Source organism: Gymnoscopelus braueri (genome assembly GCF_963280865.1).
Source record: "Gymnoscopelus braueri genome assembly, chromosome: 7".
Taxonomy (NCBI): domain Eukaryota; kingdom Metazoa; phylum Chordata; class Actinopteri; order Myctophiformes; family Myctophidae; genus Gymnoscopelus; species Gymnoscopelus braueri.
In genome coordinates, this window is record NC_137608.1 from 40,510,431 (window position 1) to 40,654,609 (window position 144,179).

The 144,179-nt window shown below is 41.4% G+C and overlaps 7 protein-coding genes across 17 annotated transcripts in view; 3 read left to right on the top strand and 4 right to left on the bottom strand.

Annotated features, from left to right (window-relative positions):
• Positions 1–1,809: 1,809 nt before the first annotated feature.
• Positions 1,810–22,100, bottom strand: LOC308088111 (uncharacterized protein). 3 transcript variants are annotated; one of them, XM_080432470.1, is made up of 10 exons: positions 21,938–22,100; positions 20,247–20,546; positions 19,491–19,769; positions 18,954–19,247; positions 18,149–18,427; positions 17,594–17,887; positions 16,717–16,998; positions 16,368–16,454; positions 16,069–16,148; positions 13,321–15,337 (listed from the first exon to the last, which is right to left on the bottom strand). In XM_080432470.1, the coding sequence occupies exons 1-9, from the start codon at positions 21,993–21,995 to the stop codon at positions 16,090–16,092; spliced, it is 1,932 nt and encodes a 643-aa protein (XP_080288596.1). In that variant the 5' UTR covers positions 21,996–22,100; the 3' UTR covers positions 13,321–15,337; positions 16,069–16,089. The 3 variants fall into 3 exon arrangements, with proteins under 3 accessions (XP_080288595.1, XP_080288594.1, XP_080288596.1); XM_080432469.1 differs by lacking the exons at positions 13,321–15,337; positions 16,069–16,148; positions 16,368–16,454; positions 16,717–16,998 and adding exons at positions 1,810–2,191; positions 2,928–3,221; positions 5,231–5,509 and having other exon boundaries at positions 17,594–17,878; XM_080432468.1 differs by lacking the exons at positions 13,321–15,337; positions 16,069–16,148; positions 16,368–16,454; positions 16,717–16,998 and adding exons at positions 1,810–2,191; positions 2,928–3,221; positions 5,231–5,509.
• Positions 22,101–27,775: 5,675 nt separating this feature from the next.
• On the bottom strand, positions 27,776–36,022 carry stx2b (syntaxin 2b). The gene is made up of 11 exons (XM_080433997.1): positions 35,638–36,022; positions 35,322–35,507; positions 34,610–34,709; positions 32,996–33,070; positions 32,844–32,917; positions 32,109–32,217; positions 30,128–30,201; positions 29,475–29,612; positions 29,006–29,116; positions 28,563–28,688; positions 27,776–28,356 (listed from the first exon to the last, which is right to left on the bottom strand). Exons 1-10 carry the CDS (start codon positions 35,665–35,667, stop codon positions 28,593–28,595), a joined length of 993 nt encoding a protein of 330 aa, XP_080290123.1. The 5' UTR covers positions 35,668–36,022; the 3' UTR covers positions 27,776–28,356; positions 28,563–28,592.
• A 4,828-nt stretch (positions 36,023–40,850) lies between these two features.
• adgrd1 (adhesion G protein-coupled receptor D1) lies at positions 40,851–84,798 on the top strand. The gene is made up of 25 exons (XM_080432551.1): positions 40,851–41,356; positions 41,472–41,511; positions 41,943–42,059; positions 43,536–43,658; positions 43,860–44,036; positions 45,703–45,960; positions 47,850–47,917; positions 48,687–48,839; positions 49,012–49,062; positions 50,678–50,801; positions 51,154–51,261; positions 53,297–53,372; positions 55,547–55,688; positions 69,063–69,136; positions 69,735–69,858; positions 73,528–73,631; positions 75,010–75,121; positions 75,943–76,096; positions 78,170–78,236; positions 79,612–79,678; positions 81,242–81,333; positions 81,435–81,561; positions 81,680–81,721; positions 81,837–81,929; positions 82,710–84,798. Exons 1-25 carry the CDS (start codon positions 41,303–41,305, stop codon positions 82,800–82,802), a joined length of 2,640 nt encoding a protein of 879 aa, XP_080288677.1. The 5' UTR covers positions 40,851–41,302; the 3' UTR covers positions 82,803–84,798.
• A 3,464-nt stretch (positions 84,799–88,262) lies between these two features.
• On the top strand, positions 88,263–105,197 carry ulk1a (unc-51 like autophagy activating kinase 1a). Of its 2 annotated transcripts, none has more exons than XM_080434174.1 (27): positions 88,263–88,726; positions 89,385–89,477; positions 89,584–89,625; positions 90,908–90,940; positions 91,055–91,091; positions 92,526–92,699; positions 93,416–93,489; positions 93,584–93,685; positions 95,299–95,357; positions 96,881–96,963; positions 97,073–97,123; positions 97,227–97,315; positions 97,723–97,858; positions 97,983–98,043; positions 98,141–98,224; positions 98,409–98,534; positions 98,792–98,931; positions 99,510–99,667; positions 99,950–100,104; positions 100,246–100,361; positions 101,635–101,757; positions 102,150–102,304; positions 102,599–102,774; positions 102,978–103,096; positions 103,373–103,530; positions 103,818–103,953; positions 104,123–105,197. In XM_080434174.1, exons 1-27 carry the CDS (start codon positions 88,637–88,639, stop codon positions 104,164–104,166), a joined length of 2,814 nt encoding a protein of 937 aa, XP_080290300.1. In that variant the 5' UTR covers positions 88,263–88,636; the 3' UTR covers positions 104,167–105,197. The 2 variants fall into 2 exon arrangements, with proteins under 2 accessions (XP_080290300.1, XP_080290301.1); XM_080434175.1 differs by having other exon boundaries at positions 99,983–100,104.
• On the bottom strand, positions 104,217–109,632 carry LOC308089018 (eukaryotic translation initiation factor 4 gamma 1-like; the record flags this gene model as incomplete). The annotated part of the gene is made up of 2 exons (XM_080433597.1): positions 104,217–104,243; positions 107,467–109,632. 2 exons carry the CDS (start codon positions 109,630–109,632, stop codon positions 104,217–104,219), a joined length of 2,193 nt encoding a protein of 730 aa, XP_080289723.1.
• A 2,100-nt stretch (positions 109,633–111,732) lies between these two features.
• LOC308088308 (COP9 signalosome complex subunit 4-like) lies at positions 111,733–114,007 on the bottom strand. The gene is made up of 2 exons (XM_080432709.1): positions 113,160–114,007; positions 111,733–112,776 (listed from the first exon to the last, which is right to left on the bottom strand). The coding sequence occupies exons 1-2, from the start codon at positions 113,872–113,874 to the stop codon at positions 112,262–112,264; spliced, it is 1,230 nt and encodes a 409-aa protein (XP_080288835.1). The 5' UTR covers positions 113,875–114,007; the 3' UTR covers positions 111,733–112,261.
• A 3,120-nt stretch (positions 114,008–117,127) lies between these two features.
• The window catches only part of ep400 (E1A binding protein p400), a 41,132-nt gene continuing 14,080 nt past the window's right edge, over positions 117,128–144,179 (top strand). For 2 of the 8 annotated variants that reach the window (XM_080433869.1, XM_080433872.1), the window contains exons 1-31: positions 117,128–117,289; positions 119,102–120,474; positions 120,579–120,686; positions 120,811–120,880; positions 123,328–123,713; positions 124,496–124,795; positions 125,112–125,297; positions 126,199–126,339; positions 126,429–126,507; positions 126,900–126,937; positions 127,027–127,081; positions 127,206–127,295; positions 128,294–128,407; positions 128,543–128,733; positions 128,867–129,044; positions 129,246–129,382; positions 129,523–129,692; positions 130,202–130,376; positions 130,588–130,724; positions 131,512–131,698; positions 131,979–132,148; positions 132,718–132,935; positions 134,530–134,781; positions 136,213–136,389; positions 136,862–137,014; positions 138,323–138,393; positions 139,170–139,459; positions 140,130–140,332; positions 141,771–141,940; positions 143,002–143,198; positions 143,669–143,780. In XM_080433869.1, coding sequence (XP_080289995.1) covers positions 119,134–120,474; positions 120,579–120,686; positions 120,811–120,880; positions 123,328–123,713; positions 124,496–124,795; positions 125,112–125,297; positions 126,199–126,339; positions 126,429–126,507; positions 126,900–126,937; positions 127,027–127,081; positions 127,206–127,295; positions 128,294–128,407; positions 128,543–128,733; positions 128,867–129,044; positions 129,246–129,382; positions 129,523–129,692; positions 130,202–130,376; positions 130,588–130,724; positions 131,512–131,698; positions 131,979–132,148; positions 132,718–132,935; positions 134,530–134,781; positions 136,213–136,389; positions 136,862–137,014; positions 138,323–138,393; positions 139,170–139,459; positions 140,130–140,332; positions 141,771–141,940; positions 143,002–143,198; positions 143,669–143,780 — 6,096 coding nt within the window. In that variant the 5' untranslated portion in view covers positions 117,128–117,289; positions 119,102–119,133. The remainder of the gene's footprint in view (positions 117,290–119,101; positions 120,475–120,578; positions 120,687–120,810; positions 120,881–123,327; positions 123,714–124,495; positions 124,796–125,111; positions 125,298–126,198; positions 126,340–126,428; positions 126,508–126,899; positions 126,938–127,026; positions 127,082–127,205; positions 127,296–128,293; positions 128,408–128,542; positions 128,734–128,866; positions 129,045–129,245; positions 129,383–129,522; positions 129,693–130,201; positions 130,377–130,587; positions 130,725–131,511; positions 131,699–131,978; positions 132,149–132,717; positions 132,936–134,529; positions 134,782–136,212; positions 136,390–136,861; positions 137,015–138,322; positions 138,394–139,169; positions 139,460–140,129; positions 140,333–141,770; positions 141,941–143,001; positions 143,199–143,668; positions 143,781–144,179) is intronic. The other 6 variants (XM_080433874.1, XM_080433876.1, XM_080433871.1 and 3 more) reach the window with 5 other exon arrangements.

Consider the following 144,179-nt stretch of genomic DNA (forward strand, 5'->3'; position numbering starts at 1 on the left):
AAGTTTAATAGCTGAGACCTGGGAGTCCAATTTGCTTATGGGACTCTCAGACTATTTATACTTTACTCCGCTGTAAATTACAACATTACATGTTTTCATTGTTACATGTAAAAATAGCAGTTTTTTACATTCCCCAATTTGGTTCCTTAATTGATGTTTGTCAAACTTTTTGGGCATCATCACTCTAAAGGGTAAAATCTAAAGAGTTTCAACCAAACTGAAATGGAGATGTCCTTTGTTAACATAAAACAATCAGTCATGATACATTCCACATTTCTATTATAATAAACAGTAACACTTAATTCCATCACTCATATAAGCACCAGATCACAGCTCATTTCTCCTCCATTTCATTATCAGATATTGTACACATATTCAAATTTCTACACCTCTGCCAGTTCCCCTTGTGGTTTCCTATTTGCCCTTGCTCCACTGTCACTGCTGTACAAACAGCCCCATACTTTACATCTCTCAAGCTGAGTACAATTCAAACACATGATTAGACATAATACAGTATGGTCATAAAACAATACAATAAACCAAAATAATATATCACATTGCTTATTTCTTCAGGATCAAAAAAGTAATATTAGGGAAGGACTGACTCATAGTCTCAAAGTATAAAAAGTATTAAAACAAATATTAAATCAACAATACAATTCACAATAATAACCCCTTTGTCAAAATCATAGTACATCATAGTAAAATATTTTTTGTATCTAAACTCAACACCTAATCTTATCTGACAAAATGTGTTTCACTTTACTGTAAGTCAACCACACTACATACGTTGAACTGACTTGAGCTGCAATTGACCACAGTCTTCCTGTAAGTGTGTGTGTGTGTGTGTGTGTGTGTGTGTGTGTGTGTGTGTGTGTGTGTGTGTGTGTGTGTGTGTGTGTGTGTGTGTGTGTGTGTGTGTGTGTGTGTGTGTGTGTGTGTGTGTGTGTGTGTGTGTGTGTGTGTGTGTGTGTGTCTGTGAGTGTGGGTGTGGGTGGGTGTGTGTGAGAGTGTGGGTGTGTGTGTGTGTGTGTGTGTGTGTGTGTGTGTGTGTGTGTGTGTGTGTGTGTGTGTGTGTGTGTGTGTGTGTGTGTGTGTGTGTGTGTGTGGGTGTGTGTGTGTGTGTGTGTGTGTGTGTGTGTGTGTGTGTGTGTGTGTGTGTGTGTGTGTGAACTATGAGATACACACTACTTAAGTAAAAAAAAAGATCTATACAAGCATTTTCATTTTGGACAAAAAATGTATGAAGCTTTATTAATACAAACATAGCTTCTCAAAATGAGTTTATATAACAAGAGCTCTTAAAATATTTCTCTCAGTCATGATAGACGTAATAGAAATACATTTAACTAAATATTTTCACCTATAATGACATTCCCAAGTAGGGAAGCCAGTTTTAAAGTGGTTTTAAAAAATGTGGGTCTCAAAAAATACCTTCCAGTGACCAGGTATTTATAATGTCTTTTTTAACATCTTAAACTGCCGTGTCGAGAGACAGGAAAGGGGTAGAGAGTTGGAAACAGACATGAGTCAAACTCAAAATCAGGTCCTTGCGACTCACAAGGAGCATGCTGTCATTTCTTACACATGCAACCACGCTGCCTCAACGGAAGTGCTTACAGTATGAATGAATCTTCAAGGCTTACTATCACACTGTGTCCTAACAGCAGAGCTAAATAACAAAATGTGCGAAACATTCTTTGGCCAGACAGACTTGGGATTTGTCCATGCAACAATGTAATGAAGTTAGTTCAGGAGACAACGCAACCATTTTAGTAAAGAGTCTCCTTCATAGTGCTTTACAAAAAAACAGATTATATAAGGGAACCACCCTTGCAGAAAGCAATGTAATTAGATTGTAATTAGATTTCTACACATGGTGGAGTAAACTACATACCTGGATTGGGATGTGGTTTGGGATAAAATGGGTTGTCAAATGAATCACTCTGCTCCACACTGAATTGGTTCTTCATTTCACAAAATAACTTTTCAACCTTCTTCCCTTCCTCATCGTTGTTGATACTCCAGTGTTCAGGGTTTGGTCCAGACACCATCCATGTCCCATTATCATTCTTCCAGCGATAGGTGACCGGACCTGAATCTTTGATGTCCCCTTCACAGATGAATGAGCAGTTGGTAGATTGAGATGAGCAAGGTGGCTTGATAGCAACTGATGGCTTTGGGACATTCTCTGTTGGGAAAAAATAATGAACACAGCTCAAAATTGTTGGTGATGTTGACTCCATCAATGCAGTTAGAACATCTTGAAGCCGAATTGTAATGAGTTAGGCTGCTCGCTTGTTATTTAATGACTTTATTCACAGATACGAAGACAAATATCTAACTTAATTTATAAGCATTGTTGCTTAACTAATGAGCCCTAAACAATCTGACTCTCTGTCTTTCATTTTTTTCAATCCATCTCTGTCTGTCTGTCTGTCTGTCTGTCTGTCTGTCTGTCTGTCTGTCTGTCTGTCTGTCTGTCTGTCTGTCTGTCTGTCTGTCTGTCTGTCTGTCTGTCTGTCTGTCTGTCTGTCTGTCCGTCCGTCCGTCCGTCCGTCCGTCCGTCCGTCCGTCCGTCCGTCCGTCCGTCCGTCCGTCCGTCCGTCCGTCCGTCCGTCCGTCCGTCCGTCCGTCCGTCCGTCCGTCCGTCCGTCCGTCCGTCCGTCCGTCCGTCCGTCCGTCCGTCCGTCTGTCTGTCTGTCTGTCTGTCCGTCTGTCTGTCTGTCTTGCTGCCTTGCATAATGAAACACCATCACTAATTGTTAGGTGGTCTAATCCTTAATATTTGCATTATCAATAAAGAATGTTCATAAGAAAACATCCTTCCATTAGACCTATATTTATTTTACTTTTTTTCTTCTGAGGACTGGTAAAACATATAACCATAAGCTTTATCCTTCACACAGGACACAAGGCATACTTACTGATCACTTCAACCGTGTAAGTCTTGCACTGCATTCGACTGTTTATCTCCACAGAATATTCTCCACTGTCTTCTTTCATCATATTTTTGATGACCAACATTCCAGTTTCATTATTCAGTTCCATGCGTTCTTTATATGTCCCATAGAAATCAGTCCTGTTGTCCTCGTCCCATTTTGCAAACTCATTTTCAACATTTTTCCACACAATGCCAGTGATGGGTTCAGGAACAGACCTATCATCTGGAATCAACTGAAGGGTTCCTTCCAGTGGTATGTATGTCACATCTTGTTGGGCTGTGTGGAGAAAATTAAGTTCAAGTTGAACAATTAAAGCAGCCAGTAATATGATATAACAGAACAAAGGGGTTTAGCAGAAAAAACAAGTAGCTATACCAGACTAAGACTAAAATAAAAATATAGCTGCAAGCAGCAATAAGCGGTTTCGAGGGATAAGGCAGAGGCAGGAAGAGGCAGGCAGAGAAAGAGAGAGCGAGAGAGCGAGAGAAAGAGAGAAAGAGAGGCAGAGAGAGAGAGCGAGAGAGAGAGAGAGAGAGAGAGAGAGAGAGAGAGAGAGAGAGAGAGAGAGAGAGAGAGATTGTAGATCGGCTATTTTCACAAGAAAGTATGTCATACATAAAAAACAACTACTCTCAAAAAATCATTTCATGTTATTTTTTAAAAAATGCACATGTCTGAATTAACAGGGTCATGTTTTGTACAATGCAATTTAAATGCAAACTGTAATGAGTGGGATTTGAACCGGGGACCTTTGGAACATGAGGCTATTTTTTATTGATTGAGCTATTCAATCCACAGCCTCAGACAGTGAGAAAGGAGAATCCAACAAAACAAAACAAAAGGGCGAATGAAGTACGTCATACATTGAAAATAACTACTTTCAAATAAGCATTTCACGTTATCTTTAACAATTGCACATGTATTCATTGATACAGTCATGTTGTGTGCAATGCAATTATAATGAAGTCTACATGAGGTGGGATTCGAACACATTTGACACAGTTTCACGCAAATTGCTCAGAAATCCTTGGTTTAAATGTTTTTCAAACTGCTCAATATGGCGTAAAATCTGAGGGCGGAGCTCACTGGTCAAAGTAATAGATGTGTTCCTCATGAGTCAAGGCACATGTGTAAGCAAGTTTCACGGCTGTCGGCCAAACGAGGCATGACTTTTGCCTGTTTAAAGTTTGCATGTTCAAAAAATTGCTATAGCGCCCCCCTTTGACCAATTGGAGTAAGATTGGTTTCAGTGATACTTGGAATGACCCTCTACATTATTGCAAAGTTTCAAACAAATGTGAGTCTGCATGTATGTGTTAGGGGCAGACGAATAATTTTCATAAAACTGCAATATTAATTGGCTCTTAAAGGATCTACACCATGAATTTAAAAAAAATATTTGATATTTAATATCATATGGTGTATGTCCCTCAAACCTTTTTCAAAAGGTTTGAGCCTAAATCATCACTCAGATATACTCATCCCAAGTCAATTGTCTCTGGCTTATACAGCACTTTCAGCTGCAATACCAAAACGTCCTCTTGGGCAGGGGGGGGCTACTGAGCAATTCTGTCTGGCCAGCATCAATGCAATGGCAATGCAAGTGATGTCACTTGCATTGCCATTCTGAAATGGCCTGTTCAGACACGCCCATTCTGAAAATCTCTGAAATGAGAATGAATCACTGAATGTTAAAAAAAAATATGTTTTGGGGTACAAGAGACACTGGGGAGCCCAAAAAATACTAAAAACCAAAAAAAAAATGAAATTCATGTTGTAGACCCTTTAAAAGCTACATTTTTTAACTTACAAACCTTTCATGAATTGAGATTTTAGGTATTGGTCCAAAGTTCATGTGTAAAAAGTTTCGTGCAGATTGCTCAAAGATCCAGGAGGAGATAGATTTGCAGGGCATGAGTTGTACCTGTTCAAAGTTGGCATTTGCAATTGAGCGCTACAGCGCCACCCTTTGGCCAATGGTTTTGAGTTTCGGGTCTTGGCCGTTTGGCATAGCCCTCTACCATATTGCCGAGTTTCGTAGTAAGTGACCACACGGTTAGGCCAGAACTGAAAAAACGGCGGAAGAATTCCTAGAGTTTCAAAGAGGCTTCGAGCCTGATAGGCCTCGAAACCTCAATAAACCAAAATAAAAAAATCTGTACAGTAGATGAAATAGTCTACATGCCAAGCTGGAAATTCTGGCTTAAGGATGGCGCAAGAGGAAATGCCATGGGGCCATGAAAATTACATGATTAGAGTTATACACATTGTGCAATATCACATACCTTTGGGATGAAACAGGTTGTTACAGGGATCACTCTGCTCCACACTGACTGGGTTCTTCATTTCACAAAATACCCTTCCGACCTTCTTCCCTTCCTCATCGCTGGTGATACTCCAGTGTGCAGGGTTCGGTCCAGACACCATCCATTCCATTTCATCTTTCCTCCAGCGATAGGTGACCGGACCTGAATCTTTGACGTCCCCTTCACAGATGACCGAGCAGTTGGTAGATTGAGGTGAGCAAGGTGGCCTGATAGCCACCGATGGCTTTGAGACATTCTCTGTTGGGAAATAAATTATGAACACAGCTCAGAATTATTTGGGAGGTTGACTCCAGACTGCAGTTAGAATAATTTGATGAGCTAAAACACAAGTTGGATGTGAGGTAACGGTTAGGATTAAGCCCATAGTAAAATTGCAATGAATCTAACTTCAATTAAGTATTGTAGCTTCCAAAGTAAAACAAATAATCATAATTAAATACATAAATATATTGTTTAGATCAAATAGTTGAACTGACTTATTCTCAGTATCACAGTGAGTACCAGACTGACTTTGTATCTTTCCTCCTTTACTTTACTTCCACCCCTTTTCTTGCTCTCACATTCTCTAATCCTTAATCTTTGCATTATCAATAATTGCAATTATCAATAATAATTCTCTTCTGAGGACTGGACAAACTATAATTGAAGTATAACATATAACCATAAGATTTATCCTTAAAAGGACAATGAGTACTTACTGATCACCTCAATCTTGTACGTCTTGCTCTGGACTCGGCCGTTTACCTCCACAGAATATTGTCCATTGTCCTCTTTGATCATATTTCTGATGACCAACATTCCTGTTTCTTTAATCAATTCTGTGCGTTCTTCATATGGCCCGAAGTAATCCACATCAGGACCGAAGCCCTGATCCCATTCTAACACTTTATTGGGGCCAATTTTCCATAGGATGCCAGTGAGGGATTCAGTAACAGAGCTATTATCTGGAAGCAATTCAAGGATTCCTCCCAATGGTATGTAGTTCACATCTTGTTGGGCTGTGTGGGGAAAATTATGTCAGTCAATGTGTACTGTATGTCAGGGGTTAACTGACTAGCCAGGGCCACAGGGTAGGGGGGCCCTCAAAAGACCTGGACAAAAATGTTTCATGCTTTGGTCAACAATTTTTAATTTACAAGTAATTTGTGTCATAAATGAATGCAGCCAATAAATAGGTTCAGAGACATCTGCATCCATAAAACAAACATTGGAGGCCCTCCGTCCCTCAAGTCCTGTGCCCCCTTCTTAAGATGAAAATGGTTTAGTCTGCACCTGCACTAGAATTTGATCATAGTACATCCATGGGCTAATCGCACTGACTGCATTGCTGCTGACACGGCTCTCACAAAAACATGCCCTTCCCCAAGTTTAAACTACTTGGGGTGCCAAAAAACTAAAGAAAGGAATGAGTAAGCATTAGGGGAACCAGCTAATGACACATTTCTTCCAGAGGACGAGCTTCCTAATAGTTTAAGACTGTTTTCATCTAACTAGTGTTAGTGTAGTACCTATTGTAATATTGGTTTCCCATTGGTGGCAGGGAAAAACTTCGGCTGAGACAGCTTGTGACTGACTGAGACGGGGGAAAGGAGTGCATGTTTTGCTTCACATGATAAACGATTATGTCCACCACAGCTCTTCCCAATTAGCAGAGCTCTGTATTAAAAAAAATTGTAATGATGTCAAATGTTGTCAAATGTAGACTGATTTTTGGTTCTATGGTTCTATGATCCTATATTACTATTTCTATGCATTTGATGTATAACCTCGTGTTTACCTTGCTTACTGTAAGTCCCTCTAGTCTGGATTAAGAGCGTCTGCTAAAATGCCTACATTTTAAATTGTAAATGTTAACCCTGAAACACTGATTTATAACAAATTAAGTATAATATTAGTATTAGATGTCCTAAATACGTATTATCGTAAAATGTTTTGTTTCAACTGTGCAATGCAGTCCAGTGATGTGCCTCAAGTCTGAAAGTTTTTTACAGAGAGCTCAAATTTAACAAGCTTAAGATCAAATGTGGAAACCAATGTGGAAATGGGCTAAATATTATTATAATATTATTATTATGACCAGTAATACGTTACATGATAAGGCTATACGTGTATTTCTGTAATGCTTATTGGCCTTCAGTTGATGCTGATGTCCGCCCTGATTTCTACACAGTTCCCCAGTAAAATCGCCATCACCTACCTGATGCCACGCAGATGCCAGACAGTGCCAACAGCCAGAGGCCCAATGGAGCGCTGAGACCCACCTTTTTGTCCATTTATCTAAAATAAAGTATACTTTAAAATAACAGGGGACAATAACACAGCGTGATAACATCTGTTATAAGGGACTGTTGTAAGGAGAACTAAGAGAGGATAACAGAAAGAGTGGTGCTGATTACGCTTATTTCACCATTCAGAGGAAATACTTTTAGGGAAACGAAACCACAGAAACATGTCTAGAGAGAAGGAAGTGGTAGCCATATTAATATGCTGGGCTGCAGAGATGACATTAGGATCCAATTAATGATGATACATGACAAGTAACTAGAGAGTGTGCATGCAGTAGATGGACATTGAGCTACAGTACACCCAGGCATGAGCGCCCAGGCAAGCTTCACATTCAGATGCAGACTGCAATGATACAATAGCTATTCATGCATATATTGTGGTAATACAAATGCGGATGTGACCTTTGTCCAACATATGGCAAAAGTTCCGAATAGCAAATCCTTTTGCTAAAGTGTGCATGAACAGAAACAAATCCACAGTGAATACAGCAGACAATCACTGGTGCACACATGGTCGTGGATAGGACCAAGACAGTGGCCCACATATGAGAGAGATGGTCACTGAGGCTCAGTGTCAGAGCCTACCGAGTGGATTACTAACATCGTCCGACAGCCATAGAAACCAAGGATCTGCACTGAGCCGAAGTCACTCAATCAAGCTTTGAGGAGGTCTCATTTCATAAAAACCAATGCCTACTGTGTTGTATAAATTGCCCAATGGCTTACATTTCCACCATTTGATTTCCACCATGTGATACCTTCCTGCATTGTAAACTAGATAAAGACTTTACATGACCACATTCTGGACACTTCAGGACACAATTAGGGCAATCCAGGAAATGCCCCACCCCACAGATGCCAAAGCAATGCAACAACCTAAATAATTGAAGCAGTGGTTGAGGAGACTAGTCTCGGCAGCCCCGACGCTGAAATATTATGACTTGACCAAGACAGTCACCAGACAAATTATTTAGCAAATTGTACATCCTTAATAAGACTATAGAGGTCCCTCTGTGTCTAATTATTGTCTCCGCCAGGCCGAAAGGCATATGGCGAGAGAGTATGTTTTACCCCCTGTCTGTCCGTCCGTCCGTCCGTCCGTCCGTCCGTCCGTCCGTCCGTCCGTCCGTCCATCTGTCTGCGAGCGGCTAATCTCCGGCACCATTGGCCCGGTCGCTGCGAAACTGTGCACACACACTCCCTGGGTGCCAATTCAGAACCTCTGCCCCAAATTTTTCACATGGGCCTGTTATAGCGCCACCAGGAGGCCGATTTGTGCAAAACCCATTTTTGGATATTACTCTTACAGATTTTATCCAAACATCACGCAAATCGGTACACAGTATCTCTATAGTCATGTGATCAAGACGGATCTGTCTGATATGTCATATTCCATCCTGATTGGCTAAAGTTGGCTTCCAAAGTTTGCAGGATTGGTCCGTTTTGAACAACATGTCTCATGAACGCAGCGTGCGCTTTCTGTGAAAATTTGCACGCACATTCCCACTAGGCCGAGGAAGAAATGCCACCCTTTTCACCTTACCCTGTTATAGCGCCACCAGCAGATTTAATTTAGCAAAACACATTTTTGCAACAAAATGCCTCAAATCATGAATGCACGCACATTCCCACTAGGCCGAGGAAGAAATGCCACCCTTTTCACATTGGCCTATTATAGCGCCACCAGGAGGCCACAATAACCTACCTGACCTGGCGGAGACCTGTGCTCTCTCTAGTTGATAATGAGTTTATGTGGGTTGGGTTTTTAGCCTTGAGTACAACCAGCTGGAGTATCAAAATAATAAATTACAAACAACAAAAATGCTGCTATTTTAACCAAGCACCTTATCCTATATTACAATTGAGAAAAGTCAGCACTTCCTGTCCCACGCTGAAGCCACCCCCCTGAAGCCAATTCATTGTTTCAGTATCAACACAGCAACAACATATCACATGTCACTACAACACTAGCCACAACGTGCCCACTACATTTACGCATTGTTTCGTCCACTTTCCATTGCTCTCTATACATTTGCCTCTTTGTAGCATAATTATTATCGTGCAACAATATTTTGCCACAGTAGTGACCACACCGGAAGGGGAAACCCTTTAGCACAAGTTAAGTTTTGGTTTCGTTTTTGCCTCCGGGTATGTTATGTTTCGCTTTCGGTTTCGGTTTCAGCTCCGGGTGTTGCCACATCCACTGGAAGTATATTTTGATACCAATACCTTTGCACTTTTACCAACTAAAATAGACAGAGAGGATAGAGTTAAGATTAGATTTAGAGTTACTTTTATTGGCTAACACTTGGCACACCAGCTTGGTTGATGTGACAGACAGCCTGGTGGTGCGAGATTCAAGCGATTCAAAGTCTATTAGGTGTATATAGGAATTGAGAGTCGAGAATATGGTATCTAGTTCAAATGTGTGACCGGGCAATGTCTCTGATTGTAGCTGTCAGTGACTATAAAAATAGAGATAACTAGAAAAAGTGCTCCTCGAAGCACAGGTCTCCGCCAGGTTAGGTAGGTTATTGTGGCCTCCTGGTGGCACTATAGGCCAACGTGAAAAGGGTGCCATTTCTTCTTAGGCCTTTCACGGCAATCAGACACTGCTTTCATGATTTGAGGCATTTTGTTCAAAAAATGTGTTTTGCTAAAATGTATCTGCTGATGGCGCCATAACAGGGCAATGTGAAAAGGGTGGCATTTCTTCCTCGGCCAAGTGGTAACGTGCTTGCAAAATTTTATGGAAATCGCATGCTGCTGATTTGAGGCATTTTGTTCAAAACGGAGCAATCCAGCAAACTTTGGAAGGCATAGTAGTATAGCTGTTTAACTCCCGTTTTTTTGCAAATCGTGCACTTTTTGATAGAAGCGTCAAACTTTCAGCCTAGTTAGTATATGCCATAATGTCATCATAATGTCAATCATTTTCAGACAGGGAGGGAAGTCAGATTTGACCTCTGAGGACCGTGAGAGGTCAAATCCAAAATGGCCGCTAGTCCAACTTAAGTTTGGAACCAAACACAGTAGAAAAACGTTTAAAGTATCATTTCCAACTAAATAGGGGATTCCTTTTCATGTGGTAATACTATCGAGATCAACAGATTTCAAGGAAATGCAATTAGGTCGAGGTCAAGGTAAAAATGTGCCCAAAAAATGCAGTGATTTCCTCAGAATCACAAATGGCAGTGTAACAATCAATGGTCTCATATATAGGCAACACCAACAATGACACACCTGATGTGGTTCAGACAATTAATTTATTAACATTCCTCTAGTAGAGGGCAAGGAACTTCATGCAACCAATGGGAGTGGAGTCCTCAGTTCTCCTGCTGATTCAAACTTGGCCTGCCTTGCCCCATATTCGCAAGAGATGCAGATGCTGTGCAAAAGGGGTGTAAGAAAGTGACCATACCATACCACATTGATACTGATGTGGTAGTATACTTCCAGTGGATGTGGCAACACCCGGAGCTGAAACCGAAACCGAAAGCGAAACATAACATACCCGGAGGCAAAAACGAAACCAAAACTTAACTTGTGCTAAAGGGTTTCCCCTTCCGGTGTGGTCACTACTGTGGCAAAATATTGTTGCACGATAATAATTATGCTACAAAGAGGCAAATGTATAGAGAGCAATGGAAAGTGGACGAAACAATGCGTAAATGTAGTGGGCACGTTGTGGCTAGTGTTGTAGTGACATGTGATATGTTGTTGCTGTGTTGATACTGAAACAATGAATTGGCTTCATTCATCAAGATAGGTCCTGATGAGCTGTGGGTTGCCTTTGGTGTTGAATCAAGCTTTCGGTACATAGCTGTTCATGAAATGGTTGCCACAATGACTCCAACACAGTGTCTGACTCTCCCAGTCTTTCACGCTTTCACCGGGTGTGACACTGTATCTGCGTTTGCTGGCAGAGGAAAGAAGACTGCCTGGGAAACATTCCCAGAGGTGAATGAGGCTTTCAGTGAACTCCTACAGTTGCCAAGTGAGGTCAGTGAAGGTGGGTGTAGTGGAGGGGGGACGCGGGGGGACGGCGCTCCCTCACTTCTCTAACTGCAAAAAAAAAACTCATGTATCATGTATGCTCATGTATGACCGAACCAGTGAGTGCATGGAAGTGAACGATGCCAGGAAACAGCTCTTCACGAAGAAGTCAAGAACACTAGAGAGCATTCCTCCAACCCAGGCAGCACTCAAGCAACACATCAAGCGCACTTGCTACCAGACAAACTGTTGGAACCAGGCATTGGTACTGGAACCAGAGATGCCAGAGCCATCTGAATGGGGCTGGACAAAGGAAACAACTGGGTGGCAACCATTTTGGACCACTCTCTCTGAAGCATCCAAATCGTGCCATGAATTAATCCGCTGTCGCTGCACGAAAGGGTGTACTGGACCATGCAAGTGTGCCAAAGCTGCTCTCAAATGTACTGCACTGTGCCTCTGTTGTGGAGACTGTTAAATTTTGATTATTATCATTATTTATCAACTTATTTGTGGTCTTGTTTTTCTCTTTCCTGTACGCAATATGTGACAATAAAGAAGCCTTGAACATTGATTATTGTGATTTACTATGAATTTAGTATTAAAATAGATTACCACCATAGGTTTAATCTGTTCATTTGTTTTGTATTATTCCCATTGTCGCAAAACAGTTTCACTATATTGCAGTACCCAGTGTCAAAGCTTATATACTTATTACTATGTAATTTGACCTTGACCTTGATTTAATGTATGTTCTTGGGTTCTGGCAATCTCCAACATATCATCAAATGAATGGGTAACCCCAACTTAGTTGGAAAGAACGCCTAAATGTATTTTTTTAAGTATTTAGACATTTATACCCAGTAGACTGGCGGCCATCTTGGATTTGACCTCTCAGAGGTCAAAAAAAAAATTAGGATGGAATATCCGTTTTGATCACATGACTATAGAGATACTGTGTACCGTTTTTTCGTGATTTTTGGACAGAGTAACATCAACAGAGTAACATCAACAAATGAGTTTTTCATGGTGGCGCTATAAAAGGCAGATGTGAAAAATGCAGAGCAAAGCTTTTTCCTTGGCCTCTAGGGTTTGCGCATACAAAGTTTTACACAGATCTGTGCAGTTATAGGTAAGAACACGAATCGGCCTGTTATAGCGCCACCATGAGGCTGATTTGAAAAATTTGGGAATGTGCGTGCAAAACACGGAAATTGCACGCTGTGTTCATGATTTAAGGCATTTGTTTAAAACGGAGCACTCCTGCCAAGTTTGAAGGCCAATCTTAGCCAATCAGGATGGAACATGAAAAATCTTAAAGACCTGTCTTGTTTAATGACTATAGAGATGTCCACAGACTGACACACGGACGGACGGACGGACGGACGGACGGACGGACGGACGGACGGACGGACGGACGGACGGACGGGGTGCAAAACGTAGTCTCGGCCATGCCTTTCGGTCTGGTGGATACAATAACCTCATTTAACGTCTGCTGTCTTATTTACCTCGTGCAAGGTGGTGTTTTTACTGGTTTTATTATTTTGAATCTATTAAATTGTCTACATCAAGGTGTTGTTTTTTGAATATTAACTAAACCCTTTTAATCAATACCCAAACAAGGTTAGGCGATCCCCTTAGATCTATAGATGCATGATGTCAACGTTTTTACAAATCGCAGTATAAATACCCGATAGTGGACCTCAGTCCATCTTGGTGATATAGTTAAATAATTACAACTTTCTTTAACTGCAGGTTAATTTATTAAAGGAATATGCGATACAGAAAACAGCAGTAATAAGCATCATTAATAATCAGTACAAATTCAATATAAAATATAAATCAGATCAAATTAATAAAATTCTTCAGAGCACCTATGTCCCACTTTAAACTCCATTCACTAGATGGACCCACTGCTTTGCCGGCTGAGAGTATACACACCCATGCCGTCCCTGTGCAGTCCTGACATAGCCAGATGCATGTTTAATAGCTGAGACCTGGGAGTCCAAATTGCTTATGGGACTCTCAGACTATTTATACTTTTACTCCGCTTTAAATTACAAAATTACATGTCTTCATTGTTACATATCAAAATTGCAGTTTTTGACATTCCCCAATTTGGTTCCTTAATTGTTGTTTGTCAAACTTTTTGGGCTGACCCCATTTCCATCTGACCTTTAGTCTAGTTCTCCTATCATCACTCTAAAGGGTAAACTCTAAAGAGTTTCAACCAAACTGAAATGGAGATGTCCTTTGTTAACATAAAACAAACAAAGTCATGATTAATTCCACATTTCTATTATAATAAACAGTAACACTTAATTCATCACTCATATAAGCACCAGATCACAGCTCACTTTTCCTCCATTTCATTATCATATGTTGTACACATACTAATTTCTACACCTCTGCCAGTTTTCTTGTGGTTTCCTATTTGCCCTTGCTCCACTGTGACTGCTGCACAAACACTCTCAAGCTGAGTACAATTCAAACACATGATTAGACATAATACAGTATGGTCATAAAACAATACAATAAACCAAAATAATATAATCACATATGCTTAGCTTATTTCTTCAGGATCAAAAAAGTTATATTAGGGAAGGACTGACTTATCCTAAGTATAAAAAGGATACAAAATTAATTAAATCAACAATATAATTCACAATATTAACCCTTTTGTCAAAATCATAGTACATCATAGTAAAATAGTAAAGCAATTTTTGTATCTAAACTCAGCACGTAATCTTGTCTGACAAAATTTGTTTCACTTTAAGTCAACCACACTACATACGTTGAACTGACTTGAGCTGCAATTGACCACAGTCTTCCTGTAAGCGTGTGTGTGTGCGTGTGCGTGTGTGCGTGTGTGTGTGTGTGTGTTGATTGACAGATATGATAATGTGTCACCAAAACACCAAAACTATGAGACACTCAGTACTTAAGTAAAATAAATGATCTATACAAGCATTTTCATTTTGGACACTAAAACAAAATTGGATATCATGTCAAAATTAATGAAGATTTATTAATACAAACATAGCTTCTCAAAATGAGTTTATATAGCAAGAGCTCTTAAAATATTTCTCTCAGTCATGATAGAATGTGGTTTTCACAGTTTTTGTGCCCAAAGCACAGCAAATAATTTTTACAAAATATGTTCACGTATAATGACATTCCCAAGTAGGGAAGACAGTTTTAAAGTGGTTTAGGTGGGCTTAGGTGGTTAATGTACTTTAAAGAACAGATTGATATTTGTATTTTTGACATTTCAATTATTGTCCCTGGAGAAAAAGTTGATTTACAAACAAAATTCAAAGGTCCTTGACTTCTTACTTGGTCAATGATGTTTAGCCAGCATTGACCCAATTAATGAGGTAAGTTTAGTAATGTTTTATGGAGAAAGTGTGTAAACAAACTTAAAACATTAAAAAAATGAAGTCATTACTTGGGAAATGGTGTTCAGTATATGACATGGCAGAAGCATAGCCTCGCGTGGCCAGACAATATCACACGACACACTGAGGGCTAAAGTGCGATGCAATTTTGCAAAGGCAGATTCGTCTGGAACCAGGCTAGCAGAAGCATGCATTGGCACCGGTATGGTCCTTTAAATTTATGTGCTTTTACTGATAATACATGGGAGAATAATTTTGTATTGCCTAATTTGTATATTGGCAAACGGTGTCACCATGTCTGTGTGTGGTCAAGCAGCGATGGACACATTGCAGAAAGTTAAGATTAACTTTTCTTTGTAATTCAATTTCTTGTAAGGGGAAGCCATCTGTAAGAGCGAGATAGAGGAGAGTGAGAGAGAGAGAGAGATAGATAGAGGAGAGTGAGAGAGAGAGAGAGGAAGAGAGAGAGAGAGAGAGCGAGAGCGAGCGAGAGAGAGAGAGAGAGAGAGAGAAGGGGTTTGTTAGGTCAAAACATTAAAAAATTCTGCAGGATAATGCAACACCACACAATACAAACAAAAATTAATGTCAAAAAGAGGGAGAGAGGGAGAAGTCAGTGAAATATGAGAAATGGGCTGGACAGGGGGTCATCTGTCGGGTGGGTTTCATTGCCAAGATGAGAGTATCCCACAGTATCACTCATACAGCTCATAGTAGAGCTGCAAGCCTGCAACTATCAATTATGTTCTCATAGATTATTGTATTGATTACATTTTCAATTAATCAAAAAATCGATAATAACAATAATTGTGATTATCATTTTTATTAAATAATCGATTAAATTGATAAGTGCAATTAACTGTTGCATTCCTACTGTATACCAACTCTGCCAGTTATCACAGCCAGCAACAAGAATTGGTGACTGGAGGTTTATTATGCACACACAGGTATGTGTACACAGTGGTTGTGTGTATATAGATATTATAATTAATTACATATCTATATAATTACAAAATAACAATAACATTATTTGATAATTATTATAAACTAGTTGGATGAACTCCAGACCAAGTCACTTCACACAACCTGCTCAAGTAAACTTCTTAAACCCACTCACCTTCAGCATGAACACCCAACATCACACAGGCTCGGACACACGCGACTGCAACATATCCCCTATACGATCCCTTATACGATCTGTGATGAAATTCAAACAGTGATATGGGGTTTCAGCTGTTGGCTTCTTAGGACAAGGCCCCCCCACACCCACATACACACACACACAGCATTTTGCATTAAAGGCGACTATATGTGTAGGCTAACCAACAAAAAACAATGATGTGACATTTGCTTGTGAAATTGCATGCAAGCATGGTGTATGCTATGTGTAACTTTAAACTCAGTAGAGAAACCTACCACGATATATATAACCCAGCACCAAGACTGCAAGGAGGAAGACACCAACAATAATTCCTCCAATAATACCTCCTGTGGATGTATTTTCTTAAGAGGAAAAAAGAATAGTCAGTACTGGATTAAATTTTTTTTTCTCGCTTTAGTTAATCTGTCTCTGTCTGTCTGCAACAATGTAATGACGTTAGTTCAGGAGACAACAAAAATCACCAGCACATTTTAGAAAAGAGTCTTCTTCATAGTGCTTTACTGTACAAAAAGAACACAGATTATATAAGGGAACCACCCATGCAGAAAGTGTTTGTAATGCAATGTAATTAGATTTCTACACATGGTGGAGTAAACCACATACCTGGATTGGGATAAAATGGGTTTTTAAATGGATCACTCTGCTCCACACTGAATTGGTTCTTCATTTCACAAAATAACATTTCAACCTTCTTCCCTTCCTCATCGCTGGTGATACTCCAGTGTGCAGGGTTCGGTCCAGACACCATCCATTCCCCACCATCTTTCTTCCAGCGATAGGTGACCGGACCTGAATCTTTGATGTCCCCTCCACAGATGAATAAGCACTTGGTAGATTGAGATGAGCAAGGTGTCTTGATAGCCACTGATGGCTTTGGGACATTCTCTGTTGGGGAAAAATAATGAACACAGCTCAGAATTGTTGGCGATGTTGACTCCACCAATGCAGTTAGAACATCTTGATGAACTCAAAGACGAATAGTAATGAGTTGTTCTTCTCCTACTGTATGCACCTGTTGTCAACAAATAGTTACTGTTTATAGACTTAACAGCAGTTTAACGTCAGAAAGTTTTTGATCAAACATTTAATGACTTTATTCACAGATAAAAAGAAAAATATCTAACTTAATTTATAAGTATTGTTGTTTAACAAATGAGCCCTAAACAAAATGACTTTCTCTCTCTCTCTCTCTCTCTCTCTCTCTCTCTCTCTCTCTCTCTCTCTCTCTCTCTCTCTCTCTTGCATAATACTTACTAATTGTGAGGTGGTCATCATACTGATTTAGAAACATTCCCTAATCCTTCATCTTTGCATTATCAATAAAGAATGTTCATAAGAAAACATCCTTCCATTAGACCTATATATTTTTTCTTCTTCTGAGGACTGGACAAATGTCCACTGAATAATGTGAATATTATGATATAAGTACAACATATAACCATAAGCTTTATCCTTCACACAGGACACAAGGCATACTTACTGATCACTTCAACCTTGTAAGTCTTGCACTGCATTCGACTGTTTATCTCCACAGAATATTCTCCACTGCCTTCTTTCGTCATATTTTTGATGACCAACATTCCAGTTTCATTATTCAGTTCCATGCGTTCTTTATATGTCCCATAGAAATCAGTCCCGTTGTCCTCGTCCCATTTTGCAAACTCATTTTCAGCATTTTTCCACGTGATGCCAGTGATGGATTCAGGAACAGACCTAGCATCTGGAATCAACTGAAGGGTTCCTTCCAGTGGTATGTATGTCACATCTTGTTGGGCTGTGTGGAGAAAATTAAGTTCAAGTTGAACAATTAAAGCAGCCAGTAATATGATATAACAGAACAAAGGGGTTTAGCAGAAAAAAACAAGTAGCTAGACCAGACTAGGAATAAAATAAAATAAACCAAAATAAAAAAAATCTGTACAGTATACGAAAGAGTCTACATGCCAAGCTGGAAATTCTGGCCTAAGGATGGCGCAAGAGGAAATGCCATGGGGCCATGAAAATTACATGATTAGATTTCTACTATATCACATACCTTTGGGATGAAACAGGTTGTTACAGGCACCACTCTGCTCCACACTGAATGGGTTCTTCATTTCACAAAATAACTTTTCAACCTTCTTCCCTTCCTCATCGCTGGTGATACTCCAATGTGCAGCGTTCGGTCCAGACACCATCCATTCCCCATCATCTTTCTTCCAGCGATAGGTGACCGGACCTGAATCTTTGATGTCCCCTCCACAGATGACTGAGCAGTTGGTAGATTGAGATGAACAAGGTGGCTTGATAGCCACTGATGGCTTTGGGACATTCTCTGTTGGGGAAAAATAATGAACACAGCTCAGAATGGTTGGTGATGTTGACTCCACCAATGCAGTTAGGACATTTTGATGAACTCAAAGCCGAATTGTAATGAGTTAGGCTGCTCGCTTGTTCTTCTCCTATGCACCTGTTGCCAACAAATAGTTACTGTTTATAGATTTAACAGCAGTTTAACTTCAGAAAGTTTTTGATCAAACATTTAATGACTTTATTCACTCACAGATACGAAGATAAATATCTAAATATCTAACTCTCTCTCTCATAATAAAACACTATCACCTACTGATTTATACACCTTCCCTAATCCTTAATCTTCGCATTATCAATAAAGAATGTTCATAAGAAAACATCCTTCCATGATTAGACCTATATATATATATATATATATATATATATTTTTTTTTTTATCTTCTTCTGAGGACTGGACAAATGTGTACTGAAAAACGTGGATATTATGATATAAGTACAACATATAACCATAAGCTTTATCCTTCACATATGACACAAGGCATACTTACTGATCACTTCAACCTTGTAAGTCTTGCACTGCATTCGACTGTTTATCTCCACAGAATATTCTCCACTGCCTTCTTTCGTCATATTTTTGATGACCAACATTCCAGTTTCATTATTCAGTTCCGTGCGTTCTTTATATGTCCCATAGAAATCAGTCCCATTGTCCTCGTCCCATTTTGCAAACTCATTTTCAACATTTTTCCACACAATGCCAGTGATGGGTTCAGGAACAGACCTAGCATCTGGAATCAACTGAAGGGTTCCTTCCAGTGGTATGTATGTCACATCTTGTTGGGCTGTGTGGAGAAAATTAAGTTCAAGTTGAACAATTAAAGCAGCCAGTAATATGATATAACAGTTACAGAACAAAGGGGTTTAGCAGAAAAAACAAGTAGCTATACCAGACTAAGACTAAAATAAAAAAGCTAAATAAAAAAATCTGTACAGTAGAGGTAAGAGTCTACATGCCAAGCTGGAAATTCTCGCTTTTTTTAAAAATTGCATGATTAGATTTCTACACATTGTGCTATATCACATACCTTTGGGATGAAACAGGTTGTTACAGGGATCACTCTGCTCCACACTGACTGGGTTCTTCATTTCACAAAATACCCTTTCAACCTTCTTCCCTTCCTCATCGCTGGTGATACTCCAGTGTGCAGGGTTCGGTCCAGACACCATCCATTCCATTTCATCTTTCCTCCAGCGATAGGTGACCGGACCTGAATCTTTGATGTCCCCTTCACAGATGACCGAGCAGTTGGTAGATTGAGGTGAGCAAGGTGGCCTGATAGCCACCGATGGCTTTGAGACATTCTCTGTTGGGAAATAAATTATGAACACAGCTCAGAATTATTTGGGAGGTTGACTCCAGACTGCAGTTAGAATAAATTGATGAGCTAAAACACATGTTGGATGTGAGGTAACGGTTAGGATTAAGCCCATAGTAAAATTGCAATGAATCTAACTTCAATTAGGTATTGTAGCTTCCAAAGTAAAACAAATAATCACCATTAAATACATAAATATATTGTTTAGATCAAATAGTTGAACTGACTTATTCTCAGTATCACAGTAAGTACCAGACTGACTTTGTATCTTTCCTCCTCTACTTTCTTTTCACCCCTTTTCTTGCTCTCACATTCTCTAATCCTTAATCTTTGCATTATCAATAATTAATGTTCATAAGAAAACAAATATAACCCTTAAAATGTTCTCTTCTGAGGACTAACTTTAATTGAAGTACAACATATAGTACCATAAGATTTATCCTTAAAAGGACAGTGCGTACTTACTGATCACTTCAATCTTGTACGTCTTGCTCTGCAGTCGGCGGTTTATCTCCACAGAATATTGTCCATTGTCCTCTTTGGTCATATTTGTGATGACCAACATTCCTGTTTCTTTAATCAATTCTGTGCGTTCTTTATATGTCCCGTAGTAATCCACATCAGGACCGAAGCCCTGATCCCATTCTGTCACTTTATTGGGGCCAATTTTCCATAGGATGCCAGTGAGGGATTCAGTAACAGAGCTATTATCTGGAAGCAATTCAAGGATTCTTCCCAATGGTATGTAGTTCACATCTTGTTGGGCTGTGTGGGAAAAAATTATGTCAGTCAATGTGTACTGTATGTCAGGGGTTAACTAGCCTGCCCCAGTGCGTCTGATATCTGTTATAGAGGGGCGGATTCAAAATCTCCGGAGAAAACAGCCGGGGGCTCCTATTGGTTCACCGATCTGTGTGCCCGCCCCCGCCCCGCGCCCCTCCTCCTCCCCAATGTGCAGCATTGAGAGCCCTGACGTCACAACATTTGGAGCGACGCCCACTGCACTCTGGTTGGTTGGGGAAATGAAAGGTTGACTCCCACTTCCTATGCCAGGAATGTCAACAGCTTGGTCCAAGCTTTCTTTTTGAGCAAAACGCAAAGGAAAATAAAAGCCTGGAGATTGAGGCTAGGGGTTAACTGACTAGCCAGGGCCACAGGGTAGGGGGTCCCTCAAAAGACCTGGTCTAAAATGTTTCATGCTTTGGTCAACAATTTAGAAGTAATTTGTGTCATAAATGAAAACAGCCAGAATAAATAGGTTGAGAGACAGAAATTTGCATCCATAAAACAAACATTGGAGGCCCTCCGTCCCTCAAGTCCTGTGCCCCCCTTCTTAAGATGAAAATGGTTCAATCTGCACCTGCACTAGAATTTGATCATAGTACTACATCCATGGGCTAATCGCACTGACTCCATTGCTGCTGACACGGCTCTCACAAAAACATGCCCTTCCCCAAGTTTAAACTACGTTGGGTGCCAAAAAACTAAAGAAAGGAATGAGTAAGCATTAGGGAAAACTGCTAATGACACATTTCTTCCAGAGGAAGAGCTTCCTAATAGTTTAAGACTGTTTTAATCTAGTGTAGTACCTCTTCCCAATTAGCAGTGCTCTGTATTAAAAATAAACTTAAAAAATTGTAATGATGTCAAATGTTGTCAAATGTAGACTGATGAGGTTCTTGGTTTACCTATAATCCTATATTACTATTTCTATGCATTTGATGTATAACCTCGTGTTTACCTTGCTTACTGTAAATCGCTCTGGATTAAGAGCGTCTGCTAAAATGCCAACATTTTAAATTGTAAATGTTAACCCTGAAACACTGATTTATAACAAATTGAGTATAATATTAGTATTAAATGTCCTAAATATGTATTATTGTAAAATGTTTTGTTTCAACTGTGCAATGCAGTCCAGTGATGTGCCTCAAGTCTCAAAGTTTTTTACAGAGCTCAAATTTAACAAGCTTAAGATCAGATGTGGAAACCAATGTGGAAATAGCTAAATATTATTATAATATTATTATTATTATGAACAGTAATATGTTACATGATAAGGCTATATGTGTATTTCTGTAATGCTTATTGGCCTTCAGTTGATGCTGATATCCGCCCTGATTTCTACACAGTTCCCCAGTAAAATCGCCATCACCTACCTGATGCCACGCAGATGCCAGACAGTGCCAACAGCCAGAGGCCCAACTTTTTGTCCATTTATCTAAAATAAAGTATACTTTAAAATAACAGAGGACAATAAAACAGCGTTATAAGGGACTGTAGTATGGAGAACTAAGAGAGGATAACAGAAAGAGTGATACGCTTACAGTATTTCATCATTTACTGGAAACAAACTTTGAGGGAAACAGAAACCACTTCCGCTGTTTGTGGGAAGTGGGCGTCGTTAGTGATGTGAGTGTGCTGAGTGACATGTTTAGAGAGAGCTACGGTTCACACAGGCATGAGCGCCAAGGCAAGCTTCACATTCAAATGCAGAGTGCAAGTGATACAGTAGCTATTCGTGCATATATTGTGGTAATACAAATGCGGACGTGACCTTTGTGCAACATATGGCAAAAGTTCCCGCCATTGTGGAATAGCAAATCCTTTTGCTAAAGTGTGCATGAACAGAAACAAATCCACAGTGAATACAGCAGATAATCACTGGTGCACGCATGGTCGTGGATAGGACCAAGACAGTGGCCCACATATGAGAGAGATGGTCACTGAGCCTTAGTGTCAGAGCCTACCGAGTGGATTAGTAACATGGTCAGACAGCCATAGAAACTGAGGCTCTGCACTGAGCCCAAGTCACTCAATCAAGCTTTGAGGAGGTCTCATTCCACAATACCAATGCCTACTGTGTTATATAAATTGCCCAATGGCTTATTTTTCCACCCTTTTGATGCATGCGATACCTTCCTGCAATGTAAACTAGATAAGGACAGCAGTTACATGACCACGTTCTGGACACCTCAGGACACAATTAGGGCAATCCAGGAAATGCCCCACCCCGCAGATGCCAAGGCAATGCAGCAGTCCATAGGATTTGTGATCAAAGTGAGCAAAGTTCATGCCACACCTCTGACGTATGTGAGCCGCTACAGAGACTAGACAGACAAGGGGTGTGACATGTCACTGACTACCTAAATAATTGAAGCAGCGGTTGAGGAGGCTAGTCTCGGCAGCCCAAACACTGAAATATTATGACATGACCAAGACAGTCACCATCCAGATGCGAGTGAAAAAGGACATGGCTGCTGTCTACTACAAGAAGTTTGCATCTTGAGCATTAACACAAACTAGATAACAAAATTATGTGCAAATCGAAAAGATATGCCTGACTATAGCCAGTCTGTATGGGAGAGGTGAGATCACAGCAGAAACAGACCACAAGCCACTAAACTGTATCCTTAACATCTCTTCAATGCACCCAAATGGCTCCAGAGCATGCTGCTCACATTACAGAATTACAGCCGGTAGGATACAGGCCAAAGACATGCACATTAGTGACACAGCTCCACCAAAGGGAACAACATACACACGTCACAGTTTGCAACCTCCACCAGAGGGCACAAGAGGACACGGAACAGATCAGTCAAGACCATCTGAAGCACACAGGGGAAGATGAAAACCTGGTGCTGAAGACGGTAGTGCTACAGGATTTGCCAGACCGCGCTTCCCTAGCAATCAGAGAATACTGGTCAATTTGGGACAAAATAAGCGCAAAAGATGGAGTGCTTTTCAAAAGTCAGAGAGTTATAGTAAATCATTGTGTATAGAAATGCATCCTATACCATTCATGTACAGTACCACAGGTGGTGAAGCAAGCTACAGACAGGCCAAAGACACACTGTACTGGCCCAGCTCGTGAGGTGATATTATGGACTGTATTATATGTGAGCCAGTGTACAGCATTCCATGAATACTCACATGCACAACAGCAGGAAACAATTACGTCACACGCATTCCCCACACAACCATGGCAGACCCTTAGCATGGATCTGTTCAGACAAGCAGGCAAAGACCTTCTGCTCATATCTCAACAGACTGTGGATCCCAGTTTGACTGTGAAACATTTAGGATCGAAGTTTACAAAGGAATGGGACTTTCTAAAGTCATCACCCAGACAACCAAAATCAAATGGGAAAGCAGCCACTGCAGGTAAAGACCCATATACCTGTAAACATTTCCATTCTGCAGTGGAGAAACACACCCGCAGACAGAGGGCACGCATTCATAGCAGTAGCCTACAGCACAAAGACTGATGGCTTGGACACTGAAGTCGGAGTTCCTGAAAGGTTGCGGGTTAAACACCAAATAGATGTTTGTCATACATGTCGACCAGAGATTTGCCCGAGCTGTCTATCAGCTATGGATATCAGAATGAAGCATCCACCTGGAGACAGGACTGGCAGGTGTATGCCTTCTACAGGTGGGCCCCAGATCAACCTGGATGTAGAGGGAACATTCTACCAGTGTAATTGGGTGGACCTGAGACCAGTAGAGGAGGAGGCTCTCAGACACTTTAACTGGAAGCACCAAACAGACTGAACCTATAAAACAAGACTTGATTTTGAGTTATATGTTTATTTGCAAAATGCTTGTTACAGGTCTGTTGTGCTTTTGTGTAGGCCTACATATACAGTACACAAATATGGACTATTGAGCGAGACTTCTGACATTAGAGATTCTTCCTCCAAATGAGTTATTAAATCATTACTGCTTATAATTACATTGGGGTACTCAGGTAATCAATCATAACTCTTAGTTAAATATTACCAGTTAAATATTTTACATACATTTTATAATGGAAATGAATGTCAGATTGGACTGAAACCATGCCCAAATATAGTCATACATCATAGATACATCAGATCATGACAGACAACACAGACTGGACACCCGGCGGGTGGAGAAACAGTATGTGCTTCATTGAATGTATGTACCTCTCTAGTTGAGTTATATTGTTGCGGAGTCAAGGCTGAAGACAAAGGGTGACCATGCCTGTGCTGTCAGGGCTCCTCAACCCTGGAACAACCTGCCTGAGGAGACTCAGACTTCTTTTAACTCCCTTCTTAAAACGTACAAGTTCTTCCCTTATTTATTTATTTTTTAAATGGTATTGTTTGATTCCCTTAATGTCTTTATTTCTCACTGCATTTCATTTTATCTATGTTTTTATTGCATATTTCATTCAACACGTCACTTGCGGGCAGTAACCTGTAATCAGAGTACTGATCAGTCATCTCATCATTTGGGCATGTGATACAGAAAGGCAGAGAAAAGGAATTTATAGATTTGTATAGTGTGAATTTGGGGGGCAAACTGTCTACAAAAGTGTTTGTGTGCATCTGTCTGTGGCCAATTTTGCTAACCACTGGGCTGATCAGCTCCAAATGTCTTTTGTATGCTGCCAGTAGACTAAAGAAGAAAATCCCTTAAAGGACGAATTCACCCATTTTCAATTGGTCCTCAGCATTAGCTCATGATAATAGGTACCATTTTATTCTTCTCGTCTGTGTCTCAGAGGAGGGCTGTGGACAGTTCAGTAACCTGCCTACCAGTGACATCATTAGGCAGGTTCTTTTTTTTTTTTACACAAGATTAGTTTTTTTTGTTCTTTTGTTATTAACGCAAGAACAATATAGCATTATAGCATGCTAACTGTCCAGGAATAGAAAGCCTGCAGTTTCTATTAGCTTGGGTTCCCCATTGATGATGTCACTGGTACGCGGGTTTCTTAACTGTTCACAGCCCTCCACTGAGACACAGAGTGAGTAGACAATGTATACCATATGAGGAGCATGAGGACCAATTTAGTAGCAGATTTACAAGCTCAAAAGGCATCTCGTTGTGAGCTTGTAGATCAGCTATTTTTGGCTAGAATATGGATGGACCCCAGAATATGGATGCTGGGGTTCAAGTGGTTAAGCCCTATTTTACACTTCGTCGTGTGACGGTGTTGCATGAAAATAGCTTGTAGATTACAAGCTATTCAACGCATTGAGCTTGTAGATCTATAAAACAGAAACATGCTGAATCCACTGCACACAAACAAGAACATTTTAAATCAACATTGTCTCTCGTTTAAATGTACAGTATATGTTTATATACTGTATACAGTAAATGACACAGCCACCTGCGCAGAAACATGTGTCCCTATATAGTATAAGTACTGTATATATGGATCAGACCTTTCCTCACCCAGGAGTCAGCCCAGCTCCTTATCCAGATCTCAGTTATATCAAAACTTGACTACCGTGACTCGCTCCTTACTGGCCTCCCAGCATGTGCACTTAAGCCCTTAAGCCCTTCCAAATGGCCCAGAATGCTGAATCACGCTTGGTCTTCAACCAGACAAAATGTTCACGTGTCTCCCCCCTTCTCCGCTCTCTCCATTGGCCCCTGGTCGCTGCCCGCACAGAGTACAAAACTCTGATGTTGGCCTACAAAGCAACCAAAAGGTATGGCACTTCCATATCTCCAAAGCCTGATCCAACCCTACAACCGCCTCCGCTCGCTCAGATCAGCTAACACAGGGAAGCTGTGTGAACCTTCCACCTCAAACATGAAAATAAATTCTATGACTGCCTTTTTTATAACACGATCATTTTACTTCGTTATAAAATACAATAAGACATATCTTACAAATAAATGAAAAGATGGTGAATTATATCAAAATAACAAAATGTATGCACATGAAATAACAGCCAATTCTACTGTAACATTTTACACAGCCAATATTTCAGTCAACAAACACCACAAATAAATACAGTGACATAGGTTGAGGTTACATATGAAATATTCAAAAGGCACTTTTTGGGTCATGAGCAAACAGGTCAAAATGTATTAGAGCAGTAACTGTACCAGTATTAAATCAAGCGATGATTGCCATTTGATTGATCTGTAATTCTTTCAAGAGATGTGAGCACAATGTAATGTTATTGTGGATGGTGGATACACATTCATGAAATTAGAAAACCTTTCGAGAAAAGGCTCGAGCTGGTATGCCTTTATATTTACCTGACATACATTTAATATGAGGAACAAAGATACAAATATATACATACCATAGGTCAATACAAAATTAAGAGTGGTTTGAAGTTCATCACTTATTTGTTTTACATTAAATCTATTAGGCCACTAAGGCCACAAAAACAAACATTATAAAACATATACAGGTTCTTGCTTAACATGATAACATGGCAACAATAAGCAATGCACATTTGGTGATTGATGTGCGTTAACACTTTAGAATAATTATCCGCTATAACTAGTTAATAGATTATTCACAAACGATTAGTTAATGAGTTACTAATGATTTGTTAAATGTTTGTTAATAGTTGGTTAAGGGTGTATACGGTATAACTATACCTTATAATAAGATCCCTCACAAACTGGTAGTTTTCAATGCCTTTTAAATGTGTGTTAATGGTTTATAACTATGCCAATGTCAATGTCAATAGTTGACTATGTCAATAGTTTATATACGTTTTTGGATGTTATTCTAAAGTTGTAACTATTACTAATTTATTAATGTTAGTAAATGAGGAATAGACTGTGCATAACAGTTCCCTTTTCCAGAAGGTGGCATACCCATTTATTGTTCAGAGTCAGTTCCCCATAGCTTCATTTGAACACATAATGGTGTCAATCAGCCAATCAAATGAAGCCGTATGGATGTTAAAAAAGTAGGGTCAGTTGGCAGCATGGCTTGTAATGAAAGTTATGAATCAAATATTTACAAATGCTTAACAAGGTATTAGTAAGTAGCTTACAAATAGCTTGTTCGTAATCTGTTAAATATGTACAGTATAAGCTGTAATAATGAATCATTAACATACATTTACCAAGTAATTTATAACTCTTTAACTAACAGTTTGTGAATGATCTATCAACTAGTTATAACAGATAGTTATGCTAAAGTGTTCTGTTCTGTGATCTGTTTCTGATTTGGGTACATATTCTATGGGGGTACTTTAAATTGGGCTTTCATGGAATGTTTGCAGAGTGAGTACCAATAGTTACAAAGGAAATAATTAAACATTTTCACTTCCTTCTCCTTTATAAAACAAAGCCAATATAAATGTCTGTGACATGGCAAATGTTGACATTATGCTATATACTGTATATATATATATTTTTTTTTTTAAAGATTGGGAATGAGTAGACGATAACATCACAATCTTTCCTATGTTGTTATGCATTGTCCAACAATATTGGTGCATCCCACTTAACTGTTGGCAAATACACTCTCCAGACATTCTCCAACTGGCCTCTCTGTTTTAGGAGCAGGTAGGTTAAAGTAGTGTATAAAAACAGTGCATTCTCATATCGCTGGTATAAAGACAGGTAGATCAGGTTATTCACATCATACTTACTCTCTGTAGTGGTAGAGAGAGATCGTCTTTGTAATGCTGTTGAAGATTGTTGCCGGATGTGTGCTTAAAAAATTAGGTACAGCAGAATGTTCTCAGGTCCTGAACTGTGGAATCCATCACGCAAAGATTCCTACTAATATGATGAGTTAAAGGAGGAGACTTGCTGCCCCACACATGGCAAGGTATATCATTTTCTGTTGGAGTAAATATGGGGAGATAAGTCAACAACGTGTCTGTTCCAATCTTCATGTACAGTAGGCCTTGCTGGGTACACTGGCATATTAACCATAGGAAAATCTTTGAAAATATACTGTGGATTAGTGTGGCGATGAATGAATGAATCGATAAATGAATGTTGTACTCAGGAAATGAGGCAATGTGAATGTCAGCTTGTCATTACCGTGACTCAGGCAGTAGGTCAGAGTGGTTCTCATACAGGGGGTTTTCTTAGTCCAACAGACAGGCCAACAATTAGTGCAATGACAGCAAGCAGGATCAACAGAGCAAAGGCAATGATAATGTACATCTGCCAAGTAAATAAAAGGCAGCCATTAATTATACACCTTAGCCTAAAAATAGGACTGTCCTACAGATCCAACAATGTGAATATAGAAACAGAAACCAGCTATAAGTTGCAATATTCATCAGACATTCTATATGAAAAAGGACTGCTGACACTTTAACAACGGTCTATGACACAAATCTATACAATCTTTGTTAAATAATTAGCTTTTGTAAGAAGACTATTTCATTTGGCAAAAGGGACATTAATTGTCATACAATGCAGGGTATAGGGACCAGGAAAAGCCAGTGTGTGACCGTTGGTTAGGAAAGAGCACATACCCTGCGGGATTTTTTCTGGTATCTCACTGCTTTTTTAGTCTCTTCTTTTGCACGCCCAATAAATTCAGCTGCATTGGAGACGTTATTTTCAATGTTATTGACCATATCCCCCTGTAGGGTGGGTAAAGGTTAGTAAATACATTTGTTAAGACCATGACAATAGTTTATATATATTTTATATTTATATACTTGGAGAAGAGATAAATGAGCAACAAAGTAACATACATATTGACAGACATGGTACAGGGATAACAGGACACAAAATGCAGTGCTAGAGTACAATGCGAGACTAAAACGCTAGTTTCTACATGCTTCACTATTACATAAGACCAAGCAAGGAATGACATACTAAATAGTGTATGATGAACTAATTATGCTTATGTTAAACCACAATGTTTAAAGGTAATATAGTGAAGGAAATTTAAGCTCTTTTACCCATATCAACATCGCTCTGAGAGGTAACCATTACCTGAGTCTCTACCAGCATTGCCATATCCATAAACATAGTATGGAGTTCTCTAATGCTGCACTCCAAGCGAATTATATCCTGGTGTCGGGACTCAATCTCATTTAATGCCTGCCGTGTGATCTGAGAATCAGAAATGATCTGAAGGGAGAGAACAAAGACAGAATGTGGATTATTTATTGAATTTTAGAATCATAATCAGAAGAATCTGAAGGGTTTATTTCATACAAGTACAAGAAGCCAAATGGTATTTTGTGCGGTCCACATTTTGAAACCAACGTTTTGTCCACATCATGGAATCAGACACTGTCTCACAGTGAAGCCAAGACTCAAGAAAAACAAATCCAGGCAGGTGATTCTGTTGTTCTAAATTATCTAATCATTTGCTGTGTGGCCAAAAAAAAAGGTCTTCTTGTGTTTGTTCCAACCATACTCACTGTGAGGTTATTTCACACATCCCCACCTGATGGAGATAGTTGTACACCTTTGAATATTGACATGGGAAGCACACATAGGGGCTGAAAATGTTCTCTAAAACTAATTCTGAATTGGATTCTAATAAGCACCTTTTTCAGCAAGCAATTTAAAAATGATTTACTGTCATTCAAGGTGAGGATGCACTCTCGTATTCTCTTAACTTGCATTAAGAACCTTACATCCGATACGAAGATTGATGGGTTGCCACTTTCCAGCATATCCTCCAGCTCTTCGTTGGTGGTCAGTCTTCCAGCTGAAATGAAAATCAATAGCCATGAATACTAAAGCTAAATTAGTTTGTCATTCAAAGAGACATACACAATTCCTTGTCATATTGTATTTGTGAGACAACATATTGAGGTAGTGTCATGGTGGTAATACCTCTGTGTTATATACTATGCATATAGCATAGTGGGTAAAACCCACTGCTATATGCATCACTGACTCAGCTGACATAAAGATTCTGTACGTGTTACTTTCCAAAAGGTTACAGCCAGGAGTTAGACTTGATAAATCACTGATCATCTTGTGATGATCAGTGATTTATCTCTCTAGTTCTCTTTAGGTTAATGTGTTTAATGGGTAATGGGTTTTGTGTGTGACTAATATTAGATTACTTAGTGTCTAGAATAAAATGGCAACTAGAGAAACAGCTGGTGAAACTATAAACAGAAAATCGTTCTCCCCCTCATCCCTTAAGTCGTACAACAAACTCCCCAGGGAGACAGGTTTCTGTGCAAGTGACTGTGTCACAGACGATGGCATGTCCTCCAGAGAGAAACATGCCCAAACAAAACCCTGTTATTACATGCCATCAATAACAGCCTGCGATCGAGCAGAAAGTGTAGCGTTAGTTAAGTGATGTTAATGAATGAGTTCACCCATAGACCAAACACACCGCGCAATACAGACACAGGTATATCAGATCATGTGCCAGCATCAAAGGTGTAGGTGAACTAGTGTTACACAGGCCTCTGAGCCTTCTGCCCGTTGCCAAGGCAACACAAACACAGCTAGGCGTCTCTTGTGTCAGATCCTCCGTCTGCAGTGGAGAGCAAAGTGGCAGAGACTCTCGTTAATGCCGACCGTGGGGATTTGTTCTATTTGCGCCATCCGCTACTGTCATTACCCATACATACATAACATACATGATGCACGTGTGTCGTAGAATTTCTTCTACAGTCAGAATGATTACCAGCACTCACGGAAATGTCCCTGGAAATTATTAAATTGTCACGGGTAGCAAACAAAAACAAAAGAAACGTTTCAGCACAAAGCCTTCTTCAAAGCATTGTGCTGAAACATGTAGTTTATTTGTTTGCTACCCATGCCAATTTAATAAAAGTACCTGAAGGATATTTCCGTGAGTGCTGGTAATCCCTATGCCTGTAAAATAACTTGACCACGCACCTGGTAAGAAATTACTGGAAGACGTTTGAGTAGTGCTCGCATCCTCGTAGGTTGTATAATTTATTCGCCTTAGCTCACCTGTATAATTGCTACCTCAAGCATTTCAAGGATTTGGCAGCTAAAACTACTGCCAAAGGCAAACACAATTTAAGGAGGCTATTAGTTTTAAAAGCATATTGGAGAATATTTTACATAACCAGTATCACATTTGATGTGGCAGTAAAAATGGCCAGTGGAGACTAGCGTAGGGATGTGATCAACACTACTTTTGAGTAAACGAGACTCTCCCATTAGAAGTGAATGGCTTTTCCTGCGCCAAAACGGCCGAAATCCTGAAAGAAATAACAGCTAAAAATCATTCCTTGGCCAGTGACTATTTATCAACAGATTTGGTGTCGAGAGGAGCTGAGTGGAGAACTCTAGGTGGGGTATCCTTCCTGGTTCCTGTCCAAATTGGGGGTTCATGATATGATGTGGTCACTATACATTTATCTCCAGCAATAAAAGTGTAAAAAACTAAAAGCACAACATTTTGTTTTGGGGGTTTAACCTAAATTGAGCAAGAGCTGTTATATAAATATGACCCTGATTTCGAAATCAGTTCTTAGTTTGCAGTGATCAATTTGGTGTGACAAAAAGAATGCTGGCACTACAGAAGAAAAGAGATGGATCAAAGAGAACATTTTTTAAATAAGGATGCTGCCTGTCTGGCTGTTGTTCTGAAGCAACATCATTTCATTTGTCACTCACTTATCTCCAGCTGCCTCTGGATCCTTCCTTTGCTTCTTTCCCGAAAGGACACTTGAGTCTCATTGTATTGCGTCATGACCTCCACAAACTTCCTGGAGAGCACTGTGTGCTAGAGAAGAGAGTGAACACAATGTTAGGACAGAGGGGTTTCTGCTTCAAAGGCTCTCTCACAATGTACAATCTTATGATTTAATAACCCATAATGCAACACAATGTTGCAATAAATAACGACAGAACAGCTTCAGTTATACAGACCCCTGTGGCCTACAACAAGGCTGGGAATTTCTAAACAGTGGCGAGGCGCTAAATCTTTGGCTGTGGCTGGTGGGTTTAGCATATTGCCAAACATCATTATCCATCTGGCTGAAATATGGGGATGTGGCAGCATTTACCAGCTACTGGGCATTGTGTAAAAAAGTATTTTTTTGCATGTTTTTTCGTTCCTGCAACCTAAGCAAAACCAAAAAGAATCCATGATCAATTATCTTGTCGGCTGTATGAAACCTGGAGAGAGATTGTACTGTAGGACCTCTGTCAAGTACAAACATGAAGAATGAGCAGTTACATGACTGTAATGTCTTGACTTGTACATGTTTTTTGACAATTTATCTAAGCTATCAAATAACCTATTTTCTGCCAAGCAAAAACTGAAAGAACACAATATCCCCTGTTTCACTCTTGGTGTCTGCTACCTAAAATCTGGACAAAATGCAGAATCATGGATAGTGTCCTGACCTGCGTTTTCTGGATTCGGAAGTCAACTGAGGTTCTGTTAACAATGTCATCCGTGGGCAAGCTTTGTTCCATAGCTTTAAGGAGAACACAGACATCATTTTATATACAGTGTTTAAAAAAACACAGCGACATTACATTATGGTTAAACTTACATTTTAACTTAGCTCGCACAATGTTGGCAGTGCCTTTGATGTTGTTAGTTAATGTGCTGAGTTCATCCTTTGTTCCTAGATTTAAGAGGGGAAAAAACAAGTCAAAATAAATAGGTGTTTGAAATATATTTTCCCTTTGAAGAGACATTGTATGCAACTATGCATCTATTCAATGCAGCTCATGGAAAGGGCATTCATCTTTTATGTTACTTGGCAACTGCCCTGTGGCAATATTTCCCAATGCAGAAAACAAAACGCAGGCCTGTTGTATTCCATGGTGACCAGTGCAGCGCAACATCACGGATGCTTTGGTTCACACTTCCTGTAACATGTTGTTGTAGGCCAGTTAAACACAACATGTGTGTCATAGTATTGTGGTCACATTAATGATGCTGTGGCACATTCAACTGAAGGGTCTTTGTCTTTGGCAAGATCCTGATGGGGGTCCTCTCCTCAGGCCTCCATACTGGATGAATTGTGACTCCCAACAAGGCCAGTGTTTGATTCTCACAGCTGAAACAACAAACCTTCACAAGCTTGATTCTAGGCAAGAAGGATAACCCAGAATATAAAACATACTGCCCCCCTTCCCCCCCACCCACATCTCTGAATTTGCCTACTTTTGTTAGGATTTCAATGCTGCTTTTAGATAGGTACTAGATATTGGGTTCTTGTGAACCTGTTGTCATAACTGGTATCAAATTAGGGATAAAGTTACTGTAGAGACCTGGGCTGACAGGGGCCTCAAAGATGCTACGAGAGATTTTTACTATTTGATAAATACAGCTGATATTGCGAGATATTGTCATCAGACACAGAATTCCAATCGGCTCCCCTGTTAATAAATCTGTGAGTGACAGTCACCTGGATGCTTAACCGTTCCTTGAAGGACTGGTAAAGAGTCTGCCCCTTGAATAACCTGTGAGGAAGTGGGGCTGTTTCCTATTTCCTACTTAGCAACCAACTAGCCAGCCATTCATTAATTTACAATGAAAAAGAGTAAAGACAATGACAATGCATATAAAGGAAGTGAGACACTTTCTTTGCTCTTGCTGAGTGAGCAGCTCCAACGTAGGACCCCTTCAAATCCCAAGAAAAAGTAGACATGTTTTTTTTATATATACATTTTTTTTCTTAAAATGTAGAGTCGCCAAAAATGTTTTACCCCTTTTTCTCCCCAATTTAGTCATTATGCCAATTGATTCCTCCCCACAAATTTCTGTGCTGTCACCTGCCAGTGAGGAGCCCCCACCGGGAGGACCTACTCCACCTGCCCAACACTCCCCGCTGACAGGTGCCGCCCAGCCCGTTGAAGTAAGTGCAATGACCAATATCACCCTATACCCGCCCAGCTTCCCTCCCCCAAACACGGGCCAATTGTCTTCGTGTAGACGCTCGACAAAACCAGATGCACCACGGTGGATTCGAACCCACAATCTCCGTGGTGGTGGGCAGTGACTTCACCCACTGCGCCGCCCGAGTCCCTAGCATTTGACATGTTTGACGAATGTCAGAAAATAGTTCAAAAGCAGACCCAAAAAAAAGCTTTTAAGGTTGCTCATTATTTATGTTGCTGGGTGCGAACAACAAGCTTCTTGGTGGTAGAAAACGTACTGTCATCCGGATTGGGTGCAGACAGGATCCTGCTATGGACCTTCCTCACCTCTTCCACCTGGTAAGAGATCTTATCAATGAGCCCCCTGACCTCTTCCACCTAAAACCGTTCAAAACGAGAAACAAACGATCACATCAAGTACATTCACTCAAGTACTGTACTCAAGTACAATTTTGAGGTATTTTCACTTAACTGGAGTAATTCTTATTTTCTGCACTTTTACTTCTACTCCACTACATCTCAAAGGCTAATATTGTACTATTACTCCACTACGATTATTTGAAAACTTTAGTTACTAGTTACTCTGTACATCTTGATTATTATTAACATACATTAACCACTTCAGCCCTATTTACATTTTGGCCATTTGAAAATACCCGATCTACAAGCTCACGATGCGATGCATTGTGAGCTTGTAGATCTGTTATTTTCAAAAGATGTTTATACATTATATACATATTCTGCATAATGAGTACTTTCTACTCTTCTTTCTACTTTTGGTACTTTAAGTACATTTTGATGCCAATACTTTTGTAATTTTACTCAAGAGTACAACAGTACTACAAGAGTACTCAACAGAGTATTTCTACATTACAGTATTGATACTTTTACTTAAGTAAAAAAAAATAGTACTTTTACCACTACTGCTTGGATGAGTGCATAATACATGTATATCATTAAAAAAAAAAAAAAAAAAAAAAAAGTACTCACCTTCCTGAAAAAACACTCCATGAAGCGTTCTCTGTCACCCAATACATCATCCTCTCCTTGAAAGAATGGGTTTGTAGTTGTACTGTTCAAGAACGGGTTTGTAGTTGTACTGCTGAACGGGTTTGTAGTTGTTCTGTTCGGGTTTGTTATTGTAGTACTGTTCAAGAACGGGTTTGTACTGTTGTTCTGTTAAAGTGAAATATATGGGGAATCATGAGGTGTTTTGAAGTAAAAAAAAAAAAAAAAAAAAAAAACATTATATGCCTAACCCCGTCCAATATAAACCAACAGTGGTCATGAGTTGTAGCCTACTTACAGCAGTTAATTCTCCAAATCGATCCTTCATCACAGCGTCTTGACCTTATTATTCTACTGTAGCCGTTAGGTCATTCTGAACTCCACCGTACACAGCATGATGATGGACGATTTAACTATAGCTGGATTATAGTAGGATATAAGCACGTTACCTTTACAAACATCTTAGGAGCTGGACAGGAAGAACACGCGCTTGTTGCTTTTCTTTCTAGAACGTTACTTATGAAGGTTTGAAAGCTGTTTAAGTTATGAGGAGCACCAGAAAATGCGAATGGATGCCGATAGCTTGAGGTGTCGCCTAACGGCGTGTCGATGGGATTATCTCTACGGAATATGCAGTTCTATTTTCTAGGGTATTTCCTACAGACAGCACCTAGGTTCCATTATAATAGATCCACCACAACACAAACCGCTTGACTTTCTTGGGAAACGCCTCTCCAGCATGCGCGCACAGGTAGCCATGGATCACATGACGATTGTCTGTCATGACCGCCATGGATGAACTTCAACATAGTGTTTGCACTTTTTTCCCTTTTGGTCCGTACATCTACATAAACGTTCAAATTTCAAATATAAAGTGCTTAACCTATGACCACAAATGTTACAATGATGTACGGGCCGTCAAAAGTACCTGTATTTATCGTATTATTCAATAAAAAGCATTTTAATCTGATTGGTGGCCAATTTCTCATAGAGTTATAATCTATCAGAGTGCAATACACCTCCCAACTGATAGGGTCACGTAGTTGCAACTGGAGAAAATAGGGGGGAAGTGACCACCAATCGGATTAAAATGCTTTTTATTGAAAAAACGGGAAGATACGGGTACTTTTGAGGACCCGTACATAATTGTAACATCCGTAGCCATGCGGTAAGCACTTTATATTTTAAATCAAAATGTTTATGTAGATGAACAGAACAAAAAGAGAGAAAGTGCAAACACCAGGTTGAAGTTCATCCATGACTTTCGTGTCATCATGATATGACAGTCATGTTTAAGAGCTAGCGCGATCTGAGCCCATCTCTTTGTGCGCGCGTACACAAACAAGTCAAAATCTCAATCTATTGCGAATTGAATTGATCTGGTTCATTCTCTTTTATTTTCGAGCGTCATATCACACGACATAAAACTAACTTGCAGCAGTTAGCCAGTTACACGAGAAGGGATGCTGATCAATAAATGATAAGCAGCTCTAACATACAAGCTATACAAAGAATTGTCCACGTGGTGGCGCTGTTTACTGTAATGTGTAAGTTGACACCACTGGGTCGTGGTGGAGAAGCGTGGAGCAAAGTTGCTACGGGACGATTCACGGGCACGCGCAGGGATGCCCTTCTATAAACTTAGCTCACTCTCTAATTCCCTCTGTCTCCCACCTGGGCTCGTTATTTCTCGGTTAGGAGGCTATATATTCAGTGGTGGGAAAAGTACTCACATGTTTTACTTAAGTAAAAGTATCAAATTTCAAATAATTGTCGTGGAGTAAAAGTAGGCTATAATATTTGCCTCTGAGACATAGTGGAGTAGAAATAAAAGTACTGAAAATTGGAAATACTCCAGTAAAGTAAAAATACCTCAAAATTGTACTTAAGTAGGCCTACAGTACTTGAGTAAATGTACTTAGTTACTTTACACCACTGTAAACTTAGCTCACTCTCTCTTCACTCTCTGACTCTCACCTGGGCTTGTTATTTCTCGATTAGGGCGAGGCTATAATTACAAAACATGTTACAAAACTTGACACATGAGATGTGAAATGGGCTAGATCAGGGGTTTTCAACTGATTGTGAACCAGGGACCACCACCCTGACTAAGAATAAACCTGGGGACCACTGTTGTGTTGGGTGGGGATTGGGATATGAGCTAAGATTAGTGCTTTGGTAACACTTGCTGTGCGTGCGTCCCATGTCTATACTGTACATCCCACTGTTTCTCAACCAATGGTCAATGGACTACACAGACACATGCAATTAAATGGGCACATTTCCTAATAATGATGACTCCATCAGTCAATCCGGTACAACTTCCCCTTCTTGAGATTCTAACTCCATTTTCTGTGGAATTTCTTGACTTCCGACTTCCCAGTAACTGACAACATTGAGTGTCATCATGGGACACCAGGTCGATAATATGCACTGTTCCGTGGAACAAGGAGAAAAAAACAAATTGCAACATGGTCAGGGACCACATGCAATACCTTCAGGGACCACAAGTGGTCCACGGACCACCTGTTGAAAACCCCTAGGCTAGATGCATGCTAGACAGACCTAACATTTGGCTGTATGATACAACCAAGCACACACCACCTCATCATGTTGGCTACCACTGGCCCCATTCAACTCACAATTATTTTTTCTTCTTTTTTTATTGTCTCCGCCAGGCCGAAAGGCATGGCCTTGACTAGGTTTTGAATTTGCACCCTGTTCGTCCGTCCGTCCATCAGTGTGAGTGTGTGTGTGTGTGTGTGTGTGTGTGTGTGTGTGTGTGTGTGTGTGTGTGTGTGTGTGTGTGTGTGTGTGTGTGTGTGTGTGTGTGTGTAGCCTGGGTTGGGTCCTGGATTAATACCTTTTTCGGGTGCGTGATCCGGTAGGGAGCGGAAGCAACCCTATGCCTCACCCCCAAATAACCCCGGCCACGATCAAGGGCATTGTAATTTTAGGGCCTACCTAATAAAATCCTTGATGCGGCGTAGTTTAGCTTATTTTTTAAATACAAAATAAATATAAATGTAAGTGTACTTTCCGGAGACTATTTAAAGTAGTCTACCTTTGTAATCGATTCAGCATTTAAATTGGTGAACCAAAACAAAGCGGTTCCGCAAAACCGGAAGCAGCAAAAAACGGAAGCTATTTATTTTCTCTTTTTTTTTGACCGGATCACAAGCCATTTAATGACAAATACCAGGCTTTCCTTCCGAGGTGGAAAGACTGGTGATGCGAGGTTAGTGTGTGTGTGTGTGTGTGTGTGTGTGTGTGTGTGTGTGTGTGTGTGTGTGTGTGTGTGTGCGTGTGCGTGTGCGTGTGCGTGTGCGTGTCTGTCTTTGACCAGCTAATCTCCAGCACCGTTTTTCATATTCCATCCTGATTGGCTAAGATTGGCTTCCAAAGTTTATTGCAGGAGTGCTCCGTTTTGAACAAAATGCCTTTAATCTTGAACACACCTATAACTGCTCCAATCTGTGTAAAACTTTGTATGCAAACTCCCTAGGCCAAGGAAAAACCTTTGCACTGCATTTTTCACATCTGCCTTTTATAGCGCCACCAGGAGGCTGATTTTTGCTAACATTTTTTTATATTAGGCTACTACGAACATTGCTGGCCCACAATAACCTACCTGACCTGGCGGAGACCTGTTCTCCGAGGAGCACTTTTTCTAGTTGCATATATATCTGCCGTTACTTTTGCGAATAAATTCCGTGGCTCGTGGTCGGAGTATTATAGCCTATTAAGCCTGCTGTCAGTATTTTGGATCATGCATGATTCCATCCAATCTTCATTTGAGTGATCATCATGCCAGACAGTGAACCGTTGCTCCGTGTGTGTTGACCTGTTTTTACCAATGGCCAGTTGTGGAAAAAGTACTCACATTTTTTACTTAAGAAAAAGTACCAATACTGCAATATAGAAATACTCTGTTACAAAAAAGTTACTTGAGTAAAAGTTCAAAAGTATTGGTATCAAAATGTACTTAATACCAGTAGAAAGTAAAAAACACCCAGTGTGAAGTGGGCGGTGTGGTCACAGTGGTCATCACAGTGATGGAAGTTCACTTAAAGAAAAGTAATATTGTGGACCAACCATTGTACACCCCTAACTTTAAAAAAAACATAAATGTGTTTTTTTTAAGTGCATAGTCCTATTTATAGGGCTATGCACATGTGTCATGTTTCACTAGCCAATCACAGTCCTGAATAGACTGTGATTGGCCAATCACGGTGCAGGGTTAGGGGGGTACACTGGTGGCCAATCACAGCGCAGGGTTGGGGGGGTGCAAAATCCAAACCTCACATATAGGGGCGGTTTCACCGCCCAAAAATGTAAACTAGAAAAAGTGCTCCTCGGAGCACAGGTCTCCGCCAGGTCAGGTACGTTATTCTGGCCTCCTGGTGGCGCTATAATAGGCCAATGTGAAAAGGGTGCCAACCGTGCCATTTATTCTTGCATTGACACTGCATTCATGATTTGAGGCATTTTGTTCCAAAAATGTGTTTTGCTAAATTAGACCTGCTGGTGGCGCTATAACAGGCCAATGTGAGAAGGGTGGCATTTCTTCCTCGGCCTAGTGGGAATGTGCGTGTGAAATTTCACGGAAATCGCAAGCTGTGTGTATACTTTGAGGCTTTTTGTTCAAAACGGACCAATCCTGCAAGCTTTGGAAGCCAACCTTAGGCAATGAGGATGGAATATGGGAAATCGGACAAATCCGTGTTGATCACATGACTATAGAGATACTGTGTACTGATTTGCATGACGTTTGGATAAAATTTGTAGGAGTAATATTAATAAATTGGTTTTGCACAAATCGGCCTCCTGGTGGCGCTATAACAGGCCCATGTGAAAGATTTGGGGCAGAAGTTCTGAATTGGCATCCAGGGAGTGTGTGTGCACAGTTTCGGAGCGACCGGGCCAACGGTGCCGGAGATTAGCTGGTGACAGACGGACACACACACACACGGACGGACGGACGGACAGGGGGTAAAACATACTCTCTCGCCATGCCTTCGGCCTGGCGCAGACAAAAAACCTTTTGAAAATAGCAGATCTACAAGCTCACAATGCATCTTGGCACATTGTGAGCTTGTAGATCGGCTATTTTCAAATGACCGAAATGTATAGGACTGTAGTGGGTAATGCATGTTTGGTAATAATAATAATAACCAAAATCTACATTGTAACTTGTAACTAAAGTTTTCAAATAATTGTAGAGGAGTAAAAGCACTGAAAATTGAAATACTCCATTAAAGTAAAACACATATACCTCCAAATTGTAAGTAGGCCTACAGTACTTGAGTAAATGTAGTTAGTTACTTTACACCACTGCCAATGCCGATACCAGTCAGGGAGTTTCATGTCATAATGAGCTATTTACCGAGTTTCGGTGATATTCCACTGCAGTGGCTGGCTCAGGCTGGTCTGTGGTCTTTCATATCTGCGCAGCGCAATCTCCAATTACGCACCAGTAATGCCCTTTACTTTACGCACGCATCGAACGAACGCCCCTCCTCGGGTGATCCAAAAATGACATCACGTTTTGAATTCCCACGTCCAATCGAACAACCCAATACGCCTCCGCGGAGAAGTTCTCCAACTCGCTGCAAATTCAATTCAAGACACAGACTCACAGAACCAACTCCAAGAAACAAGCATACACACACATACCGAGAATAGAGGTCACATCCATCCGAGACCAACACACTTCTAAATGGATGCGTATTTTGGACTATAGCTCACGAGAGTTATTCTTTCTGCCTGGATGACTGACTGATTTCGTTTTTTTTTCTTTACAATTGTTTTATTTCTCATTTTCATATCTGAGATATGGACTAATCAGGATTTTTTTTGGGCACATTGGAATAATGCGCGACTGGATTTATCTTTATTTGGGAATTTGACAAGTTCTCCTGTAAACTCTCCTTTATGGTAGATTTCAGTTTTTTCTTATCGCCATGGAACTTTCTTTTCAAATCCACTTTTTAATAGCCATCGTTTCATGTATTAAGGTAGGACCATCACTGCAATATTTATTTATGTATTTATTTATTTTAATATGTGACTTGAACTTTATTCATACAGCAGTTTTATAGTAGCCTATGTGTACATTTGATTACTTTACAGGTTCATGGCCAAGTGCCGGTACATCCATCCAAACATCCAGGTAATGACAAAAAGACAAATAATGGTCTGACTGTTTGACTCAATTGTTAGATTTTTAGACTATGTCACATACTGTTTTAAGTGATCTAATTTATATGCCAGAATATTCTCCACAAACATCCTTGATGAAATACATGGCTCGACTAATGTTAGATTTCCAGTACATGAGGAGTCAGAACAGCAGTTCATTATTATCAATCTTTGAATCCACAACAACCCAGAAATGTAACAGCTTGTAAGTATGTGTACAGTAAAAAAAATATATCTCAGTGTTATTTTAACTCAGAAAGTGTAAAAATTGATCCATGAACCTCAATTTGAACACTCTCCAGGTTTAATTAAAACTGAGGATTTTGCTAGTGTGTGATTGGGCTTGATTAGGGGAAAAGTCCCTTTCTGGATACTTGTTTACCCATAAACCTCCCAATCCAGGCCTGCAGGTGTTGGCAACGGCGTCACACTACTGGCCTCTGGACGCGGTGGAAGGGATCCATGAGCTGGGGGACCAGATTGGAAACAGACCAGGTCATGTTAACGGAAGTAATATAAGTATGTGCATATATATTTTACTCCTATGCCCACTGCCCAGGGTGCAGGCAATCTATTCAAATCAGTCCCCTCTATTCACTGTCTGCATGGTACAGCTGTTGTACCCCTGTCAAAACCCACACGTTTCTCTTCTAAAGCCACAGAGGTTGTCGCTTTTAAAGGTGCTGCTGTGTTCAAAGTCTGTTACTGTAGGATAGTTTCATTATCTAATCCCATCTGCAAAAAGTATGAAGAATTGTTGGTAAACTGATTGAAGTGCTGCATTACAGCACAAGCACATATCTCTTGATCCGGCGTAGTAAGCAGGAATACTGAGTTGAGCTTTACTCAAATGTGATGGATATATAAAAGCTCATAAAAGTAGGATAAAGAGCTCAGAAACAGATCACGACTGGACTATCTGATGCAGACCCTCCAGGTTCACTTTGGAGTTGCTGTGGGTGAGCGAGCACTATAAACTATCAGAATCAGGAAAATGTATTTTGAAAATGTTAGATTTACTTAAAAATAAAAATAAACACACATTGTGTACATTATGCAGTTATATGGAGTTATACCTGTTGTCCATTCAGTGTAATATTATATAGATATATAAGATATGTGACTTTGAGGAGGGATCGGGTATAGACTTTCAGAGTGATGCTTGGAGAAGATCCTCCCGTGATCCACTCTGAGCCTATAGTAAATACCTGCAGGTGAACGGGCTGCACCTCCTTGAGCACAGCCAACTTGCACTGGGCTCAGCATCACTCTCTCTCATACCTGTGTGCACCATGTTCCTCCTGTGTCTCTCACTGCACTCTCACCGTTTTCCTCTGTTTTTGTGTCCATGCAGTTTGTGTGCGTGAATCATCACCATTTCTCTCCTTTTGTCCTCTGTTTGTCCAGCTCTCAGAATCCACAACCACACTGTGCTCTCCTCCTCCCATAACTCTTCCTATGCGTATACCAATGACACTAACATTTCTGCAACTGTAGGTGAGGATCACTCCTGCTCACTGAAATTAATGTTTGCACTGTCATCCACTGTCCCGTCTTGTCTCTGTGCCCACACACATGCAGCACGCTACAGGTGATGTGACTGTGTCATACACGTTTTTCTTTTCTTTTCATTTTTTTTGCAACACATGAGGTACCAATAGCGTGTAGTTAATTGTTTTTTGGTTTGTTTGGGAATTAAATACACTTGTGTCGAATCCTTTCAATCTGTATTTAGAATAGCGCTGACTATTTGTTAGTCTTATGCAAGCCAGCAGTACCACACAGTAACACATTTAAGCCGCTGTTGAATATCTGTCATTAAATGCTGACAAGAAATCTATGAAAACTTCAAGTTCTATTTTTCAAAGAAAGTTAATTCATGATTAGTTAGATATTTGGAAGTTAATAACTTAATGTAGAAGATAATAAATATTATTATTATTTGAGACAATCTGGCTTGCAAAATAACATCCTTCATCTTTGATTTTCCTGTAGACATTGTTGAGGGAATGGTCAACAAGGGCATCTTTCTGAATGGAGATAATGGTGGAACATTTCTGCACTTTGGAAGCTACCAGAACTCCTGTATTAGTGATCCAACTTTGTGTGGCCCTGAGGGTGAGAGCTATCCAACTGACTTTTGATTGTGATACATTTCTGGTCATATTATCACCTATTATATAAAGATAGCTGGTTATACTATCTATACAGTACACAGTGATAACAGCTGGGAAATGAGATCACATACTGCAGATACTACAGAATCTCTGTTGTATCTTTCCCATTGGTGTCTAGTAATTGTTTGTGTTAATTTTACAGGGATCACATTCTCCTTCTTTTGGAAAAACCAGGAGGAAGAGTCCCGTTTTGCTTTTGCCTCTGGTGGTAAGGTTATGTCTAATGGTTTCTCAGTTTTTGCCAATCCCCATGGGGGATATGTGGAGTTCTATACTAGACGTGACAACAAGAGATGGAAGGCCAACATCAGCATTCCAGGTACTGTAAATAAGCATGCTGTTGTGTTTCACAGTTCCTTTGTGAGATTCCTGTACTATGTATCCATAAGGAATGTATTTTGAAAGATTTCTAATTTTCAACCATGTTAAGTTATGTAATTACATTTATATTTTGGCTGATTATAGCCAGATGTAGCCAAGAACAGCTGAAAGGCGCAAAGAAAACATTTCATGAATGTCTCTCTCTCTCTCTCTCTCTCTCTCTCTCTCTCTCTCTCTCTCTCTCTCTCTCTCTCTCTCTCTCTCTCTCTCTCTGTCGCAAAACATGTAATTATCATGGATATGTGTCACATTTGCCATCTTGACTGTGACACGCTAATGTAATCCAGCTGTGGTCATTTGTAAAAGACAAAAATCTAGCGGCAATGAGAGACAGTACAGTATTAACATTTTACATGGTTCAGTTTAGGTATTAAGCATAACATCGGCATTTTAATAAGGCAAAATGGTTCCTTCACTCCCTCAGCCTAGAAAGATCTGATAAGCTGTTTTGAAAGAAAACACATATGAAACTCCTCCACAAGTTAAAATCTGAGGCTTTTTCTTTTTTACCAGTCAGCATTGCAATAAAGAAAAAAAAGACAACATTCTCAAATGACTTCTGTCATTTTGTTTTTGTTACAATTACCCAAGGTTGCGCTTGAGAGGCGTCATAACTCAAAGGCCGCTTTTGCTTTGTGCCTTCAGTTACAAATCATCAAACATCATCTGTTTCTCATACAGCGTATCATGTTGAAATTTCACAATATAACCCTAACATTTGTTAGTTTTCTGGGTTCTTACAAGTTAGGGAAGAGCATCACTTGATGGCTTATGACCGTTTGCATGCTGTCAGGTCTCAAGGTACCCCCGAGGCATGCAATTGTCAGCAGGGTGTATGAACATTGTTGTCTCTTTCACCGTTCATTGAAACATCTCTTTAAATGAAATAGTTAAATGGAGAGTTAAGACGTGTGAATATAGGGTGGTCTGTCGCACATATGGTTTGTGTTTGCGCTCGCCACAAAGGCATAGATGTGTTTTGTCTGTTCTGCGCCGCAGGCTGGAGTATTTTCACACAGTGAATGTATTGTCTGTTTGTTGGGACTTCATTGTCCTTTTACCTCAGCGAACCAAGGGGAAGTAATTTCTCTTTTTTGAAGGATAATTTGCAATATTTTGTCGTAAACATTGAAGGGGAAGTGTCCTCGGAGCCAGAACAGACTGGCGGTAAGGGGCCTGGAGGAATAGATGTAATGATGACGCTGAATAACTGGGGCACATTGGGGCTGTACTGGGTGGAGAGCAGTGAAAGGGCAGCTAAAATGTTTTAGACAGGGAGAGCTAACAATGGAGTTCTATTGTGTCATCATCAGGCTTGTCTTACATAGTGTATACGATAAAATCCTCAGTGTTGGTTTAACTCTGAAATTTACCCTAACGTGTAGTTGTACTGTATATAATTCCTTATTTTTTTTAGGGTACATCTACAAAAAAAAACACATCTTGGATGACCTTTATACCCGTACAAAATCGTGTGCCTTTGTCGATTTAGCCCATTTAGCTCTTTCTCTTTACTTGTTTCAATTCACCTGTTTACAACTGATTATTTATCTGTTGTTTCATTAGTTGAAAATGTATTATTTACAATTATTCTGCTCCTTCAGGGCCTTTCTGGACTCACGTTCTCTTCACGTGGACATGGAAGGCTGGTCTGAAGGTCTACATCAATGGCACATTCAGCATCGGTGACCCTACGGGCGGCGAGTCCGGTTACTATGGGGACCCTAATCCCAACCTCGTCATCGGAACGGGCAACGACAAGGCATACAGCCGCTACGTGACCGGGGCGTTCGATGAGTTTGTCATCTGGGAAAGGGCCCTTAATCCCAGCGAAATCCAGCTGTACTACAACGCTGCTATAGGTAGGACACCGCTGCCCGCCTGAAAGCATTTCCTCTCCTTTCTACGTCATTAAATTTAAGTTGTTATCATTCGGGTCCCTCGACTGTACTTTGGGGAGATATGGGTTAAAAAGCAATTTCCGTCTTCTGTCCTAACTACATTCCATCCACAACATTCATGCATGTCAGAAGAACAAGACATTAAACGGTGCAAATACGCCCCCACTTTAAAAACCGTCTCACATGCCTCAACCACAGAATAGTTTCATGACCTTCTACCTTATAAGTGCCAGTGTCTCACATAGTTCTGCCTTATAAGTATGTATTACTGTGCAGCATGAACAGCAGGGCTACAGGGGGTAGATCATTTGGATTTGAAAGATATAACTAACATTACTTTCTGCAACAAATTACTCCCATTTGTTGTTGTAATCTCTTTGTGTACCTGGCTTGGAACAGTATTAGAGTGCCATAAATCCACAAAACATGTTGATATTAACTTATTTTATTTGTGATACTGTCCTGGTCCATTAGTGATAGTAAAACTCAAAGCAAACTAATCATTCTCTTTGGTAGCTACGGAAATATTATTCAAAGCCTGGCCATTTCAATGCATTTACTGGTAGAACTGGATGAATCACATTTTGTTATGTGTGGAAAATACTCTTTATGAAGGGTGTGAGCCACCTTCCCCCTGTTGTGTGTTTGCAAATAGTGTAATCCAATTACTGTACTGTATGGAGCTTAAAGGGATTCATCCCACAAATATTTTTTTATATCGATTAGTCACCCCATGGAGACTTGAATTCATGGTTATTTTTGTCGCATTACTAAGCCAATAATTTGATGACCGGCAGCGGTTCCGGTAGAAGACACAAAGAGTCTCCTTTGTCTCTCCCACCGGAACCGCTGCCTACCGGTCCGCTGGTCATGAAAAAAAAAAAAAAAAAAAAATATATCCATGAATTCATGTCATGGGGTGGCTAATCGATAGAAAGAAAGTAATTTCTTAGGTGAACTATTCCTTTAATGGTTATGATGTACAAAGCAGCATAGGATAAGGATACACTGCCATGGTGTCATCTCTGAAGTTGCTACCAAAGGCAATCATTCCATAGAGTATTACCAGATGCAAATAACAAGACTGTTATGGCTACAGAAAATATTTTCACTTCTCCAGAGCAGTCATATAAAATTGAGCATTGAGCCAAATAGGAGCAGGAATGTTTTAGAATGCCTCTAATATACATCCATCTCCAGGTATGGCTGTCTGATGGCAGCAACAGTTGAACATTTCATTATTTGACAACACTGTGAGGTTGTGCTGTAGGCCTACTTCTGACTCACGATGTTGTGAATTTCAGTTAATAATAATGATAGTTTCACGGAGGTTACAGTTTCTCCTTTCGTAATCGGACATGGTTGATCCACCTTAAGCTATTTCAGTGCTGAACAATCCAGCCACAATGCAAAACAAAGTATATAGCCTGGTTATAGGATCAACTCAGCTCCTGTGATCGAAAAGAAAGAATTAACAGTACTTTATACGTTGGTTACTTGTTCACATGTTTTTTTTATTTGTTTTGCTTGACCACAAATGTTAAGAATGTTATTTAGATTGCATGTTGTTTAGACAGATGCTAGGTCTAATGCTTACCTGTGATCCTAGATTCTTTGAAGCACTGCATTGTTCTCTTTTGCAATCTACTTGTGTGACTAGTATTTACCCTGTTGTTTGTTGATTAGGGTTTGTGCCATTTACTCTGATTTTGCACTCGCTCTGGAAAAGAGCATCTGCTAAATGGCTAAATTGTAATTAAAGTGAAATATAACAGAGGTTCAAACATGGAACAAGCAAGACACTATTGTGATTCCTATTTTCAAAGGTTTTTCCATATCGTCCACTCTAGGTCAAACCATGGTTTTACCCACAACACCTGCTGTTACCCAAGATGTCACTTCAACTACTGAAACGACTGTGAGTTCACTCCCCCTGTCTCTTTATCTTCCACGCTCTCATACATATTAGAAATGTATACAGTAGAATATAGAATATTATAATAATACATTTTTAAATGTCTATAATTCTCAAGATTAATACTGTTTCAGATCTGCTTACTTTTTGTGTGCAAAAGCCTATTGATGGAAAGTATACAGAATGCAATTGGTTTTGAATTAAGTCTCTTAGTCTCTTTGGCCAAAACAGACGCACAGTAGTTCTGCCAGGAAATGAGGTGGAGGTCTGGAACCGTCGTAAACACAAACAATTCGTTTCTTATGGAACTATTGTTTGCTTTGAAGGCTGAGGAGTTGGAAAAAAAAGAGGGGTGGGGGGTATTGGGAGCACATGTGAATGGACTTGTCCCATTTATTAAATGGCTGTTGTGGAGGTAGAGAAGGGGGAAAGTAGAGACAGCTGCTCAGCAACTACTCAAAATGGCTCCCCGTAGGGCATGGGGCTAGGAAGAGACCAACACTCTGGAACACTCAAGCCTACTTTGTACTTCGGCAACAAAAAGAGCAACGTATTTCCAACTGAAAAAAGTGTTGACTTTTGTTGTTGTTGTTGTTGAGCAACACTTTGTCATCGAAGTATAAGTTAGGCTTTAAAGTCCTGCCCAGGGAGTGTTCCCTCAACTGAGGCACAAGCAGTCACATCAACTTTCTTGTTTATTTCGGCCCCTATCAAGCTTTAAAAAAAGTATATTGTATTGTTTGATGCTAGTTGTGTTCACCCCTACACACAGAGAGCCACAGATGTGAGCCGTCCTGTGGTCAGCAATCAGCGCGAGGAGCTCCATAGCTCACAGGGCCCCATGTCCATGCCCATGTGGGACAGCCTGCCGCACAACATGCCCAACAGGACGATTCCCCATGACACTGCCAACAACCTCACGCGGGTACTGGATCGCAATCGAATGTGCACACACATACACATGGGACACACGGACAGATACATGTGTGCGTGCACGCCCCAGTGCACTCATACAAAGACAGTTCACACACAGATAATATGCCCACCCAAGTGTCCATGAGGTAACGGTTCCATGATGTCCAATTTCTTCCATCTAGGCTTTCCTCAAAAGTGTGGAGGAAGTGCTGTCTTCTCCTGGAGTGGCAGAGGTAGGAGAGTTCACACTGACTGTACTTCTGTCCGACCAGGGACACACATCCATCACATACAGACATGTCCATACCATAACATAAGGCATTTTCAATATGGATTGTGCTGCAATGCGGTGTGTTTATAACAATAGAGTAATATGCAGTATCCCAGTTAGTCAACAGGGAGGCAGTATATAAAACTTTACTCCCACAATACATAATGCCTATCATTTTAATACAATAAAGTATATTATTCACATACTGTACTGCAAACCCTCCCTGTTTGAGCTCTCCCATGCAAGCATGGCATTGCCTGAAGAAAGACATTTTGAGCGAGTTTGTGGTTACAGTGCACTCAGTACTCAGAACAAGTGTGCTTGTTTTCATACGAGCAAGCTGAACCAGATGTTACCAGTGCATGAGAACACTGGCCTTGGCCAGTAGATACAGCATTCAATAAAGTCCCATATGATTACCTACTCAATTCATTCAGATTCAGTCAGGAAACTTCATTGTCTCTCATTTTTCCATTGGACAGAAATTCGTCTTAGAAATGGGCTCAGGAAAATAAATACCAAACACAGTCAATGAGTAGTTATGGTACTTCCCCGACTGTCCCTGTTTTGTGTTGATTTATTCAATTCAACTCAGTTCAATTAAACTGAAAAATGTGTTGCTTCCATCAGAAATATGTGTTGGCAACAGTGTCAAGACACAAACACAGCATTAAAATAGTAAAATAAAATAAATAAATAAAAAATATGGTGAAAAACTGTAAATAGGAACCAACACATAATCAAACAATTCACCCCTCCAAACATAAGTTGCACAATGTTTGCTTTAATTTAAACCAAACAAAATATTATAGTCAGGGGATATTAGCAGAATATTTTCCAATCTTGGAATAAATTCCTTACCAAAAAAAATCTTCGCCAATGTGTTTGTAAAGGTGTCTAGTAACACATCTCACAAAGACTGAAATGCAGTCCCCCTAGGAGAATTTTTGACAGCTCCTTAAAGTTGGGGTACCCACCATAACCTTGGTTAAAAAAAAAATCAAAACAAAAATCAAAATTTAATTCTGTTTTAAGTAGCATGTGAGGGGTCAAACTAGGGTGTTTTTATGATTCTGAATCCATTGCAAGCATTTGTTTTGCACCAAAACCACTCCTTGGGCTAAAAACGGCCATAGCCATCCTTTTCCAGGTATATTTTTTGTGTAAAAAGCCCATTGAGATTGGGCCGTTTTTAGCCCAAGGAGTGGTTTTGGTGCAAAACAAATGCTTGCAATGGATTCAGAATCATAAAAACACCCTAGTTTGACACCTCACATGCTACTTAAAACCGAATTAAATTTAGATTTTGTTTTGGATTTTTTTTTTAACCAAGGTTATGGTGGGTACCCCAACTTTAAGGAGCTGTCAAAAATTCTCCTAGGGGGACTGCATTTCAGTCTTTGTGAGATGTGTTACTAGACACCTTTACAAACACATTGGTGAAGATTTTTTTTGGTAAGGAATTTATTCCAAGATTTTTTTAATATCCCCTAACTATTATGATTTTGAGCTGATTCAATAGTTTGACTGTTGTAATTAAATATTTCCAAATTGTCTTATGGACTGTTGTTGAGCAGCATTCCACCCCTGTGGTCAGTGGGCTGATTGAGACAGTGGACCGAGTGATGGAACACATGGTGTCAAACCTGGAACCAAGCCCTAACTCTCCCATCTCTGTGGGTGGAAAGTCTTCTGTTGCAGGTCAGTACAGTGTCAGGTGACTCACCGAATCTCTGAATGGGTTTTAGGACGATTGCAAAGTTTGGGAAAGAAGGATGCATTGCGTTTTCTTAATGTAACACAACCGAGGGCAGATCAGGCTAGATAAGCAGCATGTGTCACATCCGCCCTTCTCTCTCTCATGGGTGTGGGCCTTTTTATTTGTTAATATTTGGTTTGTCCATGGACAAGCTTGCTTGCGTCTTTCTCCCAAAGGCTTGCGTGACATCTTTCATCCACCCTTCTAAAAGCAGATAACGTGTTTTTTCCTCGGGTTGTAGGCAGCTTCCCCTCCATGTTGGACTCACTTTCTTATGCCCTATGACCCCCACAGACTACTCTTTGATGAAGTTCCCTCAGAACTACAACCTGGACCACTACCGCTTCCCTAAACAGGGCAAGAACTACATCTCAGTGCCTGGGGAAGCTCTCACCATGCAATGTGAGTGCCTCTAAGCTAACGTCAGTTTCTGCACAAACATTTCACACCACATACTCACTCAGTGGCATGTTTAGTGTGCATCCGATACTGTACAAAGCAAACACATTTTATTTTGAGAATGTTTGGCATAAAATAGCACACGTTATTAAACGACATTTCACAAATATTATCCTTCAGTGTAATCCATTTTCACTGCAGCCTATTATTCAATAGATATTTATCTAAGATAAATTACTTAGTGCAAGATGGATTAGTGTTTTGAGGCTACTGTACCAAAAACATAGTCAATTTATTCAGCCTATAACCTCAAACAGTTGTAGGCAGAATACGTTTCTGGTAATGTCCCTTTAAGAAGTGTTTACAAGCCTCTTTAAGTTGATTGTGAATACTACACATTGGTCTTGTGCTGATTCTGCCAAGATAAAATTGCTCGACTGCAAAGCTTTTTTTATTGGCCAGTAATTTATCATCTTAAGATTTACCACAAGGTGTAGGACAGAAGCACTGTGAGATTGCTTGTGTCGCTTAATGTAGAAATCCAGTTATGCCTTCTATGCTGCAGATATGGCACAGTATTATTCAAAAGAGAGAGCACTTTTTCTCCACTTAACTCTCTCATTAAAGAGAATAGCCTTTAACTCACACAGTGAACTCATTTATTTACTTAGCTCACTTTTTGCCGGTGTTGGGATTGAGGGAAGGCTGCAATTATGGCGAGCATTAAAACCATGTTTGTTTGACTTTGCGTTCAGGTCAGATTCCCTTGGCTCCACCTGGGCCCTAACTGCACTGCGTTGCCACACTAACATTTGATGTTCATGTATAAATAATCCATTAAAGCTCTATTATCAAAAATGGAATATAGATGTTATTTCTGGCAGGGAACAACCAGGACCGAGTTAACTAATAGTTTTGAACACATGGCTGTCTGTATTAAAACCTCCAAGCTGAGGTTTTATATCCTAATTAAGGGCAGAGAAAGTGTTGCACATTGGGGGTTTTTCTCCCATTTTCTCCCTCCCTTAGGAAAGTTTTACAAGCTAAATGGCCACCAGTTGACTGATCACTGGTTAGATTTGGTTTGGGGCATTCTGTTGACCGGGGGTGGAGAGAGTACTAGAATATCTTACTCAAGTAGAAGTACTGTTTCACTTGACTTAAATATAACTTGTAAATAAATGAATAAGTAGTTAACATTACTTGCGTTGAAGAGTAAAGGGCATGCTCTTCAAACTAAAGTAGTGAACATCTTTTATTTATAAGAAAGCTTTTGCGAAGATTGCCTAAAAGAGGTTCAAAGCAAAATGATCTGGAATATCCTTCTGATTGTGCCATAACAGTATAACTGTTCAATTCTAAAACAGTATAAATTCTAAAAAATAATTGCCTTTCCAAAAGTAGTTGAGTACAATACGTAATCTAAAATGTACTCAAGTGAAAGTAGAATTACTGATTTTAGAATATTTAGAGTAAACAAAAATACTTAGTTACTTTCAAACACTGCTGGTGACACAATTGTTTAGTGCGTTGACAACAACAACAACAACAACTCTGCAGCATAATTATATTACTGTCCATCTGTTAGCGATCAACCAGGTCTTGTCACACAGTCAGATTGTGTGACAGATTGAGTGTTTGGCGTTCTTTAAAAAGTGGAACAAGGTGTATCAAGGATTTCCTCCAATTTCATTGTTTACCTTCCTGTCTGAAGGTTGTATTAATCTGGATGGCAGGTCAGAGAGGGGAGGGAGAGCCACAACTCCTGCTCCACTTGGTTAGGTCACAGAGCTTTCATAAAATTTCCCAGCAACCACGTGGCTCTGGAGCCCCCCTCCCTATTCACCCTTGTGTGAGCATACAGCTCTCCTATTAACCAGCCAGTGCCAACCTGAGGCAGCAGGGCAGCGTTAATTAACTTCCCTTCCCTGTGAGCATTTTAACAGCACTGCATCACATTCTCAACCTTCTGCCTATGCCTTTCACCTTTGAATGTGTCCCTTCTTTGTCTCTGTTTCTGTCTCTATCTCTATTGCAGCTCAAACCACCATTGTTGGCCTCTTCTACCATAACATGCACACCTACTACAAAGAGATCAGCCCAGCCCGGACCAGGTAAGAAGAATGGGTTTTAATGGCCCATGTACAGAGGACAGAACATTCCGAAAAGAGAGCTTCCTAAACCAGCCTTATGATCTTTTTGAAAAGCAATTGTTCAAAGTTACTTTAGTAATTAAATTATTTATTGGGTACAGCCCTAGTCAGGAAAGTGCACTATAAACAAAAGAGTTTACTGCCAATGTTTCGGTACTGAGCACTTTCAGCATCGGCCAGAAGCACTTCCTGTGTTGGGGGAGGTGCAGGCATCGGTCCCCTGTTTCCTGAGCTAGAGAACGGCTGGTCCCTTGGGCCTTGGACCTTATCTGTTCCCCTGCCTATCTCTCATCTCACCACTCAGCTTCCACTGACTGATACACCCTGCTATTAGCCCCACATGTCCATTTGCCCCCCCTCTGTTACTTATCCGTCGCTAGGCCAACTTGTTACTGTAATGTTTATTTTTACATGACCTCAGAAGTGGGTAAACAACTTGTTTTTTTTCTTCCTCTTCATGCGTGTTATGTTCCATAAACAGACATGCCACTTGTAATTCTCTGCCCCATAATAATGTATTACTGTAATGCCCCCCATATGTGATTTCAAACAATAAATCTTTAAGACCATTGCATCCTGTCAGCCCTAGACCCTTGGAATCTCTTGGAATTCTTTGCATCTATTCAACACCAGTGGATGTTATAGTGAGGAGTCATCACAAGCCAGTAAATGTGTTAGTGCATCACATAGCTTGTGTTTGATAGTGAATTTCATGATTGATCATTTTTAATATGAGTGCCCCAGTCCTCTAGTCCTCGGTGGGTGAGAATGCCCATTTTGAATCATGATAGAATGGCCCTGCCAATCCTGTCGCCACATATCTGCTGACCTCTTAAGAAACTACTGATGTGACGTTGTGTGTGGTCACCGTGATAATTGCCAAGATGGATCAAAGTCCCATTCTCACGCTACTGTTCAAAGCCACACAAAGTCACTGTGGTGTTGCACTGATGCTTCTGCCCGGCCGTCGCTGCCATTGTTCCTGTCCCTGTGTTTCTCTCGGTCGCTCTCCACCGGAAGGCTAATTTATGCTTCATGGAACAAGTGTCGCTCGACACATAACATGACTGGGTCAAGTGTCATTCTGTGTTTGAGCATACTTTACAACGTGATTTGTAGAGCTCCCTCTGGTGTTGTGTTTGTGGATGTCTTTGACTTTTTTTAAAGTAGTTTGACAGGTGGGTGTCTTTGTGGTTTAGTGTATCTTGTAGACCAGGCCCATTGCAAGTTGCTGTACTCTGTCCTCTACCCTGACCATCCCACCCAAAATGAGCAGGGGTTAAATTAGTTGTAGGTGTGAGGTCAAGCAGTAGCCTGACCAGTTTGTTTTGGGATGTCTGAAGCCTTGTTTTTAAGGCCTTTGTGTGGTGCTGTGGTACAATGAGGTGCATGCATAGTCGAAGTGACTTTGGATGAGTGCTCCTGCTAGAGTCCTCTATGTATATCATACTGACCAGTGAGGAGATCCTGTACAAAAATCTTGTTCTTTGGTTGACTTTTTTGATGACTTTAGTTGCCATTTTTTCACTGGAAAGATTTGCCTCTAAAATACAACACAGGAAGGTAATTTCCTCCTTTCATGTGATAACATTGTCACCCACTTTGACTGTGAAGCCATCGGCCTTGCAGAGGTTTATTTTGGACCCAAAGAGAATGGTTTCAGTTTTACCCAGGTGTAATGATAGTTTGTTGTCAGTGAGCCAGGTGCAGATTTTACCGAGTTCAGAGCTAAGGGTTTTTTCAACCTGCAATTTGTCCTTGTCCGATACCAGGAGAGACCTTTTTCTTCAGGTCTTCTGAGACACCTTTGAAATCTTGTCGTCATTTTGTTTTGCGACGTGTCAGGTGACAAAAGCATGAATTGGCCTCGAGTATCTGTCTGCACCTTTGTCTATCTGTCTTTGCTTCTGTCTGTTGTCTCACCTGTTTCTGTCTCTTGGTTAGTATTTTTGCTCTGTCTATTTCATTCTCTGTCTGTCTATTTCTTTCTTTCTTTCTCTCTCTCTCTCTCTCTCTCTCTCTCTCTCTCTCTCTCTCTCTCTCTCTCTCTCTCTCTCTCTCTCTCTCTCTCACACACTCTCTCTCTCTCTCTCTCTCTCAATCTCTCTCAATCTCTCTCAATGTCTCTCTCTCAGGATTAACGAGGCAGCTGAATACAAGGATCATAAGATCCAGGTGACCAGTCCCATCATATCTCTGAAGGTGGAGCCATCACTAGCTCTGTCAGTCAACCTCTCTGGAGCACCACTCATCAAGATCATCCTCACTCATGTCATGGTAAGTTTAGCGCATACACAGCACAGTAGTGCACTAAATAACTCTCCAGAGAATACTCTATTAGATTGGCCAACAATATTAGATTGTTGGCCTCAGCAGCTGTAAGAATAAAAAAAAACAGAATAGGAAAAGATTAAACATGACAAACATGTCTAGAAAAGGGTTTTATCTGTATGTATGTCTGTCTGTATGTATGCGTGTAGAGTATGTACAGTTTGTACAGTATGTATGTAGGTATGTATGTCCCCTCGAAAGTAGATCAACCACATGGTATAACGAAACAGAACCACCAACAGCCACAAAACCCTAATATGTGTGGTGGAGTGAGGGGGCGAAAATGGACAAATATTTTCTAACTACGTTTTAGTGGCCGGTGCATACCGGGTCAGCCTGTCGAACCGAGTGCTCATGAATCAGACTTGACTCAAATCTGGGTTATCATAAGATAATACTGCTCTCACTGCCTGCGATGACAATAGGTGCACACTCTCAAAAAGTTCAGAGCAGGACAACCAGTGAATGAGTGAGGAAGACTTCTACTGCTGTTTGCCCCTCACAAAGAATTATGCTGTTGTCAGTCACATTTCTGTAATATTGTATTGCGCTTTATAGTCTACCTACATACAACTAGGATGCAGAAATAATATGACGTGAGCATGTTTATTAATGTAATTTATAAATGATGGATGGTAATAGATTGAAGAGAAGAAACGGTGGACAGCACTAGTTGAACATGCATATTCTACAAATGGAGTGTCACAGAGAAACAGGTGCCATTTGTTTAAGTATCAAAACTCGTATCAAAAATGTCCAAATTAAGGTTCCATGCATTTACATTTTAATACATGTATAAACTCAAAGGAACCTATTCTGGGAAAAGAGCCAGACCGCTCTTATGAAGAGCTTTGAAATTGGCCTCTAGTTGAAAAGGCATAGATGCTTACCTCACTAGAAAAGGAACACAAGCAGCCAGCCTGTAATAGTGCAGCTTTGCCACTGAACACTGCGTTGTGATTTGTGTGGCTTCATTCACAAACTGCACACATAGTTATTAACTATCGATAACTTAACATTGGAGAGTGAGGCCACACTGATATTAGACTCTCAGCCTTGTTACTCTTTCACTTCTGTCAGTCAGTCATGCTGTGGAAACCGCTGCACTTAAGTTTTCCACATGGCCAGCTCAGATGTTGGGTGTGGAACGCATACCTTATCAAGGAGGAAGAGGGTCGTGGTTTGGCTGAACCTGGGGTTTTGGGATTGCTTTCTATGAAGTCCATCAGTTCTATTTCTAGTTTATTTTGAAGTTAGACGATGAGTAACAGTTATAGAGAGAAGTTCACACAGTTGGGTACTCACCAACACAAAGACGGAAGCATATATTTATTTTAATTCTTTCCGCAACAAACATGTGCCTTCCAGAAAGCAAAGCGATTATAAATATTTGAACGGTGGTCTCAGGGCACTTCGAAAGGAACAATAGTCTCCTTTATAAACAACGTATTTTTGGGTCTCTGTTTTTGTGATGGGGCCTTTAAGGACATGATGCCAGGATTCCATGGGGAATGCATTTAAAACCTATAATGAAATGAACATCAGAAATATCCATCACAGTTGTAGAACTTTGTATCTTTTGCACAAGGATAAGACACCCGACTTCACATCTGTTATTTAAATAAAACTCTACTGCTTTAACAATTATATAACTAATATACTATAACAATTATGAAGTTATTGCCCAAATGAAAAGCCCACCGAAGAAAGTGTAATGTAGGCACCTCATTTCTCCTCTGAGAGTATTCTGTTTCCGTGGTTGTCAGTTGAAACATATTCTCTCTGTATTGAAATGACCAAATAAGACTTGTGTTTTTTGTTCTTCCCTCACTCTTAAGAGCACAAATGAAAACCATGCCGCGTTTTTGAAACCATGGCAATAATGCTTTGTTTGCTTCCATTTCCCCCAGTGAAAATAAATGTTTATGCTGCAATTATCTGGCCTGGTTCCTGTGACAATGATTGCTCTGTTTGTTTAAGCAGACACCATGGGAGAGGGCTTACAATCTCCTCTGTTATTGGGAGAGCTAGAGATGCTCTCCAGCTCTGGTGAATGTTGGTTCAAGGTGTTTCTATTTTCATTGGCCTGCCTGTTACATCTGAAGTATGGACACATTAATTATTTACAAATAATTTTTTCTTTACCTGCCCCATTATGAACAAGCTCAGACTGTGATACTTATTATCCCCGCCAGGAGGCCGAAACGGCCGAAGGCGAGGGATTATGTTTTCTTTTCTTTTTTATTGGCCTCATGGTGGCGCTATAACACACCAATTCATGTTTTGGCCTATAACTCTTGAACCATAGGTTGTACAGCCAAAAGTATTTTCCCTGGATTCCTTGGATCATGATGCAACTCCCCACATAGGCCACACCCATTTCCGCTTGACAACATTTTCCGCCATTTAGCTTTTTCTTCAAATTAAGGTTTTTGCTACTATTCCTACAGATTTAGTCCAAAACTCACACAAATCGATACACATCATCTCTGTGGCCACGTGGTCATTATGTATCTGTCAGCTTTTTCAGAGTCCCTTCTGATTGACCACGATTGGCTTTCAAAGTTTGTGGGAGGGGCCTGTTTTGCATAAAGTACCACGAATCATGAACGCAGTGCCCAATTGTCGTGAAACTTTACAAGCATACTCCCAATAGGGTAAGGAACAACCTCCACCAATCGTTCAAATTGGCAACCGTAGGTCATACAATCAAAATATTTTCATGATGCAACTCCACATATATGCCCGGCCATCACGTTTTCCGCAAATATACTTTTTGCTACAAATGTTGTCATCTCTGGAGTCATGTGATCAAGATGCATCAGTTAGATTTAGCAGATTCCATTCCAATTATTACTGGCAGCTATTAGTGCTCAAAGGAGTGTACTTTTCTGTTGCAAATGCATTCTGATTGCAACGTATTATGCCCATGTACTTAACTTTAGTCAGACTGTATGTTTTTAGGACTTCGATTTTTATTTAGAACTTGCATGATATGGCACACCTCACTTTTGGCTCTGACCCCCTGTACAGAAATAAGTCATTTCGCTTTTACTAGTTTGCAGTGGAGACCAGTGGATGGATTTGGTCAAAGAGAGACTATTTTTGGAATTTTAATGTCTTTGGCAGCTGGCAGATACTTACCACTCCTCCAGAACATGGAGGCAGGGAGAGCTGCTCACACAGCGAGTGGCAGACCTTTCCCGTCATTGTTTATGCCTTACTTTACTGTCTGCACAAGTCGAAAACGTCCAAAATGGTCTCCCATGGGCACTGGTCCAGTGACCAGGAGTAAGTGATTTGTGATTGACCTCTCTGTTTCGCCACAGAGAGTAGACAAGCACCCAAGTTCCTTCATTAAAACCTGGTAGGAAACTGTGTCCGAGACAGAGGGTTGTCAGCTCCCCCATATTTCTTAGCTCTCTCAATGCTGTCATGGCTACGACCGGACCCTGTGTGCTACCTCTCCATTGTGCAAACAACCGCTCACCTTGCTTGTCAGGTCTGTAACGCCAAATGCAGATGTGATTGGGCATCCATTTTCTTAATCTGACACCTGCCATGTGGAAAGGTAAGCTACTGTGTACCAATGGCGCCACTGAACCGTACGGGCATTGTGTCGAAGTGGCCAGCTTCACTCGCTGAAGGTCAGAGCCGTGTGGTCGATGTCTGTCTTGTGACCTCGCTGCGTTGATTGATGCCCTGTGAGCTCAACGAAACTTGTGAGGTCATGGCATTCCCGTCTGACTTTGTCAGGTCTGATTTGATGCCAGTGATGTTGCATGGAGTGGGTCCGATACCCAGACGAGGTGTTATCAGGTCTGTCGGAGGCCCGCTAGCTTTCTCACGGCATTCTGCTGTGGCGCTGATTGGGCCCCGGCTCCGAAGGTGATTTATTACCGCTGACCAATCTGGGTTTTGGTGTGGGAGGGGAGAGGGGAGCACCAGGGATCTGTAGTTAAACATTAATACATACATAAAAACTCCAACATCGCCTCCTCTTTCTACTGAGTCCCCTCCTTCTCCTCTCCTCCCTCCTCCATCAAAAGCATCACAACGATGGTATGAAGTGAACGAATGGAAAGATTGATTTCACGAGGGAAAGCCGTTTTTTTTTTAGGGTCAGAATTGAAAAGATTTTTCAAAAAGGGATTTTGACAGGCAGGACCTGACTTTACAGGCTAATAAATTGGTGTGTTCGTTTGGCAGCTCCATAAGGAGGGCGGAATGGTGGAATGGGCTTAGCGCTGTGCGAACACCGGTGGCCTGGGTCTATCCCCTCATGGCAGGGCTATGGTCAATTTACTTTCAATATATAACATTTCAATGGTAAAATGGAACCACAGTTGATATACAAGGAAAATGCCCTGTATTAGGTTTAGACTGAGTGCAAGAAACGTATGCAATCGATTTACAGTTTCATATACATAGTGGTTGTAAACATACAGGGCCCGACAGTGGCTCAGTTGCCTCGGAATCTGATGGTTCCTCGTTCAACCCCGCCTCCTCTGCATCACATCAAAGTGTCCTTGAGCAAGACACCGAACTCAGTAGCTTCCCATTGCTCCTAATAGTTAGAATGGGTTAAATACACACTCAAATATTAATCTGGCAATAATGCTCTGATAGTGCCAACATTTCTTTTTCTATTCTCTGTATTTGGTATCCATTAGTTCACTTATAATTACATTGTCAGGAAGTGAGGAAAAAAGGCCAGGGGAAGAAATGGAGACTGGGTGGTTTGTGACAACAAAGAGGTCTAGACTTGCTGGAGCTCGTTAATACACGCAAGTGAGGAAACAAACGTATCAATTGTTTAGCAACTGTATAAACAAACACACCGACAGTAGGGTGCCTGCATGGTGGCTCAGCCAGTTAATGCACTGACCAATATGGTCCTTGTGGATTGCAAGGAGTCCCGAGTTCAAATCCAACTCCCATCATGTCCCTCTATCTGCCCTCGGTTTGCTGCCTCTCTGCACTTTATTTATATAAATAAAGAAAGTTATCTTCTTCTAAAAATACACTACATTAATAATTTACGGAATTCTGATATGCAATCTATTGAATCGTGTGAGCCTGTGTGCCGATATCACTCCTTTGTACCACAATAATAACTACACTCTTTACTGGCAGTCTTTTTATAACTCACAGCACACGCCCTAACGTAATCTTAAGGGTCGAGTACCCCCCCCCAACCCACCCCTCTCTCTCTTTCTCTTAACCACCCACACCCGCCCATGAACAAATACATGTACATACCCAGCCTCACAAGTATACATACACATACACGTACACACACACACACACACACACACACACACACACACACACACACACACACACACACACACACACACACACACACACACACACACACACACACACACACACACACACACACACACACACACACACACACACACACACACACACACACACACACTCAACTGTGTGAGCCAGCATGCTGATCAATCGCAGATGGTGGTCTGGCGATTGCTTTTCCCCTCCTGCCAAGAGCTTTGCATTGAGGGTCTCTCTTCACTTCTACACCCCTTTAACCACTCGTTCTCTATCACCACTCCACCACCAACACCACCTCTCCCGGAGTGCAGTGCCTCCCTCCCAGGGACAGTATAAAGACCCTGTGGTGCTGAGTTTGTTCATACTTTTAAAAAAAATATTATACATATTTTTTGTTTGTCATGTGAGTTCATTTTGAACACTGCTTTGTTTAAGAATAAATATATGCTGTTTCTGTGGTTCTGGGATTTGGAACATGTCAACATGTTGGTGAGCATGAGCAAGCTTGCAATTAGAGAATGAAGACTTGCTTGTGAAATAATGTATAAGTCTAGAACTACTCCATAGAAAAGGTATGGATAACCATATGATTAACATACATTACAGTAGAAATCTCTGTATCAAGTATTGACATTACTAGGGATTATAGCTGCTCGTGTGAATTTAATAGTTAAAGGTAAAAATGCTCCGAAGTGAAGGAATTACTGTGTAATGTCTACCACACAGTAATGTCCTTAGTGTGAGTATCTATTTGATTCCATTTCTACACTCTCTGAGTTAAATGAACACATGATTTTACAGTGCATGTTTGTTTGTGTTTGTTTTGCTACCAAGGTTATTGGCATGTAAAGTCATTGAGCTTCCCATTCAGTGCCCACCTTATCAAAACAATGCTCAGAGTCCAACTTCTACTTTAATTGGCTCCAGTTGTCTTCTCACCCTTCACGCCTATCAACACTTACATAGTTGTTTTGAGTGTCTACCTCGGAGACCGAGCCGGGACCACAGCTGCATGTCTTATTGCATTTCCCCTGGTATTATGACCTCACTCTAGGCCAGTTGTGTTGTCCCTCATTGCTCCAGATTGCTCCTCCACATGCTGCAAGCCTGATTTATAATTCGTCATATGGCGGTGTATAAATAACCGCCTTTAACCTGGGGCCCCTTTTGGTAATGTCATTATAGGTGAACATTTTCCAAAACAGTGAAAATAGCCACTCTGCATTGGCTATATTCTCTATTTTTAAGTATTAAATACTGTATAAGAATTACCCGCGAGTCAGACACCATGGTGTTGTCAGCAACCTGCTTGTAATGCTACCAATAACAGTTCAGTGCCCTATCTGAGCAGTTCCCTATCTGAGCAGTGCGTAATAGCTGCTGATCAGTACAGTATAGGCAGTGTTGGTAGGCCTACACCAAGTGTAAAACGTTTTAATAGGTTTGGTGATGTTTCCTTGTCGTCACCATTTGAAAATGCCAGGCTGTTTTATAGGTTTTGTGGCACGATAGAGTCGACGATGGCTGATCTCGGATTGGAGATTGTAGTGATTGAGAAAAACTGTTAAAGTCAAGTCAAATCTAGTCAAACTTTATTTGCTTAGCGCATTTTGTACCCAGGGAAACCAGGAAAATAAATACATGCAACAGTTTTGAAAACAAATGCTTTAAGCTGCCAAACAATTTACACATAATGTACAGAAATGACTTGGCACAATGTGTGTGTGTGAGTTATTCTATAGTTGGGGAAGAGAAAATGTATTGATCTCATGGTAAAGACATCTATAAGAGTCTTGCAATGGAACCCACAATGGATACATTTTTATACTCTCACACTTGAATTAAATTAACACTCTGGATATTACTGTGTAGATTTCTGAGTTTTGACACTACAGCTCTGACCTCATGCCAACATAATGTACTGTAAGTAGTACGTACTGTGTGCTGTGGTCGGGTCCTTTGAGCCTAGTGCGCTGGATAATGTTTCACTCTAGGCTACCTCTGTGTGCTTTTCCCAGACATACAGTAATAATGTGTTTCCTTTTCTGACTAACAACAGTTGGTTTTGTCTTTGGGAAATGTATATACTATCCTCCTTTCTGATGATTTCACAGTGCAATCTTTCCACATTTGTGCCTAATTTATACAGGGGATGTGATGTTGTTTTGTTAAAATAAGAGCTTAATAGGGATCTCTCCCAATCTCTCAAGCTCTTTAATTAGTAAACACATTGTCAGGTCGGGATACCGATTTTATGCAATCAGGAGAGAGAACTCATGCAGGATACAAGATAATAAAGTAAGTAAGCCTTGCCGAGCCATGTGGCCCATAGGGCAGGAGCTTATCTCCTGTTTGTGAGGCAGCTTGATGTACAAGTACACCCCCCGGACATGACGCTAGTATGTCGCAGGGACTTAACCCCAATCCAACCCTTGATGCTGAGTGCCAAGCAAGGAGGCATTGGGTCCCATTTTTTAAATAGTCTTTGGTATGACCCGGCCGGGGATCGAATCCCGACCTCCCAATCTCAGGGCGGACACCACAAGGCCACTGGTTATAGCCTGGCATGGCCAGACTAATACCAGCTCATAGATATTAGTCTGGAATCTCTGTGTGGAACCTGCATTTCCAAGGGGCGGTTTAAAAAAATGCCTCTGGGGTGATAAACCCGCCCCATGCTGGGCCCTGATTGGTGCCCCCTAATCTTCGGGGGCAGCGAAATCCAATCACAACCGAGCAGGGCCAGACCTAATCTGCCGAGGGCTTCTTTTTTTTTGCACTGGCAGATTCGTCTAGTTTCCAGGCTACACTGGTTATGCAAGATAAAGGTAGTGATGAAACAAAACCAAAAGGTCAGCTGACAATATTGGAACTGCAACATTAAAAAACTACAAATTATGTTTGTACAGTTCTTTCTCCTGATTGGATAACATTTTTATCCTGACCTGAAAATGAATTTTCTGTTTACTAAAGAGGCATCCAAAGATGGTTTATCCCCTGTTACTGAACAAACACACTACAGCAATGATTACTATTGTGATATAGCGCATTAACCAAAAATAACAAACAAATAACAAAAACATCACTTACACCCTGTTTAACTGAAGTGTTGCGCTACAGGGAAGATGCTGTGACTGATCAACCGTAGGTTGAGTTTCAGTCTGCCAACCCTCTGTTGGCAGACGTCTTGCCAAGAGATGGTAATCTGTCCACAAAGTGCATTCCAAATTACACTCTGGCACTCCGTGTTCTCAAAGATCTGGGAACATTAGGGGAGGGCTGAGAAGACACTAGGATATACCTCCTTATTTTGCACTTGGAGAATTGTGTATTTTCGTTGGCAGTTTTTAAATTTAGACAAACGACAAACCCTAATTAGACGTCATTGCTACTGAAATATGTCTTACTACAGGCAGGCAATGCCAGCCACAAGATTGTACATCACTGTGGTGGGGCTGGAAGAACTGTCAGCGGTTGGCTTTACAGCATTTATTTATAGCTGCAAAGGGAATTGAGTTGAAGCATTTTCATTTCATTGTATGTTATACTAGACTGACTAATTGTCTACTGAATGTCTCCAGGTGAATCAGCAAATATTCACTTGAGTTCATCTTGTATGATAAATATCACACCTCTAAAGCAACGTTGCACACGTGTGTGTGTGTGTGTGTGTGTGTGTGTGTGTGTGTGTGTGTGTGTGTGTGTGTGTGTGTGTGTGTGTGTGTGTGTGTGTGTGTGTGTGTGTGTGTGTGTGTGTGTGTGTGTGTGTGTGCTTGTGCTTGTGCCTGTGCCTGTGCTTGCGTAGCAGCAAAGATTATGTGTACCTGTTTGCGCTGTGACAGCAGAGCTCTACGGAAGATATAGATACTGTGTGTGTGTGTGTGTGTGTGTGTGTGTGTGTGTGTGTGTGTGTGTGTGTGTGTGTGTGTGTGTGTGTGTGTGTGTGTGTGTGTGTGTGTGTGTGTGTGTGTGTGTGTGTGTGTGTGTGCTTTTTGCATGCCTGCCTGCATGCTGCTGTGTCACTGTTTGGACTGTAACTGCACAGCACTCATTTGTGATAAATTGACCGTTGAAACAAGGTCTGCAGCCTTCCCTATCTCAGTTTTATGCACTCCCTATACTAAAGTTATACACAGTCCTACGATGAAGTATAAACCAGTTGAGAACCAGCTGTCAAAATCTAAAATTTGATTAGGCCCAGTTTAGCCCAGCGTGTTCTGTGTTGGGATTTGAAGAGGCGTATGCTGTCAGTGTTTGGTGAAGCTCGCTCGACCACAGCGAGGGCTAGGCCTCCAGCTGTGCCAGTTATGGGAGGTCTGAGAGATACCACAGACAAGAGGAGAGAGCTCCATGCATGGGTGTACACAAATTGCTGGGTATGTCGCGTAAGGCTTATATGCAGATGTGATGCATCAGAGTGTGTATTTTCATCCCTTGTGTTTTTTCCCTTCAGGCTCAACATTGTCATTAAGCAGTAGTAAGACAGGACAACATTTGCCCTGAATTAGAGGAGTAGACAGAATCACAGAGCAGTCAGTGCTTTCCCCTGTTGGCAGGGCAGGATCTTAAAGGCTATTGTTTTATCATAAAATAATAGTTAAGAGGGTAGGGGTTGCATAATTGTATTATTCATACTGCAGGTGTTGCTTGCTGAAAAACGGTTATTATTTGGCAAGAAACTTGACAAAGTATAAATGAAGCTTTAGGTTTGAGATTGGCAACCGATTTTTAAACGCACGTGAATCCTTGCGTCACTATTCTGGGGCTAACATTAGGTGAAAATTGCAGATCTACAAGCTCACAACACATCGCAATGTGATAGATTGTGTGCTTGTAGATCTGCTATTTTTGTCAAAGTTAATTATAATAATTAATAATACGTATAATTTGAAAAGGTGGGGTTTTGAGTGTGGCTTTAATGTGAGCTGGGCGTGAGTTCCATAGGGAGGGGGCGGCAACTAAGTAGGCCCTGTCACCCCAGCTCCTTTGTCTTGGGGATGTCCAGGAGGTTGGCATCACTCCACCTGAGGGAGCGGGAGGGGGCGTGGCGTTGGAGGAGTTCAGAGAGGTAGCGGGATGATATTAGTGTGGAGCAAAAAATAGGAGGGGGCGGCTGTCAGGCTACATTGAGCCTATAGGTTACCTGGACCGCTACGCCAGCGGTCCAGGTACTTACAGTAGGCTCAATGTAGCCTGACAGCGAGTTGTGGGTTTGACTCCCGATCCTGACGGCCTTTGCTGAGTGTCACTCCCCACTCTCTCTCCACATTTCCTGTCAGCCTACTGTCCTATCAATAAAGGCATAAAAAGCCCAAAATATATCTTTTAAAAAAAAAGAAAATAGGAGGGGGCCTAGTATAGAGCTCGAGGGGACTCAACTAGATATAGGGTTTAAGTGGTTAAGTATGAGGTTCATGACGCTCAACAGCAAGAGCATTTCAGCTGAGAGCTTTATGCGTTTGACGACAACATCTGTTTATGGCCTTCTGGTATCAATCACTGACCACATGTCAATTGTCAACATATGCTGTTCATACCATACCTGCGCAGCATAGCTCAGAATGTCCCCCGGTTGCTGTTATATAATGTGATGCGCATGCAGTGATTGTGTGTGCGTACGTGCGAGCGTGCGTGTGTGTGTGTGTGTGTGTGTGTGTGTGTGTGTGTGTGTGTGTGCATGTGCATGTGTGCTGTTGCACTCAAGTTATATTATACAATTATTTGTATTATATGTTTATTAAACGTAAAAAAAAACATTCAAAGTGCCAGATAAATGCCCGACATTCCCACATTCTATTCCATTATATTCCCACTCTCCCAATTGTATTCCCTATGTATCAGTCTGTTTTTATAATTTTATCATTATAGATACTTTTCCCACGCATTGTATTGTATTTAACATTTCACATATGCAGTATAAAAAAGGTTTGAATTTGATTTGATTCCAGTAAAATGAGCTGTAGAGATGTGGATTGATGGAGTGGATGTTGATATCCCCACTAGAGAGACAGAGAAGTACTCAAAACACCTCCTATCTAAGAGTTATCTCCCTCTCTCTCTCAATGACTCTCAGCTTGTCACTCTTTACCTCACCTCACTCCCTATTTCTCATGCGCCTGGTTTTCTGCCTGGTTTCACCCCCCTCTCTCTCTCTCTCTCTCTCTCTCTCTCTCTCTCTCTCTCTCTCTCTCTCTCTCTCTCTCTCTCTCTCTCTCTCTTCATTTCCCCCCTTCTGTTCCTCTCTCTGTCTCTTCTTCTTATGGGGCTTGAAGTGATTTCCAAGGCGGTGTTTTGCTGGCCTTCTGTTGTTAATAAAGAGTTGGCTCGCTTGCCTGCACTCTTGGCTGGTAGACGTTAGAGGCCTCAGGGCACCAGGGAACATCGGCGTGCGTTCACAGCCCAACCAGATCTCTTAACGCTCGCTAGTGACCCTCGGATCGACGGCCCTCTCCTCAGATATCCCCTCACAAACACTCACTGGACATAATTAAAAAAAAAGAAAACAGGGGAGTTGCTACAGGCGAATGATGTCCAAGCAGTATTCCTCACATACAGTATGTGATGGTCTGTTAGTAGATATGTTTGTGTCTGGTACGTCTCAAGCTTTCATAAAGACGGATTGTTATCCCATGAGGCAGGGTTTACATTTAGCCTCTCCTGTATGAGCACCATGTGTGCAATTAGTCTTTCTTCAATAAAATAACAGCCTCAAAGTCTCTGTGGTTTCGGTGGAGAACAGATTTGTCACTGTAAAGCAAGGGTTACACCGCGCAAATGTGCCCTCTCTCCCTCAGTTGTGATTGGATGCCAGTTACAGTATACCCCCCATCTGCTTTAATTTACACTCCACAAGAAAAGTGAGTCATAAAGGCCGCAGGGACTCCTGTAAATTCACCTTCATGGTCACTTGTGCCTCCATCAGGCCAGCTGCCAGCCCCTGATGATGGGGTGCATGCACAGGACTCTCGCTGCTATAGAATACCTTGTCCTGCTTAATCTCTCTTGCGTACAACATTTAACGTTTCATGTCGAGGGCCGGTGCACATGCAGTCCATGAGAGTGACTATTCAGTTACACTGAATGAAGTCAACGTAGGTTGAGAGCTATGCTTTGTAATATGAATCACATGGAGCCTATGGGCCAGGAAACAGACAGCCTGACCGTCAGCTTCACTCTCTCGCCATCATTCTTTCCAGGAGGAAATAGTGCAGATGTAGTTCATCGCAATGTACACTTATACAGTCTCTGAGACGAGGCTCAGGGAATAAGCAGCAGTGTGTCATCGTTCAGTGTACACCCTGGAAGTGTTGTTTTTCAGCAGGCGACAGATTGAGCAGCAGTAGAGGTTTAACCTGTAACCAGGGCCAAGGCCCAATTACCACAGTTCCAGTATTTTGGCCATTAGATCACCGTCTCCGGGGACTACAAATCTCATTTAGAGGAATTACATGGAAAAAGTGAGTTGTAATCAAATGAAATAGTTGAAGACAGTAGGGAGTCTCGCTCGGTGCAATAATCACCTCCTTTTTCCTCACTTTGGCGTGACCTCGGACGAGTTCAGTCTTCTTTAGATGTTTACTGGCGTCTAAACGGCAATTAGAGCGTTTTCTATTTCACGTTAGAAAAAATAAGTTATTGGGTTGGTTTATTCCACTCCAGGTCCAACAAAAAAGCAGGTACTATTTTTAGCTATAATATGTCAACGTTTGAACGGTGCTCTGAGCAATATATGGATGGAAGTTATGCCAACCAGATTTTGGGGGTGGGATTTGGTGCTGAGACAAAACCACAGATTTGCATTAGAATGGTTCCATGCCCGCCTTTGGATGAAAGCACTTTTTCCATGCAGGTTGGTCTATGTTGTGGAAGAAATGAAAAATCTTGTATCCTGTGACCATCAATCAACTACTACAATCCAAAGACAATTTATTTTGTAAAATATACAGTATCACATCATTGTGACTCAGGCTGTGAATGATAGTTATATCCATGTCTCTTTTCCATTCCCTTTTTCAGAGCAAAGAGCAGCAGGAACAAACCCTGAACCAGAGTAATAAAGTCTTCCTTTACTGTGCCTTCCTGGACTATAGGTGAGTCTCTATACGCAAAGCATGGATGCCATACGTCTCAGGGATGTTATTTCTGCTCTTCATTCCAACAAATACGGTTTTGATTCCAAAAGACCCTGCATGCATTTAATGCTTAGTTCTTAAAATGTTTAGATCATCACGCGCTGTGTTCTGCATATATTGCTGTTTCAGCTCTTTAAAGCAACCTTTAAAAACACTCATCTGATAAGCGGAGCCAAAACACTATTTAGAAACCATAAATCACTTTAAAAGGGAGTGTGTTTTAGTTGGACTCCAGCACTTCCTTTCCTTACCCCCCTTCTCCCAGAGGTTCAAGAAGAAATGTGAATTATTGGATTTTCCTGTCAGGCATTAAATGCAGCAAAAACATTTAGAGTGAGCCTCCCATAATGCAGCATGCTGCATAATACCCAACCACTAATGTTCCTGATTAAAACCCTGTTAATTCTTTTCTTGGATATATTTGCTGATGGTTTGTGTGTCTGTGTTTGCTTGTTGATGAAACTATGTACAACATGTGTTTTTCCAATCCCACTTGATGTGGTTTTTTTTTTGTTGAGTCTGCGTGCAACAATTCTCTGTGGATCTTTTCGGTCAGTTCAAAGGAAGGAGTGTGGTCCAACGAAGGATGTGTGCGATCAGGTGGAAACCTCACCTACTCCGTGTGCCTGTGCAACCACCTCACCAACTTTGCCATCCTCATGCAAGTGGTGCCAATCAAGGTATGAGCTTTTCTCCAGTGGTGGAAAAAGTACTCAAATGTTTTACTTAAGTATTATGAGTATGTTTGTAAGGCATTATAGACATGGTATGCATAGCAAGTGTTACCAAAGTATCAATACTGTAATATGGAAATAGGCTGTTACAAGTAAAAGTCCGGAATTCAAAATGTACTTGAGTAAAAGTACAAAAGTATTGTTATCAAAATGTACTTAATAATGATTATAATAATAAATAATCTTTTGAAAATAGCAGCATCAACACGCTCACAATGCGTCGCATCGCTACAATGTAACTAGTAACTAAAGTTAGTGGAGTGAAAGTACAATATTTGGATCCGAGATGTAGCGGAGTAGAAGTAAAAGTATTGGAAATTGGAAATACTCAAGTAAAGTACAAATACCTCAAAATTGTACATAAGTACAGTACTTAAGTAAATTTACCTAGTTACTTTCCACCACTGCTTTTCTCCTGGTCTCCTGTGATACATGGTCACGGAGCAACTTTAGAGACTGTATTTCAACTTAAATTCCACTGGGACTCCTTCAATCCTGGGACATCAGGTTGAATGGTGTTTTGGTAGAGGTGAAAAGTGTAGTCTGGCTCTTCAGGACTGAAGTTGAGAACCACCGGCTCATACCACAAATGAATGACTAGTTTCCAGGGCGCATTTGAAAAAAATATCTTTTGACCATGTGTTTCAATTTGCTGCCTAAAGTACACAGACCCCTGCTGTTGGGAGCAATGTCCATCAAAACTGCCCTTTTCATATCGGCACCCTTATTCCATAGTGGCCTTCCCTCTCATTGTGATTGTCCATGTCTCAGTACATCACAAAATGTGTTGGAATGTAGAGCCAGACCGATGTATCATTTTTTTTACTTTTGGACGACATTGGTATCGGCAATTATGTAGCACATGTGTCCCATTTTTTTGTGATTTTGTTTTTATTTGTATTTATTTATTTGCTTGTAAATTGAATTTGCCAATAGAAACTTTTATCAATCAAAAATGTTGGTAATTGGTCTCTAGGACTCGGTATTGGACCCAAAAATCTGGCATGGGTCGGCCTCTATTGGAGTGTAATTGGACAGAGGGCAGTGGTTTACCACACATTCACCCACCACTCAGTGAGTCTACTGGCACCACTGCTCTTGGGGTTTGACTCTCACTGTTCTCCTTCCCCGGGTCAATTATAAGCAGACCTACACAGTAGCAATGTTGGTTCTACTGGTGGTTTTATATAGAAGGACTGAGGACAGCAATGATTAAGTGTGGTTCTTTCAGAGCCCTTGCAAAGGCCAGTGGTCCATGCCTCAAGCACCACAGTCTCTCAAGAGGCCAAAGTTAAAAAGCGTATTTGGCCCATTGTTTATGCCAGAACTGTAAATGTGAGATATAAATAGCAATGTGCATCACTTTTTTTTGCATAGGCTACTCTGATTTAAAGTTCACATTATAGCCATAGAGCTGAGACTTCTGTACGGATTAACATAATGCCTGTCAACCATACACAGTACAGTGTTCTCAAAAGGCAACCGTCAGTGTGTACACTTTGGAAGTTGTCAGTAGCAGTGTTGATAGCTTCCTTAGAATAGAAAAGAGGAGCCCTTGTTTTGTAGCTAAATCAAATGGGCCAACATTGTATTTGAGTAACAGCCGTCCTATTTGATGCTATACTTTCTCCTGAACCGGTCTCTAATTAGTGGGCTGCCTCATCCTTCAGCTGCAGGGGAACATCCCACGCGTCCCTATTCTGGAAGGCTGCAACTTCTCTGGCCCTCCTAATGACAAGGCACATGTGAAGGGAGTTAATGGAGATTCAAACCCCAGTCCCTCAAAATAGCCTGAGCTCAAAAACAACATCAATGCAACTGACTGCACAGTGCGCCAAGGATATATGCGTACACAAAGAAACACAATTACTGCTGTCTCTCTTTGAGAAACACCACGTGCACTGTGCATATCATGAAACCATAACAAAACATATCCTGGGGGGGGGGGAGAGGTTGGTGGATTCAAACCATCCAAAGAATACTTTCAAGAAGAAACCATCTTTGTGGGAAAAAAAACTAAACAAAAAACATCTGTATTTATTAAATCCTTTTGAAATGACATTTGACAGGATTTTTCCTCGAAATTGTAGCAGCAATAATAAGCAATAACAAGAAATAATTGTAAGAAAAAGAAAATATTTCCTTGCCTGGTCATTCATAAGCCTGATTGGCAAAGTAGCTCTTTAAAAAACGTGTCTCTGTGACTACAAAGCCATTTTACGTGTGGCATCATCTGAAACACTCCGTGGTCGGAACAGCTTTTGATAAGCCTGTGAGCTTTTCTCACACAATATGTTTTGGATGGAGGGAAGTCCACATCCACTGATGCGCTGGACTGTCCGACGACCCTCTGCATTGCTTTGCGTTTGAGGCCAGTACAGTTATCATACCAGGCAGTGATTCAACCAGTCATACTCTCAATGGTGCCTCTGTAGCAGGGACCTTTGGCTCCATGCCAAACCTCTCCAGTCTTCTTCCCCATATGGCCAGTGTCTACATCCCAGGTGAGATGAGGGTGTGCTCTCTGTCCAGCTTCCTGTAGTCCATGATCAGCTTTTTGGTTTTGTTGACTTTGAAAGACAGGTTTTTCTTTGGGCGCCATTTTGTCAGATTCTCTGCCTCACTGGCGCCTAGCACTGTCATGTCATCAGTGAACTTGACCACTACGTTGGAGCTGTGCATGGCCATTCAGAACGAAGCCCTGGGGGCTCCTGTGTTGAGGGTCAGGGGGCCAGTCAGAGAATTCACACCTAATTGCATCGCTCCGACAGAAAGTCCCTGATCCATTTCTAAATTATTTTTTTGTTGTAATGTGACTACAGTGCTCTATAAACATAGCATTAAAAAAAAAAAAGTCCAGGATCCAGCTGCACATGTTGGGGTTGAGTCCTACTTTAGGTATACCTGATACTGTTTTGTTTACTGTCCTTTATTAATGTATTGTACAACATACTATAAGAGTTCAATTATATCATGCCACACACTCCATAATATAAGAAATAACCCCTTCAATAATTTCACTGAAATGTACAATTTGACATCAGCACAAGTCATCATGCTGATGGCTTGTGCCGATGGCTTGTGCTGTTGATTACTTTAACAGCTAAATAATTGTGTCATGTTAAAGCTCTCTACCACGGTGGTGAAATTGTGCCCAGTCCCGTTCAGTGGCCCTCCTGGGATCACACTAATGAGGGTCACTCTCATGGTCAGCAGCATAAACTGTGCAAACTCTACTTAGTCACTTCTTGGCTACCGTTACGTTAGTAGCGGCTGAATCAAACAGACCAGTGTGGACCAGCTTCCACATGGAAGAAAGGGTCAGACCTCAATTTAATCACTTCCTCCTATTCAGGCTGGCCATGGCATATAAAACAATGACATCGCGAGCACTGGCATGATGTGAAGAATGTGGTGGCTGCTCTGTGTCATAACACCCTGTAGTGGGCACTGTTGACCAAGCCCAATTTTCAGCTGCAATTTTTTTTTCTCTCTTGTGGTTACAGTTTAACATTTTGCTTTGACAGCACCACGTTTTTTAAACAGCCATGTTAAACATCCATGATAATTCATCATATCTATCTCCATAGTAATGAGTTTCTCATCCACACACAGCTCACTGATGGCCACCGGGTGGCGCTGTCGACTATAGGTTACGTTGGCTGTTCCATCTCCATCTTCTGCCTCACCATTACTCTGGTTACCTTTGCTATCCTTTCGTAAGTATCCCATTCATGAGTGAACAGTTCTTCCATATGCTTTTTAATGACACATTTCAGCCTGCCTCAGAGCAGTTGAAAAGTTTAGACCATTTAGACCGTTTAGACCTGGTGTGCCAAAGACAAATTTCCATTTCATGTCAATTTAATGGACAATAAAGTTTCTTTATCTTATCTTATCTTATCCATGGGTTTTTAACAGGGGGATACTACAAGGGGGGTCACCAAACCATTATGTGATACTGTAGTAAGAACTACCGTAGTATCTCTATTCTGGAGGTACTATTTGCAGAAAAAACAGATCTACAATCTCAAATCGAGCTTGTAGATCGGCTATTTTCGGCAAAGAGGTTTGGTGTAGAGTGGGGAAAAGAGCAGGCCGAGTACAGAGCCAAAGGTCAAGTTATGTCTGAAAATACACATTAACATGAATCCAACACGGATGGATGAAGCATGTCTATGAAGCTATCTTTGAAATCTATGAAAAAGTTAAATCTGCATCACAATTTTACACAATATGTAGTAGAGGGTCCCTGTTATCTCTTTCAGCTAAGGGGTCCTTGGCCAGAAAAACATTTTGTTCCAGGGACCCCCAGAAGCAAAGATTTAAGTAAAAAGAATTGATGGACTCGCTTTCAAATATATATATATATGTTCAAAGATTTGCAAAAATGTTCAAGATAAAAAAAGAATATCAAATCTACAAGCTCATAGCGTGGCATGAAGTGATGCGCTATGAGCTTGTATATCTGCTATTTTTTAATGATAAAATATGGTTAAAGTGGTTACACAGATGCTTTCCTGGTTTTAATGGGTTAAATGAAACTGAGATTAATATTCCATCAAGGACCACATGGGAAACAAGTGTTGAGCACATGCATCCTCTACACGTGTTCTGTACACTGTAAATACCCCCTACCAAGAAAAAAAAAAGAATCAATCAATCAATCAATCAACTCAGCTCAAAGTATTATTTGCAACTATACTTTCACAAAAAAATGGTACGATCTGGACCTGAACCTAGTATACCGTACATTTATATTTATGTTTTAACTTTTATAGATTTGACACTGACTCTGAGCCAGTTTCATTTCATAAAGCCTAATGATGATGTCACTGGTAGGCGGGTGTCCACAGCCCTCCTATGAGACACAGACCGAGTAGATCTTTTTCTTACCATTTGATCATGAGCATTAGTGAGGACCAATTATATGAAGATAGGTTGAAAATAATCTTAATCTGCATAATCTTGAAACTTTTTAAACACAGATATTATGGAGGTCCCTGGAGATAAATCTTTTCCATACCTAATATGTATCAATTTGAGGGTCCTTCACATAAAAATGTTTGAGAACCACTGCCCTACATTTCTCCACAGGTCAGTGAGCACCATCCGTAACCAGCGCTACCACATCCATGCCAACCTGTCCTTTGCCATCCTGGTAGCAGAGATCCTGCTGCTCATTAGCTCCCGCTTTGACCCTGGCACGGTAGGCACTCCTCATTCACTGTGGATGATGATGATGATGATAATGGATGTCTTACAATGTCTTACATTGTCTTACACTTATTTCACGGCCTTAAAAAGATTTAACTGCAGATACATAGTGTTAGTGTTCAAATATAAAATTCGGTCTCAGAAGTCTAAACATTAAGTTCTCTTCACTGAATTCCTAGTTTGAAATCCACCTGGTCAAAGACTTGTATTTCAGTCAGGAACACTCACTAAGTTTTGCCAGCAGGAGCGTGTGGCCGCAATTGCAAAGCAAACTGATTACAGCTGAGCATATGAGACTTCCGTGCCCTGCATGAACAAACGCAGCGCTTCATTCGTTATCATTTTCTATTCTATTTCCACTGGTGAAATTTGTTTTATATTTCATTCTAATTGGTATTAAAATGGTCTTGATATGTGCAGTCACCCTGTTATAAAATAAAGAATTGATGATTCAATATGATGATTCATGCCAACAATAATGATGTTGATGATGACAAGTCAAGTTTATTTGAATAGCCCTTCATCTTTTGTTCAATCTCAAGGGGCTTTCAGGCCCACATGTAACATTCTGATGCATTTCAGCATTGAGCCTTTACTTCACAGAGCATCTGCTCTCCGCATGCTGTGGCGAAGACGCAATGTGTCAGCATCTTTTCTTCTCGTGGCTGTATTATAATTTAATAAAATTTAAAGGACAAAGAAATTAAGTGATTCTAGCATTTTCTTTTCTTGAAGTGCTGCTCTTTTCCTTCCTTTTGGAGGATCTCTGTACAGATTATTTCATCACCTGGTCTTGTCTCTCTCCTCTCCCAGCTCCCCTGTAAGGTCATGGCGGTCTTGCTTCACTTCTTCTTCCTGAGCGCCTTTGCGTGGATGCTGGTGGAAGGCCTCCATCTCTACAGTATGGTGGTCAAAGTCTTTGGCTCGGAGGGCAGCAAGCACTTGTACTACTACGGCATTGGCTGGGGTAGGTGTGGTCAATTTAATCTGAAATGGGAAATGTATTTGTTGAATAAACGTACTACACAAAAAAGAGTGGAAGATGATAGTGTTGCCAAAAATGTCCATAATGTAAATAGTGAAGGGAAAGCCACGCAATGTATGATGCAAAACAAGACTATGGCAAATCCTAGTAACTGGACACTGGACAGTGTATAAAATGCTTGAGGAATTCAAATGTCTGAGGAAGAGCCACTTGGGCTCGAAACGTCACGTACGATGGTGGAAGAAAATACATTTAAAGACTTTTGGAGCATGATCCAGTGTGCGGACTCTATTATTCTTACATTTTGACTTCTGCCCTGCACCTGGCACTTTAGAGTGGATGTGCGTGCTTGTTCGCTTGTTTAAGGAATTCAAATGTGAAACCACGGATACAGGAATAGTGCTGTAGTACCAATCATAGTGAAAGGGTTAATTCAATGCATTCCAGGCAATTAACATATTGCATTGGCTTACAATTGCACACCCCCGCTATGACCATTAGTTCTATCTTGTCTGTACATATTGTAGCTGCAAACATTAATTTTATCTGAAGGGGAGTTGTTGTACAGCAAAACTCTGTTAAACATAAACATCCAGATTTTATTCATATATAAGATGTTGTAGGTTTTCTGTAATAGCACATTGAATATTACTAATAATAATCCACTTGGTTTAGCACAACAACCACATAGAATAGAGCATGGTTCACTAATGTGCTAAATGATATCTATCCTTGTGTTTTTTGACTAGTTTGATGATTATGCATTTATTCTTTGCACATCACGGTTCATCTTGTAGATTGGCGCAGCTCTTGGCTGGTGTTGTAAGAACAACACCAGCTGAGAACTCACCTAATATGATGACTTAATTGGTGAGCAATTTGCTATTCATAGCCGTAATGTCATAGCCCACTGTATTTTGGACGTCAGCCAAGCCAGGTTTGTGATGCATATTCTCTGAATAGCACAGAATGATGTCCATCTATGTCCTCAGCAATCCACCTGGGATTAAAATGCTGGACAGGCACCCCGACTAACCTGTATGAGTCTCTAGTGCAGCAACAAAGAACATAATCCCCTGCCGGCTGGAGTGCCCGGCCAAGCCGGAGGCAGCATCGAGGAATCAAACCAAATCCATGGTGGTGGAGACGTCATTCCCAGACGCCTGTCTTTTTGTTCATTAATGTTTTGTTTTATAATTTTATTTTAAAACAACTCCCAATTTCTTCAGAGATGTTTTCCCTCATCCCAGGCTTTCACTGTAAATAAGAATCGGCTCTAACCTGCCTGGCTGCACAAAATATGACGGAAATATGAGTTCATAGCATATAGGCAGATAGAGAAACAAAGAGATAAACTATACTTTGTTGGGCTGCTGTCCCGTCCACATGCTGAAGCGATTAGTGGAAATAAGATCCCCTTTTTATTATTTCCTCTCTTTTTGCCAAAGTAATTTCTCATTCTGTGTGGCCAACTGCAAATGAACTGCTGGAAAGTTGTCCAGTGGTTTGAAGTGTGGCGCTTTGTCATGGAGGGTAAAAACACTAATTTTGTAATTAACAGCTCTTGTTATTATCCTTGATAAATCCAGCTGACCCTGTTTCGACAATATTGTCCCTCAAGGTAACACTTTAATCATCATGTAGAGGGATTAACTGGAAATCTCTGGACTTGGCAAAGCAAAAGGTTATTACTCAGATGAAAGGCTAATGATGAACCAGTCATGCTCAAGGAAATGAACAAGGAGTGTTACAGCAACAGAGACACTATCAAAACAGGGACCTGGATCGAATCGTGTACACACGTTTCAGGTTTTGTTCATTTTCAGTAGTACCAAATGTGTCGGGTCTGTCATTGTTGCACAACAATTTAATTTTAGTTTAAACTACTTATTTAAACTACTTTGGCAGACATCTGACAAATTGATAGCTTTTACCAGTATTTTACCAGTGTAATAAACTCACATAGATAAGGTATCATAGATTTGGTAAGCTCTATTAACGGCAATAATAAGTTCCTTTGGCATTTATTTTTCTGTCATTTGTTTCTCCTACCAGGTTCTCCACTAGTGATCTGTGTGGTCTCTATGACATCCGCTCTGGACAGTTATGGTGAGGTTGACAAGTAAGTACCAGGACCAACAACTGGGACACTTGGGCCAGCAGCAGGGTCAGCCAGACGCTGAAACCTTGTATCTCCATATTTTTACTTTTTATTTTTTTTCATACATTAATGTCCTACTTCGTCATACCACACCAGCTCAGTGGCCTTTTGGTTAGAGTGTCCGCCCTGAGACTGGGAGGTCGGGGTTCGATCCCCGGCCGGGTCATACCAAAGACTCTAATAATGGGACCCAGTGCCTCCCTGCTTGGCACTCAGCATCAAGGGTCGGATTTGGGGTAAGTCCCTGCGACATACCCAGCGTCATGTCCAGGGGGTGTACTTGTACATCATGTTGCCTCACGCTAAGGAAACAGGAGATAGGTTCCTGCCTTATGGGCCTCAGAAATCAAGGAGCTTTAGGAGCTTCTTTAGGAAATCTGCAAGGCTTTACTTACTTACTTACTCGTCATACCACAGTGTCACACAAAAGTAGCAAAAATTGCAGCTCTTCAAGCTCACAACGCGTTGTGAGCTTGTAGATCGGCTATTTTTGCTGTTTGGGATTTTGTTTTAGTGAAGGTGGTTAAAGGAGAATTTTGGACTAAAGTTTTATTACCTTTTCTATGATGTTATGATAACTCCACCCCTGGTCCGCTACAGCTTAAAATGTGCGCGGATAGGCCTTAGGTTAGATCACATATTTTAATAGCTTTTTTTTTTTTTTTTTTTGTGAGAGATCTGATGTTCATAGTGATGGAACACTATGCAACCAAAAAAAAAAAGAAAAAAGAAAAAAACAGTGTTCTGTCGCTATGAACGTCAGATCTCTCAAAAAAAAAAAAAAAAAAAGCTATTAAAATATGTGATCTAACCTAAGGCCTATCCGCACACATTTTAAGCTGTAGCGGACCAGGGGTGGAGTTATGAAAATGTTCTACTGTACCATTCATCCTAAGATATCATAACATCATAGAAAAGGTAATAAAACTTTAGTCCAAAATTCTCCTTTAATTCTTTGTGTGGGCTTTATAAAAAATACATTGGATCGATTAAAACACTGGTTATTAGCTATACGTTTTGGACATACAAGGTTTCCACCCGACAGCAATGATTTTATCCTGTCAGACGATTATATGGATTCTAATTCAATGAATAAAAGCTCAGGGAATTGCATAACAAAGACATGACCAGTGAAAAGAAAAATTACAGAAACCATGCGTGACATGTAATGTAAACATGTGGGACCTGTTTACATTACAGCATTGTAGCATTACACTCTTAGGACATGTCATTTTTGTTTCACATGGGAATTTATTTATATTTAATAGTTTTTTGTTTACTATAAACCCATGAGCTTCTAACAACTCCCTTCTTCCTTTGTGCCCCACTCATTCAGCTGCTGGCTTTCATTGAGGAATGGAGCCGTCTGGGCATTCGTGGCACCAGCACTGTTTGTCATTGTGGTAAGAATTATCTAAGTTGTCAAGTTACAAAAATAGCTGATCTACAAGCTCACAACGTGGCGTATCGTGAGTCGTGCCGCGTTGTGCGCTTGTAGATCGGCTATTTCCGGTAGTTTGGGGTGACACTGTCATACGACAAAGAATCAAATAAAGATTAAGTGGTTAAATGATGACCAATAGAATTAATTTATGAAAAAGATTAATATTAAAAATAAATACCCTAACTTAACTGTCACACTTAACTGTAGCTTAGCAGTCCGAAGCCCTGCGCAAAAAACAAGACGGTATGACTCCCAAGTGGATCTCGGCAACGCTGTCTCACAAAAGAAAGTAATATTTTGATTTTTTGGGACAATTTTGACCAAACGTCAACATGTGCCTTAAAGGGGGGGCAAAAAAGTCACAATATGACTTTTGGGGAATATATTATTTACAATTCTCGGGACGAAACTCGGACACGGCTGAGTCAGCTCAAACGGACTTCGCAACAGTCTGCACGGCGACTCGCTCGCTTTAGCTCGCTCGGCGTTGCCTCCCGTGACTCAAGTCCACTTGAGATGGCGTAGCTCCGTCGTTTTAACAGTTTTGTTGTCGGATCGCCAAAAACGCTGAGAACTGGATTTCGGCATTCGCTGATGCCCTAAAAGTCAACATGTTCCTTATTTGCCCCCCCTTCAAGGCACACATTGACATTGGTCACTAAGTCACAATATGCCTTTTGGGGAGTGAGACAGTGTTGATCTCGGACATCATGCGGCTAGTCTATGACTTCTTGCTAGAAATTTGGCTCTGATTTGACAGCCGTTTGCAAGATTAGCCCCGGAAAGACAGACAAACTAACAAACAAACACACACACACACACACACACACACACACACACACACACACACACACACACACACACACACACACACACACACACACACACACACACACACACACACACACACACACACAGACAACACCCTCTTCTAGACTGTAAACATGAGAAGTGTTTTGAGAAAGTGTGAGATTCATTACACTACAGTGGCTCAGGAGGTAGAGCAGCTGCTTGGCCTGCTACCCATGGGTTGTTGCCAAAGTGTCCTTGAGCAAGACACTTAACCCCTAACTGCTTCCCATGATCAGATTGGTGCCTAGCATGATTTCCTCTGTTGAATTCACCATTCAACATTACTGTAAAGCGCTTTGATTGAATGAAGGCGCTATATAAATGCACCATCTATCTACCAATACTTTCGTATCTTTGACTAAGAAATGAAAGGGAAAAATGACCTTCCTCAGGTCAATGTCTTGATAGTACTAATCTCTAATCTATCGGAATTAAGACAGGGGAGGGGGGTGACGGGGATGGGGTGATCTTTGTCCTCCTGGCACTATGTCCTCCTGGTGGGGGCTCTTCACTGGCAGGTACAAAAGCAGTGGCAACACAGAAATGTGTGGGGACTGTGAGTTAATTGGCACAAATAATCAATTGGAAATTTGGAAATTGGTAAATATTAAATAAATAAAATTAGTTAATTTAATTTAACCCAATGCATCACTGTCTTTGTGACTTTCAGGTGAACATCGGCATCCTTGTATCAGTGACAAGGATCATATCTCGGATCAGCGCTGAGAATTACAAGGTTCACGGAGACGGCAATGCAATCAAGTGAGCAATTCACATTGTCATGGCTACATTACTAAAGCCTGAAAGTTTCACAGCTCTCAAGCTCTTACAGCAAACACATTTGTTCCTTTGTCCGTCTCTAGGCTGACTGCAAAGGCAGTGGCCGTGTTACTGCCGATCCTTGGCATTTCGTGGATTTTTGGAGTCCTTGCTGTCAACACGCAGTCTTTGCCATTCCTTTACTTTTTTGCTGTGTTCAACTCATTACAAGTACGTTCTGAAGGAGAAAATTTGTCATTGTATTTATGTGTTTATTTTAGAGTTTTTGTTTTGTTTTACCATTTCATTTGTTTTCTTTTAACAATCACTTTTCTGTTTTTTCATGTAGGGATTCTTTGTCTTTTTGTTTCACTGTCTTCTCAACTCTGAGGTAAATGCCATCATGGTACTATGTCTTGTTTGTCTTCATGATTACAGTCCGTGTCCATTCTGAATCCAGAGGTTAACAATTGTTTGGCATCATTGTTTCTTACCTGTTTCTGCAGGTCAGAGCTGCTTTCAAACACAAAACCAAGGTGTGGTCTCTGACCAGCAGCTCCATCCGAAACATAAATGTGAAGCCCTTCAACTCTGATATTGTGAGTGCTCACTCATATGAAAGGAATATACCTATATACACCCTAAAGGCCCTGACACTGAAAGCGTCATTGATGCGAGCGTCCCTGACACACTAAATCAATCTCCCTTTCAGGATTGATAGGGTCTTGTGCGCTTCAGCGCGTCTCCCTTTCATTCAGTCATACTGTATGCTATGGTCTTACTTCTCTGGTTTCTGTTAAAGTGAAGTTGAACTCTTGAATTGACTATTTCAATGACTTGAATGAATGATTTAAGAAGTGTAAATTCCTAAATCCCCATTCAAGAATTCCAAAGAATTCTGGCCCCACAGTGGTAGAATGAACTCCCCACTGATGTCAGGACAGCAGAGTCACTGCCCATCTTTCGCCACAGGCTGAAAACCCACCTCTTCAGGAAACACTACCCTGACCCTTCCTCTTAGCCTTGCCTACTTGTTGTCAATTATTTGTATGAGCTCTTGTCTTATTGGAACTTGTTTATTTGATACACTTTTTTGTTTTAGCTCTTGCTCATTTGATTTTCCTATTTGTCTCATCTGTTTAAGAAAGTAGGTATAGCTGATATATTGCACTTTTACTTTAGCGCTAGGTATGCTCTTAGTTGCTTGTTTTAGAAGAGAATGCACTTAAGACTTCTGGTTATTAGTAGTTTTCTTGCCTACCTATGTTGAATGCACTTATTGTAAGTCGCTTTGGATAAAAGCGTCTGCTAAATGACTGTAATGTAATGTAAGAAACAACTATATGTCTCAGCCTGACTCTCTTCTCACCATTTTTTAGATGAATGGAAACAAGGATGTGTCTCCCACCAAGATGAACACTTGGGACAAAAGCACCAACTCAGCCAATCGTATCGACCTCTCCGCCGTATAAAGAAACACAGATCACTGTCAAAGGCAGAAGCAGGAGAGTGATTGACATGAAGTTCATGCAAGTGTAGATTCCCAAACACTGGCCAGAGTATTGTTTTCCATTATTTTATGTAATGAACAGAACACTCTTGCGGACTATTGACTATCTTCAAAGACAAACAGACTCAAAGGACTGTGCCTAATAACTGCATTTTTAGATATCTTATGGAACAGGGGCTTCTGAAGAAACACTAGGTCAGTAAACTGACAGTGAGCTTTACAAGCTTTCACTATGTTCTGTGATCTGACATAAATTAATGAATGAACCATGAAGTGGCTTGATTTGAAAGTGCCTTTTTCTCCTCTGTCTATTATCCAAAAAGCCCAATGTACAGAAGTGTCTAGTCTGAATTGTTGGCTAGTCTATTTAGCCTAGTTTAAAAAAATAATAATATAAATGTCCCTTTTTAAGTACAAAGGAGAATGTTAACATATATGAATGAAGCATATCCAGTTGTCGCTGGTGCAGGACAAGATAAGCAACAGTTTAAAAAAGGAAAAATATTTTTGGTGCATATTTTTCCTTTTTTAACCTTTTAAGTACTACCACGTAACTCCACCTGCCTTTACATGCTTTACGTGTATACTGTATGTGATAGTGGATAATCTGAAGGCCTACGGTAATTACAATATTATGATTTTGACAGGGTTATAGTGGTGTTCAAATTTGTGACCTAGGTCCGGGTATATGAAGGTTAAAGTTAGCAATTTTATGTTTTACAACATATATTGTTAGTATTATATCATTTTTTTAAGAGGTCCATTAGAATGTCTTGATTAGCTCTTAACAGTATTTGATACGGAATCCACATATCGCCTACTCTGTCTGTGTTCCTGTACTCATGTGGTGGGATGAGCCACACCAAAATGTTGTTAATTCACAAAAGATTAGCCAGTCAATAACAAAATAATTATGTAACATATCTTTTGTCAGTAGAAGATATTGAAGTAAATCAGACACCACATTCTGATTCTGAAGTATTTATTTATTGTGATTCAGATAGAGCTGCATTAATGTTCCAATTTTCCAATTTTGCAAAGCACAGCTCAAGAATCACTTATCTTCTCATTTTGCTCAATACTGTTTCTCTATAATTGTGTTTAATGTCATCATGAAACAAAAGACTATGGTATTATGTAGTACCTCACGTCCTAGATAGCTGCATTATTTTGTGCTTTTTAACGACTAGTGAATACTTTGTGTTTTGGACACAATTCTGTGAATTCCTGTGTGTGTGTGTGTGTGTGTGTGTGTGTGTGTGTGTGTGTGTGTGTGTGTGTGTGTGTGTGTGTGTGTGTGTGTGTGTGTGTGTGTGCGTGCGTGCGTGCGTGTGTGCGCGCGCGTGCGTGTGTGTGTGTTGTTCAGCTGTTTCTGTTGCTAAGGTTCTCAATCTTTATCCGTAAAATATGTGCTTTACAAGTGATGGCTTTAATGTGAGTCAAATCAGATGCTTTTTTATTATCTTGATAAAGCTGTGAGATTGGAAGGGAGATAAATGGTAAATGGTGCATTTATAAAGTGCCTTTATCCAGTTCTTTACAATGTGCATTACATTCACCATCCACACACCGATGGCGGAGGCAACCATGCAAGTTTCTTGCTCAAGGATACTTAGACACTAAGCCAGGAGGAGCTGGGGATTGAACCAGGAACCTTTTGATTCCCAAGTGGTCGCTCTACCTCCTGAGCCACTTTAAAACATGTTTTAAAGTTCTTGATTGATCTTACACTGTAAAAACATATATATAGTTTCTTAAAACAGGATTTACTGTAAATCACTCACTCAATTACAATTACATTCTATGTCACGTTAGTTAATTATTCTAAAGTAGGTTAGGCCTGCCTGTTTCAAAAGTCATACCGTAATGTATTGTATATTGATTTTTTTTTCTAAGGTACTGTGTTCAAGACTGTCCTCTGACTTCTATAATATGTTTATTAAAACTTATATGACAAAAATAAAACATTGAAATGTAAATTTGTTTAATGCTGACTATTATCAGTGGTATGGAATCAACTTTCTTGTCACATCACAGGTTTACATTTGTAAAGAAGTGTGTGAAATGTTTGTGCAAGCTCCATCGTTTTGTGTTATTTTCAGGAAGAAAAAAGAAAGAAGAGGGGGGACAGGGAGAGTAAGGAGAAAAAGATAAATCAAACAAAAGATATCAACTGCATACACAGCATACAGTATACACAGCACATCCAGCTGGTACAGTATTAGCTCCGACGGAACCTCTCCCTCCGCGGAGGGAGAGGTTCCGTAGGGGCTAGTACAGTATGTACATGAGCTCGTAAGACATAAGGTGCGTAAACATAGCAGCTATGTACATGATAAGGTGCAAAGAGAGTATCAGTGCATTGTCAGGTTCAACCACACAGTCCACAAATGGCGGTAACTTTCACCAGTAAATTCCAAATGGTAGGTCCACGAGGATAGCGTAAAGTCCACGGCCAGCCTGGTGACAGACGGCGGTCACGCCTTGTTCAACAGTCTAATGTTAGCCGGGTGGAAGCTGTTCATAAAACTGGTGGTCTTGCCCTTAATACTATAGTAGGCCTGCTGGCCTGGCCGCGGTCGTTGTAGGGGTATGAACAGTTTGTGGCTGGGCCCTGGTATACCTCTGGAGGTGAGGGGTGGGTGTGGAGGTAAGGGGGGGAGGGGGGTTGGAAGTACAGGGAGTCCTGGGTTGTCTCTCTCTCTCCCCTGTACATATTGATAAGCTCCAGATTCGGGGACTGAGCTTGGCCATCAGGTGTATGGGGAAGATGGTCTCCTCAATGGGGATACAGTGAAGAAATATGGCCCCTTATGGGCCTGAGAGGACAGTGTAGAACTGTCAGAACCTACAGTGTCTACTGGGTGTCTAGGCAGGAGTGTGGAAGGGATAGCATTTACCTTTGCTTGGAGCTTTTTAACAGCTAGAGGGGAAAGGTGAAGGCCCATGATGCCTGGGCTCCAATCTCTATTATCCTAGTGTAACCAACCTCCACGCCCATAAGGGGCCATGTCCCTGCTGCTATCTGACAGCCAATCATTGCTTTCCGCATACACCTTATGCTCTGTTTTTGTTCTGGAGTTGTTGTTTTCTTTTTACTATGGAGAGGGTAGAGGGGAAGCCCCTAATAATAAGTTACTTGTGACCCCTGTTAATATAAAAACAAACCAAAAAAAACAGACACTCTCCTTTGAGACAATCTGACATATAGAGATATCGCACCTATCTTTGGCATAGGAGGAAGCAGTCCATTGGGACCAGCGGGACAGAGGGACACCCCTGTTGTTCTAATCTGCATAGCCATGCACCACATGGAGGTCTTAGAACTCCCATCACTGACTCTCCTCGCTCTCAAACTGCCTATGAGCACTCCTCCTGGGCTCACAAGTGGCCCACTCTATAGCCTTGATGGGACATGGCTATAACAGCTGTTGGAGGGTTTCATGTCAGAAATGGAGAAGCCCAGGGTGTTATTGGCATTGACATATAAAGGTAGACGCCTCCTCTGGCTCTGAAGTGTCTGTATGGTGCGAACAGTCTTTTTACCCCCGGTCTGAGTAGCCCTGCCCTGTAGGCCCCGTAGGGGCCTACTGGGCGGTGCTTCTTTTGCTCTACATTAGAAGAGTTGGGAACGTTGGGGGTTGTCACATTCTAATACAGCTGAAATACCCAATTTCAGCACTGGCCTCAGTGGCGTACCTCGCTAGTCATTTGACTCCCAAACCGTTAGCATTAGGAGTCTGAGTTCGACTCCCGCATGGGACGATACTTTTTCAAACACAGCAGACTACCTTTTTTCGCCGATAAAGTATAGTTTTGGACCATGACGGAGGCGCGCCGACTTAGCAGACCTTGAGGCCGAGGAGTCGCGCCTGAGCGCCTCCAGGCGCGAGTGCCCGCGACGACCGGCCGATGGTCTGCTAGTCGACTAAGCGCCGTCCGAGTTATGTACCGATAGGCACAGAATCGTAAATGATGTTGTGGGGACTGCGTTTTCCCCAACTCGTTTCACTCAACTCGCCTGTCTCTCCCCGCACCCGTCCCCCCCCGCCCCCCCCCGCCCCCCGCTACTGAGACCGGCCTGTATGGTGGGCGTGCTTCCGCTTCCGGGGGGAGCTGGAAAATGTCCGTGTGCGTCACAGAAGGGGGCGTTCAGTAGGCCAATCAGAGGCAGGTGGGGGCGGGACAACTAGATTCTGACAAGTCCTGGAAAAGACGCGCTGTGATTGGCCAGTAGTCAACACGCTGTGATTGGTCAGTGCCCGTACCCCCTGGAAATATGGTGGCCACCATACGAAACAGGTCGCTCCAACGAACTATAGAGGCCAATGAGGTATCTAGGTTTCTATATCTATGGTTATTTGTTCTTCCATGCCCCAAGTGCCCAGGGAGCTATCCAGTTACCCATGCACATCCCTCTATGCTGGGCAAGACCTAGCCGGTTGAGTGTCTAAACGGAAGTACCAGAAAATACCACCCAAGGAAATGACGTTGACGCTTTACATAATTATCTGTTTATCCGTGAATGAAACAAGTGTTGTGATTGGTCGAAAAATATAGTTTCTGGGGGAAATACATACAACAGAAGTTCCGCCCTAAGACACACCCACTGCCCATACTCTACTCACCTTTTAATTTGCCGAAAATTTGCTGCAAATGTAAAACACATTTATCCTGTGTGCATCAATTAGCTCAATGCACAACACGTGTGGTCACACCTAGTTAGACCAGTTAGACTGATGCACAACTCTTTGTTGTTACATTCAATCTGTGAATGAAACTGGTGCTAGTGTGGTAGTGCCAGTTGGACATGTTATGCCTGTTCCGAATGGGCCACTTAATTGCAGCTTTCTTAAGAACGCTCATCCACACAAGTTCAAACGGTTCAAACTTGATAGCCTACTGCATTTCCCTGTGTCCTCAGCAACACACCTGCCAAATGTCTTCATAGTGTGGATGGCGCCATTTAGAATTTCTATATTTTCCCTACATGCAATTCTTTGAAACTTTTTTCCTCTCATTCAGGACATAATTATTTAGGACCCAAAATCAACTTTAGGCTTGTTTTTGTTGCAATTAGTGGGAGGTCAAGTGACATATTACTGGACTAAAGACAGACTACTCAGCAGTGGTCTTGTTAAGATTCCACAAAGTTATAGAGAACTCACAATTGAATATTTGAATTAACATACAGAAAACAGTAGCCTATGAGTAGGCCTACATAATATTATTAAGAATATGGCAAAGAAAACAAAATATATGCACGTGCGCACTGCATACACGTGTGTGTGTGAGAGAGAACGAGAGAGAGAGAGAGGGGGGAGGGAGGGAGAGAGAGAGAGAGAGAGAGAGAGAGAGAGAGAGAGAGAGAGAGACAGTGCGAGAGAGACGTACATTCAAGAGAGAGAGAGAGAGAGCGAGAGAGAGAGAGAGAAACACAACACCGTCCGTGAGCCGGTGTATGTTGACAAAATGGTTTTGACGACGGAGAAATATATTTGGACGTCTGACTAATACACGTTGCGCGCTCGAGGAGTCAGGACCACTTTACGCGATTTGATTCATACTGCGCAACTCTCCAGTGGACTAACAGTCGATGGTAACTAACAACCGCATACATTGGAGGGATTTATACTCTACAGTTCTTTAATTAGAAGGATTACGCGAAGAATCCACGGAATGGATTTTTATCGGAGCGTCAAGTTGTATCGTGCGACCGTGTCCGTTATTAATTCGTCAACATCCTGAATTGATTCCACGCGGGTCGGCTGCTCCGTACTGAGTTGTTTATAAACGATGGAGACTATCGGGAAGTTCGAGTTCAACAGAAAAGAGCTGATTGGCCACGGTGCCTTTGCAGTGGTGTTCAAAGGAAGACACAGAGCGGTAAGATGTGTGGTTTAATGTAGCTCTGGTCCAGTGTTAGAAGAAGTTCTCCTTAGGGATGCTATGGACCAGAGCTAGGTTTAATGTACAGGCCTATAGGTTTGGGTCAGATTACTATCTATCTATCTATCTATCTATCTATGGATTGATTGATTGATTGATTGATTGATTGATTGATTGATTGATTGATTGATTGATTGATTGATTGATTGAATACTTTATTAGTCAGAAATGTAAACGGCACTGAGGTACAGTCAGATATTAAGGCTAAAAGGATAACATAAAAAAAAAAGTCCTGTGGACTTGTTTCCATTGTGGTCCTCTCTATTCAATTCATCAACACAGTATAAAATTCACAATAATACATATCATCAACAAAACATTATATGTACAAAGTAGAAAAAGTCTGTCTGTCTGTCTGTCTGTCTGTCAAAAATGAGGTTAGGATTGGGATGGCAGGGGTCTGGGGGAATCAGACTGTCTGAGCTCTTGTCTCTGAGGATGGGGGGGAGCTTCCTTGACAAATGTTTCTATATTTAATTAAACATTTTAGGAATACAATCTGTTATTTATTTTTACATAACCAGATACAGATTACAAAATCCTGATTTCACAATGTTGTCAGTTGACACTTGGATGATGTTGTTTTCTTTTCTAGAAACATGACCGTGAAGTTGCTGTTAAGTGCATCAACAAGAAAAACTTGGCCAAATCCCAGTCTCTCCTTGGTAAAGAAATAAAAATACTGAAGGTAAGTAGAGCTTTGAATGAATGGCGTCACACATTCTCTGCCCGTCTTGCCTGCACTTGCATCAGACACTGACTGACCTGTGTATTTTTGTACAACCCTCCTCTAGGAACTGAAACATGAGAATATTGTTGGGCTACTTGACTACCAGGTAGGAGTTTCTCAATTCACATGCTTCATCTCTTCTCTCTCTCTCTCTCTCTCTCTCTCTCTCTCTCTCTCTCTCTCTCTCTCTCTCTCTCTCTCTCTCTCTCTCTCTCTCTCTCTGAACCCCAAGCCCCCAACAGACATGTGCACGACTGCACGTACAACCATTCACCCAAACAGTCAACAGACCTCACTGCCACAGTCACGTGTAAATGTTGACATACTCTAGAAAACACTGATCCTCATGCCCTCATGTGGTATTGTGGGAAGGCTTTGCCTTCTGCATGTTGTAGCTTTTCATTCTTTCTTTTTTTCTTTTTTTTAATGAAGCCAGCTAGCATACTCAATGACATATACTGGGGTTGTATAGATTATGTTAAATGCTTATTTTAATAAACAAATGACGGTTGATCTACCCTGCCGAATATTAGCTTGCCTGAGATACAGTATATTGGTGTGTTTGCATGGGCGCCTCTATACTGTATGTGTCTGGTTGACTCAAAGTTCTCACCTGTTCTCACTGAACAAGCCACCAGTCAGCCATCCAGGCATTCGCCAGCTGATCCATTCAGTCGCCTTGGCTCTAACAGATGGCAGGGTGCAACCTAACGACCAAGCTAAACAATGGCTTATAACACGCACGCTCTTGTGCCATCTCAGCAGACAGAGAACGAGAGGGCAGCCTGGTGTCTTAGGTGACAGGCTGAGATCTTATACCTGCTCAGAGTCCTCTGAAGACAAGAGGGACAGTGTTAGGTGGATTGTCATGTTAATTCATCTAATAGAACCACTCTATATCAGTAGGATCTATTATTATTATTAATATTATTAATAATAATACTATTATTAATTAACTACTTAGTTTAATCACATGCCAGCTCCTCAAAAAAATTAAAAGTGCTATTTGACACTTTAACAAAAAAATATAACTTTTAGATAAAAAAAGAGGCACATCATTGTTAGAGAACAATATACAGACAGCAGCAGACCAAGAAAACTGAGGTCACTAGGTAAAAGAAAATAAAGCTCATGGCCTCGTTCCTGATGTCAGTAGTTCAGTTCAGTTTGCTCTGACACAGTAAACCTGGCACGCTCCTCGCTCATATCACTATGACTAACTTACCCCATAGAACCCCAGTGTGGGCCTGCATTGCTTGTTACATAACAAAGCAAAGTTGTTCGATGTTAATGTCATTCATTGGTTCGCTTTGGTATATTATTGTATACAGTATTGATTGTTTTTATTTACCTCTATAATAAAGCTTTTTTTCTGACTTTATCAACAGGAAACAGGAGGATGTGTGTATCTTGTCATGGAGGTATACAGTCCGATGCTTTGAGTGTTTAAAGCATCTGAATGCAAATGATAGATTCACTTATTTGTTTACATTGTTCAAGCTTTGACCATTGTATTTGGTTTTGTTTATCTTCAGTACTGTAACGGAGGTGACCTGGCAGAGTATCTTCACAGTAAGTGTGCTATTTTCCACCTCTCACAGAATAACTCAATATAAGCCTGGTCTCACAGCTTTGTTTGGATAGTTCTTTGTGGTACTTTCCTTGCCACCTGTGGCCAGAGCTTAAAGGGCATACTAGTTCACATCACTACCTCACCTCTGAGAAAGAGGAGCATACTCACAGATTATGTTGTTGTTGTAAACATTATTGTTGTAGGTGAGAGTCAGTGTAAGTTGGCAGGCCAATGTGGCTTTGTGAGGCTTTGATGAATGCTTTCAGTGTTTTGGAGGACTATAATAGGTTTAAGGGTTTAACAGTTTGACCAAAGTATGCAGGAATAACAATCCCATAGGTCAGCTGGCAAATGATCAGCCACGTACTTAACCCAGAAATGAAAGGTAGAGAACAGGAGTTTTAGCTCTAAACAGGGATTGTTCTTGGAAACCACCACACAATAGATGGTTCTACTTTGTACCGTATATGTCATGCTAAATCTACAATAAATAACTCCCAGTCTGGATTGGTTTAGCCATTCATTATTTATGCCCATTGTTTTATCATCTTTCTATTAATTCACAGAATATCTCCAAACACATTCTCACTATATTTTCATTGTGAAAATGTTCCCCTACTCATTCATCACACCCTCTCCTATGTATGCTTTCTTCCCAAGTGAATCTACCGTGATCTACTGTGATGTCTAACCTCTAGATCTCCAGTCTTACTCTGCCCCATGTGCTGGTCACTCTTTTTTTGTAGACTTGTGTCTGATTTCGTGCCATTGCCAGGGCGCAGGGTGGGTGGAGGGTGAAAGGGGGCTTGCATATTCGCGGCACAACACTCAGTCATCCTTGGCAAGTGACCTCACCCATCTGTCAGTCTCTTATCTCCACTCCTCCAGTGGAAAAATAAAGCAGCTAGAAATACTCTTTAATAGGGCTGGGGGGCTGGGGTAACTTGGGGTGGGGGCTGCCCAAACAACATGATTGGGATGGCAGCATGGCAGCATGTCAATAGAACTCCTATATTTTCAACCTCCGCCATCTGATATTTTCTGTTGATAGTGGTGTGCGTCATGGGCTGGCAGAAGCTTCATGTAGCTCACTTGATGATTTGGTATATATACACATGGCTGGGTTCACGTGGGGTACCGCTTACGTGCTAATGATGCTACAGTATCACGCTTACTTCATATCCGATGGCCTTGTAATGTGATTTCCTTCTTGCTAATTTATCTGGTGACGTGACCGGAGAGAGCAAAATATGCAACCAGCATCAAGACATAAACGGCAATGGGAAGTGGTTGATTAATGATCTAAACATACACAAGTTGAGTGTTTCTTTCTGCATCCACCCCATTTGCATCTATAATTAACTTTACATACGTTGCCCTGCTAACTCCCTACCTGTGCATCATTTAATCAATTTCTGGCATTTGACCCTCAGCTAAGGGCACTTTGAGTGAGGACACCATCCGTATTTTCCTGCAGCAGATAACCCAGGCCATGAAGGTCCTGCAGGGCAAAGGCATCATCCACAGAGACCTCAAACCCCAGAACATCTTGCTCTGTCACCCAGATGGACGCAGGAACAACCCCAACAACATCTGTTTCAAGTTAGGTGTGTATTTGACCACTACTTCCTGCTAATGTCATAAAGGTCAATAGGTTACTTAGATATTCTAACAGTGGAGAACGTTTGAGAAGTTGAAAGTCTATGAAAATAGACAGGATACACCACAATGGAACATTTAAGGCAACACATTGGTAACAACGTAGAAATCAGTCAAATGAAATATAAGGACCCAAAAGCAGGGGTTAATACTAACGGTTGCCCCCTTTCCTGGGGCAAGTACATCCTAGTCATCCATGTGCATATACATATGGACGAGTAGTCAAAAGTCAGTAACAGTGCAAGTTCTTATATGGGGGTCAACCTTGGTGGTGGAGGCTAATGGCTTCAGTCCAGTCCAGTTTATTGTTCAAGTGTACTCCACCACTTGGGGGCCTTTTCTTGCTAAGGTTCAGGAGAATGGTATGGCGAATGGTTCTGAGGTTATTATAAGGAACATTCATGTGTGCACATTCAAAACCCAAGTAGGATTATTACATGAAGAGATGAAAAGATATATCTGGATATTGGAATTAATGCTCTATCTTGTGTTGTTATTGCTGCACGTGCCAGTGTTTAAACAGGTTAAACAACTAGACTAGACTTTTGGCATACTCTGCTACTCCACCTCCCCTGCACCCACTAACCCCGCTGAGCACACAGACACGCACAGACACACCTTAAAAGACACATCCCTCACCTTGTTAATCTTTCTTAACTTTTAGCCGATTTTGGGTTTGCACGTCATCTCCAGACAAACACTATGGCGGCTACACTGTGTGGCTCTCCAATGTACATGGTGAGTGTTTATAGTTATTACACACATACATTTAGCTAAATAGGTACCATTCGTCTGTATCTCTAATCTGCAACTGGTGTTCATCTGACCACAGGCCCCTGAGGTCATCATGTCTCAGAACTATGATGCCAAGGCTGACCTGTGGAGCATTGGAACTATACTGTACCAATGTCTGACTGGAAAGGCCCCTTTTCATGTGAGTGCTACTAACACACTCACACACACACACACACACGCACACGCACACGCACACGCACACGCACACACACACACACACACGCACACGCACACACACACACAGAATCACCTCCTGTGTAGGTACAGCATTTTGCTTATGATTCTAAACCGCCTTTATCCAAAAACCCACAGGTATGAATGCTTGTTTGGCAAAGTTAAAATGATTCACTGAAAGCAAATTTATTTCTACAAAGAATATTGAAACAATGAAATATACACGTACATTTCACACACAATAAGTTCAAAGTGCTGCAGTAGAACAATCAAATTGCATTCAAAAACAGGCTATAGAATGAACAATTAAACATTTTCTAATGTTCATCACTCATCTGAAACAAATAGCTTGCTGACTATGTGAAACTGATCCAATTTTGTATTCCAAGTATTTTCTGTACTTAAAAACTATATATTTTCTCAACAAGGATCTATCATTTTAAAATGTAACCTTAGTTGTAAGTGTAAAGATGGTGTCATAACATTTCAATGCACATTTGTTTTACATTGTGAACATCTTTAGTATCTAAAACTAAAATCAAAAACTAAAAAGATTAGTTGGCGAGATTAGTAGGCCATGGAAACCTAGCCAAAATGGCTAGGTTTCCATGGCCTACTAATCTGAAATGATCCCTGAATTCCTTCTCATGCTTATGAAAAACCTTAAACTTTTGTAATGGTTTCAGAATGGGCTGACAACCTGAGGCCTTTTATAATACATTTTTGTTATTATTATTATTATTATTATTATTATTATTATTATTATTATTATTATTATTATTCACCAGACATTTCACAGGAGTCATCCCAGTCAGGTCAGGTGTATTTCCCACAAATGACCAACGAATATGACATATTTACATGTTCATCAAGTGTTGCAAAGTGCTGGAATAGAGTGAGACAGAGCCATCTTTACAGATGGCTAACGTTTGAAAATGGCTGTCGTTCATACCTCTGAACCCAGGGTAAATATTGTTGCTTCACAACCCTGGATATTCCTTTGTACCCTTCGTGAAGCTGCTCATCTCACACTCAAACCCTTATGGAGTTTGTTGATTAACTCAGCGTTGATTTATGTACAGTACACACATGGTAGCACTTGCTCAGCAATCTAGTCTGCCTGTTGGATTGTCAAATCCTGTTTTTAATTCTCATGTATTTATTTTCAAAATCACCAGAGGTTCATGGACCAGTTAAGAAACACATTGCTCCACCTTTTGTACCCAGGGCAGGATATTTCTGTGCCAGTTTCCTCGAATAGCGAATGAGAAAGCAAACCGAGCAAGTCAGTGGGTTTACAAGTCAGAGGTCTAGAGAGTGTCAGGTTGTGCCATGGTGTCGAGTTCACTCGGGTGCTTTAGTTGACAGCCTCAAAGTTCTGAGAAAATAACCTGTTTGCCTTTTGGCAAACTTTATAATAAAAGCTTCTAATGGCACACCCAAATGCTGTCATTTACATGTTAATGTGTGTGGGAAAGGGTAATGCCATGTTTATTTTTGGGGTTTTTTGCGCACAAGTTCATGCATGTGTATTTACAGTATGAGTTGCAGCTGTGACTGTTTGTGTTATGTTTGCAGGCAAGCACGCCTCAGGAGCTTCGTCTCTTCTATGAGAGCAACAGGAACCTCCTTCCCAGGTTAGTGCCTCCGGAAATCTGCTGGGATGAAGGTATAAACATGCATTACTGTGAGAGCTCACTCCTCTACCATCAGTTTGTTGATGAGCGATTTAAGCTAATCCTCCATATTCCCACTGTAAAGAGAGTGTACGTATGTAAATAATAAAGGGTTTGCACGCACAGTACACAGAACCACCACCCTATATATAATGTCTATATACAGGAATACTCTTCAAATATAGCCATATATGCCCAGGAGGACATGTGCACAGACACCTGACAGGTGATTATATTATCCCCTGGGTCAAAGCCTTGAGAGGTTTTTGGACCCCGAAACTCCTCCTTCCTGCTAAGCCACCCTGCTCTGTCATTTATTTTCCACTGGCAGCTGATAAGCTGTCATGAACTTGAAAAAAGGTCCTCTTCAACTGCTGCTACTATGGTCTGTCTCTTGAGTGTCACGTTATGCTTAGCTTGGCTGAAAATAATTAGGAAGTGTATCTATGTTTAAGTATAAACTGAGATGGTATTATAACTGTCATATGTTTTGCACATTGTTGTTATTGTTTTATACTGACAAGTGAAAGCGATTTTGATTCTGAACCCATTCAACCCAGCAACTAAACCTGTTACTGGGAGCTATTGAAGGCCTCCTCTTCTATTGTTTGCTTTGTAAGGTTGTTGCTTCGCTCTTGGCCTCGCTAATCTGCTAGAACGATAAAGCTAGTGATAAGACGCAGTGCTGTTTGTGTAGAGACAGTTTGTTGTTTTCTTGTGTCTCTATTTATAACTGCTCCAACCTGCTGGTGCCCTGCACTGCTATCACTTTCCACATGACCCACATACTGTAGCTCAGCACCAACGAACACAGACAGAAACATGTCACACACTCACGCAAGTTGCACAAGTCATGCATTTGCACACGCACATTCCAACCAGTGGCATTGGGTGTTCCAATGTGCTCATGCCTCAAACACTAAACAAAACTAAGAGACTAAAATCCCCACTAGCATCCCGAGAGGCTGTGCTGCTCCTTAGCATATAGGTGCTCAGCAAATTCCATGGCAATTCAGCCAGTGAGATATGTTGTTTGGGATCAAAATAATGGATCGACGAATAGACGGACTGACCAATTGGCATTGCCATCCTTAGAGCCCCTAAAGCACTTAAGCTTGTTGAAATATTAAATACAAGCTGCTTTGAATGTTATTCTCTTTGGGCTCTGCTCAACATAAAATGTCCCAAAAATATCTGAAAACTAGCTCTACTAAAATGTTATAAGAATAGCTTACATAAACTAGTTTACACATGCATAGTGACCATACGATTTTTTACACAACACAGATCTCCATGAAATGTATGTTCCCCTCAATCATCATGATTCATTAGAATTCATATGGACCAGTAATCTGAATTTGATCATTTTGATTATAGTTTCTCATAGCCTGCTCCTCCCTACATTTGATCAGTTAGAGTTACATATTGATATGAAGGCATTGTAATATAACCTTACAATAAATCCTGTGTCCTTTGTTCTCTAGCATCCCAAGGGAAACCTCAAGCCATCTCAGACACTTGCTACTGGGGCTTCTGCAGAGGAATCACAGGGAACGCATGACCTATGGTCAGCCTCTACCTATAACCCTTTTGGATTTGATACATTTCTCATTGAAACATTGAAGAAATCAGTGCATTGATTTCGGTGTGTTTACTTGTGACTTTGCCCCCCACAGATGAGTTTTTCCACCACCCTTTCATGGAATCAAGTTTATCCATGAAGAAATGTATGTACTGTATGTTGCTTAGACACATTTTATAGTCAATGAAGTTTGTGTAAGTGAGATCCACATACTGTACCAACATATCTAATTTATGGATCCTTGACAGCCTCTTCAGTTCCCATGCATCTGTACCCCAGCTCTGGTTCAGGCAGTTCTTCAAGCAGTTCCTCCACCTCCAACCAGGCCTCTCCTCTAGTACGTACATCCTCCTTTTCATGGAATGCTTAAAAGAAAATCACACAGTAAAGCAGATAAGCTGTTGTTTAATTGTATAAACAGCAGCACTGTTTCGAATGTTTGTCAACGTTATCCTGGGAAACCAAGGAATATAATCCTGACATGATATTACACAAACTATCAAAGAACTAACAGCTTTTACTTAGCTAACTAGTTAGCCTACAAAAACGGTCCATAATATGTTGTTATTATTATTGTTAGCATCTTTTAATGTTAATTTACTAATGGTGTAAACAGCTGATGGAATGTTGACAGGGGTTTCACATGTCTAACTATAATACATAGTAAAGGAGGTAAACCCCATGATATTGATTAGATTTAGATATTTTTACTGAGCCGTTGTTATCTTCCACTCTCCTCTTTAGCATTCCAATACCAAGCCCCTGCACATCCCTAGACAGGAGCCCCCTGGCTTCCTGCTGAAGGATGCAGCCAATCAGGACAGCAGGAACTCATTTTCTGACACAGAAGAATTTGTCATGGTGCCTGTCCAGTTTCCCAGTAAGACAGCTTACGATTTACTAATTCAGAACAGCGTTTGTTTGCTTTTTACCATTTTGTCTGTCTTACTTTTTAGTCCGTCACGGGCTTAATCACTGAAAGCTGGGTCTTTTACGTATTGCAGATGATTTCATATGTGAATTGGGAGATGGGTCACCAACTGAGGGCAGCCTGATATACAGTGGGTGAGTTGAAACTTCAAGAAACCAACGTGCTAAATTGTGATTTATTTATACGTGTGTTATAAATATATACAGTACCAAAAACAATCACTGTTCTCAGGAGTTCTTTGCTGGCCGAGAGAGGTCTAGAGAATGCAGGCAAGACGCCTCCCTCCTCCCCATCTCCCTCCCCCAATCCCGTCAGGTAAGAACAACAGGGGTGGATTGATAGCAGGTAGGTAGATATACATGGATAGTGCATTGACTGGTTATTGGTTACTTCTTGTGGGTAGATTGTCAGTCATCTACTGCATTTTACTATCCATACAAAACCATCGACTTACAGCTCCCTGTTCTTGTTCGTCTTCCTCTTCTGTTTGTCCATGTAGCAAACCTGTTGACTTCAGTGGCAGTAATTACAGCCGGTCTGTGCCCATTCCTGTACCAACGCAGGTCCAGAACTATCAACGGATGGAGCTGAACCTGCAACCTGCAGGTCTACATGGTTCAACCAGGCACGTACCATTTATGAGTACAGTTCACAATTTAACTTACGCACAGACAGTGTATGGTCATTAACCTTTGTCATTCAAAAACAGAGTAAGCGGTCTTCCCATCTACCCTTTACCACCACCCTCTCCTCCAGCTCTGCTTATTTGCTTTATTTCCTCTCTTTCTTACCACATATCCTATTTGGGACAATACATACTTGGACTTGAACTTGAGAAATGTCATACTCTCTAACAATAGCAAATATAAATGTGTCATTCAGGGCCATGCTGTGTTGTCCTGGCAGCAGCAATGAAAGCTCTCCAGGATGTGGCAGATCTAGAGCTGCAGGTCCGAGCCCTGTCCTCAGAACCCCCAGGCTGATGGCTGGAGGAGCACGGCCTCATCCGCCCTCTCCTCAAGGCAAGCATCTGAATTCTTTCTTTCTCTCTTTTTTTTTTTTTGGCTGTAATTTGTACTGCAGTCAGGGGTGGGGTTTCCCAACCCCTGAGTGTGAAGTAAGTGCAAAGTGGCGTATGGAATATGGTTTGGCTGGGCACACAAGCTTTCTTTCAGCGATGTGGCCCACTGCTTCAACACTTTTTACACTGTTAAAGCCAGTCCACACCAATGCAACTAGTCGCAACTCCTTGCAACAAAACTGTTTTAAGGCCAGTCCACACCAATGCAACTCGCATGTTGCAAGGAGTTGCGTCGTGAATCATTGGTGTGGACTGGCCTTTACACTTATGCAGCACTTGTAGAGGAGCAGAAGTTTTTAACACCCAAAGAACTAAGTGTGAGGATTGTCTAGATATTTTGACTTATAGCAGAGTACCATATTTCCAATGGGTTTTCAATATCTCCTAACATATTGTGCAGACTGCAGACATGATCACTGCTTTTAACCTAAGCATTGCTAAAAGGGGCCTTCTATCTTTTCCCCCTTCAGGATAGAAAGTTATTTACTTTCATTACTTTTAACTCTGTGCCCTCTTTAGTTGGAGCAATTCCAAAGATCACAGAGCACAGTCGCCCCCTCAGCACAAAGACTGGTATGCCTGCTGGCTCTCCTGACATGGCGCGCAGCTCTGGTGGTTGGCATAAGTTCCAGAGTCGGAATCCCGACTCCAATCTACATGGCTCCCCAAGACCCAAGGTCAGCTTCCAAAACATACAGAACAAAAATATATGATTAAATACATGATAAGCAAGCACGTATTAACAACTGGACGTCATTTTTTGTACAATGAGAAAATGCAATAAACATTTGCAGTAAACATTATCACTTTGCATATATACATAAAGTATTGGGTTACAATTTGCAATCAGGCAGCTGAAAGTCAACTGGGCAACAAATATCAGGAAGTAGATTTTTGTGGAATTCCTTTAAATTGGTATTATGCATTTCCAAGTGACAAGGAGTTATGTGACCAACAAGGTGTCGCAGAATCTAATTGGTCCTCCTTGGCAGCCTCCAACATCGTTTCCATGCCGAAGGATGACAGTCCCAAACTTGCGGACTCTGGGCCTCTCACCTGGTGCCCAGACCAACCTCATCATGACAGCAGAAAACAAAGAGCGCCCTTTCAAAAGGTCAGAATTGTTCTACTAAACTGTGGTACTAGCTTGCGGAAAACTGAATTTATTCAATCTGTAGATCTTATATAGACCATATGTCAATTGATGAATCATTAAATACTCCTGATGGGGTGTGTTGGTGTATTGAATGTCCAGGTCACTGAGTACAGGCCGGCTGTCTGATATGCTACTGAAGGCTGCCTTTGGATCTCAACTTGTCGACGGTGGGAGTGATGAGAGCCTCTGTTCTGACAAGTATATGGACACCGCAGGTACCTGGGCAACATGACAAGACTACAGCAAACAAACAGTGTCTTTGTTTATGTAACCTGATGTTATTTACTGACACAGCTTTCATGCCATTTTTGTAGACTTTTTTAGGAAAATTAGGAAAACCACAGTTATGAAATGTTTTGTTAGTACCACCACACGGTACAGGGCATGTCCATATTAAACACAGGGGGTGTGTGTGTGTGTGTGGCCCTAAGCCCAGGTATATTATAATATTATAAAGAGGACAGCACAAATAGAGCACCGAAGTCCTGACGTCACTCGTTCATCCCCAGGTTTGCGGAAGTAATTTCTCTATGGAGAATAACATTGGGTCATCTTAGAATCGTCTCATATAAGAATTGTGGTCCAAAAATAAACACTGCGTGTCGGCGTTATTGTCAGGGAGGAGGTTCTGTATCGTTTATGATAGTCAGTCACTTATATTTGATACAGTCTGTTTCTGGCGAAAATGTAACTAATTCGGCGGAAGTAACATTAGCGTTTTCTCACCGTCAGTTGATGCTTCATATCCATAAGAGTCAACCCGCCGGGGTCATGTGTTTATTTTTGGAACACAGTTCTTATTTGACGAGATATTCAATACGTCTATGGGATTCAGAACGGGGGTGGAAAACTGCAAACCAGGTAGACAAACAAAGGATGTGTAAATGACGTCAGACTTCGGCGGTCTATAGCAGTGCCAAATAGGCACTGCTCTCTGAAGGTACGGTCACACAGTTGCCATCCACTCCTATTATATGGGGAAAAAACGGAAAGACTGTCCAGATCTTTCCCCCCAGTGAGCCAACATCTGTCATGCGCTGCTCTCCAGTTGCTCAAAGCTCTGGAAGATAACAAAGAGACGGACAGAAATGGGCGCATCTGCCGCATCAGATGCGGTATTCTGCTGCAACTGTGTGACCGTACCTTGAGTCACTCCCCCTGGCTCCACCCACAGTAGTCTTAATTGAGTGAGAGTTCACAAAAATGCTATTGAAAAGTTAAATGAAAATGAAAATTTGGGGAAAGTAAAAGATTCTCTGACTAAGTTCAGATATAGTATACTGATTTGTCAAACCCCTGTGGAGAAAAATGGATGAGGAGTCGGACAGACAGGACAGAGGTTTCCCCATTTTACAGTAGGAGAGTAGATGATGGGGACACACACACACACACACACACACACACACACACACTCACACACATGACACTGTATATGCAGTATACATACTGTAAGGTATGTCGTTTTCAGCCACCTACTTGTTCCTACAGCTCCACCTAGTGGTTATCATCGATATCCTGGAACCCAAGACAGTCCTAACCACATCTTCGCCCCGGGTACTCCTTCAAGACAAAACACCTGTCCTGATATCACTGCAACCAGGGGGTTCTCAGGTAGGGGTTATGCCAGATAGCCAGATAGCCATAACTGTGTTATGGTAAAAACAACAACAACAACAAAAACACATCACATGACATCACATGAGCACAATGCAGCACATCCATTGCCAATTTTTATTTGGAGATGCCCTCACATGAAACCATAGCAAATATTCACATTAAAAACTCTTTGAAACAACAAATCTTTATCACATACTGTTGTAAATCATACTCCAGGGTAAATTAGCCAATGATTGCTTTATTTTCTTTAAAATATGATTAATCCAATACAGCTATTTATTTTTGTCACATTACATGAATCCAAATACTCATTGTCTCTTATTCCCCAAATCTTGTATTTCAGCTGTGTAATTGTTAAATGGTACTTGTGTTTGTTTTGACTTCAGACTCCCCCAGTAACATCAGTCCATCCCGGCTCTTCTACAATCATCTGCTGCAGAGGAGGAGCCGTGGAGTCAGTGAGAGTGAAGCTATGGAGGCCTCGCCACATAGAAGTATGACTTTTCACCCTCCAGAGCTGCCTGAAGACACTCTGATGGAGGTAATAACAATAATAGAGATCTTTTTATTTGTATAATAGGTATTTTTTAAGTGGAGCTTGCAGCTAGTTTTCCCCAAATAAATACATTATAATAAAGGCAGGATTTATTTATTTTATAAGGATTTAAGAGACAGCGATTCTGCCAGGCAAAGCTCCTCAGACACGTTATTCCAAAGTCTGAGGGCTGTAATGGCAAAAGCATACATTGCTCTAGTAATGTGGTCATATGATTAGGGTGTTGTGGCTCGTACAGAGTGGGTTGATCATTCATAGCATCACATGTCTTTACTACAGCAACCACACACAGATGCTCTTGCTGACCTCCGGTTCACCTTGGCTTTCGTCCACTGTGTCATTGAGATTGCCTCCTCTAAAGACACAGGGCCAGAGGCCAGCGACAATCCTGATGTGTCCTTCCTGGAGCAGAGCCTCGTAGCTGACCAGATCAGTCTTCTTAGTAGAGAGTGGAGGTAAGATCCATGCAGCTTTTTGCGCTTCTTAGCTTTAACCAAGCACCAGAGTCTTAAAATCTATTTTCTGTCTCTTTGTGATGTAATGTTCTGCACTACTGATTAATAAAGTGCATCATCATTATCATCGTCATTTCAATATCATACCTTGTGCCGCAAATTGTTCTTGAGAGTGACGTTGTCTATGTTTTCAAATATGGTAGCAATGCAGAGCGGTTGGTGTTGTACATGAAGGCTGAAGAGTTTCTGTCCTCAGCCTTGCGCACTGCTAAAGAGGACATCAAACAAGGCAGACTGCTTCCCTCAGTCACAGCTAAGCAAGGTGAGGCCGGAATTTCTAATGTAATTTAACCATAGAAGACAAAAGTACTTTTGTATGGTCCAAGGTTTTTATTGTAACATGCATTTACACAATGCAACATTGCAGCTAATGACAATGTTTAAACATTTTCAAAATGTTTGACAATAATGGCAAATAGGGATGCAGTTTAAAAGTGGCTGAAGCTTTTGACTTGCATTTGAATTTTAGAATATGCCATGACATTACATGACATGATTTTGAGTAATAATCCTGCATCTGTCCTCCCTGTGTGTGCAGTGATCAAGAAGTTGAACGATCTGTACAAGAGTTGTGTATCGTGCTGCCGTTCCCTCACCGGTCGACTGCAGAGTTTCCTTCTCGACAAACAGAGGCTGATGGACCGCTTCAATGGCATCACAGCAGAGAAGCTCATTTACAGCCACACTGTGCAGATGGTGAATGAACTAAAATATGCTGGTGTGGATATCAACCCCAAATCCACTCTAGCACTCTAGTATCTATTCATTTGTATTGGTGTGTACAGTATGTGTTTGTATGACTAATGTTCTTACATTTAGAGGTCCTTATCTTGCTATGAGTACGGTTTATCTAAAAAAATAAGATTATAATGGTTTAGGTCTGTAAAGCTTATCTGATATCTACAGCAGACAATATAATTTAGTGACACTGATTGTGTTTTTTTTCCCCTGTATGTTTGTGTATGTGTCTTTATTGTATCCAGGTACAGTCTGCAGCACTAGATGAGATGTTCCACCATGGTCAAGCATCAGTCCAGCGCTACCATAAAGCCTTCCTGCTGATGGAAGGACTGTCCCGCATTATCACAGAGCCAGAAGACATTGATAACATCAATAAATGTATGTGAACACACCATCAGATACAAAGACAGGCAGCTGCATGGTATAGCTGAATAACATTTGTATAGTAATCAGTATTACCAAATACCTTTTTATTTAATTATTTGTCTTGCACCGGTGAAGTCATCATTGTGTTATGAATTGCTCTCTCGTTCTCTCTCGATCTCAGGTAAGCAGTGCATTGAGCGGCGTCTTTCTGCTCTGGAAACTTGATCTCCAACACTGTGGTTGCAGGAAGCAAACCTAATGCCTTAGACATCCATCTATTCAGTGAAGATGGGCCCTCTACACTGTTGATACACAAAAGCACCTTGATCTTATTTACAGGGAAACCCTTGATGGGACTTGCATTATTTCCCCACATTACAGCCTGGAATGTATTACATTACGGAATGGCAATGTACTGTAGGAAGGGGGCACTGTGTGACACATACCTAAGTGCTGTGTGTCATAACAACTATGATTCAGTGCCCGGAATAGAAGTTGTTCTCAGGCCTAATTCTGATTAACTGTAAACTCTGCACATTTGTTTTGTGTTTTGCACAAATAATGATCAGATGCTATGATAATTCACTTTAAATGAGTTTTTACTTGAAACGAGGATTAACCAGCAAATGCTTTCTGCTTGTGTTTGAAAATGTTATGTATTAAATGTACTGTAAAAGAGAAAACAGGAGTTTGAATATTGTACAAGTGGGTGACCAGACCAAATACTGCCAGGGTGTAGCAAAACTGGTAAAGATGTGCCTGCTTTATTTTAGAGTTTATAGGTGTTGATAGGAGTCCTTCTACATATCACCAATGAGTGTAGTTCAAGTACATTTTGCTATAAGAATATTAGATTTAAAAGACAATGTATGCAGAGCTACTTTTACTGACATTATTCACTGCATGGGGAGTTGATTATCTATTGTGTATACTTTTCGTCAACGATAATCTTTGATGTAGAAATGTGAATTTAATGCATTATGTACTCATCATGTAATTGTGACTGTTAAAGCAAATGTTGAAAGCCTTCTGACACAGTGTTTCTCTACAACCTAGAAATAGAATGTTTTGTACAGCTATTGACAAATGTATACAATGTATTTGGAGACTGTAAGAGTGCTAAGCTGGTAGGTCTTGTTGGATTTGATCAATTACTTTTTATACTGTCATTTTCAGAATGCCAAAAAATCTGCCAAAATCAGTATGTTACATACGGTGTGCAGGGTGATGGAAATAAATATTATTTATTGTTAACATTCTGGGCTCTGTCCAGTTCTTTGTGTTTGGACACTAAATGAATATGATTATGTAATATGTGTAAACTAAATGACATTGCATTGCCTACTTCCACTATTGTGTTGCAGTCTGTCAATACCGGTATTCACTGTTCTCCACCCAGCAGTGGTGTACAAACTGGTGTCATCGAATCATGTATGGCAACATTCGAATGGCAAAGCATAAGCATTCACATCAGCCAACTAATGAAAAAGTACTTTTAGTTAAATGTTCACTTTAAGTTATTTGCTGATAACCTTTACTAGACTTTGGTGTGCCTTGAAAATCAGTATAAAACATTTTACTTAAGGTATTTGTCCCAAGTGCAATGAAACAAAATAGCATGTTTTGACTCTCACCACTTTGGCATTATTATGGCAAAAATACCAAAGCCTTTTCCCAATAAATTCTGCATTTTGTTTGCCATTCTGTTTCTGGCAACCTTGAACATCCGTTTCTGCTGCTACATACCATTGATTAAAGGTAGGGTAAGTGATTTGCTTTGGTTAAAATAAGTGTTACAGTAAATAGCTCTATATTCTGATAGTACTCATTGCTATAGTGTTTGTTCAGTAAAAGGAGTCTCCTTGTCTCTCCGCCTCCATTAAACAGAAAATGCATTTTCGTTTCAGTTTCAATTTCATTTCCAATTTTATCCAACCAGGACAGAGAACTCAATCAGGATATAGATTAAACAAGTGAAATTGGAAGTGATGACACTAAGAAATGAGCAGACGAAATTGGAACTGGAACACTATACAAATTAAGCTTAAAAATGGGTACTTTCTCCTGATTGGCTGAGATTTTGACACCTACCGAAAAATGTATTTTCTGTTTATTAAAGAGCTGGAGAGACGGGGAGACTCCTGTTACTGAACAAACACTCTATAGCAGGGGTCTTCAACCTTTTCAAGCCAGGGACCCCCAAACTGATGGGGTGATGGAGCAGGGACCCCCTACCTCGTAGGGTAGGGGGTAGGCCACCACATATATCGTATATTTATGTGAATATATTTACATGAACAAATGGTTGCCTGGAGCCTGCTCTTACCCACAGGTTGTCCCAGTAGGTGTGCAAAAGACCCTTTCTTTCTCTACAAAATATGTATAAACATACCATGTTTATTGTGCATTCAATACTAAGCTATTAAAATATGTCATGTTATGTTTAAAGACATATGTATAATGTGATTATGTGAGGTAGTGTACTGTAGTGGAGTAGAAGTACTTACGTAAATCTACTTGGTTACTTTCCACCACTGAGTGTGTGTGTATATATTACATTCCACAATACCTTGCCCTATTTAACACCCTTTATAACACTATTACTTCCCTTTAAACACGTTGAAACAGAGACCATACCAAGAAATCACCCCAAGATTTCTTATAAGAAATCACCTTAAACACATTTACAAGTACAATGGTCAAACTATTCTATACTGTATGTTAAAGGTAGGGTAAGTGATTTGCAATTATTCAAATAATTGCAAAATGGGTCTATGTTCTGATAGTGCTCGTTACTATAGAGTGTCCTGTCCATATAAAAAGTCTCCATGTCTCTCCAGCTCTTTATAAAACAGAAAATGTATTTTGTAGTTTTTTTTTTTTTTTTTGTAGTTTCATTTCCAATTTTATCCAACCAGGACAGAGAACTCAATCAGGATATAGATTAAACAAGTGAAATTGGAAGTGATGACACTAAGAAATGAGCAGACAAAATTTTAACTGGAACACTATACAAATTAAGCTTAAAAATGTGTACTTTCTCCTGATTGGCTGAGATTTTGACACCTACCGAAAAATTTATTTTCTGTTTATTAAAGAGCTGGAGAGACAGGGAGACATCTGTTACTGAACAAACACTCTATAGCAATGATTACTATCAGAATATAGTATTTTAACCTTTTAACAAAATACTTTTTGTTTTAACCAAAAAATATCACTTACCCTACCTTTAACTATTATTACTAGTAATGCTGCTACAATGTCTAACAAAATAATTGTACTCTTTTGAAACTGTAACACTTAATAAAGAAACCTTGAAGATACATATTACAGACACATTTTTACATTTTAGATCATTTATTATGCATTAAATTGATATAACAAGTAAGTCATGAACGGTACAATATTATATTTCATAAGAATGATTGAGATATTTAATTGATATTTACAAGTAAGTTATATACAGTACATCATTATTTGATGATTGAAAAATGATTGAGGTATTTAATTGATATTTACAAGTACCTTAAGTACATCATTGTTTAAAACCAATGTGTTGACGTTCTTGTCCTCTGGCAGAAAGTCTTTCCAGCTAAGGCCCGCATCCCTCCACATGTCTCCCAACTTTGCCTGGCTCATTGCTTTGCAGAGTAGAATGAGGATGCGAAGCAACAGGTTTCCAGCCATACCCAGAGGAATGAGAGTCTTGGAGATCTCCTTGAAGAGCTGTCCCATGGGGATACCTCCCTCGTAGACCATGGGAGTGATCAGCTCAGCCATGTACAGCCAGAAGTGTGGGATGTCTGTAGACATGTCCTCTGCCACGTCTAGGATCTCTTGAAGCCCTTTGTAGTACTGCTGTATGGGCATTATGCCAGCCTTGACGAGCTGATGCAGCAGCTGCCCCATGTGGTCTCTGGCGATGGCGCTGCGATCTAGCATGGACTCCAGGCCATTCCGCACAAACACAAAGAGCAGCTGACCGCTGTTCAGCTCCTGTACACACTGCAGTGCCTCCTTCATGTCGTTGAGGTGGAGGTACTCTTCGATGATGGCTGTGGATTTCTTCTCCACTTCCTCCTCGGTCAAGGCGGGCTTGGTGGGGGTCCGGGAAGGTGGGGGGTTAGGAGCAGCCTCCTGCTTCATGTTCTCTGTTGTGCTCCTGGCATGCACTCTGCTAGCGCTGTTGTCCTGAGCCAATAGTCTGTCTGAGTGAAGAGAGGAGCCTGAAGAGGGTTGCTGCAGATCAGAGAGTCTGTTCAGAGTGCTGGTGGCTGGACGGATGCCCAGCTCTGAGTCAGCAGGCTTGACACTGGTTCCAACGCTGCTGCCTTTATAGCCTTTGTTTCCTGGGGCCAGCCGATGGTTGTTAAAGTCAAGAACATGAGTCTTGGTCATTTTGCTGAGTAGTGAAGGGTTGGGTTGGTTGTTGGTGGAGCTGGAGTAGCTGTTCCAGCCCTTGGCCACCCTTCCCTGTCGTGGGGTGTATGAGCCCCGTCCGCCGGGCCGGCCTACACCCAATCTGTCGCCTGAGCCTCTGACTGACTCCTTGGAGATGAGGGTCTGCTGGATCTTCAACTGCTCCATTTGCACCTCCATCTCAGCATCTTTGTGGATCTGCTCGATGGTCATGGGACCCTGGTCTCCTCTCCTGGGCACCCAGTTATTCTGTTGGAGGTCGAACACATCCTGCAGCATGAAGCGGATCCTGGGGGAGGATTTCCTCTCCTTGACGATCTTCTCCATCTGGCCCATGCAAGGCTTGGCCATCTCAAAATCCATGTCCTTTCCAATGGTGGAAATAAGTGTACACAGGCACTCCAGGGACTCCTCGTCATGTGTTATGAGCAGCTTATTGATGATGCACTTGTCCATGGTCGCCGTGGTCATCATCTTGAGCTTGAATAACTCCCCAATGAACTTAATGTTGCCCAGGGAGCACCTCCTGGCCTTGTTTTTGTAATGGTCCAGTTCCTCTTTGCGAAGCTGCTTCTCCTCCCCCTCGGCAGCATCCAGCTCTTTCTGCTTCTTGTCAAACTCTGTCTTACAGCGGTTGAGCAACAGCCTGCGGAAATTCACGCAGACTCCTGGCTTATCTGCGCTGGGGACCTTGAGCTCCATAAGGCAATGGCACATTTTGGCATAGACCACAGAGAAGCTGGGCTCTGAGATGGCCTTTTCAAAAATGATGTCCATGACTCCCTTAAGCCGGCCCTCCGTGTCGATGGTGAGCTCCCTCACCTGCTTCGTCAGCTGTTGGAACTTCTGGAGGGTTATCTTGTTCAGGATGCCACGCACTCGGTTGAACAGATCCTGGGTCTTGGCCTCCTCTGTGTCGTCGACCTCCTCACACCTCTGCTGCTTCTTGCCGGAAGGCTTCCAGGCCTCCTTGGCCTTGTTAAGCTGCACGTCGACGGACAGGGAGAAGTGGCGAAGAGGTCTGTCTCTCCAGCCTGTCTCTCCAGTGGAAGGCCTGAAATCAGAGCCACGGTCCATGCCTCCTGGTAGATGCCAGCTGGTGTTTGGCTTTCCCAGGGGCTTCCTGCTGCTGACTCTGTCCAGGATTACATCAGTGATGACTGGCAGGCCCTCAGGTTTGATCATGCTGACGTTGATGAACTGTAACTGTAGAAGGAATCCTCTATCATAGTTGATCTTCTCCATGATAATGTCCATCATCACAATCACCATCAAGTAGGAATGAGCTCTCTGTCGCTGCAGTCTGCCTTTTATACGCGACGTTCTTCAACAACAGCGCCAACGACTTCGTTGTCGCACATTGGCTGTTTCATTTTGAAAATAAACAACGCGCGTCCAATGAGCGGTCGCGCGTGCTGTTGTACACAAGCGCGTCCAATCAGCGCGACTTCAGCAAGGCAATTCGTGACACGCCCACTGAACTGAAGCAACGTCAGAGTTAAAGTCAGGTACGGCGTTGCCATGTCGGCTTATTATAAGCGACTTTGGGCTTATTTTTCTGTAAAGTTGCTTGTAAATATCAGTGGTTGCAGTTTTGTGGGATTGTTTCTAACGTGTTCTTGGTTATTTAGGCTTGCTTCCAAATTTTCATGTATTTATTTAAACCAGTGGTTTTCAAATATTTTCATGAAAATTTGTGTTAGAATGTTTCCCAAAAAAGAATTCCACATTTTCATGCAAGAGTTTTTGAAAATAGCAGATGTACAAGCTCACAACGCGTTTCATCGTGTGATTTTGTAAATCTTTGTAGATTTTTTATAGGTTTAAAGTGCTCATGTGGCCTACGTTGCTTCTTTTGGGCTTGTTATTCTAGACCTGGTTGCTTATTTCTCTCACAAAAGATGGCAACACTGGTCAGGTATGGACATTTAAATACAAATAATAACATATTTTACTGCATGTGTTGTGATGGATGTTACGATGTCTGTAGTAGGAGAATCCTATTAAATCTACTTAAATTCAGCTGAACGCCGTTGGCGTAACGTTACTGTAACATGAAATCAAGGCAAATAAGACTTCATGGAGTTTTAAACTCAGTCAGTTAGATTCAGTGGTGGAAGAAGTACTCACATTTTTTTACTTAAGTAAAAGTATCAATTCTGCAATGTAGAAATCATTTGTTACAAGCAAAAGTCTGGTATTCAAAATTTACTTAGAGCTTAATTGTAGATCTGCTATTTTCAAATGGCCGAAATGTATGGGCTGAAGTGGTTACTGTATGTTTTGTAATAATAATACAAATCTACAAAGTAACTAGTAACTAAAGTTTTCAAATAATTGTAGTGGAGTAAAAAGTACAATATTTGCTTCTGAGATGTAGTGGAGTAAGTAGTATTGAAAATTGGAAATACTCCACTAAAGTAAAAAAAAATACCTCAAAATTGTACTTAAGTACAGTACTTGAGTACATGTACTTCGTTACATTACACTAAATTAATGTTTTTGTTTTTTCTGATGACTCTAATTCAGTTATAACTTTTAAATAAATTATTGGGTTGTGAAAACAAAACAAAAAACATCAACAAAAAACCTGATATTATAAAAAAAACAAAAATGTGGTTTTATTTAGAAAACTATAGAATATTTTTTCATTATGCATGTAAACAAACTTCGTCAGTTTGGCCTGGCTTGTTGTGAAAAAAAGGTGAATGTATAAATCGCAGATCAATTATAGAAAACATGATTATTTTCTATATTTGGAGTTCTCTTTCATATCAATTTAGATACCTTTATTATCATGCGGATATTTATTGTTATTTATAAAAAAATAAAAATTATCAATTTTTATTTATTGGCATCTGTAATTAGTTTCACCACCACAGCCAAAGCGGCACCGTTGTGTTTGTCCACATTCACTTTCCGTACTTGAAACAGAGCAGCACCAGTGTTGCCAGGTCTGCTTATTATAAGCGACTTTGGGCTTGTTTGACTGTATAGTTGCTTGTAAATATTGGTTTTTTTTGGGCTTGTTTCTAAAGTGTAGTATCTATAGCAATGATTACTATCAGAATATAGTATTTTAACCACCTTTTAACAAAATACTTTTTGTTTTAACCAAAAAATATCACTTACCCTACCTTTAAGCCTTGAATTTTGCTATCCTTTTTGTTATTGTGCAGTGTGTTAGTAACTTTATCCCTGGCTGCTCTCAAACTATTAATTGTCAACAATTATCATACATAAATAATGGGTTGGGTTACGACAAGCATCGATCAATAATTCTGCGTCATTGCTGAAACAATTTGAGCATATCTGTTCTACTCTAAATAAAAACTATGTACAATAACTTGTGCAAAATGATGTAAACAAACATAAAATGCAATGTTTTATTCTTAACACATTCATTTTCCATCTACCAACAGCGGAACTGATGAAGAAAGACAGACTAGTGAAACTAAACAATAAACTAGAATAAAACTTGAGAATTACCATACTGCATCACTTTAGTTTATATACAGGCAATGCTTTGCTGCATATACTGACAAGCATTAGATCAATTGGCAATGAAGCAGCCATGTGGTGCAATTACTCGTTGGCAAAGAGAGCACACTGTAAATCTAGTAAAAGAAAGATGTATCTGTTATGTCAGTGGTTCTTAAAGTGGAGTCCAGGGACTCTCAGGGTTCTAAATTGACCCTTTCAAGTCTAACTGACAGTTTACAAATGTTCTATTTGTATACTGTGGGGGGGCGGGTCCTTGAAATTAAAATGTTTGAGAAAAACTGCGTTATGTACTTGTATCTTCAAAGTGGATAGAGGTGATGGGTTAGTTGAGTAGGAAGGGGGAAAGAATAAGGAGAAGTAGAGAGAATTGGTTGAAGGGAAAAAGCACTGTAGATGTTCACTGGGTCATTTGTGCAGATTGGGCTTCCAAAGCCTGCACAGTCCACTCTGGAGCAGCCGTATGGATCTTTTCTACCAGATTGTTGACTTGGAAACACAGAGACTGGATCTGCCTGTCCCAGGTAGGCAGTGGCTCACGGGTCTCAAAGTGGACGATACTATCAATCTGATCAATCAATCCATTCATGCGTCCCTCTGTGATCATCTGAGAGGCAATTTTTTCAGCTTTCGCTGGAGGAATCTCCAACAGTGCCCCCAGCTCTTCGAATGTAATGTTATTGTACAGTTTGCTGGCGGACAGGAGGTTGTGCTCTATCACAGCTCTGTCCAGGATACTGGAACCATCTGCTGTGGTGGCCTTCTGGTGAGGCATCAGCATGGCCGCAAACTCCTGCAGCTGGTTGCCTCTGATGATGCGGTCCAGATACATCTTCTCCAGGATGCCATAGGCGGCCAGCTGCTGACAGCGTTCATCCTTGAACAGAGTGGCCAGCATACGGGATCGTTGTTGGCCTGCAGATAAGACACAATTATTACATAATCGCAATGATTTGAGATAATTGTAATTATATTTTTGCATGATCGTCATAATCAGTATAATGTTAAAAAAATAATCATATATTTTCAAACATTTTCATAAAATAGTGGAAATAGCAGATCTACAGGATTTCTGCAACGCTCTGTTCCCATTGAAAGTACGGAGCCCCTAAAGGCAGTGGCAGAATCCGCCCTCATAGGTAGAATTAAACTTCGGTGTGACCGGCGTGCCCTAAAAGTAATGAGGATGTTATTTGTCAAGAAAAATAAATTACATATGTTCCAATGAATGTTCACCGTCAAACACAATTAAATCGAATCGTCAACTTAAATGTTATAATCGTGACAGGCAGCCCTACCTGCAGAGGCCAGGATGGTGCAGTTCAGCGCATGCTTCAGAGCTTCCAGACGTTCATTCTCGTGTACAATTGACTTGTATGACAGCTCGTTGTACCTCTGTGCGGATTCGATAAACTTCCTCCGAAAGTCCAGGACTCTGGCATAGCACACCTTGTAGTGTATCTGTAACTGTTCGTTGGAGGACTCGTTCTGAAGCAACGACGCTCTGTTGATGTAGGCTTCTGCCTGCACGGGGTCATCGCCTTCCATGTACAGACGGGCGATCTTCAGGTACGTGTCCAACTTGTAGTCAACGCTGTACTGCTTCTGTCCCGTTTCGAGTGGAATCCCGACCAGGACCTGGGCGGCGTTTCTCCAGTCGCCCTCCTTCTCGTAGATGGTCGCCAGGTGCTGCCTGACCGAGGACACCTGCTCCTCGAAGGAGATCACCCTGGGCTGGATCTTCTCCAGGGTGAAGTGGTACACGGCCTTGGCGGTGCCGTCGGGCAGGCTGGGCAGGTGGGTGCAGAAGTCGGTGAGCAGTTGTCTGGAGACGACGAGACTGACGTTTTCGTTCACCATCGCCTCGACGAACGCCTTCAAAGACTCCAGTTGATCCGCGTCCGTGAACCCAATGGCCTTCTCCAGGATCTGGCGATACTTTATGGCCAGATCCTTGTGGGATCCGGTTGAGTTCATGAGCAGAGCGAGCTCCTGTCTCACTTCGGTCGCCATATTTTTCACCGACCTCGCAGGGTAGCTCTCCGTAGTATCGACCCCAGCTGTGTTCTTGTTCGTTCACTTGCAATTAAGTGAATTATATTTAGCAGATATTGCTTTCTGGAGCTTCTCCGGTCTAGAGTGTGCAACGGGGGACCGACGCTCTGACTACAGGCGCTGTTTGATGGCCATATCCTGTAGACAGTGTTGCCAGATTCCGCGAGAGAAACAAGCAAACAGCTGTCTATGAAAACAAGCCCAAAGGAAGGGACTACAGGCCACACGAGCACTTTAAACCCTACATCCCTACACCCTACATCAGCTATAGTATAGGCATTATACAAAATTAAATTGAGCAAATTGCAACAGAAACTCTTCCAACTTTTTTTGTTTCATAAATATGTTAGTAATAAAGTCCTAAGAAATCCCAGTGGTGGAACATATTGAAAAGTGCTGAAATAGGTGGTGTCACAATTCCCCGTTCTTGTCTAATTTCCACACGAAAGGTTCAATATTACTGTCCACTATCAACCAGAAACTGTTGGATGCAGTACAGTGCTTCTTAACCCTTCGAGTGCCATTTCTGTATGTTATGCATTGTTAGTTTTCATGTTAATTTCATATACATTTTATGTGAAGCACTTTAAGCTGCATTTTCTGTATTAAAGTGAAATAAAGTTATTATTATTATTAATATTATTATTATGAAGTGGATCAAAAATGTTTTTGATATCAGAACATTGATTTATTTTGTATTACTAAACTTAAAAATAGTAGCCTTAAGTTCTTAACTGTAACTTTGATTGATTGATTGAATACTTTATTTAGAAGTTTGCAGAGAAAAAAGCACATGGAAGTACAGTTCACAATACAAAGTTAACTAAATAGGATTGAAAAAGCCCAGAAAAGCCGCATTGGCTTGTTTCAAATGGTGTCCTCACGTACTCAATTCATGGAGACATTAAATGACAGACAGTCAGATATACACTACTCGCAAGTATACATTTATTGTGGACCACATCCAAGTCGATGTTGGACTTGACAGCCGTATACGACACTGACTGACACCATGAACTCCACCTGAAGTTTCGGAGGACAAACCCTGATCGGCATATGGAGATGCTGTCAAACCGCAGCTTCACTCTACAGACCAGTGATGGCCAGCACAGCTGGCTCAGAGTCAGAAGACTGAGGAATGGTATTCCGTAAGGGTCTGTTCTCTTCTCTATGCTGTTACATCTATGACCCTCCAGATACAACATCTAAAAAATATGGTTATGTGGACGACCTAGCCATCATGCTGAGATAACCAACATGGAAGCAAAGACCAACAGGGTGGCCATAGCTGAATGGGTAGAGAGCCCGTCTCAGAAGCAGAAGGTCTCTCAGGTTTGATTCCCGACCCTGCCAAATTGTCGAGGTGTCGCTATGCAATACACTGAACACCTGCTGTAACTGAAAACTGAATTTCTCCCACGGGATCAAATAGATCTAATTATTATTGAAGGTCATGGAAGACGGTCTCAACCAAGACATGGGCACAGCATTGGCTCAGCATTGGCAAGACAGTGTCTGCGGCATACCATCTTCACAACAGAGAAGCAAAAAGAGAACCGGACATGTTCGTTGACAACATGCGCCTGGAATTCGAGCAAGCCCCACGTCAGCATACATCTGGTTAGGACTCTGTTCTTCAAGCAACACCTAGAAGAAGTTAAGGTGTCATCAAGGGTCTCACTGGCATGACCTGGCGAGACACCGCCAAGACACTACAAATATTCACGCAAGCCCTGGTCTTCTCTGCAACCAAATACAGCATCCCCCATCCTGGTGCCAAAGCGAAGCCCACCCATCAAAAACGTTAATTTCGCCATCAACAGCTCCTCCGGATCATAGCTGGTTGCCTGAAGCACACCCCTGTGTTCTACCTGCCAGTCCTCAAGGGATTAGTCTTGCGTTATCAGACTGTTGCCTCCCACAATTTTCAAATGCTTCCGGTCAGTTGTCTGGCTACGCGAGACTATCAAGGGATGAACTAGGCCAGCCATCAGCGGGAGGCTGCTACCCTCGCCGTGGCAAGGAAAGCCCAGAAACATGACTGGCACATCCTGCATCACACCACAATGACAGTCGTGCCTCCAAGCACACTCAAGTCCTGCCATCCCTTCAATAAGGTAGCACAAGAGATGCTCTGTTCTATCCCTGAGGACCTGTCTAGTGTCTATCAACCACGCATGGCTGGCGAGATATTGGAAGCAGGAGTGGGAGACAGCCGGGCCCACACAAATCCATCACTACATCAAGGACATGGGGGATGCCGTCAAAGTTGAAGACCTACCATGCCGGCAATGGACCCTCCTGAACCACGTCCTAAACACAGGGGTAGAATGCTTCAAATCATCAATGAAGAAGTGGGGCTTGGCAATAGCACAGCATGCCAGTGTGGCGAGCCTGAGCAGACTACTAAACACAATATGTTTAGTAGGGTGGTCCGTATAGGAAACAGGTGGTAATTATATTATAATCACCTGTTTCCTATACGGACCACGCTCAGAAGCCAGCCTCTTCGGTGTAGGACCAGAGACATGGCATGGCTACGTGATAAGCTGGACATCTGATCTGACGATACATTCAGTACATACATCGGGTGATACATTAGATCCTCTTGAGTGCTTGCGTGATGGTTCCACTATTGGACATATTGGATGTGGTCCACAGCAATAAATGAATAATACTAATAAACATTATTATACTTTCATACAGAAAATGCAGTGCTTTACACCAACAAAATCACATGCACAGTGCTTTACATAAGAATGTATTTCTGAAATTAACATGAAAACCATGTGCATAAAAATGCATAATGCATAACATACAGAAATGGCACTCGAAGTTTTTATTTTATTTTTTACAAGCACTGTAGGCCTACTGCATCCAACACAGTTTCTGGTTGATGTGGACTGTATTGTCTAGTGGACAGTATTGAACCTTTTTTGTGGAAATTAGATGGGGGGGTCCTTGGCCATATACATATTCATTTGGGGGTCCTTGGCATGAAAATGTTTGAGAACCACTGGTTTAAACAACATTAGGAAACAAGCCCAAATAAGCAACTACACTTTAGAAACAAGCCCAAAAAACCGCAACCACCAATTTTTTACAAGCAACTTTACAGAAAAACAAGCCCAAAGTCGCTTACAATGAGCGGACATGGCAACGCTGATTGAACTGTATCCGGGTAACTCGAAAAAGGTCACCCGGGCGGCCATGTTTCTGAATGGGAATTAATATTAGCCCAAAACATTGAATACTCAGTAACTAGCAATATCGTTATTTTTCATTTTTCATCTATTAAGCCTTAGTTATAGTAGATGTTTTCTTGTAAATATGACTTAGGATTTGTGAAACCACCACATAAGCTCCATTAACTGTAAGTAAACCTCGCGAATGAGATTATAATATGTATTTATTCAGTGCAGAGATGCTGGCCTGCTAGCAAGAAGAAGCTAATATTATTTAGCCAGCACGCTATCTGTATGTGCCTGGGCTCGGAGTAATTGCTGGAATGCCCTATAGACAGCATATGAGGTTATTAATATGTTAGTAACACCTATTATATTATAATATTTAAACCGCATGCTGAATTGTAATGTTCGATTCCTACCGTTTTATCCCGGCCATTAGCTGCTGCTGCTAGCCAGTGTTGCCATGTCTGCTTATTATAAGCGACTTCGGGCTTGTTTTTCTGTAGCTTGTAAATATTGGTATTTGCTGGGGTTGGGGCTTGTTTCTAAAAGTGTGCTTGCTTATTTATTTAGGCTTGTTTCCTAATTAGTTTTTTATTAAATTATTATTTATACCAGTGGTTCTCAAATATTTTCATCAAAATGTTTGTGTAACATTTTGTATTGTTACAATGTTTCAAAAAAAAAAAAAAAAAAGTCCAAAGATTACACATTTAATTGCAGATCTACAAGCTCACATCGCGTCGCATCGTGACGCGTTGTGAGTTTGTAGATCGAACTATGTTGCTTCTTTTGGGCTCGTTTTCCTAGACCTGGTTGCTTATTTCTCACTAAACCTGGCAACACTGAAGCGGCACCGTCGTTAGCAAACAATGCATCCCAGAGTCGCGTCCTAGAAATATATAAACAATAAAATCCTTCTGGTTTAGAGGAAATGTGGCAATTTATCAGTTACATCTTTATCATGCAATTTACTTAATTTGAGCTCGGCATGACAACTGTCCTGTGTTTTAGGAGCATAACACTGTCATAGCTAACCATTGTTTGACAGCTAGTTTCCAGAAATTAGACGGCGCCCGTCGTTTAGTAAACAATATCGTATTGGCGTCCTCCGAACAGTTACAGTACCACTGTACGTGTAACACTGAGCCTTACGGTGCATAATACTGTATATTAAATTATACATTAGTATGTCTTGTAGGATATAAATAGTTTGTACAATGTAAGGAATTGTGTAGTGGCCAGGACTATGTGCTGGACCTGCAGGTTACATTCATAAACAGAGAAATGGCTCCTTTATTGTCTTCCAAGCCACCATTCAAAATACGAGATTTCACTGCTCCATGAATGTTTTTTTTTTAAATTATTGAATACTTCATTAACATTTTGCAGAAAAAAGCACAGAGGTACAGTTTCATACAAAAGGAAGATAAAATGATAAACCCAAGAAAGCACTATGGCTTGTTCCATTGGGGTCCTCTGTATTCAATTCATTGAAACATTTAAAGACAAACAATAATATACAAAATATGCAAAAACATCATATAAATGAGTAGTATAGGTCCATAATAAAATTTCTATGCGACTGCTGTCAAATGCAAAGTACGTTGTCTGACAGTTATAATAAAATAAGTTTTCATGTAAATGTACTTATCCCTACTAGTTTGTTTGTTGCAAGTGTTTTATACTTACCAAAGGAGCTTCTGAACGTTTTGACCATTTTGGGTAAATGTTGTCTCCTAGAAGGGAACCACTGATCATCATTAAATATATTATTTTAATGTGGAGACATACCCCTACATGCTTGTGGCATATTTTGGCCCCTGTTCTATTCAGATAAAAGTGTAATGGGCTTCCTGGTGTGAATCACATTTGTTATGTGACCAAAATGTTTCCTTTTATACTGCATCACCTGCTTTGTCTTGTATTTCTATATATTGTGTATAGAACAAAGTATTAATCACCTTTTACGATGTTCTGTTATTCACTCTCCATAGATCGTATTGAGGCACAGTAACAGTGTTACGCAATGCACCATGGAAGTGGATCACAAAATATGCAACGGCAACTCCAGAGGTCCAAGTCTGCCGCTGGATCTGAGGCAGATGACCAACAGCAGGCACAACAACAGCAGCAGCAGCCAGCTATGGCAGTTAGTCAGCAGCAAGCTACAGTCAACCACCCCCAATCCCCTGTGACCACTTTCACTTCTGCAGCGAGCCCTTCAGCCCCCCAGTCCCCCAATTACCAGATAATCATGAGTCGCAGCCCTGTCACAGGCCAAAACATGAACATCACCCTGCAGAATGTGGGCCAGATGGTAACGGGTAACCAACAGATCACCCTAACCCCTGTCCCCATCCAGAACCCGGCCTCTCCAGGCTTTCAGCATACGGCCCAACAGTGGCGGTTTGAGCACGCCCCATCCTCCTACATCCAGGTCACCTCGCCTCTGCCACAGTCCATGCAGCCCCAGAGCCCGACCCAGCACAGCCCGGTCCCTTTGCAGGGAGTGACACGGCCAGGAGCCCCCACGGCAGGTTTGGCAGTATGTGGACAGAGCCCAACGAGGTTCGTTGATGCCAACATGTTGGTGCGGCAGATCAACATAAGTCCTCCGGGTAGTGGCCACTTTGTTTACCAAGACGGGACAGGGTTGACTCAGCTTACTTCAGCCAATGCTGGCCAGTTACAGTTGACCTCCCCAGGAGCACCGGGCTCCGTGAGGGAGCGTCGGCTGTCCCAGCCCCACTCGCAGACCGGCGGCACCATCCACCACCTAGGACCTCAAAGTCCTGTGGCCACTGGATCCGCTCTCCCAACTCTGGGTAGCCCTGGCCACATCACCACTTCCAACCTACCTCCACAGATCAGCAGTATCATTCAAGGACAGTTGGCGCGCCCCATGATATTTGAGAAGACCACGCAGGGTGTGGTTGCTGGAGTAGGAACAGCTGCCACAGCGTCGTTCAGTATGCCTTCCTCCATTCCTCCCTCCAGTCCGTCCCTCACCAATCCTCCTCAAGGTATCCCCAACACACCGCTCACTCCCACCGGTATGGCCGTGGGCACTGTGAAGAAGCAGTTTTCCAAGAAGTTAGAAGAAATTGCCCCCTCCAACCCGGAAGTTGCCCAACTGAGGAAACAGTGCTTAGAGCATCACACCAAGAAGATGGAGAGCCTGAAAGAAGTGTTTAAAGACTATCTGATTGAGCTTTTCTTCCTCCAGCACCTCCAGGGAAATATGATGGACTACCTGGCTTTCAAAAAGAAGCCCTGTGTTCCACTTTACACTTACTTGAGACAGAACGACTTGGATCTGGAAGATGAGGAAGAAGAGGAGGAACAGTCTGAGGTTATTAATGACGAGGTATTGTATTCACAATATTTATTGATATGACAAGTGCGTAAGTCGTAAGGCGTAATAATTTAAACCAAGAAGTTCACTCTTTTTCCTTATTGTGCCTCTTTCAGGTGAAGGTTGGCACTGGAAAGGATGGTCAGGCAGTGACACCAGTTGCCATAGCAACACAGCTTCCTCCCAATGTGTCCGCAGCATTCTCCTCTCCACAGCAGTTTCAGGTGATAGTGGCAATGCTTATCTAAAACTCCCTGAGTTACAGAAACTGTTGTAATCCGTCATACCCTGCAGCTATGTTTGTTTAATGAAATCACTTACTAACTGTCTGAGAGGCTGTCTTTGCAGAGTCACCCAATTGTTACAAGCCCGGGAGACATGGATGCCTTTAAGAGGCAACAGGCTATGGTGCAAGCAGGTAGGGCAAGGATCGTAGACTTCCCATGTCTCTGCTGTTGGTTTGTTTCCTCTCCCTTTGCTTTCTGTTTTCTGTTGATTTGTTTTTCTTTTCTCCCCTCTAATTGCTTCTGCTTTTAGATATTTGGCATCCTCTACTAGCACTCTGTGTAGAAGCCTTAACCTCGAGGAAGGAGAGGTGGCCTGTAAGGTCTCACAGAAGGTCATTGCTGTGTGTGCCGAGTGCGTAATTTTGCGTTACGAGGGTATTGTGTGTTTTAAATCCCAGATCAGTTTAAGAGGTCCCGGATTGACGTTGGTCGCCATGGGCTGATTTTCCAGCATCCTTTAGGATCACCTGGCGTTCCACTTCAGCAGCTTATGCCAACTGCGCAAGGTAGGAGTGCTACTACCAGGCCGCTCTTTGTTCTGTTCGATGCTGCTGGACGTAGCCCAGTCCTCCATGTGAAGGAGAGAAAATAAAAACCTGAACCCCAACAATTCGCAGAGCACCCCCCCCCCACAAAAAAAACCTCCGAGCAGCATCGGCAGTACGATCTTCATCCATCTGCGGGATTTCTCAGCAAGCCACAGGAAATTCAGTCTTAGTGTAACCCAGCTCCAGCTCTCTGTCAGAAAAAATGGGGAAGACGACAATCCAACTCTGAAGAAGAGTAGCCACTCACTGGGAAGATGCCATGTCTTATGATTTTCCTTTTTTTGTTGTAACTGTGGATCATCCATCCTTACCCATCTTTTTCTTTTCCAAAGTTCATTCTTCCCAGCTGTCTTTACTTGGAAAGACTTTCTTTGCCCATGCTGACGACTTGTCAGCTAGTTTGGAGGTGGATCGCAGAAAGTGGAGAACCCTGGAAAATGTTTCAGTGAGGCGTTCGTGTTTGCTCATTCCATGAGTTCACTTTTTGAGCCTCCTTTTTGGTTTCTCATTACCACTCACTCCTTCATATGTCTTCTCCTCACAGTGTCTATCCTTACATACCCGCATTGTCAACATGGGTTCGATATTATTATCATTTCAATCTTAATTTTGTTCGCTTCATCGTCGAGGGTGTTGTCTTTTTGTTTTAGAGGTCACATATTGTTGGTCTCTCCATGTCGTCACTCCCATGGCATTTTGTTCGCTTCATCGTCGAGGGTGTTGTCTTTTTGTTTTAGAGGTCACATATTGTTGGTCTCTCTCCATGTCGTCACTCCATGGCATTTTGTTCTCACTTGGCTTCTTTCCCTCAGTGTGAAGTAGGTGAGGGAATCATGTGGAGGAGTGTTCACGGCACAGGTTTTTGCGTGCTTTCGATGGTGGGTGTGTCAGGGCCAGGTGTTGATGTCGTCTAGGCCAGGTGGTGTGACGGACAGGGAGGTAAGGGAGGTCGCTGCTTTAGTGTTGCACAGCTCCGCTCAGGCCTGCAGTCTGCAAGACCCCCCTAATGTGTGTCTTTCTGCTCACCTCTGTGCTGTGTCGCTCCGTTGTGTACCTCACTATGATGGAGGCATTCATGTGCCCGTGTTATCGCTAGAAATACATTGCTTCATGCTTCATGCATGCTGAACATAGTATTATTGTGAGTGTTTGCTCTGTTCCCTTTTACCTACCTTCTTCCCCTGTCCTTTACTTTAAATAGTTAGTTTCTATTCATTTTCTTCCTGAACATTTCTATTTTTCTTCTCCCAGATTTCTCTAAAAAGCTCTGTTAATTGCATGACTACTTTTTGATGTGTTGAAGCACATGCTCTCAACATCTGAAATACAATGTTTTTATTTTATTTTTGCATTAATCAAAGTAGTATTTTATTGTATATTTATTGTATTGTTTATTGTATTGTATTGACATGTAGACTATCACTTTTAGTTCATTTCTTCTGTAAATCAATCATTTTCTTCTGTATGATTTTCATTAGTTTCCCACTCGTCAATCAGCAGGTGGTAGTTCACTGCTGTTGACTCATACAGTACATCCAGTTCATTAAAGCCAGGTCCTGAGGAGCTGTAATATTACCTAAAGCTTAATACAAATTAAAGCCATTGTGTAATTAGAAAATTACCACTTTATCAGTTTGTTCCAATATACTTATAATAGACTGTGCATAACTGTAGTTCCAATAGCTTCATTTGATTGAGTCGGCAGCAGATTTGAAACGGAAACGCATATGACGTTTCTGGTTCAAATCTGATGCCGAGCCAATCAAATGAGACTGGGAAAATGAACGGGAAAAGGTGTGCCACATTCTGGAAACCTGGGACTATACTCATGCACAGAGCCTATACTTAGGTGGGAATGTCAGACGACCACGTACTAAAGGGTCTTGTAGGTTTTATAGGTAAGCAAGCCAAACTTTTGGAGGATAAACAAAATCGGGAAACAAGATTTTATCATAACCTCATTGTTTTCTTTTGCCCCCTCCTTATGCTTTATACCTTTTTGTTTGCCCTCTTCGATTAATGTGCCCCAGGCGGAATGCCACCAAACCCCCAATCAGTCCAAATTGCAGGACAGAAGCCGAACCAGCAGTATGACACGTCCAAAGGGCCTCCGGTGCAGAACGCCGCCAGTTTGCACACCCCTCCTCCCCAGTTGCCAGGCAGGCTACCCCAAGGCGCCCTCCCCATGGCTGGCCTGTCCATGACTTTCTCTCAGCAATCTCAACTGGTGGAGGATTCAGCCCGGGCTGCCGGTCAGCTTCAGGCCCAGAAAGCGCAGGGGGCCGGGGCGATCTTGGCATCAGTAAACGCCCACACTCAGCTCCAGGCCCAACTCCAGCAACAGATGCAACCTGGCCTTCACATCCAGTTGCAGGCTCAGCAGCAGCAGCAGCCACTGGCCATGTCAGGACAGGCGGTCAGTCTACCAGAAACCATACCAGAAGGACTTTACTTGTCCCAAATTGGACATTTGGTTTGGTCTATTTATTTATTGGACCATACTGGTCTAAATATGTCATTGTCTAGCTTTTCTGCTTCTGCCATATATATTATACATAAACCTAGATTATAAAAAAAATGTTTTGCTTGGTCGCAGTTGTGGTACGTTTGTTTACATTTTGTCCAAAGTATTTAAAATGCTAACAAACTTGCAGGAGCGTATACCACCAAATAAGGCCCTTCCTGCACCTGGCACGGGTTCAAATCCGATGCAATCTTTGGCTGCATGGCATCCCCTCTCTCCCTCCCTTGACTTTACAGTTTCTCTTGCACTGTCACTATCAAAGCACAAATAAATTAAAAATAAATACACATCATGTGTACTGTAACTTTGATTAAAAAGAATAATAATTATAAGAAAGAAAAAAAAAAGACCAAACAACGTTATGCTTTGGAAAATGATCATCATCATCAAGTGTAATAGTCAATAAACTAAACAATGCCAGACCACCCGTATGGCACATATCATAAAAGGGGCCATGAACACATTTAGAATGAATGGGCAAAGTTCCAAAAATTACCAAAATTTGAGCATCTGGAAGTAATTAATTTTCTTTTGAGCAGATTTATCAAAACTGGGTTAAATTAGACCATCAGTCTGTTTATATAGACACCTAGTATCTTCTTTTATTTATGCATAAAATGTGAACATGCCTAAAGTGTAAATATGTCAATTCATAGTTTTCTTATCTTCCTCAGACGGTGGCTCTTGCACGTCCTGGCACAGAGTCAAACCAACCGGTCCAGAGAATGATGACCAACTCCTTGTCCGTGTCTTCCATGTCTCCTGCCCCACTATCTGTTACCAACTCTGTCCCATCACCCCACACTCCCAGTTCACTCCGGCCTCCGGGGTCTAACATAAACCCAGGCTCACAGTCCAAACTGGCGGGGACCAACGGCACCTCAACAGTCAAGATTGGGGGCTTTGGCCAGAACCCGACCATGCAATCCTCACAGGACCCCTCCCACGATAAGCAGGTTGAGCAGGCCAAACTGGTACGTTTATTCATAACATATTTATGTAAGGAAAAGGTGATGTGATTACCCTGTGATGCTGTTGTGCCCAGAAGGATGTAAAAGCAATGACATCTTTGCAGTACAACTACGCTGCTTGGATTGACTTGTAAACAAGTCAAAAGCTGCGCTACATGAATAGAAATACAAAATAAACATACATTATCAAAACAAATGCTTTTCAGCAAACAGGAGCCTTTATCAGGGTCAGACAAGGCCGGAAAGGTATGCTGTGTACGATGCATTGAACTTACAATTGGTGGTTTTGTTCATCTCCTCTATATTCTCTACCCACCAGGAGAGCCAAGTGCATCAGCGTATCTCTGAGCTCAGGAAGGAGGGCCAGTGGTCTGCCAGCAGGCTGCCAAAGCTCATGGAGGCCTCACGACCAAAGTCCCACTGGGACTATTTACTGGAGGAGATGCAGTGGATGGCAGCTGATTTTGCCCAGGAGAGAAGGTGGAAAGAGGCTGCTGCCAAGAAGGTATACAAGACATGCATAGTATGGTAGTGCAGGGTTTCATGCAGGAAAGAAGTTAGTCTGGGGGGATGCACTGGAGGGGCGTACACGTGCGCGCGTGCACTGGGGCTGTACGATATGGACACAATTTCATACCTCAATATCTTTGCCAAATATCTCAATCGTGATACAATATGACAATGGGTTCACCATTTTTATTTTATATTTTAAGTGTATCAGTCAAACACTTATCCTATGACTTGACAAATTGCTCTTTAAACTCGACGACAGGAAGTCAAAGGATTACATTTGTCTGACTTGATGAACGTGCTAAGCTTTGCTGATCACTGACTGGTCACACTGACCAATGACCTTTCAATAACATCATTCAGTACTGGCACTGCTGTTTTGAATCTGACATAAGGAACAAACAAAGAGTAAATCCTTTCATACGGAAGGCTTTATAAGCTGTTTGCTGCAATCAGGGATTTTCACCCATCGTTTAGTAATTTATTTGCAATGAGAGGCGAGTGAGCAGGTAGGGAGCCGTAAGGACCGGCCACATGTCCGTATTATAACTATTGCATGCTCGAAGTTCTTTCTTCGCGACTCCCAGGAAAAGAATGCTTGGATGAGCTGCAATTGAAACAAGCAATTAAACAACAAAATGTGTAGGAATGACTCTTGACTGGCTGCCTTTAGCTGCGCAGGGTGATCGGGGTAGCGTTAATAGCTTGTATGTTCATGTTATGATAATGATGATTGTCAAGCCCCAGCGCACGCTCTCCTGTGAGGGTGTACTCATGTTATGAGTCGAGGCTAAATTGGTTTGGCGGAATCCCTGTAGTGGTGGTACAAACGATATACATAACGGACTATTAATTATGGTCTTGTACCTTACCTTTCTAATGTGTCCTCACTCTAGTTGGTTCGTACCTGTGCCCGTTACCATGAAGAGCAGAGGAAGACTGAAGAGAGGACTAAGAAAGAGGAGGAAATGCATCTTCGCCTCATCGCCAGTACCATTGCCCGGGAGGTGGAATTCTTCTGGTCCAACATTGAACAAGTATGTCCTTATTATGTTTGAAAACAGGACATTTCAATTGAATTGCGATTTAAAGGGCAACAGTCTTACAGATGTATTGAATGTTTCAGGTTGTGGAAATTAAACTCCAGTTTCAAATCTATCAGAAAAGATTGAAAGTACTCAGCTTACAGAAATCCTCAGCCAAGGGTAAGCCTCATTGTAAATGCTTTCCATTAGAAATGATTAAAATATAGTTTGGAGAAATGTCTGGATGTATGCTTTGTCATTTCTGAAGAACGCTAAAAAAATATATATATATATATATATATACACATACATACATACATACATACATACATACATACATACACACACACACACACATTTTTTTGGAGGAAGGGATCGCTAAAAAAATTAATGTAATATGAACTGGAGGAAGTCACTGACTATTTAGTATTTATGGATTTATTTACTTTTTATGATTTGTATGTTGTGTGGGCTAATTTAAAACACTATGATCCGTCTTACTCAAGTTTGCCCTTTGATTTTAGCCATTAACTACATAAGTATGGTATAAGTTATATTTTGCTGCTTTTCAGGACCTGCTCATTCAACAGGAGCGAAAGCTGACAGAGAGGTAGGTGATCCACCGACCAGCTCTTTCATCACACTACAAATGCACCTATTATACCTTGGACACATATTGATGATGTTGTCATTTTACAGGATCTACCAGCCTCAAACCGTAAAAGAAAATGCAGTCCATTGCTTGATGAAGAAGGTATGCATGTACATGGACCATCATTCTTTCTTTTTAATTTTCAAACCTTTACTTTTAAAGATCCTGTGATTGTATGTATATTCACAGTTGTTCACTGCTATGTGTCTGCTGCCTTGTCTTATAGTACCAGATGAGGAGAGTACCATAGAGGAGCAAGAGGCCATGGAGGAACAATTAAACCCGAAGGCAGAGTTGGCAGAGTTGGCCAAAGATGGTACTATCTTTTCTTCTGAAATATTCTTGCCTACCTTTACCTTAATTTTTTTTTACCCCTGGGTTGTGGCTGACTTTGTGCGATGTCAAATAATTGTATTTAGTAAAGTAGGTGCTATGTAGTGTGGAGATAGTTTGCTTATTAGCTTCACTACTGCTCTGACATTACAGCGCTTTCTGTGCAATCTTCCAGTGTTTATTCTCCCTAACACTGGCAGCTACAAAAGATATAGAGATACAAACCGACACAGCATATCTGTCGCTGCGTTGCTTTTGAAGTGTTGATCAGCACGCTTGTTGGCGTCAAGCATGCGTCCGACGAGCGAGAAAAAGGAAAATATAAAGCCTGGGGTTTAAAAAGAACATGGAACTGGCTGATGGAAATTATTAGTCCCCCCACCCCCCCATTACAAGCAGAAATTGTGTGAAAAGAGAAGGTAAGTGGAAATGGTTAATCAACACTTGGTGGTTTTGTAGCTGCAGTTGAACTTGGATTTTAGCTTTGTAGATATTGTAGCAGCTAAAAATGTCGGGTGTCGTTTTGTATCTTCATGTCGCTGGCTTCCATTGAAAATGAATGGTAGCCTGTAGCTCTGTAGATGCCAGTCTGAACGCAGCATTAATCTTCTCACAGCGTTTCTACAGCGTTTATTCTATGCTGTATGTTTGCATAGAAGCTTACTATTTTGCAATTAATTTGTAACGTAGAAATTCCATTTATATCAAACAAATGGTCTATCAAAGTGAATAAATAAAACATAGTTGAAGAATATCTGATTCATATCGGTGTAGAGGGAGACATTCAGTGCCTTAGTGCCAAACTTTTAATCCTGCCCTCGGGATATTGCGTAAAGTCCCAGTGGTGATTTACCATGCGTTTTAAGTCTACTTGCACCATTTTATACTACTGGTAACCTTTTGCATTTGGGAGCACCAGTGCTACAAAGTAAAAATATATATTTTAAGCCCTGCCATGCTTTTTTATTTTTTATCTTTCAGCTGAAATGCCTCTCGATGCCTTGGTGAAACAGTATGCCGGGGCCTATGCTGATAACTTTTCATGGCCCCAGCCAAGTCCACAGACTGATGAAGAGGATATGGAGAAGACTGAAGGTGTGCTTATGATCTAAATACAAAATACAAACATTATTTTCTTTTTACCCGTCTTAATGTTTTTATGGGTATATATCCTCACCCATCACTTGACTGGTGCCCTTTCTGATTAATTCATTCTTGATTATTTTCCAGAGATGGAGTTTGATGAACACCGTCTCCATGCAGCTGTCCTAATTGACTCCCTGCTCAGTGTGGACCAGTATCGTGGTACCGACAAATCTGGCTCTACGGACTCGGATGGCAAACCCATTACGGACATAGCCGAAGTGGCAGCTGCCACAGAAGTCATCCTGCCCAAGGGCAGCGCCAGGACCACCTCTGCTGTAAGTCATATTGCAGATAGATTTTAGTTGAAGGCAGCACTTGCCCTAGTCTCGACGACCTTGCAGGCTTATGCAAAGGCTAAAATGCACTTTTTGCACTTGTGATTGCTATAATCGTTGTTTTGTATCATAGACCCGCAGCCCAGCTCCTTTTCTATTGCATGGCTCACTGCGGGAGTACCAGCAGATTGGTGTGGATTGGCTAGCGAACCTCCATAAGAAGCACCTCAATGGCATCTTGGCTGATGAGACAGGCCTGGGCAAGACCGTCCAGACGGTGGCTTACCTGGCACATTTGGCCGGTCAAGAGGGTATGTCTCAGTTTAAAAATTATGTCAATGTCTATGTTTTACACTAGTGCAGTGTCAGAAAGTTGTAGTATTTTTCGATTATCTAACTAGGAAAAATAATTCAAGTGAAAGTGGTGGTGGACAATTGTCATAAACGCATATTTCAGTGTGTATGACTTTCTCCATGAAGGCTTATTGTACATACACTGTTTTTGTCCAAAGGAATCTGGGGGCCTCACCTCATAGTGGTGAGAACTTGTAAGCTGCTGAGCTGGGAGATGGAGTTCAAGCGCTGGTGTCCTGGCCTCAAGATCCTCCTCTACCTGGGCAATAGACGGGAGCGCCGGTCCAAAAGAATGGTACTTTTTTTTTGTTCACTGCATTTAATTAGCTATTTATTTGACATGTTTTATGTCCTCATCTAACCAACCCATGAGAAAACATATTTCTTTCAAAACTAGGCGAGGCTGAATATGGTCAATGTTGTTTTTTTCCCTAGTGGTGGGGAGAAGCAAACAGCTTCCATGTGTGCGTGACCTCCTATAAGCTGCTGCTGAAGGACCAGAGCCACTTTCTGAGGAGAAAGTGGAGGCATCTGGTGCTGGATGAGGTGCAGCTTATCAAAAACATGTCGGAGAAACACTGGGAAACCGTCTTTGCCCTCAAAAGGTCAGTGGGGATGGAAAGCCAAGATGTACTCAGCTCTGAAGTAAATTTGTCTGGCTTGTAATAATACATGACATTTTGTCACAGTTACAAAACTTTATTAAAACTTCAAGTTCAGCAGAGTGAAAATGTCATTGACAGAACAGGCAAGAACGCAAAAAAAGGCCTGAAATGTTAGCAAAACATATTATAGTATTTAAGCCTATGCATTTTTGTTGACAGTGACGACAGTGACGACAGTGACGCGCTGTGAGCTTGTATATCTGCTATTTTTTTAGAACAACTGGTCTAAATCCTAAGAGTTTTTTGTAAAACTTATGTTGCTATATGTATAGCTAAAATCTGAAATGACACACTTTCCCGGTTTTAATGGGTTACATATGGTGCCACTTCTTTAATGAACTTGAATGTGAATGAAGAACTACATGCTTACATGCATTAATCTGATCAAAATATGAATATGTTGATTGTCAAAATTCAAGTAACTACACTGTCATGATCTTGTCTTCTAGCGAGCAGAGGATACTGCTCATCAACACTCCTCTACAGAATACGCTGAAAGAGCTGTGGACCATGATCCACTTCCTGCTACCAGGAATTACCAGGCCCTACTCTGACTTCCCTGTCAAAGCCGGCACCGACCAGAACCAGGACTACTGCCATAAACTGGTCATCCGCCTCCACAGGGTGAGTCTTGGCCCGGTCGAACTATCCCTGTTGACCATGGTAAAAGAATCCCAATATTCAGTCAGTTCACAATTGTTTGTCCCCCACATGTTAAACTATTAATACTTTGTGAGGATCTTGCTGTCACACAAGGGCAACGCATGGAATGCAGTGGCCAACATTCAACCAATCCTCCTAAAATGTGCTGAAATATTTGATTTTCTATCTGTAGATGATTCAGCCCTTCATTCTGAGGCGCTCTAAGAGGGATGTGGAGAAACAGCTCCCTAAGAAGTATGAGCACATCCTCAAATGCCGACTTTCCAGCAGGCAGAAGAACCTGTACGAGGACATCCTAACTCAACCAGGGTGAGAGACATTTAAGCTACAATAATTCAGTTGTATATCTGTTGTCTCCCTCTACTGATGGAGAGAGGCAATTGCAAAGATTTCCAAACTACAGGATAGGTGGCGGCGCATCTAGTGTCCAATCCAGTGTGCCATCTGCTTCAAATAAATGTATTGACATTGTCAACCAGTCTGTGTCCTACCCAACTCCAGGGTCAAAAGTAGAGTACGGAGACCACCTCCAACCACTGCATATGTGCTAATTATATTGTATACGTAGCATGCTCTACCATACATACAGATTAGTTGACATTTTATTCATTGAAATAAGTCATGATTAATGGATTGTAGTTTAACTTGACCTAGCAACCACTTTGATTTGATTTGCAATTTCTGACCTTTGCCCCTGTATATATCAAACTTTTTGCCCCTGTATATATCCGACTTTTAACTCATTGAGTGCCAGATTTATTTTATTTTTTTAAACGTTTGGCAATTCTGGCACTCAATTGTACTACCTATGAGTATGTAAAAGAACAAAAACGAATAAACAATCATTATTTATATATTATGTTGTCCCAGTGCCAGAGTTTTTTTCAAAGTAAAAAAAAAGTGCTTAGGAAGCGAGATACAGCCTTTTTCAGTTATACGTTAAACAAGGAGTGGATGGACATGTTTTTTTTTTTTTACTATTTTTTCAAAAACACGTGAAACACGTCATTGGCACGTTGCGCCATAGCGGTAAAAACACGTGAAACACGTTAATGGCACTCAATGAGTTAAGTTTCCTACCTTTGTTCCCCCTCAGAGCCCAGGAGGCGCTGAAGACGGGACACTTTGTCAGTGTGCTCCAGGTCCTGATGCAATTGCAGCGGGTGTGTAATCACCCAGACCTGGTGGACCCCAGAGAGACGGGCAGCTCGTATGTCTTCTCCTCTCTGCAGTATAACACCCCATCACTGGTGCTAGGAGCCCTGCAGAATGACCCATGGAAGGTAATGTGATGCTCATACATGGATATACAAAACCTCACGTATGTAGCATGGAGGACATGCAAGTGGTGGAATAAAATGATGTGCATTGCCTTTTCATTCTCTGGATTTATTATTTAAAAATCCTTGCATACATGTTCTTAATCTTTTATCATTGATTCTTTAGGCTTAGTAGTAGTAATATAAGCACTTTGTTGGCAGAGGTGTTATTGTTATGTATTCAGGTTACTGTCTCATAGCACATTCCTGAGTTCCAGTCTCCCCATCCCTTTCTCTTTTCTAGACTGTGGACCTGTCCATATTTGACCTGATCAGCAATGAGAACCGGTTGACTCGATATCATACTGAGGAGGCTCTTCCCAAGCTGAAGGTCACCAAGCAGCTCATAGAGGAGATCCACAGCGCTCCAGATCCACCGCCTCGGCCCAAGCCATGCAAGATAAAACCCATGAGGTCAGCACTAGGTTCTAAACCTTTGGTAACCCCGGACTGCTAACATTACTGCTAGTCAGTGACGCTCGTATCAAGGACGCTTGCAGTGTGTCAGGGCCTTAACACATTCACTGCCAGGTATTATTTAATTAATTCATCCACTGGTGCCAGCGTTTTTTACCTGATATTGACGATCTTTGGAGAGCCGTGGAAGCCACGATGTAAACAAAGAGTGTCTGGGGGGCCATTTTGTTGCTATCGCCCGTTGAATATGGCTCGTTTTCACACAAAAAAACAAGAAATCCGACTAGATGTGTTTTTCTACAAATCCTAACATAGGAGTGGACGGAAGTGACGTTTTTTGGGATGACGTCACACCGACCATTCCTTCTATCAGAGTCAAGGGATCATTCCTAAGTTGTGTTAGAGCGCCCTCTTGTGGAATTTTCAACAAAAATAATTGGAATTTACTTAGATCTACATCAATGGCGGTCAACGGTTGGATTTGAAATGACGTAGATCTATGGCCTTGACAGGCAATGTGTTAACAGATATCGTACCTCTGACACAACTTATTGTTTGTTTCCCAGGTTATTTCAGCCAGTGCAGTACGGCACAAAGCCTGAGGGTCGTCTGGTTACAATTACTGGCACTGCAGGCCAACGTCCTCCTACCACCTCCACCGCTTCTACCACCATCAGTGCTGCCACAGCTGCTGTTGCTGCTTCTGCTGTCACCACCACACAGCCAGCCCAGTCCAGGGGGAAGTCCCCTGTCACCACCACTACCACTACAACCGGTTCCCAGGGTAAGGCCACAGCACCGAGCCAATTTCACACAGATACACAGCTATTCACTTCTTTATATGGGAGACCGTAAAATGGTAATTCATTGATGATTTGATCAAGTATGCTCATTAGAATAAGTAAAAAAAAGAACATGACAGTGATTAGGAATGTCAACAATTAATCGGCTATCGTTTATTTGTCATTTGAATTTACTCGTTTAAATTCCATTCCTAAGTAAGATGAACTTAAGACATTACAATCTTGCCACATACACTGATTTATTGGCCTATATAATGCTGCTTTCACACGGACAGATACAAAGATATACACAGCATACTGTATTTGTTGCTCTGTCGCTTTGTATCACACGGACGTTGACTCCATCAAGTGCGCTGCGTCATCTGAGCTACAATTGTAGTTTTGTATTTTTGGATTTGGAAGTTGAACCCAGCTCAACTTCAATTTGTAGCTTTGTAGCTTTTTTAGCAGCTACAAACGTCGGATGTGGCTTTGTATCTTCATGTCGCTGGCTTCCATTGAAAATGAATGGTAGCATGTATCTTTGTATCTGCCCGTGTGAACGCAGCATAAGGGTTTAAAATAATGTGTGCGGACAATCAAACATTACCTTTCTTTACTTATAGACTAACTTAACAGCCACGACGAAAGGTTAACCAGAATGTTTATGGTGGTCGGCTCTGAAATCCACACAGTTTCTTTATGCTTGAAATGTTTACAGTGTATGATGTTTTGCTGCATGAGTGTATATTGTGCTGAGAGTGAATTTGAATGCACATCATTTACCCCGTCATGCATATGTAATGCATTCACTGTTTTTCCATATTGTCATTAACATGCATTTCTTAACATGGGTTTTCCTGAATGTTTTCAATTACATCATGTACAATCCTAAACACTAAGGTTGAAACATCATGGTTGTAGGCTATATTTTCACAGAACAGAGCTTATACACCACAGATGCACAAGTCAGGTTTCAGTTTCATGTTAGCTGCCATGCAACAGTGGTGGGCTGTCTGCAGTGTTTCCTCTTTACTTTTTATGTATTTTTAAGTAATTGTACTGTGATTAAATTCAGTTATATTTTTTAACCCAGGGAAAGCATCTGTGTCATTTTAGTTTTCTTTGGCTATTCAAAAATTGCAGATATACAAGCTCATAGCTTTCAAATCTTTGAATATATATATTTTTTAAAGTGAACATTTGTAACTCAAATCTTTGCTTCTGGTTCTGGGGGGTCCCTGGAACAAAATATTTTGAGATGGTTGTCCCCGGCCAAATACATATCATTTTGGGGGTCCTTGACATAAAAATGTTTGAGAACCACTGATATATAGCAACATAAGATTAGGATTTAGAAGACATTTTGTTGAATCGGCCTCAGGTCTTAATGGATCTAAGCAACATACTGGCCTGTATTCTTTTATGTTTTGTGCCAACATCAAGCTGAAGTATTTTCTTTTAGACAGCACTGTGTCTCTACTTGCTACCCACCACTACTGGATGAATCTAGAGGAAACACTGACGTAGTGCTGATGATTGACCTGAATATTTTAGTCAGCCTTTAACAGACAGCCCCTGCCATGTACTTCACAGCAGTTGGAACAGCTTCTCAGAGAGCCCAGGCTACCAGCAACAACAACCATCACACCTCCTCTGGGCAGCATGTGTTGGGGACTGCCCCTCTGGCTCTGGGCCAGGCCTTGGCTGGGGCAGTAGTGGGCTCAATCGGCCAGCCTGGCATAGCACAGGTCACCAGGCCGGCCCTAGCCCCCAGCCATGCCATCCAGCCCAGCTTACTATCCCAGAGGCTGGTTCTTACGTCCCAGGCCCAGGCACGGTTGCCTAGTAAGTGGCCTCCTCCCCTGACCTCCCTTCCCTTTTCCCCTGCACCACCACCCCCCCCCCCCCCCCCTACCTTCTCAATGTTTTCACCCTCCACTTCTGGCACAGCAGAACGGACTGCTCTGAAATGAGGCCTCTCTCTCTGGGACACTGCTGATGTGTGTTTCAGTCTTACAGGCTTGTGTTTTAAAGAAATGTGCAGTGATGTTTGTACTTTCACAAGTTTTAATTGTTCCTCTACAAATACTTAAAGCAAGTAGCTAGCAAGTAACTTCGCTAGAAGTTAATATGGACACTTTCTATTTCAACATCTTATATGTACTTATATGTATGTGCATGTAGCAGTAGAGCAATTGCACTGGTTCTTTGGTAGTTTTGATGTTTCAGTTAATGGCTGCCATAATATATTACTATACATAAATAATCATAGACATCAAAAAGTTTGGCGCTATGAAATCTGTAGCCATATCAGCAGCCTCTCCGTTGCCTCGTCCTCCTCAGTTTCTCTCTTCAAGCCTGCATGTGTCCACAATGGAAAATCCTGCTTACACCACACACTATATACTTTAACCCCAGTTACACCCCTTTCCCTCTTACTTTAAATATTGCCCCCCCCCCCCCCCCCCCAACCCATCCAGTTTACTAATATTCTTTTGTCTCTTTGCATCAGCCGGGCTGAAGGAAGAAATCCCAATGCTTTTGGTTCTCATATTTCTTTGTGTATTTACTGATGTTTATGGTTTCATTCTGAGGGCAAACTGCAAAGCATGAACTACTTTGTCGACCAGACCACTCCCTGCCTCAGATGTGAACAGAGAAAGCTTTTTCAAAACACACCATATGGGAAATAAATCAAAAGGAAAAAAAAGTCATTGTATCTATTTACCTCTGGTTAGTGTGTTGCTGTCGAAAAGGCAGCTGAGCACAACTCACTCCTTTAACTGAATGTGTTTGTTTCAGGCACTCTGTCTCACCTGAGGAATTTATTTATTTATTTTATGTTTCAGGCCTTTTAGCTGAAGCTCATATCCTGAGTTGCTTAATGGGTGAGCGGGAGGGCGTTCAGTGTCTTGCTCAACGACACGTTGGCAGGGCACGTGGCTATTGACGGACATTTTTCATTGCAGGGGTCGATCCCATGACCCTGTGGTTACGGGACATTCTCTCTCAAAAGCCACCGCTTGCCGTCTCATTTTGTTTCTCCCTCAATAGGAGCTGCTATGGTTCTGTCATGGAGGGCAGCTGTGCTCTCTCCACTGATTTAACCCACCCTTGGTTCTGCATGTCTTCTCCCTTTTGTTTTTCACCCTATGACTAATATACTGTATATATTAGTGTTCTATGTAGAGCCCTATGTGTTGATCTTTGGAGTCCGTTTGTGTTTAACGAGGCGTGTATGTCCATTGTCTCTCTGTGTGCCCTTGCGTCCTGTTGAAGGTGGAGATGTTGTGAAGATCGCCCAGCTGGCCAACATAGCAGGCGGTCAGAACCGGATCTCCCAACCAGAGACCCCCGTCACCCTTCAGTTCCAGGGCAATAAGTTCACATTGTCCCCCAGCCAGCTGCGACAGCTCACAACGGGGCAGCCATTGCAGCTCCAAGGTACACTCGGTAATGTACACCCCGTAGTCATACTCTTTTCAGCTGTCTCTCTTTCCATCTAACTGATGCATACTTGGTTGCATGCCAATGTCACGTGCACTGAAAATGGCCGCGTTGTGAGCATGTTGATCATTAATTTTTTATATGCACCTGTGTCACACAACTAGGTCTAAATCAAGTCTCAGTAATTATTAGTTAAATAAGAGCATGTTTATTGTTTTACTTTGTCACATAATTGTTGCAGAATGCTTAGTTTTCACTGTTGCTACAATTAAAATATCAAATAACAGATGTGAAACCATTATATCGTATCAATATTGAGATATTTGGCATCAATATCGAGCCCTAACTGTCTGTTCGTTATGCTACGCGTAATGCTATTATTTGTTCTTTTTAGAGGTATTATAAGGTATTACATTTGTATTTTAGAAGTGTGCAGATACCCCTGATCTAATATTGTAATGTGTTTGTGTGCTTGTAGGAAACATCCTGCAGATTGTGTCGGCCCCTGGTCAGCAAATCCTCAGGCCTCAGGGCCCCATGGTCATGCAGACAGTACCACCAGCTGTCCCTGTGTCCAATGCCTCTGCTGCATTAACCCCCCCTCCACTTGCCACCTCCTCCGCCCAACAAGGTGAGCGAACCACCACGGTACACATGATGCAGGGTTTACAGCCTCTGCCAAATCACTGATTCACACACACCGCAGCCATCGCTACGCTGTGTACGAGTGGCCTTCTAAATAAATGCAAGAATGCAACACTACTTGGTGGCCAACAGTTGAATCATATAATAGTAATAAGTAGGTGTAGAATTTTTTTAACCCTTTAACTCTTTGACTGCCAGAGTATTTTCATAAAGTACTCCCCCAGTGCCAGCAATTTTCGTGTTTTTTTATTTTTATATTTTGAATTTTTCTCATGAAAATAATTTAAGGGGACATAATGTAAAGACCCAGCACAAATCCGCCACTAGAGAGCAGCACATGACTGCTTGATCAGGTCGTTGGGTCTCTCTCACCCTTCTTGATAGATTAGACAGGGAAAAACATGAAAACGGAAGTGACGTCGTCCCAGATTGTTTTGATCGCCAAAATTACGATGTGATACACGACGGCGATGACTGATCGTCACCCAGACCATAGATTATAGAAGAGAAACTGTCCGTTTGTCCGTTATACCGTGTGAAAGACCGTTTATTTACCTATTTTGGACGAAAATGACTGGGGAAAATAATCAAAAACCAGAAACGGAATCCAGGTCATGAAACCGGATGCAGATGTCCGTGAAGTAAGTGGAACTCGAGAATAACATTGAATATTAAGCAGCATAGCGCAATCAGAGATTAAACAATGAACGCGCGTCCAGCGCGTCGAACGCGTCGACGGCCAACTGGACAAAGTAGCACTTGACGCGTTATCGCGTCGTCCGCAGTCAAAGAGTTAAGACCTGAAGCCGATTCTACATGTCTCCTAAATCCCAAAAGTATTATGAAAAACGTATGTTTCTATATCAGTGGTGCTCAATCTTTTTCATGTCAAGGACCCCCAAAATTATATGTATTTGGGACCCCCATCTCAAAATATGTTGTTCCAGGAACCCCCCAGAAGCAAAGATTTGATTAAGAAATGTTAGCTTTAAAAATATTTATATATTCAAAGATTTGCACAGATTTTCACGATTTTTCAAAAATAGCAGATCTACAAGCTCGTAGCGCGGCACTCGGTGCCGCGCTATGAGCTTGTATATCTGCTATTTTTTAATTAATAGCCAAAGTGTAAAATATTTCGCTTTTTAGCTCAATTTTTTTATTACACAGATGCATTCCAGGTCTTAAAGGGTTAATATAATAGTAATAATAATAATGTATTATTTATAATTGTGTACCCATCACCAATCATATTTATCGAATATCTACATAACTATTTTTTCTCGCTCTATAGCTCTAGGTGTAACCTCCAATGCCACAGCAGCTTCCACCAAGGCTACAGTTGCAACTCCCACTGCCCCCCAGGTCTGTTCATTGTCACCCAAAGCTCTCATTCAGGATAGAATCATGATCAAGTACATCATTTGAAGACCCATGTGTACATTTCTATCGTTTACTCACCCTTGATGTCTTGGATACAAGGATCATTTTTGTTTGTATTACGGCGAATGAAGAATCCCCAAAATAAGAAAGTATTTATAGGGGAGACGATGAGTTTCATCCTGGCATTTGCCAAGGCACCAAGGCAGAACTAGCAGTCGAAGCAAAGACTGGCCAATCACAGCGCGTCTTCGCCGGACATGCTTGCAGAGACTCTTGGGTAATGAAGTCAAAGACGTTGGCTGCCATGTTATTTGTGGCCACTGATAACCCAAACTACATAGTGCTGCTTTAATATTTTTTTAGTTTGCAATAATTCAACTGCATTGGCAGCATGCTAATGTTTTGCGACATATTGTCTTTTATTACTACACATTTGTGATATAGTTTTGCTGTCGTTAATTTTGGCTTTACTTTAATTCAAGTATTAACTTATTTTTTTGATTCTTCATTCACCGTAAAGGAATGTTCTTCAAATGAAAATTCTCCTTGTATTCAAGACATCACAGGTTGAGTAAATGATAGAAATAAAGTTATTTTTTGGGGGGTGAATTACTCCTTTTAATGCTTATTCTATTCATTGTAAACATACTCAAAAGAGAATTGCATCAATATTGATAGGGTTGGAGGTTGTGTGAGGAAAAACATGCACCGCTCCATCAAATCGTGTGTGCCACTTTGTTTCTGTCTTTCACATGCAGCAGACTTCAGAGGAGAAAACCCGGCAGATTAAGGAGCGTCTAAGCCTCCTGTTTGCAGCCAATGAGCGTCGCTGCAGCCGCAGCGTGCTGTACGGGTCAGACCTACTCGAGGCCTGTGCTGTGAGCACAGAGCCTGGCCACACTGCCCACAGCGCTGGGGGCTGGAGGTGGGTGGGCAGGGAGAGCTGTCTGAGGGCCAAACAGACATTTGTGGGAACCACCTCTCGCCTCCAATCGGCTCTGCTCTCTTCTGATGAGCGTCTGGAGTTGGACAACAACCTCGTCAAGAGGTATCTTATCTCAGTGGTTCTCAAACTTTTTTGTGCCAAGAACCCCCAAATTGATATGTATGTGGCTGCGGACCCCCGCCAGGGACCCTCAGAAGCAAAGTTTTGTGTTAAAAATGATTTGCACATGATAAAAATATTTGCACACCTTTTCAAGATTTTTCAAAAATAGATCTACAAGCTCGTAGCGCGGCACTCTGTGCCACGCTATGAGCTTGTAGATCTGCTATTTTTTTATAGCCAAAGTATAAAATATGGATAAAGGGGTTAAAATGATTGTGACGCTCTATTAACCCATTGAGACCTGTTGCTACCTATACGTTGTTATACCTTTCAATCCGGATGCCACCTCTGTGTCTCATTAGCTGTTGCTATAATATAGTAACATCATTTTTTATTTTTAGTAAGAATTTGAACGTTTTCAGAAAACTATGGTTAGGTCTTAGAAGGCGTTTTTAGAATCGGCCTCAGGTCTAAATGGGTTAACTAATTTTGCTGGGGACCACCTGGTATCCCCCCCGAGGACCCCTGGGGGTCCTCGCACCCCTTATATACTCCTTAACAGTGGCGGTTCAGGCGGAGAGCAGCTTGTTACTTAACCTTAGAGGAAAATTGCTGTGTTTAATAACTTAGTCACCCAAGTAAAACATTTCTTTCTTTGTCCATCTTCCAGGTTGTCTTGTGTGATCCCTGCAGCAGTGGCCCCTCCACCTCAGCTGTACGCAGCCAATCCCCCAATTCCCTACAGCCTGGAGCTGAAGTCTCTCAGCCGCAGACACCAGGAGGCCACTGCCCTGCACAACACTGATATTCGCCGTCTTGCATCTAGCCGCCTCTTCCACTGCCCTGATTTGCAGTTAATGCAGATGGACTCAGGTTAGTTAGTCATATCCTTAGGGCTCCATACCACATTATTTGGTGACAAGTTCACGTGAAAATTCTGGCATGAAATGCCCCACCACACCATCTGTGTTTGAATGTGATCAAAGTGGCCCTCATTTATCAACCTTGCGCAGACCAAAGAACGGGCGTACTCTGATCTCACCGCAATTGTTGGCATTTATCATTCTATCGTCACTCTGACTTGAGCGTACGGTACGCTCAAATCTCACGTCCGGTCTCCAGGTCGCTTACGAAAACCCTTTCCATTGTAGACATGCGGTGCAGCCTTGTCTGACAATCTGACGGGCATCTAAACATTATGCAGCAGCCACTATTCACTTAAAATCTAACAGAACCCTGCGTATCCCTAACTTAAATCGTGATTTACTGAAATGATCGTGACTTACTAGTAGTAAATTACTATTGTATCTCCACATCAGTGATTTTCTTAAGGGTGTTCACTCTCTCATAGACAGCCCTGCGTTTCTATATGTCCCTTTCTAACACCAGTACCTCCTATGATCAGTGCAGTGTTTCTGGCTTTACATGGGGACAGACTACTTTGCTCTCTTCCCTCCCTGTTGGATGCTAGTTCCTTCAAGGGCTCGAGAGATGCAGACACTTGTTTACTGTTAACAACCTTTCTGGGTTCATGGGCTTTTATATTATTCTTGTACTTTTTCTGCTATGCTTTGCATTGCCACATGAACTGTCCTGTCAATTCCGGAATGCTTCTGTCTAGAATCAACTGACCACTTTCAACTTGTTCAAATTTGTTTCCTATCTTTCTGGGTCTGTAAGCAGAGTGAACTAGACCTGGTGTTACTGGTTTGTAAGAATAATGATTGCAGTGAATGAAGGCGTACTTAGGTCTCTTAACTTCGTTTTGTCTTCAATGTTATTCTAGCTAAATTACTATTGCATCTCCACATCAGTGATTTTATTCCACCGCATTGTTCTGACTACATGATGACACTTTATTTTGTTCAACTGGACTTGCGCCGTTACGATTGAGGTCATACTTTGTTACATTTGTGTCAGCTGTAGCCTTATGTCTGTGTGCTGTGCTGTTGCCGGTCAGGGCTGGCTGTGTATGCAAATATATTTGTGTGTGTGTGTGTGTGAGACTCCACTGATATGATTGGAGGGGTAACTTTCCACCGGAGAATTTGCTCTTTCTTATTAGCTTCCCAGAAGAACTTGCAGGGACGCACCTCTGTAAAAGGCTTGTGTTATCTAAATCACAATCAGTTCAGCGCCGCAGACACCGTCCATTCTTATGCTTTGATTGACAGGATAAGAATGTTTGATAAATCCCACATTAGCCCCACCGTAAGATGATTCCTGCGCTCGGATCTGCGCTGGTTTCTACATTCCATTGATAAATGAGGGCCATTTTGACTGCATTCTGACTGCTTTTTCTCCTTTAAAGGTAAACTGGAGGCTCTGGCCATTCTGCTCCAGAAGCTGAGGTCAGAGAGCCGCCGTGTCCTCATATTCACCCAAATGGTGAAGATGTTGGACATCCTAGAGGCTTTCCTAGACCACAGACAGCTCACCTACATACGTGTGGATGAAAGCCTCGACCCCGAAGAACGACAGGTAGAACCGTTAAACAATCAGATGAGCTCTATGAATGAATGTTTAAGTTTAACCAGAATCATTTTGATTTGCCAATTGAAATTAATGTAAACTGTCAGTATGACTCAATGACACCAATTACACCATGACAAATTCCTGACATTTAATCAACACACAGGACAAATGTTTGCGCTGAGACATATTGACAACTTAACAAACCATGCATGCTTACAAGTACAACAGGGCATCAAATCCTGTACAAAGACACATAAATTGCATAATGTGTAATATTTGCACAACAATGAGGGTGTTCACTCTGTCATAGACAGCCTTGCATTTCTATTTCTCCCTTTCTAACACCAGCACCTCCTATGATCAGTGCAGTGTTTCTGGCTTTATATGGGGACAGACTACTTTGCTCTCTTCCCTCCCTGTTGGATGCTGTTCCTTCCAGGGCTCGAGAGATGCAGACACTTGATTACTGTTACCAACCTTTCTGGGTTCATGGGCTTTTATATTATTCTTGTACTTTTTCTGCTAGTAATGCTTTGCATTGCCACATGAACTGTCCTGTAAATTCCTGAATGCTTCTGTCTAGAATCAACCAACCACTTTCAACTTGTTCAAATCTGTTTCCTGTTTTTCTGGGTCTTTGAGCAGAGTGAACTAGACCTGGTGTTAATGGTGGTTTGTAGGAATATTGGTTGCAGTGAATGAAGGCGTCAATTTAATCAACACACTCCTTGAGTCTCTTAACTTTGTTTTGTCTTCAATTGTATTCTAGCTTCAATTCTCTAGACTGCCACACACTTATGTTAGTACCATCAAATTAAAAAGTAGTGTTTTAGCTGTTCTTAAGGCTGGGCATTGTCAAGCCATATTCAAAACGGTTTCAAATGAATTAACACATACTGTAGATAACATGGAGGCACACTGTAGCAGTGCATAACTGACACATCTAATATCAACATTTGGTCCTTATTGGCAATATGTTAAACTTTATATTTTAACATTGCCCTGCATTTCTGTGACTACATTTTTGTCTCAATATAAACATGGCTTTCTCCTCTGCCTCCATTCAGGAGAATATGAAGAGGTTTAACAGGAACAGGCAGGTATTCTGTAGCATCCTGACCAACCGATGCTGCTCTACAGTGGGGACAGTGTTTGATGCAGACACTATCATCTTCTACGACACCGACCTCAACCCCAGCATGGATGCACGCACACAGGAGTGGTGTGACAAGATTGGACGCTCAAAGGATATACACATATATAGGTGACTGAATCAATCTTGAATTTCCCCCCAGGGATCAATACAAGGAATTATAATCTAATCTTTAAAATCTAATCAATGACATGACTCTTCTTGAGGTTGTTTTCTTTGTACAAGATAAGAAATAGAAGTCGGCGCACTGTGACTTAGCAAAAAGCTCCCAATCAAGGCTTTATGATAATAATCTAATCTATGATAAAGCCTTGATTGGGAGCTTCTTACAAAGTCACAGTGTGCAGACTTACATTTTCTTATCTTGCCTTAAATCCACTGTTGGTCCTCCACCTGTCAGTTTTATTCTTTCTTTTCTTTGTACACCCATTAATGTCAGGTGTGAGATATCCAGCATTCTGCTCACATCCTTTTTTATAATGGAACACATTTTCCTTTTATAGATACCAACTACCTTATCACAAACGTTGGAGGAACCTAATGTTGCATTTGTATGGTAACAATTACTGTGTCTCATCCAGGCTGGAAAGTGGTCATTCCATTGAAGAGAAGCTGTTGAAAAATGGCACAAAGGACCTGATCAGGGAGGTGGCTGCCCAGGGCACAGACTACACCCTGGCTTTCCTCACACAGGTACCATAAGCTCACAGTAGCCCTGTCCATGCACGTCATGTTCACCCAAGTGAAGCATTGTTCCTTTAACTGGACAAAATTCACGATTATTACTATTAATCCATTAACACATTGACCGCCAGAGGTTAATCTCATAATGTACTCACCAGTGCCAACGTTTTATTGTTGTTTTTTGTTTTTTTCACGTCGCCACAGATCTTGTTAAAATCCTTAAGATTGAGCTGTGCACTGTTTGTAAACATCGCGGAGATCTCACTGCTTCTACCAGTGAAGACCACGTGTCAAACGGAGCCGCCATGTTTGAGTTCTGACCGTTTAAGTTAACATGGGAAATGCGAGGATGAAAAACTACATGTTTACAGGGGCTTTTACAGGGGTTTTTGGGTACGACTTAGAATG

Coding starts and splice junctions, on each gene's coding strand:
- LOC308088111 (XM_080432468.1), bottom strand. CDS start 21,995: ATGGACAAAAAGTTGGGCCTCTGGCTGTTGGCACTGTCTGGCATCTGC. Junction 19,248..19,490: donor CAACCTGTTTCATCCCAAAG/GTATGTGATATA, acceptor TTCTCCACACAG/CCCAACAAGATGTGACATAC. Junction 2,192..2,927: donor TTACACGGTTGAAGTGATCA/GTAAGTATGCCT, acceptor TTTTCCCAACAG/AGAATGTCCCAAAGCCATCA.
- stx2b (XM_080433997.1), bottom strand. CDS start 35,667: ATGAAGGATCGATTTGGAGAATTAACTGCT. Junction 33,071..34,609: donor TGCACCCAATCCGGATGACA/GTACGTTTTCTA, acceptor TCTTAAATCTAG/GAACAAAGGATGAACTCAGC. Junction 32,218..32,843: donor TCCGAATCCAGAAAACGCAG/GTCAGGACACTA, acceptor TCTCTTCTCTAG/CACACAGTGCTCTCCAGGAA.
- adgrd1 (XM_080432551.1), top strand. CDS start 41,303: ATGGAACTTTCTTTTCAAATCCACTTTTTAATAGCCATCGTTTCATGT. Junction 41,357..41,471: donor CCATCGTTTCATGTATTAAG/GTAGGACCATCA, acceptor ATTACTTTACAG/GTTCATGGCCAAGTGCCGGT. Junction 53,373..55,546: donor ATCAGCCCAGCCCGGACCAG/GTAAGAAGAATG, acceptor TCTCTCTCTCAG/GATTAACGAGGCAGCTGAAT.
- ulk1a (XM_080434174.1), top strand. CDS start 88,637: ATGGAGACTATCGGGAAGTTCGAGTTCAACAGAAAAGAGCTGATTGGC. Junction 90,941..91,054: donor GTGTGTATCTTGTCATGGAG/GTATACAGTCCG, acceptor GTTTATCTTCAG/TACTGTAACGGAGGTGACCT. Junction 95,358..96,880: donor AACAGGAACCTCCTTCCCAG/GTTAGTGCCTCC, acceptor TTTGTTCTCTAG/CATCCCAAGGGAAACCTCAA.
- LOC308088308 (XM_080432709.1), bottom strand. CDS start 113,874: ATGGCGACCGAAGTGAGACAGGAGCTCGCTCTGCTCATGAACTCAACC. Junction 112,777..113,159: donor CACCATCCTGGCCTCTGCAG/GTAGGGCTGCCT, acceptor TCTTATCTGCAG/GCCAACAACGATCCCGTATG.